The sequence below is a fragment of the Choristoneura fumiferana genome, chromosome 8 (assembly GCF_025370935.1).
Source record: "Choristoneura fumiferana chromosome 8, NRCan_CFum_1, whole genome shotgun sequence".
Classification (NCBI taxonomy): Eukaryota; Metazoa; Arthropoda; class Insecta; order Lepidoptera; family Tortricidae; genus Choristoneura; species Choristoneura fumiferana.
This window is the reverse complement of record NC_133479.1, coordinates 12197491-12331198: the sequence shown is the minus strand read 5'-3', so window position 1 is coordinate 12331198 and position 133708 is coordinate 12197491. Positions and strand designations below refer to the sequence as shown.

At 37.6% G+C, this 133708-nt stretch overlaps 2 protein-coding genes across 10 annotated transcripts; both read right to left on the bottom strand.

Annotated features, from left to right (window-relative positions):
- Positions 1-13210: 13210 nt before the first annotated feature.
- Positions 13211-20989, bottom strand: LOC141430531 (uncharacterized). Of its 2 annotated transcripts, none has more exons than XM_074091277.1 (2): positions 20646-20989; positions 13211-16354 (listed from the first exon to the last, which is right to left on the bottom strand). In XM_074091277.1, the coding sequence occupies exons 1-2, from the start codon at positions 20665-20667 to the stop codon at positions 16044-16046; spliced, it is 333 nt and encodes a 110-aa protein (XP_073947378.1). In that variant the 5' UTR covers positions 20668-20989; the 3' UTR covers positions 13211-16043. The 2 variants fall into 2 exon arrangements, with proteins under 2 accessions (XP_073947378.1, XP_073947377.1); XM_074091276.1 differs by lacking the exon at positions 20646-20989 and adding an exon at positions 18698-18870.
- A 2806-nt stretch (positions 20990-23795) lies between these two features.
- Positions 23796-131952, bottom strand: Ntan1 (N-terminal amidohydrolase 1). Of its 8 annotated transcripts, XM_074091271.1 has the most exons (10): positions 131792-131952; positions 99673-99719; positions 56593-56641; positions 46021-46071; positions 31611-31804; positions 30763-30828; positions 30072-30254; positions 26351-26574; positions 25496-25657; positions 23796-24878 (listed from the first exon to the last, which is right to left on the bottom strand). In XM_074091271.1, the coding sequence occupies exons 5-10, from the start codon at positions 31795-31797 to the stop codon at positions 24753-24755; spliced, it is 948 nt and encodes a 315-aa protein (XP_073947372.1). In that variant the 5' UTR covers positions 31798-31804; positions 46021-46071; positions 56593-56641; positions 99673-99719; positions 131792-131952; the 3' UTR covers positions 23796-24752. The 8 variants fall into 8 exon arrangements, with proteins under 8 accessions (XP_073947372.1, XP_073947375.1, XP_073947373.1 ...); XM_074091274.1 differs by lacking the exon at positions 46021-46071; XM_074091272.1 differs by lacking the exon at positions 99673-99719.
- Between the last annotated feature and the right edge of the window lie 1756 nt (positions 131953-133708).

The following is a 133708-nucleotide window of genomic DNA, read 5'->3' as shown; positions in this document are numbered from 1 at the left end:
TCTGCCGTGTGTTCGTGATATATCTCATAAAGGGGCCACGCGGCCATGAGGCTTGGGACTCAGTGTGTAGCTTTTAAAAATGCGCGAGGCTTTTGTTCACTTTAATACGCGCGTGTAGGGGAGTATCAGCGGAAGACGGAGGATTTTTGAAGCTCTATACTATATTAAATGATATTATAACGGATAACTCACGTCTTAAATCGAGTTTAGCTCGACACGTTTCGGGCTATTTCGTAGCCCTTCTTCACAGGAGCACAGCACGCCACTCGGCGGCTGCCGCAACACGCGCACGGCACGCAGCCACGTCCGTCACCACAGCGGCGCAGTCGCGTGCTCCTGCGAAGAAGGGCTATAGTTTATGACTTTTCCATACTGACCTATGAGTATTTGGATTGATCACGCTGTATATTTAGGGACTTAATCGCGACTACTACTTATTGTTAAAGTTACCTCGACGTTTTAACTTGGTTCATGCGTTGACTCGTGACCACGGCCTCTGCAATGGCATGGCAACTTTTGTAAGAAAACAAACACATGCATACTATTGCATATACGAACATATTTATATTCCATACTTAGGCATACCCTGCTTAAGAACATAAACAATTACTTTGCTCACCCGCGATCTTACGATATCCACGTCTTTGTAGCTAATGTGTGTTCATGCAGCTCCGCCTCCACGCTGTAAGAACACGCATTCATCACACAAATCCGACTATCACCACCACCACACTACACTGACGCTTTTCGGACTCAACCAGACTCAGGGCAACACAACCGTATCAGAAATTTTGAGAAACCGGCATATTGAGAATCTGATATTTTGAGAATCTGGCATTCTGCATATCTGCCATAAAGCATCAAAAGGTTCACCATGCTACCAGATATATATTATATGAACACCGCAAGGTGACGGTTGATTCAATAAATTACCCTGTTTATGTTTTGACCCATGACAGGACTTCCTAACCAGGGGCCCCAACTAGGAAGGCGTAGAGAAATGTCAGGGGGGGGGGGGCGTAATAGCATGTAATAGGCACGTTTGCATTTCCAAAAAAAATACTATTTCACGCGTACGTAAATTAACTGTTCCGAAGTGCCATTCAATCACAAAAAATATGTTTCTTATTTTTTTTAAACTTAAGGGGCATGAGAATATTTTTTTTGGTTCGGGGAGGATCGGCGAAATAAAGGTTGGGAAACCCTGCTCTACAGTTAGGTATATACCACGGAATTTTCAACCATTCACAGGCCACTATGAAGTGCAAAATTCTAACATCGTATCTTGCGGTCCGGCTTATATTATTTTATACGAGAGTGAGAGGGACGGTACGATACGAACTTCGATTTTCTTTTAAGCCCTCAAGATCAAATTAACTCTTATGTTTAAACCAAGGACCACTCACACTAATAAATAAGTTATACTTACTAAACACTTTATTTTCCGCGCCCTGACGCCAGAAACAAATTACTTCTAAAATTCAATTTAGAATTCGAAAAGAACACCCAAAGGACATTTTACTTGTTTGTATGTCCAAGCAAACAACTTTGTGTGCTTAGTTACGTAATTTACGTAATTCTGTAAAAATGGCGGCTGTAGGTAAAGGAACGATCACACTGAAGCTCAAAATAAGCAGACGCAGCAATTACGCAGTGATGCGTTTGTTGATCACGTTAACACTTGGGTGAACATGATAGTGAGGTTTGGATTGACATAAAACTTGGGACACCTATACTTGTGTATGTTGGATGACAATGCATAAGTATCTTTGCAGTTGTCTTTAATTACTTATATCGAGTCAAAGTTACAAAAATATGTGTACACCACCTTAATGTTAAGTTAAGAAAGTTCGTGTATACATATTTTTGTAACTTTGGCCGTATTGGGCTCTTTGTAGTTGACTGTACCCACAAACAAACACCTAAGTATTGCTATTTTTTGCAATATTGACACCGCTCAATTAAGAGCGTGCAAAATGCTCCAATTTGGAGTACGCATTAAAACGTCCCGCAATTATGAGCAGTGATGCGTAGCGTCAGCTCAGCAGGGCTACTACGAAACTCGAAACTCGAAGTTCGTGTCGTGCGATCCCTCTGACACTTATACTATTTAATCCGAGAGCGAGAGGGCCGGTACGATACGAACTTCGAGTTTCGAGTTTCGTAGTAGCCCTGCAGCTTAGCATCGTAGCGGGTGCGTCCCGTTTTTGACCCCATGCGAAAAAAGAGACGTTCGTAGCTCTCAAACTGAAGGACCGATTTCGGTGCGTTTTTTTACGTGAAAGCTTCTCGCTGTGGTTTTTAGCTAAGTTTCATTAAAATTGATCTATCTGTTTTTGAGATATTGAACTTTGATATGACAAGTTTATGGAGTTTGACAACTTTTCTAAGTTAATAACCTAGATTATCAGGTAACGCATTTTCCGAACCAAAGTTCAGAATACACTAACGCTAGGTTTACACTATGACGCATCGCGTCTGAGAGAGCAACAGTTTGGAGCGTGTGTATTAAAAAACGTGACAGTTGATGCGTTACTATACGTAACCGCGTGTAATGTGATGCGTAAACGTAGCATTAACTTAAGCTTCGGTGTGGTCGATTCTTAATTCAGTAAAAATGGCGCAACCGCGGGTTCCGCGGGGACGGTTCGTTAAGCCTCCTTAAATAGAAGTTAATGGTCCAACAGGACATCTCATATTCATACGGCGCGCATTATGCATCAAAGATAAAGAATTACAGATGGTTATGATCTCTGTATAAAGATAGCTCAAGGATGTGAGTATTGTATAATATATATAACTCCTTATTGTACATAAAATGCATGAAAATAACAAGAGAAAGAGATGTACAAAGGCGAACTTAACACTTAAAGGAATCTCCTTCCTTAAGGGATATAATTTTGTGTACCTAGGTGACGAATTATTAGTAGCTTCACTCATAAGGAATTAAAATTCGTTTAACTGATTGTTATAAGATAAATTTCTTTGTTGTGCCATAAGACTTATAAAGATATTCTCAGCAGATAAATGGAACATTTTATTAAATATTCATGAAGCAACATTATTTATATTTATGTTCTTTCATCAATATAAAAACAAATAATGCAACAATTCAATATTTAACAAAATTACCCAAATTTGAGCTTCTAGAATTGCTTTTCAAGAGTCTATTAAACTTTTTTCAAAGTCTTGAACTAAAATGAGCGGCCTTTGCCGAATCATTGGCGTAGATTTGTCAAGTCAACAACATGTTCTTCCTCCCGATTTTCGTTGCTCTTTGATCGTTCTCTAGGTAATAAGCTGTAGTTTTAGGATATATTTTATGACGTGGTATCATAAAGAATCAAGAATTCTTTTCATATTTCTTCAGTATCATTATCTACGTAACTTCTGCTTCGTCGTCTAAGGTTAAACCTCACGTTGGACTATTTTTATTTTAAAAGTTTCTTTGAAAATTTTCAGGTTATACATTCTTCCTTAATGTTTTAATGGACACACTAACGACAAATAAAAATAATACACTGGAAGAGATCCCTTTAAGGGATAAGTTCACCTTTGTCCATCTTATTATCCTGTGTTCTGTTATTTTCATGTGTTTTTATGTACAATTTTTTATTTACAACACAATAGGTACAATACAATACAATATCACGGAACACTTCACCAATTGACCCAGTCCCAAAGTAAGCAAAGCTTATGTTCTGAGCACTTACGTACTGGGCAAACATACTTTTATAGGTAAATAAAAACATACACACCCAAGACTCGAGGAGAAACATTCGTATTTTCTTATAAAGCTGCCTCGATCGGGCATCGAACCCGGGACCTCAAGCGTCATAGTCAAGTTCTCTAACCACTGGGCTATCCATCATCAAAAAGACGGTAGAAGTTAAAAAATAACTCGGAAAAAATCTAATTCGAATAGAAACCGGTAAGTTTTTTTTAACTAAACAACAATATATTTTCTCAACTTAGAATGCTGCTTCATATAGCGGTAGGTACTTAAAGAAATTACCAGTCTATTCCCTTTTTTTTCATACTACGCATATTATTTCATTTGCGTACAGGACGTTACGTACGCAGGACGCGACCGGTTTAGGAATCGGGAGGTTATGGCTGCTTTCCATGCAAAGGATTCACGCACGTTCTATGAGTGGAAATATTAGCACTTTCGGGCATGAATTTGGGCAAAAATTGTATACCCAGTTTGGTCTGCAAAAAAATTGTGCAAGTTACATTATTTTGCGAGGCCGTAAAGCGAATTATTTTAAGCGCCACAATGAAATGCAACTTAAACGATATAACATATAACTTGCACATTTTTCATACATGTTAAGTTTACCAGCTTCGTTTATAAATCGAGAATACCCCGAAACAGTCCAGTACTTAGGTACGAGTAAGTACGTAATTTCAATGTTTCGGCGGTTTCGACGATACTATGTACATATCGCGATTCTTTTTCGGAAAATCCGAATCGTGGGCGTGGCATAAACTTTATGTCAATATAGTCTAAGCAAATAGTGTAGACGACCAGATGGTCTAGTGGTTAGAGAACCTGACTACGAAGCTTGAGGTCCCGGATTCGATTCCCGTGTCGGGGCAGATATTTGCATGAAAAATACCAATGTTTACAATGTTTGTTCTCGGGTCTTGGGTGTTTAAATGTATTTAAGTACCTATTTATCTATCTATATAATTTTTTCCGTTGCTTAGTACCCATAACACAAGCTTTGCTAAGCTTTCTTTGGGACTAGGTCAATCGGTGTGAATTGTCCCGTGATATTTTTTTAAATAGGATTTTTATCCAGCAATAATTTAAAACCGACTATCCAACTTTGTAGTCTGACAAGACGTAATAAATTTGAAGAAAATAAAAGGAATAACCGGCCAAGAGCATGTCGGGCACGCCCAAAATAGGGTTCCGTAGCCATTACGAAAAATTAAGTAATATTTTTCTAATGATTTCGTATTTTATACGGAATTTTCCAAGTTTAGGTAAATTTTATACCTTAGGCTGCTATTTACTTTAAAACTACTAATAGTTTTCAAGCCAACTTAACCATTATAGTTTTCCTACAACAATATTACGGACGGACGGAGGGACGGACGGACGGACGGAAAAAGAAAGAAAACATTTATCTGTGACGAAACAGAAAAAAATAAGATAAAAACTGCGCATGACACGAAATGGTTCCAAATCAGCAATGGACGATAAAGAATTAATTTTGCCTTTCTGTGTAGTGTGTAGTCATTGTCAAAGGGTCCGATTTCTGCTACGAATTATTGAATTATATTGAATACGACCATAATCATTTTGCGGCATGGCCTAGTCATGGTGATGGTGATGATGATGAATAATAATGACTGAAACTTCTATCGTCGTTGTACGTAGAAGAGTGAAAGGGTCCGGTTCAAAAAGTTTTACTGTGTTAACCGATTCAACACAAAGAAAATGACTGACTGAAAAAGTTCGGTTGTAAGTTTAACTCTGTTGAACAATGGAATGTTTCGTATTCCACCTACCTGAGTTACGAGTAATAAAATGTCCAACTTTTTGAACTACATCCGAAGGCGTGCATTATTTAACATCTACATAAAAATTATAGTCAAAATACACACACGAGCAATATTTACCTCAACGTTTCGGCAACATTACAGTGGCCGTGGTCACGAGTAAATATTACTCGTGTGTGTTAGCGTGATAAGTCCTGTGCGTAGTATTATTATGGTGAAACGCCGTGGTGGCCTAGTGGTTTGACCTATCGCCTCTCAAGCAGAGGGTCGTGGGTTCAAACCCCGGCTCGCACCTCTGAATTTTTCGAAATTTATGTGCGGAATTACATTTGAAATTTACCACGAGCTTTGCGGTGAAGGAAAACATCGTGAGGAAACCTGCACAAACCTGCGAAGCGATTCAATGGTGCGTGCGAAGTTCCCAATCCGCACTGGGCCCGTGTGGGAACTATGGCCCAAGCCCTCTTGTTCTGAGAGGAGGCCTGTGCCCAGCAGTGGGACGTATATAGGCTGGGATGATGTAGTATTTTGACTACGAGTGAAAATTACAAAAGTTTAAGACATTATACATAAAAGTTATACAGACGTTAGAATTATCGTAGAGGCTCTAAAAAACAAGCTCACTTTGTTGACTGGACTACAGCAGAGGCACAGTAAAATAGGTGAATAAGGACTTCACGTCAGAGTTATTCAGAAATGCGTCTGGCCCTAACTATACTACGAAGTGCCTAATTCAAACTTCGTTTCTTGCCGTCCCGCTCATGCTAATATTATTTAATATGAGAGTGAGAGGGACCGGACGGTACAAACTTCGATTTTTGAAGTTTGTAGTAGCCCCCCTGAGCATCAACTACAAGTAACTATCCTCTGTAACTCGCTGACAAAAGAGATAAAAATATATTCCTTGACAGAGAAGCGTAGCGTGTCTACGTTATTTACGTAGCATGCTACGACATTTCTACTGTATATCATGCAAAGGTCGAAATCCCCAATTTTTCCGCGCGACTAGGGTTCGCACTCTATAACGATGGGGCCGCGCGAGCCCTATGTAAATAACCCCGAAACACCCGCCTTAGCCAACCCTGGGGGCCTTCAAATCTGTCCCAAGTAATTTCGTTTTACTGCTCACTCCGAAATAGTACGTCTGAGATACGGTAAGGATGCCAGCTGGATTTAATAACACGTGCAGCTTTGTCACTAGCTACATCTCTTTCTACTCCCCCCATTATGAAGAGACGCACGGCTTGAAAAACAAGAAATGTCACGTCAGGAATGTCAGCTGTCGTAGAGGTTTATGGCGGCGGAACCGGTGGAAACTGGCTAATGAACCTCGCTTATCGCAAAATTAGGTTTTATGTTAATGTTGATTAGTGTTAATAATTCGTGGCCTTGAAAGTGAATTAATTATATTTCTGTAAATTAAACGCAAATTTTATGGCGGTTAATACTTTCAATGGCTCTCGAATAGCGGCATCGATGTATCCCACTCACAGTATAAATGCAAAAGTTTGGAAGTCTGTTTGATTGTTTGTTTGTTACGTTTTCATGTCTAAACCGCTGAACCGATTTAGATGAAATTTGGTGTACAGACAACTTGAGTCCCGGGGAAGGACATAAGATAGTTTTTATCTCGGAAAATTGCATACTTATAAGTTCCCGCGGGATAGCGATAAATGAATTCTACGCAACAGCTAGTAAATTAATAAAATGCCAAAATTGAAATGTTGTTTTTCGGCGTTTTACACTTAATCTTAACAATCATCATCATCATCATCATCATCATCATAATCTCAGCCGTAGGACGTCCACTGTTAGACAATTTGGACATGGCCTCCCCCATATTCCTCCAGTTGCTTCAGTTGACAGCGGCTTGTATCCAATCCACCTTGAACCCGCGGCTTTAACCAGGTCATCTGTCCATCTCGTTGGTGGACGTCATATATACGCTTGCCAATCCGCGTTCTCCACCCGAGAACTTTTCGGCTCCAACGCCCATCTGTTCTCCGTCCATCTGTTCATCTTACCAATCGGTGGTACGGAACCCTTCGAGTTCGAGTCAGACTCACGCTTGGCCGGTTTGTAATTTGTCTTCAGTAGTTCTAGGTCCTTCAGCTAGCTTTATATAAGCTGGCAAACTATATTCCATAAAGCCAACCCTAGCACGCTCCTTTCTACGAGCTATAAGTACGAGTACATAGGTCATCGTGGAAAGTGAGTGGAAATGCAGGCACACGCGGTACGCGCTAGTCGTTGCCGAGGTGAGAAATATGTGTGTGTACGACGTATTAAAACTATTTTGAACTCCTTAGAATGGTAATTTGTATTATTTGTGTTTACTTATAATATTAGTACCTACCTAAAGGATAATTAGGGATAATATCGATATAAAAATTATAGATAGGAAGGAAAAGGAACCCATTATTGAGTTTTAAAACAATAAAAACTACCGATATAAACTTTTCCCATTCGGCTTTGTAGTAATTTACAATTCTTCCTAAACCCTGTTCGTTGTGATAACAGAAAAGTATCAAACTTCACTGGCGATAAAGCGTTCAACGCCCACTAAACCTAGGAGCACAGACAACTAAAGCAAAAAGTTCACATAGCCTCCGAAGTCCTCGCGTATTTTATGAAGGACTAATTGACACTAAGAATAACGGCCGAATGTAGGTACTTTATATAGTACAAATTGTTCATTGAATAAAGAATTCTAAGAGTTTTGAAATAATATCCAAAATAACAAAGCAGGTCAACCACGTCTAGGTCTTAAACGCTAAGTTTGTTAAAAAATGTCAGGACTTAGGAGAATAAATAGAAGTAGGTAGGTACTAGCGAGTCTGGTAAGTAGCATGAAATGGCGGCAAATAAAAAAATTAGGACTACCATTTCACAAATAGAAAAAATATCAATCACAAAATTTAATACGTAACACACATTGCACAAACTAAGATGAAAAGAGACAGCATGGTTTTTATTCATAAAACTTAAACCTTCATTCAGAATGATCAGAGTCTGGTTTTTAGTGTTGCCAGAACGAGATTTGCTTTACGTTGGTATTGTCATAGGTACTGGCTGTCGTACTCAACAAAATTAGTAAAAACTAGCTGTTGCCGTTGTCCCGTGATGACTTTGCACACTCCCTATTTTATACCGGGATAAAATTGGTTATATTAACCACATTAGAGCGTGTCATCAGAGATCATCGTCATTCAAAATTCCTATAAAAGGAATCCTATGTAGCCCCTCTTCCCCACTGGGCACACGGGCACGTGCCCAGGGCCCCGCGATGCATTGGGCCCCATAGTCCCACTCCATTACCAAACGATAACCGATAGCTACTCCACTCTCGCCTAAAAGTCAGACTTAGTGAAGAATGAAGCATATTGTGCCCAGCGCTCTAATACTTACTACTGACTTTGAATATAACCAATTATATCGAAAAACGTACGAACGTAGTACGTACCTACGTGCAAAAAGCTACGAGTGGATGTTATAGGAGATGGTTTTAAATAATAATTGACTCACGTTTTGCACCCAGTTTCACTCTTGCTTACCTCAAACTTGGACACATTGAAAGAAAGAAAGAAATACATTTATTCACAACACAGCAATAGACAACACTACACAAGACACAACAATATTGTTAAGTAGGATAGTAAAAGATAGATAATAAAATAGGTAACGGTTGTGAATCGGACACCGGCACAGCATAATGCTGAGTTCATTGCGCTTAACACATTCGCTTCGATTAATGTACAGTCAACTCTATTGTAGGGTACCTAACCTACGTACTTATAGGAAGTTTTCGCTTTCGTAGCGATAATGTGGCCGCGAATGCGATACATTTAATCCGCGGCAGTAGGGGCCAGTCCAGTTCCTCACCAGTGATTCCCAAAGAGAGGGAATATTGCATTTCTCCTTATGGCTTTTGTGAACATCTTTGAATACGTAAACTAAATCTGTGGGTAGTTTTTCTGTGAATGGTAAAATACGAAAGCGTTGAAAATACAATATCTTTTGCTCTTACTTCTGGGTACGAGAGCCTCAAGTGTACGTTTAAAGCGCTCATAAAACTGGCGAAAAGTGCCACACTGGCTCGTAAAGTAGATAAGCGGGCTAAAGCAACGTGTTTTGTAACGTTAGAATTAGGTGCTTGTTAGAAACTAACCTAAACCTTCTTTATTCTTAAAAAATATCAAATCTCTTTTAGCTAAAATATTTGCGCTCCCGTGTCTCGTGCAAGTAATTGCAAATGAACAAAGAATAACCTAATCAACAAAAAGTTGGGTAAAGTGAAGTCCCGTTTGTGGTATTTTGACTACGATTAAGATGAAATTCGGTAAGTATACCTAGTTTGAGTCTCGGGGAAGGACATAGGTTAGTTTTATCTTATCTTATTTTTATTTTATTTTAAGTTCCCAACAAATTTGAAAAGGTCAATCAACCCGAAATAATCTAATTTTCAATAATTAGACGACAAGTGAATTTTTTATGTTTATAAGACTGGAGAATTTGATTGAAAATGCTGCAAAAATTAGACTGCATTAGGTACGAAAAACTAAACAAGAGCGTGTCGTACACGCCCAGGATAGGGTTCCGTAGCCTATATTTTTCTAAAGATTTCGTATTGCGTAGGTACTGAATCTTCCAAGTTTAGGTATATTTTATATACCTTAGGCTGCTATTTACTCTTAAACTATATACTAATAATTCTCAAGCAATCTTAGCCGCTATATTTTTTCTTGTAAATTTGATATATTTACTACCATTCTGAATTACCATTCAAATTTTTCCACCCAACAGTTTAGGTTTTAGAGGGGGGGGGGGGCTCGATTTCAATGAAAATTTGCACTTAAGTAGTTGAATATTTCGCAAACAGATCACTGAATAGAAAAAGTGATATCTAGAACAAAATCTAAGTATTGTTATGTTGATTATCAAATAAACAAGATGAAATTACTATGGCACTTGAGGTATCCCATCTTAGGCCTCTAGGTTGGCAACGCATCTGCAATACCCCTGGGGTTGCAGCTGTTTATGGGCGGTGGTGATCTTTTACCATCAGGAGACCCACTTGCTCGTTTGCCATCCAGTCGGAAAAAAAAAAAGATTTCTATACACAGATACTTTGAGTCCCATAGGATAGTTTTTATTCCGGGAAATTGCATAGTTCCCGCGGGGTACTTACCGATGAACCAATTTAAATACTTTTTAAAAGCAAACATCACATATAATCGTAATTTCCATAAGTTTTAACACAATTACATTACACAAAACAAATGGCAATGATGACGTTGATTATGATGAACATGACTTCATATATTTTTTTAACTGAATACTAAGCCTGAAAGAGCACCGCCAGCGATTTTTACTGTTCATAAAATACACAAGCTTAATAAATAGTTTAAAAATGTGTAATATGGGTATTTTCCTTGTTTTTTTTTGTTTGTTGTTGATAATGATGCAAAAATGTCCAAAATTTGATAATTCTGCGCGGGAAAAGTAGACGTGCGCTCTGCCGCGATTAGCAAGAGATCTTGAGGAAAGAAGGCGCGGCCTCTCGATCGCGGTAGGTAGTAAGAACATTCGAGAAATTTAACTTTGACGGTGGTGCAACGGTGTTGACGAATTCCCGTGACAAATTTATTTTATTCATTGTTATTATGTTGCTTATTATCAAATTACTTCATAATTTATTTCGTTATTCTAGATCATGTGTAGGTACTTTAGAAATATGAAAAAAACACGGAAACTAAGCAGTGAATTATTAGTAAATGAATAAGGAATTGGCGATGACGTTTGGTGCGTGTCTTTTGTAATAATTAATTAAATTTTTGTCGTGTACTATTTATAATACATGCAACTTTTGTAAAAACATGTGAGAAACGTCATGCAAAGTGTAATTAAAACGCAGCCGTGATATTTAATTTATTATTAGCATATATTCGCCATTATTGTATTTTCGTGGATTGGCCCAATCGCCACCCTGGCCTCGTATCATTGATGTGATTGAGTGATTCTCGAATCTACTCGTCCAGGATGGCTTACTTACTGGACTCTGCAGTAATGTACTATTATTGTCCGTTATGTGATTATTCATTATTTAATAATTGTTTAAGTATGTTTGAGCTCATAGAAAAGGTAAGGTACCATGCCACTATCCATAGGTAATCAGCGATTAAGACACTGATGGGTATCTAACTATTATGACCTATAAACTCGCACTCGTGTCTCAATGGCCCTTATTATGATGTACCATCAGCCAAATATGTGGTCTACCACCCTAAAGTTGATAATGTATGTATGTATGTATGTAAACTCTTTATTGTACAAAAAAAGAAACAAAACACAATTGACAAACTTTGAGATACTTGTACAAAGGCGGACTTAATCGTTTGTATGTCATAAAACAATAATGTAAACGTGTATCAACTTGAAAGTTCGACTTTATAGCGGCATATTCATTTGATAGGAACTTGTTTAAAAATTGATAGACCACTTATTTGGCTGATGGTACAGTTGCATAAAATAGGTACTATTTTTACAAAAGCCTTAATTAATACCTACTACACTTTGGAATCACAATCGTTTTCACCACTTTTTTTCAAACGGCATAAGACGAGGATGGATCATTGCGATCGCGAACGTCAGCGCGTCTGTGGTACCATCAATGCTACTATGGCCAAAAAACACCGTAGCACCATCAATGGTACTATCCGATGGTACCACGGTAAAGAAGGGCCGTTTGACACTGAGGTGATGTGGAACAAGCAATTCTATTCTATTGGTAAGTGGGGGTTTTCGGGGATGACAAATCGACCTAGCTTGGTCTTATCTCTGGGAAAACACTTAAATAAAGCATTGAACTGCTGCGGTTATAATTTTCCCGGTCCACTAGTAAGGTGATGGAGCTGTAGATTTTCTACGTCATTTGCAACCGATACTCGCGCTATTCACTACAGCTATCTTCGAACTTCAGACCCAAAGGCAATCGAGTTGAAAATTGTACAAATAGTTCGGATAGCTGTAGTTAATTACATTGTACTACGGTTATTGTGTTGGGTTTCTATTAAGATACCGCGTTCCAACAATGTGAAAATACCTTACTTATTGTTGGTTTCTATTTTGTGACCTTCTATATTTTGTACTACTACTATATTTACATTTTATCAAGTTCTAATACTTGTGTACGTTTATGTGGTCACTATATTATGCACTATGCCTGGATATATTATATATTAATAAGGCGTAAATAGTAAACAGATAAGCTACTGTACCAAAGCTATAGCTAGCTCATTAGTACCTTATATCGTTCAAAGGTTAGCTGGAAGAGATCCCTTTAAGGGATAAGTTCGCCTTTGTACATCTTATTATCTTGTTAATTTCATGTATTTTATGTACAATAAAGACTTTACTACACAATATAAAGAAACCAGAAGCTTCCAAAGATTTCTCAACATGGAATGTGGCCTCTAAAGATATAAATGTAATAACATTTCCCACAATATATATACGTACAAACTTTTATGTCTGTTTTCTTTAAGTTTGGCTTCTTATTGGTGAAAAATAAAGTGACAAAAATTTTACCTATAAACAGGTAAATAGCAAGGCGTTTAGGAATAAGAAATTAGCATAATGCAAAATAAAAGAGAAATTTTTGAAGAAGGATATGATGCACTGCACGACAAAACAATGGTTAAAATATTTCAAACTTTTATTTTATAAATCTTTACAAATTCAATCATCTTATTTATTTATATTATTGTATAGATACCACTACATACCCTACTTAATATTAAGTGCCCACGTTTAACACAGTGCCTTAGGTACGTCTTTAAATTCACGTATTATGTACGAAAATAATTGAATAAAAATATTAACTACATATTATCTTTTTTCTATAAAATTTATAATGTAATAATTTCTGTATTTTTTTTCCAGTTTAATAATCCTAAATTAAAATAATAATGGCATATAAAATAGGTGGATAATGTCGAAAGAAAGAGTTGTCTTGATGTTTTATGAAATCAATACCTGTCCAAAATTGCAGACTCATAGAAAGATATGATAGGCGCCAAAGGTGGTGTTATATTATAAGCAATATTTTTGATATTACTGGAGTAATTCATAAAATCCATCAACAAACAACCCTAAATAAAGGCACGCAACAATGGCAATAAAATGTGCTTTATAATCGAAAAAAATCAAACAAATCTAGCAAATACACTTACAACTATGCCCTATTGTAACGCATAACGCAAATTTAAGTATACTGCTGAATAACATATGACATATACCTTTAACTTTACTAAAAGGTAACTTATGATGTAAGGGAGCCATAATATCCGTTCTTCTGGTGATTCACTATTCGTATTGAAATAACAATAAAAACCAACCAACCACCACAACACAAGGCATCCTTTAATTACCAAATATTCTGAGTCGCTCCCCGACTTTTATATTATCATTGCTGTTGCAATGTTTCACTTAAACTCTCGAAAAAATTTAAAGTTACATTACGTCACTACTTTAAAAAAAACTCGTACCTCAAAACTCAAAATAGAGAATTTTTTCGAGTGAACTTTATGAACATTACGTTTAGGTTCAATTTTGTTGACATATTGATTTTAGATGCGAGATTTTTTTTAAAGTAACGATTAGTATCGTAGATGCCAACAGTTTGAAGTTACCTTATTCTTTCGACGGCTAACTTCATATGATCCGAAACCGATAGCGATCTAATATTTGTACGTAAATTCTCATACGCGTTTGGTTCCTAGACCAGGAGTTCCCAAACTGTTAGTAGCGCATAGGCATCTAGAATTACATATGTCTATTTTCTTTTACAAGGGCATTGCAAAAAAATATATAACCTGTAAAGAGACGCCGTATTGAAAAGACTGTGAGCCCTTGCCCTAGACACCTGTGAGCGGTGAATATGGGCCCCATACACAGTTTCGTAACATTTATTATGTTGTATCAAATTTTTATTCTTGTTTACATATTATACGTTCCATTAGCTTTCAAAGGTTGAATCTCCTTTTTAAATTAACGTAACAGGATATACATTCAATATAAAGAACGTATTGGACTAAAAACGGTGTACGGCTTAATAACCATTACAGATTAACGCTGGTTAGAATTACAGTAATTTTGTATTGCAGCATTTGCAGCTTGGAAGATATATATTCACCGATACGCTAATATTAAATTTATTCACAGTTGACGACTACGCATTCAGTCAACGATTGTGTGTTTATCTTGATAATCAATTGTGTGACGAGATGTATTCAAAACAAGAGTGGAACAGTCAAAGAAGTTGACTAACTATTGATCACTTCATTCAATACAGCAATACATTAAATCACTTTTAACACGTTGGCTGCCCATCATACTTCACCTAAAGTGTTGCTCCCACGCCCCATACAAATTTGGTGATTCCCCGGTGATGCTCACAGCATTTCCCTATTACTGAGGTTATAAAATTAAGCCCCCAAAACAATACCCTGAAAAATAAGTTTTTGATTCCACCAGTGATGCTCATAGCCTCACAGAGAAGATTACGTGATCCACCAATGATGATCATGGCAACCAACGTGTTAATTTTCGTTTATACTCTAAGTCGCGTCGCGACTAACTTCACGCTGGTTTTCTTAAATAATTATTTATCAAAACAGTTAATTATAATCAGCAGCCTATACTAATCATGAATTGCTCATGTTTAATTTTGGCATCCTTTGTGTTGTGTACATATTATGTTCTTTTTCTTTGACTGAAATATATACTGAGCGGCAAAAAATCTGGCCCTCAAATTCATACAGAATCGGTATTTTTTTATGAAGTGTGGGCCAAATTTGTGCCGCTGAGTATATTATTCTTTACATTTATTTGTTGATCTTATGTTGCCATGCTGAAAAAGTTACTCTCAACGAAATCATCTGTATCTATTTTGACTAATTATTGAAACATTTAAAGCAAACTGGTTTTTACTGGTTTTTTTGGTTTTTATCGGGTTAATGTACCTAATTTAGCTTTGGTGTTATTTTTAAATACCATTTGTGTAAATACGTAAGCCAAACATGGTGTTATAAAAATGTGATTCAGGACAAAAATAGAAATTTATTGCTGTTCATATTTGCTAGCTTCTATGTACAGGAAATAAAATAAATTCTGACAATTATCATTCAATAAGAAACCAGCAATGCCATTTTGGCCTGACTCATATATTACATTTTGACTAAATCAGACACATCCGTCAAGTATCTGAAATAGGTATTTACTAAAATTACAATAACGTGAGTTTCTACAAATTTATCAGTCCGTTCAACAGAAATTGTAATGCATGCAGGTACTTATAATCTTGTTAGACTTAATTAATTAAAGAAATGTATATACCTTAGCTTCAAGAATCAATGGACGGATCTTCAAGCTTTATAAACTCACATAATTGAATATTTTAGGCACTTATTTAACCTACCGTGTTAAGAATCCAATCGAAAGTATCGAAGTCATATTCAGTCAGGGGTCGTTTATCCGAACATAGCGCCGCAGTTCGTGCACCGTCGGTTTCTGAGAGCGAGACAGCAAAGTATTCCGATGGGAAAGAAGAAGATGGCGCACAGGATGCCGAGGCACGTGAAGTCTTCTTCGAGAATGCCGACTCGGCAGGCGGGACAAGCGTTGACGGCGATGATTTGGGGCGGTATGATGATGTTGGTGGTGGCTCCATAGTTGGGTAGATAGCCCGTGTTAGGGGGAGCGGCTGCGCCGGCGTACGGCGTGTACCCGGGAGGGGGGGGCGGGTACGGAGCTCCGGCTGGCTGCGCTTGCGGCGGTGGCCCTGGAAATTACCAACAATCCTAATTACAATTTGCTACATAGTTCCATTTTGATTAACAAAGGGGAAATCCGAGACGTTTTCCCAGACCCGTCTGTTGGTCGGCAAAGCCTTTTATAAACGTCATCATGATGTAAAAGTCCAATTAAACTATAATATTACACTCGTGGTTTACGTGGACGCCATTTTAAAATATTAAAGGTATGCTTGACATTACTTTGACAGTTTTAATAAATTTCATGATAGCTCATAAGTTGAAACTGTCCAGCTCTTTAGGATACAGGAGGACCAAAGACGTAGACGCACAAAAATAAATATGTATGTATGTATGCTTGAAAACCATAAACCTCCTTGTAAAAATATTTCTTTATAGTTAGAACATGGTAAAGTAACACCTGATTCAACAAATCCTTTTAATTAGGTGGTTAATAAAAACCTATTATTGATTATGACATGTACCTAATCATTTGTTAGAATTTTTTGTGTAACTGCAAAATATTTGTACGCCTAACGGCAAAACATAGAGTTCTATGAAATATTTAAATAAGATGTTTTTGTACCTATGTTTGACAAATAAATTTATCATTATCATTATCATTATCATTATCATTATCATTATCATTATCATTATCATTATCATTATCATTATCATCATTATCATTATCATTATCATTATCATTATCATTATCATTATCATTATCATTATCATTATCATTATCATTATCATTATCATATCAATCATTATCATTATGAGGCAGCATACTTATAGATAGCAAGTAGTAGTAAGTGGCTGTTGCAGTAGGTTACTTGTGCTGCTTTCATTTGAATATTTATGTTCCTCACGCTGATTACAATTTAATTAAAAATACCTGATCATTTAAAGATCAGCTAGCTGAACGTAAGAAAATGGTAAAACGAAGAATCACATTTCAATGATAGCTAAATTTAATTAACTATTAAATATTAACAATTTTAAAAATGACTAACAAATTGATTAAAAAAAATGTGATTATCATACATAGATAAAAAATGTAAGTGTTATGTTATGTAGGAATGTGATTCTCAAGGTGACTAAACAAAACAATTGCATTATAAAGTTCTGTTCCGTTGTTTCTGTCTGTAAATTGCGTGACAATACAATAATCTGATAGTGACATCCTGGTAGTCCGGCCAGGATCATCTCCATAGGACCAAACTCTGCAACGGTCAATGGCATTGATTTGAAATTTGGTATGCAAATGTAGTTTGGGTGACAATACAAGAACAGTCGGCAAAAAAAAGGTTGTATTAAAAATGACTGTTTTACCAAAAACTTATGTGCACTAGAACAGTGTAAAGGTCCTAAATTTGACCTTTTTTTACAAGCTTTTATTTAGTTTCACCTGTCCTGTTGTCTGTCTGTCCTGTAATCAAATCTTGCAAGTTAAATTCGACCAACTTCCAGTAGTTAGATTGACTTGAAATTTGGTATACTTATGTAAATTGCGTGACATCTAACCCAACACAACACCACACGGGTTGGACAATATGTATTAAACTTACAACATAAATTAAAAAAAAAACTAATATTGATTTGTTGATAACATTGATAAAAAGCGGTGCTCTCTTCCCTGATGATGATGATTAGTTGCATGCTAAATTTCGGGCCCTAATCATAATCATTGAATTGATTGATTGAGGTATTACTTAGTTCCATGTAAAATAACTACAAAATGTACAATGGGAATGCAAGGTAAAAATACTGTAGTTCATAATAAAATTATTTCTTCAATCTAGCAGATTCCTATTTGACAAAGTTTAGGGTTCCTGGCCAGTACTATTGTGAATTAATATCTATTTTGCACATATTTTATATTTAAACAAGGTTGTGCATTCAAAATTGAACTTTGCACTTAACAAAATGCAATGCAAATGTAAAGGAAAAAAACTTTTTGGTGCTTATTCCTATTAGAAACAAGTAAAATATTAACTTGAAGGTGACTATATACATAGAGCTAAGTTTTTATGAAAAGGATACTAAATAGGATGGAAAACACTTGTTATTTTATGTTAATTAGCACCGGGCTTGATAAGTGCAATCGATACGCTGACGAATGCAATGATAACAATTTAATATACGCAAACAAACAAGTTTTTTCTTAACAATCTCTAATTGGCTGGCACTAAGTAACTAAATAATTACTAAGGGGCATACCGCTGTCCCAACGGCAGCAAATAGAGTTTTATGGTGTATTTTATGCATTGACATGATTTCGATTGCGCAGTATGAGAACATAATAATGCCTATTGCTTATCTTAGGTGAATCATACATTCAACCAGAATGGTTTCATAAAAATGCTGTTTACCTGGTGCTGCAGAGTAATATGGAGGAGGTTGCTCAGTTACGGTCGGCTTATCCATTATAGCTAGTTTTAAAACTTATAACACTGCTATCAAACTTTGCCTTTATTTCTTAGTGAAACTACGACAGAAACAACTGTACGTACACTTCTAGTCTAAAGTCAGTTGTCAATGTCAAATCGACAAAAAAAATTGAAAATGTTGTAGTTCGAGTGTTGCCAACTTTTTTGTACACTGTAGCTGTTGTCACACTGGAGCTCGTGTGTAGTTCACAGCTCGGCTAACTACGAAACTCGAAGTTCGTGTCGTGCGGTCCCTCTGAAACTTATACTATTTAATACGAGAGCGAGAGGGACGGTACGCTACGAACTTCGAGTTTCGTAGTAGCCCTGCTGCTGCTGCTGGTCCCATCCATGGTCCCAACCAACCGTTCCGAGATATCGTGTCCGTGAGCACTGTATGTGTGCGTTGCTCGAGCGCACTTGTATGGAGATTGATTTTCTGGTGATGCCATCTGTTTGTTTTGTTCAATGACGGCTTTTCTTTTATCTCACACTTAAAGTACGTCGACAAGTGGTGAAACAGGCCCTAAATCTCCAACTCCTCGTTTAAATTAAATAATCATGCATTTCGCCAATAACGAAATCGTCGCAAGATATTTTCTGTGACAAATTTGTTTGTAATATAACAATGACATTAAAATTAAAATATTTTAGTTATTCATTTCTATTTCCATTCATCCCGTTTCATTCTCATCAATAAATCAAACAACTAAATATGAGTGCCACTACCGCGAAGGTTTTTTTTTGTGCACATTTGTGCATAAGCCATAGTTGACAACTTGTTGACATCACGTTGACAACCTTATTAGAGCGACCGCCGAGCGTAGGTATTAGGTATGAAAAGTGTGTGAAAAGTGAAGTACATAAGGTGCCATTGGTAGTAATGGTTGCTAACCTAAAGCTACCGGTTGCCATTAAGCAAAAAAGTTGATAGATGATACTAGCAATGATACTAGCAATTTGTTAAATTCGTAGTATCGTTCATCAAAGGATTAATTAATATAGATTGGTTTTTTTTTGGTCATTGTTCATCCACCATTACGTCTCATATTTCGTTTTCTAGTTTTTTTTTACCGTACAACGGCAAAACCTACTAGACCTAAGTCCCAAACAGTGGATTTTCGTGGGATTTTCTTGCCAGATTCTTGTTTTTTTTTTTTTTTAATAAGGAGTAGATTTTTGTGTTGAGAAGAAATTAAATTATTACAGCTGAAATAAATTAAATAAAAATATTTTTATTTTGACTTAAAAAAAGGTTCTTACTTGCATTCAATGAAATTTCCACATTAATTTTAGGGTTAAAGCGCAATTAAAGTAACGCATAAAAATTGGGGAAACTATACTTAAGTGATTTTGTTTTTGTTAAAATTTTGTGTTTTGGAAATTTTATTTCAATATTAGAGGTAAATGTAAAATTTGAATCTCATCTACCTTCAGTGAAATTGAGTAGAAAAGCTGAAAAGTGAATACAACTGGACACGAAGTTAATCATTTGTGTACAAAAAACTAAATATATTGAAGAAGTTTTGTTAACGTTTTTGCGACAATAGTTCACTACCTATGTACTCCATATATTTTAACATTTGAAACTTAACGGTAAAATTTGCACACTTTTTTAAATGAAACAACGGAACTATTTAAAATTGTGTGAACTTCTATAATAAAAATATAATAAATAACGCTAATAAATGTACATGTAGAATTCTGTACGAAATATCAAGAAACGTGTGTTACAATTTGACCGTAATTCAAACCTTAAATTAAACGGAGTATAGAGTACTAGAATGTCTCCAGTATAGTGATTATATTCTTTTTGGCTTGTTCATAACAGCTGGCAAAATTACTCGCACTCTCACATCAATTCGTCAAAATACTTAAGGCAAGTACTTACTCAGTAAAACGCGTGGTCCCATTTTGAACTATGTTACAATCAGAAACTGAATTGCCACTTTAAAGTATAACATTTCTTTCACACATTCTGCGACGACACTTTTTGTAAACATCTTTAGCTTTACTGATTTTATCAGTTTTGGCGATTTTAAAAAGGTAAACAAATTCGTGAGGTGTTGCTAGCTTTATAGAACAAAGTTATAAAAAAATACACTGCAACAATGAGTAAAATGAGGGGACGGTAGGCTTAGCCAAAGAGAATATAACCACTACGTTGTAGGCACAAGGAATGTAAAAAAATTGTTCCGTCTGATGCACACAATATAGGTACAGGTACAGCCATTTGCCACTACTAAGGTTTTCTGCAATTATATAAGTACCTATAGGGTCGGGTCGGGAACAGTGACTAGGACGTAAATGTTGTGCATACTTTAGTTATTTAATTTATACCCTGCATTCTCAGTTTTTCGATCAATATAATAATAAAGTAGTCAGACAATGTTTTTTTTTTAAAAGGAAGGGTATTGAGCCACTGTGTACCGGTACTGGGGTACGGTGACTTGACCCGTGGTACACAGAGAGACTCTAACAGTACACAGTGGCTCGACTATGTAATATTTAATTAAAACTATAATTTATATTCAGCGCGAGTCGGTGTACCCGACCGAGTCACCGTTCCCGACCCGACCCTAAGAACTAGGTTTTTCTGTGTTTTATTTCATTTTACTTTACGCCTCTAGCCTCTAGGTGTTCTCAGTCGGAGATAAAGGGTGGGGGGACGATGCCTTTTTAAAACACGTTGAAAAAAAACTTTTTTGTTATTTAGGAAAACATTGTGAGGAAACACAAGGTTGTGAAGTGATACTTTCGCAACCGAAAGCCTTTTCATATCTTTTATCTATTTATTTTACCCTCAGTTGGCACCATATTCGAAATTCTTTTATTTACGTTATCTATGTGGTACAGAACCCTATTGTAAGAAGCTAACCGGAAGTTTTACTTACAAATAAAAAAAAAACGCGTACAACTTTTGAACTTTCAATATATTCATTATAATTCGCAAAACAATAACTATTAACGTCAATAACTAGATAAATTACAACTACTTGTTCATTAAAATTATTTACAAGAAACATATCTCGTGTACTTAAATAAATGAAATTACTGGCAATTTCCATGTGCTAGGTTGGCATAACTTACAGTACTATTATGCGGAAAATCAATGTAACTATATTTATAGTTTGTCACATTATATTTGTGACAGTTGTGATGTACTAAATTAACATAATATATTATTATTATGTAGTTGGAAGGTACATACAAAGTCATGGTGAGCCAAAATATACAAGATAATAATTAACAATGCATTCGTGTCAAATTATTTACACACAACAAAATATTTTTACTGGAACTACCGCTCCTGGGTTCGACGATACCCACGTGTACACTTTAAATGTCAACCATACCATTCTAACCTACTCTCCACATTTTCGTTCTTATTTTTGACCGGCCCTAAACGATCGTTTATTGCACAATATTACGAGTAACGTAATGTTGACTATTTAAGGTTATTATTGATAAAGTTGCACAAATTTGTGCAATGAATTTGTTTTATTGCACTTTTTTTCATTGCACTGTAAGAATATTGTGCAAAGTTACTGTAAGGGCCTGTTTCACCACTTGCCGACTAACTTTAAGTGACGGATATCAATGATGCCGTCTCTGTTTGTTTTGTCCTAATAAACAAAGACCGCATTATTTTTATCTGACACTTAAAGTTAGTCGACAAGTGGTGAAACAGGCCCCAAGTCTAGAGCCAGCCTCGTACTTAATGGCAAAGGTAAAGGGATTACAGGTCATACAGATCATAGTCCTGACTTTTCCTCGGTTTTTTTTGAGCTTTTTAAATAGAAAAAAAAATGTAATGATATTTCATAGCTGCTGTGACTATATCAATTTTTCTTGTTTCGTTTAATTATTAAAAGAAACAGGAATATATGTATTTAAATGCATACCCTAAATTTCAGAATTCTATATCACACATGTTACAAAAAAGTGCTACAATTTGACATTAGTGAAGTTTCACATATACTACTAAAATACATCAGTTTTATGTCAAGTTGTTGCAATTTTTTTTTTAACATTCTTTTCTGCAAAAACAACATCCACTGGACAGTTTATTCGACGATTAAAGTATGTCATAGGTACAATATTTTTTATTATGTACTAATAGTTCATTTATCACAATAACATTTATGTAAGTAGGTGCATATTAAGGTTGGAACTTTCTTTTAGTACGAATTGTCAAAAATAAATATCCACAAAGTCATAGCAAATTTCTAATATGGTACAGAACTCAGTTTTTAAGTAATGCATGATCAAAACCGGATGACCGTAAAAGTAATAAAAATTTGGAATTTAAATAAAAAATACAAAAAGATTAAAAAAAAATCTTCATAATCATAACACAATAAATGAACGTTATCATGTCCGATCACCCAAAATATGGATAGACCTCACCAAATCATCTTTGAAGATTTCTTTAACGAAATGCAACAATGCGGAATTCAGAGAGAAATTCTCGCAAAGGCCGGTTACCCACCTATCAGACATTTCACGACCACATAACCACTCTGCCAAGAGTGTTCGACTAAGAACATAAATTGTAACATACTCGTATAATGCGAAAGTTTTTTTGTTAATTTTGACACTGGCTTGAAACAACTGTAGCAAATTTTTTTATTACTTATTTTTTCACTTCTCATGCTCATAAAATGTTACTTTAGTCTCTGCATATCGGGACAAACTCCTTTTTATTATCTAGGGATTAAAGTTTTTTTTTTTATTAACGTTGGAAACCCCTAAACAGCCAACACGGTGTTTGTAAATGGAGGACTTTTAGGGCGTGGAATAACCTCAAAATGACAACTGTGCAAAAATATAAAAAAAAACACGATTTAATTTCGTGAAACACAATTAATGATTACGAATATGAATCTATTAAATTATATTAAGGATTATTTAATTTTATTATGCATAGTCCAATTAGTTTTAAAATAGTTTTCAATTTTGAAACTGTTGGCTAAATATGCAAGCATTTAAAGCGTCACTTCATAAACAATAAAAGAAAAGAAAAAACCGCGCGATTTTAAACAGATAGCCTGTACATTAGTCGAGCGTACGTTTTTAAAAAGTATATTGTAATTTTGAACAGAACATTGTATTTTTTCCTCGCATTCAAAGTGAAAAGTAGAGTGTTTAACGCGAGACTAAACAACCATAACAATAGTCTCGAATGATAAAAGAAGTACCTCGCCCGGGTTTTAAAACGAGACGTTATAGATATGAAAGCTTTTCCATCAGACATAAAACCCAACTGGGAAGATTTCTCTTATGGTATACAAGGGAGTTGTAAAACACATTCGATCAGGCCTAAAAGGGCTAACGCCATCTTATATCAACTAGATCTTTCCTTCAAACTTTATAAAGTGGTGTATGCGATTGCGATATTCCGCACGTCTGACGATGGGCTTTCAGGGCCAGCATATCAGCAATCTCCAGTGTAGAGATGGGAAAATTTTGTCAAATGACAGATTTCGCTTACAAAACTGTTATTTGATTGCGATCGCGAGCATCAGAAACGTTAGGCAATACGGCCTCTGAGGGCTTATTGTGTAACGCACTTAGAATCAATCGTTTTCAGCCACAGACCTTATATCGAGATAGACCGTAAGAGTTTACCTACCTTGCGTGTAAAAAGTTTGATCCATGGTCAAAGTTTTGTCCGACCTAAATGCGCGATACGCTTTGAAAACGCGGCACGCCTTTGAATCGGTTCCGCGCACCTTTGAATCGGTACCGTGCGGTCTTGATTTCCCATCACTAAATCTCACTCGTGAGATCATCGTGGGTACGAAAAATTTGACACGCTAGGTTCTCATACAGTTTGAAGCGTTCTATTCGTCTATCTCGATATAAGGTCTGTGTTTTCTGTACTTCTTTCTGTCACACGGTGTACGATGAGGGCAGAATGAGATGGTGATTGCGATCGTGAGCACCCGCGTGTCAGACAGAAGTATTTCTGGCACTGTAATAACGTTGTGAAGGCTTAGAATCGTACAGGAGTCCAACATCCGCTTTGTTCGTCGCGCCGGTAGTAGTGCGGTCGGTTCTCGGGGAACACCGTTACCGCTGGGAACGGGTGTTGCTGGATAAACTTTAGCGTAGAACGGATCTGGAAAAAGACGAATTTAGTTTCAAAATTCAAATGATTTATTCTGTAAATAGGCCGCAATGGGCACTTTGACAGGTATTTTTTTTAAACTACCAGCGCTTTTGGAAATACCATCATTGCCAAAAAGAATGCGCCGCAAGAAACTTGTCAGAAAGTACTTTTTTCATACTAAATAATTACAAATAAAAACTACAGTATAATATTAAAGAAAAAAATGTCATGAAAAAAAAACATAATACAGGGATTATCGTTCGGCAAACTTATTTGTTTAATAACTAGCTAGTTGCTTCAATTGCTTACGACTACCTACGTCTGAGAAGATTTTTTTTAGCGCTATCTCGTGCGAACTGTTAGTAGTCGATACAACTCGCTTTAAAGCTGGTGCAGTTAATTAATTAAGTCTACCCGCTATTTGCTAAAGCTGTACTGAGTGCGAGGAGGGGGGAGGACTGTAAATCAGCGCTGCGCAATGCAGGCTTACGCTTGCACTCGCAGCAAATGCTGCGTCCGCTCCTTTTGCCACAAAAAAAATTGTTTACTGATTTTCATTTTTTTATTTTGTGGCAATAAATGATTAATTTCTTTCTTTCTTTCTTTCAATTTCAGACTATACTTACATGATGCACAAAGTGCGGCGGTTCGACCGCCGGCGTGGTGCTGAGATGCTGCAGTATGAAGTCATCAGACTGCTCCAGCCAGAGATCTACGCCTCGCAATGGGTCGTAGTTAAAAGGACCGATACGCAGCATTCCTACTGTGTTATCGTAGATATCTAGGACCTGGAAATACAGAGTTGTCTTTAGGCTCGAAGGACCGTTGGGGACGAAAGGTTCTCGAGAGGCGATCAAGAACGGGAAGGTATTCAGCGTTGAAAGGCCGCCACTAAAGTGGACCGACAACATCGCGATAGTTGCGGATAACAGGGAGGCTTTTTTTCGACAGTGGATGATTTCTGGCTTTTACATTTATTATCAACAATACTTTATCGTATTCGCTACCATCTTTCAGCCCTAAGATTTATTCAATACCTTCAAATGACAAATAAAATGACAGTAACACGGCTGAAATAACCAAACCACATAGTAAAGGTCTGATTGCTCTCATCGATGTTTTACTGACACACCAGGGGCAGTTATGATATGAACTGACACTTCGGGTTATTAAACGGGCCCTAGTCAAATACGCGGTCTCTAGTGGTAGTCCAGGCATCCCTAAGAGGCAGCTTAGGACCTTGCCCTGAACGTAGTAGTCTGATGTTTCCAACTAGACAAAAAAATATACTGACCTGAGAACGACAACCTACAAGTAAGTAGTTCTTCTAAGTTTTATACAGAAACAAAAACTGAGTTCGGGGCCCCAGTAAAAATCTGTCAGTTATCCTAAACCTATTCGATCTCATGTCTTCAATCAGACAAAAAAAACTCTGAGGGACTATTACCTATATAGTAGTATTATTTTACATAGAAACTAACGCTTGCCTGTGAAGAGTTCGGGCCTCCAGTGATAGTCCGGGCGCCCCTCAGAGGCAGCTCGGGCCCCTTGTCAGGGAAGGTCGCCGGGAACAGGTCCCCGGCGCGGATGTCGACGCCGACGCCGGTGACGAGCGGAGCCGCCGAGCCGCCGTTGAGCGCCGTGTTGAGCTCGCAGCAGCATGCCAGGGTCAGGTCGATTTCCACTGATAGCCGGTGAAATGATACTGGAAGAAGATAATGCTGGGTACTGTAAGGTAAGTGAAGGGATAATCATCAACTGTACTGTACGTAATGCCGGATGGGCAGCGTCGTCTGGGCAACCGTGCATCCAAAACTGCACTCGCCAACCTGCTTACCAAGCGTGGCGAGCATTGGAATGGAAACCTCCTGCCCTCATGAAAAACTAGGAGTACATGGGGGAGGCCTATGTTCAACAGTGGACGTCCTACGGCTGATATGATGCAGACGAACTGTACGTTGTAAAGTAACTGATATAGTTCAAAGAATTTGCAACTTGAAATGGCAATGTGTGGGCCACGTTGCTCGAAGAACAGATAACCATTGGTGGAGAAAGGTTCTCGAGTGGCGCCACGCACCGAACTGGACGGCGAGGCGTTGGTAGGCCTCCTGTTAGGTGGACTGATGATATCAAGAGAGTAGCGAGTAACCGGTGGATGTAAGTGTTGAGATATCATTTATTGTGGCGTTTTCTAAGGGATAATCCTTTGTTTAACTGTGAACATCTTCCGGTTGATGATGATGATATATGAGTACGAACAATTGATTATTAGTTCTTTCACCAGAGAATATGGAGCAAGAACTAAAGGTGCTACTGCGAAAAGAACAAAGGCGAAAAAATAAACGCAGTCTTTCCTTCAAGTCTTCTGAAGGAACCAGTTCGAAAAAAAACACCGCAATAGTTCCGTCGAAGGAACAGCCAAAGGAACTACCACGAATAATCCAAATGACCCAATCTTAGTACTTGATTTCATTATAAAATCGCATTTAGAACTTTGTCTATCTATTCAAACAGAGATAAAATACCTATATACTTGTATACTTATGTGTTTCATTTTAGTTGCCAAGAATGTTAAATCTATCAGCACCTAATGGACCGAAACTACACTACATCAATAAATACTTTGTCTTGCAAATTAGTGACGGCGATGGCAAAAAAATATGTTGTAATTTGTTCATAGACTTATTCTTAAGTTCAGGGATTTCTATTCCATAGTTTCTTTACAATTAAGTAGGTAGTCATATTTTTCATCCTTGACAATTTAAAAATGTTTAAAAAACAAGGTTTCTCAAAGGTTCTTCGTTTCGTTTTCATTCGTTTCTTAGTTCATCAGAGTCTACTACCTAATTAAAATCTTGCTGCCACATGCTACTTTTTAAAACATACAGCGTGGCAGCGTGCCTGCAATTATGAAAGAAAGAAAGAAAGAAAGGTTTATTTTGGCTCCATAAGTACCACCTAAAACTAAGACTAGAACTAGCACTAAAACTATGTTACTTGGTGACACGGCAGGATACCAAAAAGGGTCTCCACTCAGCATGTGTTGCCGCACATTATGTGCAGTAACGCTGGTTTTCTGTGGAGCCCAAATGATTATGGAGAAAATAAACATTTACATTTTTCTTTTCATCATTTTTACATAACTTAACTACTTAATATATTTATATTAATGGTTTCCTTTGGTACCTAATCGGCGCATGAGGGCTTCCGCTTACCAAGCTTCTTTAGATGGCAAGTCAATATTGAATAATTAATTAAATATAATTCAGGATAAGGAAACTAATGGCACAGGCGCCAGCACCAATATCTGACACAACAAGCGTGCAAAAAGTACGAGTCAGCAAAAGAGCTTGTAGGTATACAAAATGTTTTTTCCTTTTCAAAATCAATGGGCGCAAAAAAATAGGACTAAGGTTTAATCATTCCTAGAAATACTACATCGCATCACCCATACCCCGGCATGCCATATCTCAACGACGTAAATAATGAAACACCTATCTCAATCTTCTTAGTGCAAGAACAATTAGCCTATTCGACCGTACATAAATACAGCTATAAAATGTAGGTAGTTTTTCTGCAGCTCAACAATTAGAATCACTCTCCGCCTACGTACATATTTCGCGGCGCTGGCACTCTGACAAACAAACAAATGTGACCTTTGCGATAAATAAATGCTTCATTTTTAAATCAATACACAAGCGGAAACTACTAACTAACAAAACCTATAAGTATTGTAATTTCGTGCAATAAACGATGCAATAAATGTAAACAATGAAACGTCACTTTGACAGTGGCAGTTGTAAATTGCAAACACGAAATGTATAGGTAAGTATGTCCCAATAGATACAGGATACAGACTTTGTTACTCTTCGAAGCAAACGGCTAACGAATGACTCTTATGTGACACTTTTATGAGTTAACTCATAAAAATAATCGACAAGTTTTAAGTCAACTAATTAAAAATAATATTAGGTACTGAAACTAACCGAAGTATGGCCGTAAATAATATAGTAGTCAATATTGCGGTGAGTTAACTGCCCAATTATTAATTTTACTGCGCAAATTATTTCCACAGAGTCCACTCAAGGTAAATGCTATAAAACGAATAGATAGATGATCACATTTATGTGCGAAGTTGAGCGCAAAAGCGTGCGTAAGAAGCTTACACAGGATATTACCTAAAGTATGCGATGAATTTATATTAGGGAATCATTTAGGTAGATATATAATTCAAAAAGCCGGCCAAAGTTCCGTTCCGTACAAAATTCTAGATATCTATGAACGTGTGTTCCTGAAAAATTCCGTTTTTCCTTTTGAGGTACGAAAACCTAAATATACATAGGTACTCGTATATGCACCCCCACCGCAGCAGACGACGTTTCGCACCTCTCCCTCGGTCGTATTAAGGAGACAACCGCGAAATATCTAGCTGACACGGTGCATTAACTCTATCTTTGAATTGTAGGCAAATATATTATCCCTGTGGCCAGGCAAGCTCGCTTGAAAGCTTGAAAGCATCAAGATGGGTTTTTGCAGCGAGCGGAGAGCACCCCTTCCACTCGCATTTAGCTATTACCACAGCTACCAACGAAAAGTGTTTGTATATAATTACGGTATCGAATGAAACGGAGTCATTTCGAAACCCACTCCGGCCGCAGTGAAAACCCCGCTTAAGCTTGACTGGCACAATCACAGATGACAGCGAACAGCTGGTCAGAGCAATGACAAGGGTCAGTGAACCTGCTGACGAACTGAATCTCCAACCAACCTCTAGGATAACAAGTTGCGAGCCAGTATTGCTGTCCCATCTTTACCGTGCCTGATTCATCACAGTACCCGTCATCGTCATCATCATATCAGCCGTAGAATTTCCACTGTTGGACATAGGCCTCCCCCATAGACCTCCAGTTGCAGTTGGAAGCGGCTTGCATCCACCGTGAACCAGCGGCTTTATAATCAGGTCATCCGTCCGTTGGTGGACTTCCTATGCAAAGTGCGCGTACTCCAAGCGTAAACTGACCAAACGCGCTTCTACCCTTAAGCCTGGTAAGCTAAGCTGGCTAAGCGAGCCCCCTCGCGTGGCAGCCATTTTCGGTAAGATTTTGAGCCATGTGTCGAACAAAATCATGCATCATACTCTTGCCGCGCGAGGCGGCTCGCTTAGTGGAGACCCGGCTTTAGGGTTTAACTGCAGCTACTCACGCATGATATTAGCGAACAGCTCATCAGAGTAGCGGTGCGGGTCAGTGAAGCCGCCGACCAGCTGGAGCTCCAGTCTCCCCTCAGGGTAGCCGGTGGCTAGCTGCTGCACTCGCGCCACCATCGCTGAAGCAGCCTCCGCCGTGCCTGACCCGTCTAAATGCGCGAGCGCCACTGCGCCTGACCCTGGAAAGACGAAAATCAATTTCAAAGTATCTTTGTTAGGCTATAGGCAAAAAGCACTTACGAAAGTCGAAAAATCTGACACTGGTTCGGAAAAAAACCTAATTTTTTTTTAAAAACGAATCTTTGATGTTTCTTAATCCAAGAAGTATTTAAGACAGAAGATAGAAAAGCGACCTATATATCAGTTTTATTCGATGAATAATTGAGATTTAACGATCAAAAAATAAATACCCGTAAAAAACAATTGATACTCAATACCTCAAACTAAAACTCGCAAGCAAACATAAGAATGCAGCTCTGGAAGGAATACTTACCAGCGTTTGTAAGACGTTACACAGGTGTCAGATGTGTGCGACTCATATTTCTGCAGTTTGGCAATCGATTACATTAAATTTGTACGAAAAAATTAAAAAAGAGATAAAAACATTAAAAACATACGGGACGGCAATTATGCACACACTTCTGATACTGTGATATAAAGCTAGATTATATGCAAAATTTAGCTTACCTGAATGCCTCACAACGACTATAATACATGATGTGGCGTCATCTGAACCGATGATGGTAACGTTTTCTGAAAAAAGTGAAAAAATATTACAACTTGCGAGCGAAATAACTTCGATTTTATAAACAAATCTATCTAGCTATCGCCTTATTAGGTGGTCCCTCACTAAATCTCAGTCATTGTCTACGTGCTTCATATTTGGTGAAGCAATCTGTATGGATATAAAATGTCGCAACGCCACACACCGCATGGGTCCAACAACTTTGCAAGTCATCCTATACGAGCAGGTGCTACGAAGCGGGAGAAAGAAATGCCTAATCATTGATATCGTGGATAATAAAGCTAAATGGAAACTTTCTTGTTATAAATTTCGATAATTTTCTACTGAAAAAGTGAATAAAAAGCATAATCGTTGCCCCGTCTTGGCATTAAGTACGTACCTAAGTAAATTTATTGAGTATCTAATGAATGACTGAACATGAACTAGTGTTTTCAAACCTTCTCACATCTCGCCTAACATCGATCGGCTTGACGATTACTCGTAGTATATTAAGGGGTATAGGTATAAGAAATACGGCATAAGCGGCCGTTCTAGAAACACCGATTAAATTGGACTTCGAATTAGTTATTAACACGTTCTTCTTCTTCCGATGCCCTTTCCTATCGGAGTTCGGCGATCATTAGGGCTATCCTAACCTTAGAGACACACCTTAACACGTTCACAACAGCCCAATGCCCCATACATTGGACACGACGAACTATCTCAACGAGTCCGTGCCCCGCACATGGGTCATTATAGCCGACCAAGTACGCACTCCTATCAACTTTGCCTATCACTGGGCTACACTCACTGTCGTGCGGCACGGCGGCGGCCAGCTCTCGCTGCGCCACGTACAGCAGGCCGGCGGGGCCGACGACGCGCGCGGCCGCGCCCAGCAGCTGCGCCGCCGCGTCCCTGTAGCCGGGATGCGCGAGCAGCAGCGCTCGCACCGACGTCGGACACTCGTCCGCTAGGACCCCGTTCAGCACCACCACCATGCTGACACTGAGGACAACAAACAATTATTCATAAGCATTTCATCTATGGAACGAGGGTCAGGATTATTATTCGAGCAAGTCAACAGTCTCATTTTTGTGGACACTTTTCTGATACAGTTTTTTAGTTATCTGGTACAAAAACAGGAACTAGGTAAAACATAATGAATGACCCATCACCAACATAACAGAATTAGCTCGTTGAAGTGGCAATGGGCAGGCTATATAGCAGGATGGATGGTCGTTGGAGCCGAATAGTTCTCGAATGGAGACAGCGGATCGGCAAACGCAGCGTAGGACGTCCACCAACGAAATGGACAGATGACCTGGTTAAAGCCGCAGGTTCATGGTGAATGTAGGCCGCTTCCAACCGAAGCGACTGGAGGTCTATGGGAGAGGCCTGTCACAACAGTGGACGCAACTTGACCTACAGATTCATATTACGACGTAATGAGACCGTGGTTACATATTTTTGAGTGGTTCGAATAGATCCGTCTGTCCCACTAGTACCATTGAGTAGTCCTACGTACCTATGTATTTTTAACAGACTCCAAAAAAGGAGGAGGTTCTATGTTCCAATGTTTTTTTTTTATGTATGTTCACCGATTACTCAGTCAATTGTAGACCGATTTTCAAAATTCTTTTTTTATTCAAAAGGGTAGGTACTCTTCTGAGGTGGTCCGATTTTCACCAAGTCAAGATTTGACTATGGGATCCTAGGGAAATCGAGGGCAAACCTCAAATTTTATAGGTACACCTATGGTGATTTTGGCAGAAAGTATCATTTGGTAAACTGGACCTGATGAAGAAGACCGTAGACTCCAAAAAAATAAAATATATCGGAAAATGGAACCTACTACAAAACCCTTGAAAATATTTTTCAGGGACCTGCTAGCTCGAAGTCAGTGCACTGACTGAGTCGGTTTTACTTTTTTGTTGTTTGTAACAGCAATAGGTAGTCACGAGTAGGTAAACATCGCGTAAGCTTAAAACAATTATTTTCACAAAGAACCACAGATTAGTTCGAAACAGTCGGGCCAACTTCGACAAATAACACGTGAGTGACCCATATTATTTTATTTCAATAACAATTCTCACGTTTGTTTAAATGACAACAAAATCTAAAAGGTAGCTCGGAATAGCCGGAGATCCACGCATCAGACTTATGATTATGAGATATATGTGAAGTCGAATCTAATTGACAGTAAGGTAGATGACACCATTACACCAATAACTTTTCCTGAGCTGTCCAAACACGATACTGCCATCGATTTTGTATGACGCCGCTTATTTGGTAAATCGACTAACTGTTATTAATTTGATCCGAAGCAACTAAAAAACAAATTTGCAGCTAATTGCAAATTAATCTGATTTTTAGGCCTTATTTTATTATTACAGTCGCATCTAGGAATTATAGTTTTATGGTGACAACTATAGCGTATTTCTAACTGAACGCGACACCTAGCCCGCCGTTTAAAAGATGGGATTGTATACTCATTATTTATACCTTTTTTTTTACTAGCCTACAACAGTGTCCCACTGCTGGGCAAAGGCCTCTCCTCTTGATCTCCACACCTCCCGGTTCGGCGCAATGTCAGGCCAATCCCTTGCATACGCGTCTAAATCGTCCCGCCATCTCCTTTTCGGTCTGCCTCGCCGTCGACGGCCGTCCTCCGGTGCCCACCAAGTGACTGTGTGAGACCACCTCTGTGGGTGCATGCGACAGACGTGTCCAGCCCAGTCCCACTTCAGCTAAGCAGTCTCTTTCCCTACGTCGGCTATACGTGTTTTTGAGCGCAGCGTAGTGTTTCGGATTCTATCTGTCCTTTTTACACCTAGTATGCTGCGCTCCATCGCTCTCTGGCAAACCTTAAGCTTGGACTTCTGATTTTCGGTCAGAGACCAAGTTTGTGCACCACAGGTTAGGACGGGCAGGATACACATGTCGACGAGTTTTCGCTTAAGCGATATCGAAAGGTTTCCCTTCATAAGTTCTTTCATGGACGAGTACCTCTTCCATGCGTTTTCGACGCGCCTTTCAACTTCTTTGTCTTCTTGGTTGCTGAAAGAGACTACCTGGCCCAAATAAATATACTCGTCTACATATTGTACTTCCTGCCCATCTACCGAAACCCTATTTTTCGTGCTATTGGTCATGAGTTGGGTTTTTGATCTATCCATCGCTAGTCCAACCTTAAGGCTTGCCGTGCTGAGTTCTTGCAGCATCAATTCTAATTCCTGGGCTGTTTTGGAAAAAAGAACAATGTCGTCAGCGAACCGGAGATTGGTTAGTCTCCTGTTCCCAACCTTAATGCCCCTGTCTTGCCAAGAGACTGCCAAGCTTTTGAAAATTTCTTCTAGGGCACCGGTGAACAGCTTGGGAGACAACGGGTCGCCCTCTTTAACGCCTTTTTCTATCGGAAAGGATTGACCTGAGGATTAAAGCTTGATGTCCGCTGTGCTGCTGTTGTAAATGGCTTGTATGAGGTTTATATATATGGGCTCTATATCTTGGTTACGTAGAGATGTGACAATTGCAGAGTGTGTTAAGCTGTCAAATACTTTTGAGTAATCTACGAACGCAAGATACAGAGGGCCATTGAACTCATTCACCTTTTCCATTACTTGGTTTAGGGTACGAAGGTGGTCGGTGGTGGAAAACCCGGGACGGAAGCCAGCCTGTTCCACTGGCTGGTTCTTGTCTTGTGTATTTATACCTATGTAATGTATTTTTAAATATCAGTGCTACAATATGAATAAAGTGCTCATTTAAATATTGTTCAAAACCATGTACCCTACAATGTAAGTTATCTATATCTTATATGTATTCAGGAGCCTATAACATTAGTCATTTCGCACTACAAACTTCCTAAAGCAATTGAGCTAGCAGTCCTGATACACGTCGGTGATAGGTACGTGCTGTTTGCTCCACGGACTGTCCGGTTTGCACATAAACAGCGCGATAACCGTAATTCTATCGTTATTGCTACTTATTACTAAACAAGCTGATTTCGATATTGCCCCGCATTCTCCATAGATACGCGACTTTCTTGTACATAGGTACTGTCTTGTTTCTGCTTACTGTGTTGGTGTGCAATAAAGAGTTAGGTATTGTATTGTATTGTATGCGATAACCTCATTTCTATCGTTATTACAAAACAGAGCATATTTTTGATATTGGGTCGTATACTCCATAGATACGCTTATTGCAGTGCACGTATTAAACTTTAACGAAAATAATCTGGTTACATTAACCGTGCGGTAGCTTTGCTGTCTCATTCGTCCATAATCGTACTTTGAATAATCATGATTGCTAGAGTTCTGCGACATCACAAAAACACGATAATAATTAGTGCGAACTATTCCATTATTTTTGAACAACCAATTTCATGATACCATATACACTGAGAATGAAAGTTAGGTAGGTACTAGGTATGTTTACATTTGTAGGCAGGTTCATCAATATAATTGCGCATAATATCAATGCCTACTAGTAAATATTTAGGTAGGTATCTATATATTTTTCTATATGTTACTGTTATTTGATTGAAGTTTACCAGCGATGTGAAGTAATCGCATATAAAAAAAACATTATTCTCTAAATTTTTTAAAAACATGACACATCACAAGCACAAGTTATCGAAAAACTCGAAAGAATCGGAGTATCTTCAACCTTATAGTACTTTGATATTTACAGTCCAATGACTTTCTTAGGCGATAAACATTGAAGGCGAAGAAACATTGATTTGCTTGTTCGATTTCATATTGATTGACAGCTGCCGCTTCTACCTAAACAGCAAGTTTCACAAATCATCTATGTTTAACACACAAAAAACTGTGTACAATCTATCACGACTTGTAGACAATAAGGTAAGAACGTCAAAAGCGACGACAATTGACGCAGTGCTTGCTCAACAGCGAGTAATGTATTCGGAATGGCGGCGGGTCACACGAGTGACACCGCTACCGCTACCCGCCCGTTCATTTGCATTGCGCCGGCGCTGCTCAGTGGATTCCCGGCCACCGACATCAAGCCCGCGAACAAAAAAAAAACGTTTAAAATGTTTCCAACATACCTCGGCACACAATGCAACACGCAGAACCAGATAAAACCGACTAGAGACAAACTTTTAACCACGTTCATGGTAATCGTTATCAAGACACTTTTACGAAGTCCGGTATCTAACTCGTGGGTTATTATTAACTCAACAAATGGACCGTAAATAAAACAAGACGTCGATAATGCAAGAGTTAGTTCATGTTCTTAAATAAACGTCGATAAGAGGAAATTAGCAAAGCGCTACAACATAGATAGTAATGGTCTTATTATTGAAGTCATACGCTTTTATAGTATTCAAGTCCAATGCAATAAATTTAATGTAAACAATTGTGTTGAAGGTTTTTACGCAAACACGTCTTGTCGTCTTTGTTAGCGGTCACCGCGATTAGATTTCTACTGACGCTCTACCGCTCGGTCGAGACTATTTAAATAATTCTTTGGTCAGACAGTGATGGTGTCATACTGTCATCCCATCAATCCATTTGTGTATTCAGTTTGAGCTTATTACCTGTCACATACATTTAAACATACGTAAAACGTTGATTGCTTAATAGAATAGAAGCATAATTTATAATTATTACCGATAAAATGTATAGATTTGACGTCAGTTTAAAACAAATTTCTTTAAGAGTTCGCATTTACATAAATATTACAGCTGGTACAAAATATATAATTTTATTCAGGATGTTTGTAAGCTACAAATAAGTTTGGTTACAACATATAAAAATAGTTTGTGTCGTATTCGGTTATCGCTATTTCGTATGAACTATGCCAAAAGAAAGTAATCTAATATCCTAAAACCCAGCAAAATCTGTCTTTATATACTTAGTAATTATTTAATAGTAGGTTGTACGAAGAACTGCTAAACAAACAAGCGTCAAATCTAAACGAGGTAATGTTGACACACGATCAAAGTGAGGGTACCGATTGCTCGCGGATGTTTTCGACAAGTTTAGGTACTTACACACTGCGCTTTAGAGAAAACAAAAAACAGAATTATTAAAAGTGTATTAAATTTTTAAAACAAATGAAGTACAAACTTTCCCATTCATATTTTTAATTTGCATAACTTTTTTCTAAGCTGGATGTAGCACTAGCACACATTTATCTATATTGGAAACATAGTAAGACAAAAATTGACGATTAATTATTGCTTGAGTCAAGTTAATGTCTGTTTACAAGACTTACAAAGCATATTGACAAAACATAATTTAAAATCGTCTCGTGATCATGGCGCATGCAACTGTGCCGAAATATCGAGCTTCTCTAAAATCAAGGTACGTGTAACAAAACCCGAATTTAAATCATAGAAAATAAAATATTGGATTTCAAAGAATAAGTTAAGAATAAGTTTTTGATAAAAAAATATTTTTTCATAAAAGCTTTTTTATACTGAATGTACTTGTATTATTGTCACCCAAACTACATTTGCATGCCAAATTTGAAGTCTATGCCTTAACCGTTGAAGAGTTCCGTCCTTTGGAGACGATCCTGGCCGGACTACCAGGACGTCGTCACTAGCAGATTATTGTATTGTCACGCAATTTACATAAGTACGAGTATACCAAACAAGTCAATACAACTACTGGAAGTTGGTCGAATTCAACTTGCAACTTTACTTGCTTGCTTGATTACAGACATACAGACAGACAGACAACGGGACAGGTGAAACTAAATAAACCTTGTAAAAAGCAGTCATCACTTTCAGATTATGAGCGATGATAACTTATTATTTCATATGTTAAATATCGTGCTACTAGCTTACTAGCAAAGCTAATTTGCGAATATATTACCTACTAATGACGAACATGGTTGGTCTCAGTTTAACATTTGTTTTAATAAGCAAACTATCATAAAGTTTAATTACTACTCAGCAAAAAAGAAACAAACAAGACCTCACAGATAGCTACAAATCTATCCCGTTACCCGATATTTTATAAATTAGACTCAAAGCTATAGCATCGAAAGCATATTAAAAACTGATATTCAAAAGAAATGCCGTCACATTTGGGCAACTAACGCACATAAATATCGTAATGGTTTCTGGTATCGATAATAAAGGCACTTGTATTCATTATTTAAGTTTATGATTTAAAACTACATAAAAAAACATTAACGCTATAACTTTATGCGTCAGTAATAAAGTGAACGATGTGGCTGATAAACGGTACGTAATAAATTGAAATAAAACCGAAAGTCGGAGCCGGTAGAGTAATAAAGTCGTTTGGGTAATACCAGTATATCATTAGCGCGATAAAGACTGAAGCAATCCTAGGAAGAAATGGATTTGTCGACAAAACGACAAAGTTAAAGCAAGAGCCAATGCCACCTGCGGGATTCAAAAGAATTTTACAATAACTTAACGCCAGAGCACGTCCTTGGACAAATGAGATATGATTAATGAATGTAGCTTGTAAGAAATTGAGACGCACACGACCCGTAAAAAATCCCATTCAACCGCGATGCGCTGTAAAATAACTTGGGTAAACCATTGAACGGCCGGTGGTAACAATAGGTTAATTATATGGCTCACAAATAAATTACCATTGCCATCTTACCATCAATCACGGGTAAGTACAATGTTATAAAAAATAAGGAGTACGAAATTTTGACTGCGGCAAATGCTATCGTATCTTAGGGGAGTTGACGATGAGTCAATACAATCCGGAACTAAGGTTAACGTAGTGACAGAATCATAAAAATAATGTAACCAAAAATATACCTTAAGGATTCACTTGCACCTTTATACGCATACACGTAAGATCAAAACAAACACTCAATTAAATAAGAGATAATTTAAAATATTATTATTTCATGGATAGGGTTAAAAGTGAAATAAATTGTTGTAAACTAGTACCGTCTCCGCACAGAATCCGACTGAGGAATACTGTCTTTATCACCGACAGCCCCGAGTTGCTATAATAGCTTGTTATTGTTATGATAATGCTTATGTTGGAAATAGCCCCGATATCTGTATCGTGCAAGCAATTAAACATACCATCAGCGCATATCGTGTAACAAGCAAACAAGGCGCCCGCTATTACAATATTGGCGCATAATTAAACACCAACGATTATGCTTGTAATCTCGTTTCCTAGAAAGAAACATTAACTGCTATGTTTATAGTATGAATGGCTACGTAAACGGTGTTTAAGGCGGTGCGACTGCACTGATAAAGCTGGCATGCGTTTTAAAACAAACTTCATCTCCGGTATTGAGTGACATCGGTCCCGCTGCATACGTATATCGCTCCCGTCAATTGACAAGTTTCGGATAAGATTTCTTCAGATTAGAATAAGGGCGCTCCCAGTTTGTTTATAGAAGCAATGCCGGTTTGTAGACAGGGTCTCGATTTTTAGGTATAACATCGTATCTATCTTTTTTTTGTTGTTTGAGATTAGCGGCAAGTTTGTGGTTGTAAAATAGAACAGAAATTGGTAATGCTGTAAAATTTTTATAACATCACATTTTTATATTTATCTGATTACATATTAACTATCATCATCTGTGGACTGTAGTTCTCATGCGGACCGGGACCTTCATACTTTCATACACACACAAAGTTTTCATTCATCAAAACGCTTATAGTCAAATTACAATATAATCTTACATACGTAAAAGATAATATGAGACAATTTACAACTTTCAAAAGCACTCGCCAACAGGATAGAATTAAAACAGTTAATTTTAAAACAGCCTTGCTTCGGAAGTGTTTATGGAATGACATCTAGAGTGTACAACCATTTGCCAAAAATAATAGGACAGTCTGAACAACCGAAATTTAAAAAATGTTATTCTACTTTTTACTCGAAAAGGCATTATTATTCAATTCAAGAATATTTAAATGAAAAATGGTAAATTTATACTACTTACCTATAAAATATTTAATAACAAAACATGCATGACGTATTATTGAATGCCTATATGTATTTTACTCATGAGATCTCTGTACTGTACTACCCTTGTTTTGACAAATAAAATGATTGATTGATTGACGTATAAATTTCGAAAAATAGAGTTGTGAGCCCTGTTCGAACCCAAGATCCTCTGTTTGAAAGGTCTTGATAGAAGCTAGCTTTATGTCAGTTCATAAAAAAAAAGAACAATAAAATAATCATTTTTTACAAATTATAAGTAGGTTCTTAATCTGATGCTAAATAATTGACAATATTAAATATTAACAAACATATATCCATCAACAACAAATCCTCGTAACTCAGGAGTCAGCTGGCGGCCGGCGGATCAAAGCCGCTCGCCGTCTAATTGGACTTAATTGATGACCGGCGCGTGCGCTGGTCCCTTTAGCTAAATGGATTTACAGCTGTCCCACGATATTGACGCAGCGATTAGCAATTGGCAGGGTGTAAAAGAAGTTGTTGGGGAGATTAACCAATTGGTGTAGTTAGTACATAGTTCACACAGTTGTCTAGTATGTTGTAGAGCAAAAAAGAATCACGTTAGGGCCCACGGCGCAGACGACGCCCAGTTAACGCGAGATAACAACATTCAAACGGAATTAGTCAGTTTTGTAATAGCTATTTGCGAAACACGCGTTAGCTCTAATCCATACTAATATTATAAATGCGAAAGTGTGTTTGTGTGTTTGTCCGTCTTTCACGCCGTAACGGAGCGACGGTTCGACGTGACATAGGTTAGGCCCGAGAGTGACATAGGCTACTTTTTATCCCGGAAAATGCACAGTTCCCGAGGGAACCGCACGCGATAACCGAATACCACGCGGGCGGAGCCGCGGGCAAAAGCTAGTATATTATAAATTATAAAACGTATCTAGAACGAAACTGAAATAAAAGAAATGGAAATGTCACGCGAAGTAAAAACGCGACCGCGTATATGGCTAAAAAAACATGTTTTCCTAGCTCAGTCTACAACGAAATTAACTGCTAAAAATTTGGTTATTGCATAGACGGTAGTTAAAAAAAATGATTACTTACCTGAAAATAGTAATTTACTAAAATCTAAAAAACACGAAAAAACGTGAGGGCTTTGACAGCGGAAGAGATGAAACAGTGGTGATATCCATTGCGGAACAAAATACATACGAAATGCATTTATTTTTAGCTTTGTGATGAATACAGCGAGTTTTAGATCATGTATAGGATACTAAGGGGCTGTTTCACCATCCACTGATTAGTGTTAAGTGACGGTTAAATGTCATGCCGTCTCCGTCTATTCGAACAAAACAAATAGAGACGGCATCACATTTAACCGTCACTTAACACTAATCAATGGATGGTGAAACAGCCCCTAAATAGAAACGGAGCACGAATCGCAAAATATTAAATGCATTCGTCCATTGTCTAAAATGCGTAACTACTCCGATATCCGGGCTAGACGGAGCGTGTCCATAATTCCCCCCTCGGCCATTGGGGGTACAAATTCGTGATACCGACCGCGGCCTGTTATGGACTGCTGGGCAATAGAACTGTCCGCCGGCTTATAAATGAGCGCGGGACAAAGCTAACGCTATTAAGACGCAGAAATCAGAAGTAACTAATTGGTGGCAGCCGGGTTGGGATCATGTGGCCTTAATAAGTCGAGGTTTGCCTGGAGATTGTGCTCTATGGTTTTTTTTTAATAGAAGCAATTACTTTTAGTTACTCTTGCAGGCGTTTATTTAATTTGCAATGTTTGTATGTCTGTCGGCGGCGGCCGATCGTTAAATCCGCCAGATCACGAAATTCCTAGGCATATCGTGAAATGCCGCCATTTCATGAATTGGCTAAGGGACATCCGCCATATCGTTCAAAACTCACCGTTTAACGATTTGCCTAGTGACGTTTAGGCAGATCATGAAATTCCTAGGCATATCATGAAGCGCCGCCATTTCATGATTTGGCCAGTTTAGGCAGATCATGAAACGCCGGCATATCGGTTCTGGCACTTCGCCGGCCGCTGCCGCGGCACGCTCGTTTCGCTCGCTCGGCTCGTGCGTCGTGATCACAATTAATACTAACCACTCCTCGCTTCGCTCGTCGTACCTAAATTTTTCTATATAAATAAGTAAGATAAATAAAGTATTCACTAGTTAGTGAATACTTTATTTATCAACAAAATACTAACCTCTAAAATACGGGCAGACGTCCATGGTTTTTTCACATTGTGCACATAATACGTTTGATTCACATAAAAAGAACGGAGCTGATGTTCAAAAGCTTCTTTTGCACTTTTATTTTGAATTCAATCACTAGTTTCGGTATAAAGATCATTTTGTTGCGACGCCGACATTTTTCACGCGCTAAACGAACACGACCGGTCAGCTGGTCACGGCCGCCATTGCATACGCAGCGCCACCAGTGGCCAAAAAAGAAACTATTTTACGATGTGCCCGGTATAGAGCCAGGAATATCGACGAATGCGTTGCTCTAATCATCTGCCGTATTATTTCTCAGGCACATCGTGATATGCCTGGCCAACGTTTAGGCATATCATGAAATGGCGGCGTTTCACGATATGCCTAGGAATTTCGTGGTCTGGCGGATTTTACGATCGGCCGCCGACATGTCTAGGTCAAATCATTGAAGACGAATTTCACTCACTTCTGTTGATCGGATTGACTTGAAATTTGGTACGGATGTGTTGTCTGTATGAGAATGCAGATATACTCATCAATAAGTTCGTATTTTTTTTTACACAAAATTGTTTTTTTCGTTAAAGATTAACACGTCTAAATAAGCGCGCAGTATGCGATGTACATATGCAGCTGTAGAAAACAAGTACTTTTTGAAATATTTTGAAGCGTGCACTTTAGAAGTACCTGGTATGTAAACTTTTGCGTGATCTAGTGCATCCTCTATGAAACGCAAATCCAAGTCCTACCCAACCCTTCCAAAAACCTCAAATCAGCCTATCGCAGTACAAATCGACGTCTCAAAACAAATGAACGTTATCATTAACATCTCTCTCAAATTTTCTATTAACCACGGCTCGGAGAACAAAGCGGCTCCCACGGCACATTAAATGACACGGCAAATCTTTAGCAGAAACGTTCCTTTTATGCGCTATGGCCCATTACCCGGCTCATTTGCGGCAAAAGACAAACGTATCGGCGGCGAGCACAAATTTCGCCGATATAATCGGCCTGTAAGACAATGGTTATCGTTGGCGCGATACCCGGCCGATAGAGCTGATGGATGCCGCACGCTCCGGAGATAGCATCTCACTCGTGACGCGGCTCCGGCCAACCTCTGCACCAATTATTATTCAATATCTCCGATACTTGTTTGATTGGTGTGTTCTACTATTGCATTTAAAAGGATTAAATATGTACTCCCGATATCGCAAACAAACGGCGATAATAGGGCATATTAGGAAAAGCTCTGCGCAGGGGGCGACACTAGCACAAACCGAAAAGAAACCGCCATGACAACGTCAGTTCTCTTTATATTTTGTCGCCATGACGGATCATGACCAATGAGTATTAATATCTATAGAAATCATGACATATTTATGAGTAACAAATTAAATGATATTTACATCGATAGTAACGAGCTATATTTCCAAAAATGTAATTGAAATAATATGATATTACGGCATCTTACGGACATTTAAGATACTCAAAAAACATAAACCATAAACATATGGTAGGTGCTAATGCTGCACTCTGACGGGATAAAATTGCAGTAACATTCCCTATTGTTACTACTCCCTAAACATTGGCTAAACATTGGTCAATTTTAACCATCTTTAACCCCTCCGACGTAAGAAGAGGAAGAGTTTGACGCTAATATCAGTCAGTCTGTCTGTGTGCGGTATCGTAACTCTTAAAACGGATGGACCGATTTGAATGCGGTTTTTACGCAAAAAATGACGCGACGCGAGTTTAAAATTGGAAACCACTGCAAATGTGTTAACTTTCCAAGATTTCACTCACAAATACTTACTAACACATTAAGTTACATACGTACAAACTGCTTCCCCGTGTCTATGAAACGACAGACAGCGTTGAGTATAGACATAAGTAAGTTTTAACTCTAGGTTATAAGTAATTTTAGATAGTTTTCTGATTCTTGTTAACTAAATAATAATGAAGTTTATATACTTTTAAACTGCCGTTTTAAAGTTTAAATTTTTGTTTATATTTTAGTGATGACATCCACGTGAAATTAGAATTATTTTACACGGTAAACTATTGACGTAATGAAGAGTAAAATTACCATTCACATGTATTTTAAAATCAGTTAATTTCCACCACTAGAAACTTGTTTTAACTTTATTATTTTGTAAGTATGTTTGCTTGCCGCAATTTTCGTCTCCAGTATAATTTTATTTTCATCGATGGCAGTATTTTTAGAGGCCAGTCAATTTTATATTTTTATTTTCTGAATCAGTGAATACATTGATAGTTGTCTCTGGCAAGCTGCACGAAACTAGTGCGGTACAAAATTCTAATTTCAAATCAAACGTCCCTAAAATTACGGAAAAAAACTATTAAAATTACTTACAATTAACTAACTAACTACTACCTTTTTCTCGCTTTTCCGCTAACTATGCTACTAGATAGCTACAATTTTATCAGTCAGCCAAGTATGGAAGCTTCTATCCAATTCCCCCGGAGCCACAGATTGCTGATACTATTTACAAAGGCACAGTTGATTCGATCTGATTGCCCCCGCGCCCGGTCAAGTGACAATCATATCACGCCGTGGTACCAGTAATTGAATAATGGTTGTATTTGTCAGAAGCGTCGATTAATATATCGGGGTATCGATTATGACAGATGCATTGACTTTCGTCTAAGTAATCAAAGATAGAGATACAGTTGATAAGCAAAAGTAAGTTTTTTTTTAAAAGTCCATTTTGAATATCATCATCGCAGCCTATATATGTCCCACTGCTGGGCACAGGCTTCTCCTAGGAATGAAAGGGCTTGAGCCGTAGTTCCCACGCGGGCCCAGTGCGGATTGGCAATTTACATGCATTTTACATATCTACATACATTACATGTACATTTTTAATAAACTAGAGCTTTTTTACTGATTATACTTCACTTTTGTTGACTGTGCTTGCATCCATATACCAAGTCAATTCGATCAAAAGTGTATGAAAATTAATTTAGACTCAAGATTTGAAGAAGTTGCATTTATGAAAATTGCAAGTTCAAGAATTCAAGATGGAGCTGTCAAATGAAATCTATTTTGTACGAAAATCCGTGTAACAAGTAGCACTGCTACTACAAAGTAAACTATTTTTAATTTCGACTCTACCAGCGCTTGACAAAATACAGTTTACTGTGCACTCAAACATACATACAATTGACATTAATTCAAAAAGATGGGGAGGCTTGATCGTTGCTTTGAGGACACAAGACCAAGTCTTGGTTGATGCTACAAGAATATTAATATTACCAAATACCAATTAGGTAATGAACCAAATATGGACGAATATCTAGTTCACTATATAGCCAATATTCAGGCCAAAACGGTTTATTTCATAAACTTACTAGATAAGTTATCGTAACAAACCGCTATAAAATTAACTGCTTCATTAGCTATTATAATAACAAGTTAACAAAACAAATCGGCTCGTGTATGCTAGTCCGTCATCATAAGTATCAATGACCCCGTGTTTTAGGATTGATTGTTATCTGTTCAGAAGAATTTACTATATTAACAAACACTTGTCGTTTGTCTTTACTTTAGTAGTAGGTACTTCATTTGTTTAAAATATTCGCGTAAAGTTAGTTTTTATGTCACCTGAGTGTACTGTGCACAATTACACAAGTCGCCGTATTTGGCGTTACCAAACTACTATTGTTATCTATTTTGTAGCTGAATTAGTCGAGGGCATCAAATACGTAAGTTTCTTCAATAGGAACCTCTTTTAATTTTCAGTTATGCTTTGTTTTTATTTAGTTTTATTTTTATATCACGGCGATAATATCTAATGCAAACTACCTACGCTTTGCCATTGTTAAGATCAAGCCAAAAACGCCAAAAAATTATAACTGTCTCATTTACTTATTTGTTGATAAAGCAGCTAAAATAATGCATGTTGTGAAGATTTCAAGTGTCATATGTTACAGTTCAACGGACAGACAGGCATGATGGTGGAGCTTAGTAATAGGGTTCCATCAGGGACCTTTTACGTGCGGTATCCTTAAAAATCATACTTTATATTATTAATTAGGTATAAAAAATGTATCTAACGTTTAAACGGTGGACGTCTCGATGTGAAGATCATTCAGCTCGTCGAGCCACCTGCAACAAGCGTGAATGCATTAGATAAGATAGAAATAATGAATGAATGGACACACTCCTACGTAAATATAGATATTTATCGACAGGACAGAGGACGATTATGTCAAACTGGAAAACGACAAGACATGTTAGGGGGGCGTCCATAAACGTCCAAGACGAATTGATTCTAAAAATACACTTTTACAATTTTATAATTTTAAAACCTCACGTAAGAATTACGGGGGAGGAAGTCGAAACAAATCATAACATTCCACTATATATGTGGAGAAGAGGTTTAAAAGTCGCCAAAATTACCTCACGTTGTCACGTTATGCATAAACGCCTAAAAACATTGATGATAGTTTAATAGAATCCGTTTAAATTTTGAGACAAAACTTAACACGTAAAAATTAAAGTTAACAATTCAAATTGTCATTTATTGTTAAAACTTTTAATAAACAGCAAAGTCAACAAAATTACCTACTCAAACTCTACAATTGCGAAAACAATGCAACACTACCACTCATGCCACATTAGAACGATCAATATGTATATCAATAAATACACACAACTAGCAATGATTTCGTGGACCGTCGTTAGTTATCAATGACAGGTTAATCGAACTCGAAACTGGAATAAAAGTAGTCAATGATACAGCAAAATGCGTAGTTTTGATGATACTTGAGAAAATAGGAAAATTTAGCTAATTTCGAAGCGAATTTCGGTGATCATTTTATCTTCGAAATTACTGGGCCTAAAATTTTGAAAAAAAAAACAATTCAAGATGTAGATACCTATATTAATACAGCCTATAAGAAAGGTGTGATTTAAATATGACAGCCGCAAAAAAAAACCTAATTATTAAAAGATTTCATCGTATCGAACCCTGTTCACGCCAGTTCGATCCTCACTGGTCGGACTTTTTAAAATAGTTAAGTCTTATTTAAATAAGTTAGATTTATTCATACTTTAACTTAGTAACATATCGTAAATAACAAAAATGCACTAAGGGTACATTTTTCAAAACTCCTAAAGAATGCAAGATGCTTGCGCGCGCGCACAGAAGTCCGCACACGCCGCGGACACCACGCGGCCCGGAGATTGCAGACCTAATCGCCTTATCTCAGATCTCGCACGACCCCACACTCCTGTTGGCGACGAATTTTTACAAGCTCTGAGTTATGGGGCGCAGGAATTTCAGATCGTATGGCAGGTAGCAGATAGCTTAGGAAATAAGTAGCAAGTATGTAACGACATATACTAGTAAAGCCTATACTTGTTTTGGATACAGGTATTTAACCAAATGTAAACAAACTTCAGTTGTCAGATTTGGTACATTCAAGGATTTTAAACATTTTACTTATCTATCATTGTGATACAAATTATACTAGTGTATTTCAATTCAGAAATGTAAATGTTTAGATGGTTTAATGGGGGAATTTCAATATTTAAGGCACCAAATTAACGTTGTTTTGTTTACATTTAGTTAAATACCTATCCAAACCAAGTGTAAGGAACGTGCAAGGCAATAAAGATGCGAGTCTTAAAATAACCCCTACTGGAAACAGACGAGTCTGTACTGTAATTAAGAAAATGAAATAAGATGTAATTATACACGGAACTTATATATTGTGTGTGTCTTTTGGATCTGCATGTAATGGCATTTCAGAAACATAGAGAAGCTAAAAACAAATTATTGGTAGTATAAAAAATAATGTTGAAGTGGCAATGGGCGGGCCACATCGCTCGAAGAACAGATAACCGTTGAGGTAGAGAAGTCCTCAAGAGGCGACCACGAACCGGAAGACGAGGCGTTGACAGGCGAGGCCAGGTGGACTGTGCCAGGTGGGTAGGCCAGGTGGGAGCACCAGGTGGACTGACGACATCGTGAGAGTTGCGGGAAACCGGTGGATGCAAGTGGCGAGTTGTCGTTCATTGTGGCGTTCTAAGGGGGAGGCCTTTGTTCAGCAGTGGACGTCTTCCGGGTCCGGGTGATGATGATGATGATAAAAAATAATATAATTTGGGAAGTGATGGTAAATATTTTGTAACTGTTAATGAAATACTATAATAATGGTTGCCGGCGACGGCGACTTCGTCTGTAATGATAATGAATGTAATGTAAGTGATGATATCTAATGTAAATAAATAAATAAATTTACGTGGTATCCAAGTCGGGTATGCGCAGCTGTTCAAACCATAAACAAACAGCAAAAGATCAAAGCAACGAACTTACAAGCGTTCACATTTATAATACTAGTAGAATGCCACTCGGTCTCCAAAATAATCGTGAACTTCGATCACGTGAGCGATCGGCCACCGACCGTTCAGCCACCGGCTTTTTTCAATAAACAATATCGAGAGCAGAGGTAATGCTAATTCAATAGCGTAATATCTACGTATCCGACGATAGGGCGATAGTCTACGCCGTGCCGATATGGTTCTGTTCGTGATTTATTTTGGTCGCTCCCATATAAGCACCGTGTACTCCAACAATGGGCCCGGTACGATTTACGACAGACGATTTGGTAGCGATAAAAGATAGTTGCGATCGGCAAGTTGGGAAATAAGAGACAGTCACGGGGACTCGCGGGTGCTAGTTGGAATTAGCTCAGAGCTAGAAATTAGCGCTAGAATAAACACAACGATTTTTTCAACAAAGTTTCTACACCAGTAATCTTTTAGGAATATTATACTCCACTATATAATATGGTACTCTATACGTCTTGTAAGAAAGAGTTACTTTGTCGAGGTAAGGATTAATCCCAAAATTCATAGACCATTTTTTTTTAATAATCATGATTGTAATGTTAACCATATAAACCTATAGCGAATATTTGACGTTTGACGCAATGGTTTAATAAATCGTTTACTCCGGAATGTTACTAACACTGAAAAATGAAGATATTGCTAACTGTAACAAAAAATGCCTACTAGTAGCTAAAAGTTAGGTGATGACTTACAAAACCAGTTTTGCAATATTAGCATATTTTAAATTATTAGTACATTTTGGCTAAACGTCAAGTAGCCAAACAAGTTCAGCTATCTTTTTTTTTTTTCAGTGAACGTAAGTACCTACGTAAATTATTATAAAAGTCTTTACCCTGACGACAGAAATAAATCTAATCTTATATTTTTTCATTACGAGTCTTGCCACGATCTAAATAATATATCCAGATTGCAGCTTCCGTCGAAGTCGATTCTAAAATATCGGCACACATATAAACAAGTCAACTCGCAGATAACTGAATAACGTATGTACGCATAAATTTTAATTAGATACGCTATTTGCAACATATCGGGGATGTGCTAATAAAATTCCTAGAGTGCGACTGGCATTTCAGTGTTTAGTAACATTCGATTCGATTTACTCACGAGATTAGTAATCTAAGACATTTAAGAAAGTTCACATTGCACTGCAAATATAGTGGTAGATAATAATATACTTAGATCTTCTTTAAAGAGCGCCAGGCTACAGCGAACGGTCACGGCCTTTTGCACGTCATCCTTTGTGAAATTTTACAATTATAATATTTATCCACACCGATTTCACACTCTTCTAGTAGGTAGGTATACACCTATTTAGATGATCACTGAGCGCCTCCGTAAATTTTACAGAAACAACCCAAGCACCGTTAACGACGATTCCCTCAGCAAAGTGGATGTAACAGATCAAGTTTCTATTTCCAATGGAATAAATAACCAACGGCTAATCGTGCGCAAGTAAGAGCGGTAAAAACGAGTAATTGGCGAGTTTACTCCCACGTCGCGCCGAGTGTCATCCTAGTCCTCAATCTAGATAATAAATAGAAAGTGAGCACCACTGGAAGCTAGCACGGTATACGAACACAGATCATATCGAATTCCTTATATGTAGGTAGTTGACGGGTTTCAAACACTGATGATACATTAGGCGTGGGAAACGTCTAATAAGACTTAAATCTAACTTCAATGCTGTGGTTTTCATTTAAACAAGCCATGGTTAATTCAAGCAATCTCTGAATACATGAATCTCAGGAATTTCTTGCTTTTAATATTATATTTCAACGTTTGAAAAGCTGTGTACAGATTCCCGTAGACGCTGCAGTATTTACAAGCAATTTATTTTCAATTTCAAATGCATAGCTCATAAGCATGAGGTGGTGAAACAGGTACTGAAATTAGCCACCAGGTCTTTATCAATTGTACGGATCAGGTTTTAGATCTATGGGTAAGCATGAACATAATTTAAAGGGTCGTTAGATGTACCGGAAATTTAAAGTAAGATACAATATAAAATACAGTAAATGTCGTAACTTTTATAACATTCAGTACTTTGCATTTGTTGTTCTCTTTATGGTTATCAGCTTTATAATTAACAATTGAACATTTGTCATTAGGTTTTAAATCGCCATAATCTACACAATTTAAGTGCTACCTGCAAGTTCGTGACGCAGATTTGAATGAAAGACAATTATGGAAACAGATATCACATTTTTAGTCAGGGCAAAAAAGAGAGAACTCGTCAACCCGTCTTATTTCTGGATGTTATCACACATTATACACTTATACAGCGCGTGATTCTATCTCGCACCGCATTAACACAAACTGTGCTAATTGTGGAAACGCGAAGAAAGTGCCGTGTAGCGACCTTACGGGCTTTGTACCTATCTGTCGTCTTGTTTACTTTGATGGGGTGATAAGAGAAACCTAGTTTAGGCTGGCTGCATGACCTGGGTTAGAAAGTTGGAGACGGGAATATATGGGCACTATGTAGGTTTCTGCTTCATGATATAAGCTTAGTAAGTAAAGGACGACTATGACTAACGTCTTTGACAGTATAGTCGTGTTTACCGCAGCATCATTGGTAGGTGGTATTTACAGTTTCATTAGAAAGAAGGTGACTAGTCTAATGGGAGCTTAGCAAAAGGTAACTTCACTTGAAATACTTAAGGATATAGACCTAGTGACAACTTAATCTGTTATTACTCTGTCATTCTGCTTCTCCTCCCAGCAAATAGATACCAATAATAACTTTAGACCACACTTCATCGGTAATCCTACAAATAATCGTACACACAACAATCGCCGCCACAATCTCTAGCAGCCATTAGTTCCTGTATCCCATATCGGCTATCATCAGATCAATTGCACCGAGATTCGCGTGCGGGCCGCTAGTGACTCACAGGGACAGGAAGCATCCTATCCGTTATCACTCGACATCTCTGTACACGCGATAGTGCTGGCTGGGAATGTGTGATCATATTTGAGCGATTATGTATGTACAAAAGAAATCATTACATAATCGTATTTAACTGGGACCAGACCCTGTGCGATGCGTTCTACAATACCCCTTATATCTATGTACGTACATACAGTTATCATAGAGTTGCAATTTGGGTTATGTTGAACAGTATTAAACAGTATGCATCTCTTGCTAAAGCTGTATTTTTCGTACTTCCGATTTTACTGGACGTTACGTGACATAACACTAGCACTGCTAGAATCCGCAAGGATTGGCGGCGATCAAGCTTGGATCTTCCATGATTGATCATTTCGTCCCACTTGTATGTAACCTGGTCTTATACTCACCTGATGGTAAGCGCAGATGAGGACGAAGAAATCGTTGCCAATTAGTTATCTCTATAATTTTTACGCGCCCGTACTCTATTAATTAATTGTTATGCTCAAAGTTGTGTGCAGTTTTTCCTCGCCAAGTTCTGTCAATTCGATTTTGAAGCAACTTTGTTTTGCAATGAGTGGCTTTGGGTTTAATACTGAATATGATGACGGTAAAGTGCAAATGCGGTATGTTTGTATTTGATATCATACTTATCGTATTCCCTTTTATTGGTTTGCAAATATTATTAAAAAGATAAGGTTATATTTGGAGTTCCAGGTAGGTAAAGTTATCAAATGCACTTGATTTTTATCAATTCCTATTAGAGATTACGGTTAAAAGGAATGGTGAATATTCGGCAAAATAATACCTTCACAATTTTACACTATTTTTATACAAAGTTAATATTGAACCCTGATACGACTAGAACCACGACGACATTGGCAATTCAAACTCATCAAAATATCTTCGTTTTACCCATTAAGCGAAAGCTAATTAAAAAAAAACCTAATTAACGAACAAATAGCTACGAGTATAAAGGCACTTTGTAATGAAATTAATCTCCATAAACGGCCCAAATGGCCATCAATAATCCCAAATTCAAAATAACAAACAAATGAATATACATTAACATAAACGCTCTAGCGCCGGTGCCGATGTTCACAGTCAGACTCGTTCCGATTGGTGACAGCTTCCGAATTCTACCGATAAATTACGATTCGGCACGAGAACATAATTCTTTGATCCGTTAAGAGATTTTATAGAGCTATCGTATTTAACTGATATTTTAATAGTTTTTTTTTATATAATTAATTAAGTATAAGCGTGTATATTCATTCCCCATAGCATCGTAGTAAATTTTTAGCTACTTTCTTCGCAATCGCTGTCGAATAAAAAAAAACCTGTTTTGACGTAAAGAGCTTGGATTGCCATTGCTGTGCCCTTACAGGGTTCACGTTTGACTCTATTTTGACCTAATTTTAAGAACTATGTACCTACAACGTGAAATGCAATAAATATGAATTTGGATATGGCATCAATTCTGGAAATAACACTTTCTGATTTTCATACGATTTGAACTTTTTTGATGTATATGCCAATTATTTTCAAGTAGGCAAATTGTGTGAGCATATTTTTTTTTCCACATAATATCTTAACATAGATCATAACAAACACATTGTAAGTTAAAGTGTAACAGTTAGAAATCCATTGTCAGCGAGATGCATGCACGAGGCGCTTGCAACTGCAGTATGCAGCCCGATTAATATCCGGCACATAATGTTATGCATTTTACCTGCATAATGCAATGCAGCGGACACGACACATCGAGAAAAGTATAGCTGCATTATTATTACTCAGGGAGTATCAGACTATTCAGACTCTACAAATGTAGACCACAACTAAGGTTACCATGCGTCCGGATTTGTCCGGACTCTTGATTTGATATTTCGTTCGAAATTTGACCGGCTTTTTATATCCGGATTTTAAGCTCAATGAAAAAATATCGGATATATGTTTTGCTTTCCAGTAAAAATTTACTAAGTTGGCAATACAGCAGCGTAGTTACACCCCCAGATTATTGGCCTTATATTAGCCTCCTATATTGGGCAAGCTGGTGCCGAAGCTTGCTGATTACGAATATTTCGACACTAGAGTGATTTAGGATCCGAACGCCGATTGTAAGCATGCGTATCCGTAAATGTAACAAAATCGTAGCTATAAATGACTATCTCTTGGTAATATGAGCTATTTCGCTTAATTTGATATGTGATTTTTTTAGTGGATGTTTTTCAGCCTGGCTTTTAAGATGAAAGCAAGACTACCAATTTAAATAACAAATTAAAAGTTAGTGCATACGTCATGGACAAAAACTCTCTTATAAACATCGTAATAAACATTCCGTGCTAGACAGTCTTTTTCATTCTATTTGCCATATAATACGTGTTGACGGCAAAAGCTTAAATGTGATAGCACAAATTGAATTACGATTTAGAACTTGTACGAAGAGCTGGTAATGTTATGATGGTTAAATATTCAGTAAAGGTTTCAGTTATTGTTTACACGTAGCATAGGTAAGTACGGAAATACTTAAAGCTCCTCGGCATCACAATTTTCAAAAGTCGATTTGACAAAATGACTGCGCTACATCGGCATATTTAGATGAAAAGAATAGAAAAAATGGAACATCATAATAAAAGCATAATCTGACTGACTGACAATCAACCACAGCCTACACCATTGTAGCTCTATCTATTCTGTGACCATTGGCACTAAAGACTACAAATTTGACAGACATATTCCTCGAGGACCATAGAGGTGCATTAGGAATAGATTTTTCAATATCCTAACGGGATATAGAGCTAGCTAATTTTTATCCAAACGAAAGTCCGAACAAGAGCTATAACTATATAGCCAAGCACCACGTAATTTAATAAGGATCTTCCATCCTCCTTTAACTATCGTTCCACATCAATGTTTCATACAAATTACATAGTCACAGCTAATGTTTACGTACAGACAAACAAGTATCGTACGCGTCGAAACGCGTGTATAATCGCACACCCATGATATCGCGCGATGCCACGGAGGCGGCGCCGGCGCGGGCGAGACGAATCGGCGCAGATTGATAAATAATTCTTCTTATATTTTAGAGAAAGGCTGAAATATGAAGTCACATTTTTTTTAGTGAACTATTGAAACACTAAGACATTGTTAATGCAAAATTATTTTATGTTTTATTGTGCGTCCATCCGATATGTTTCAGATCTATCCGAGAGCCGCGCTGTTTCTTACAAACTGGCAGCGACGTAATGCATAATCGGATCTCGGGTATTCCGAAATATGTCCGACTATTGTCCGATATATACGTGAGTGAATTGGAATTTTGCATAAATTAGACCTTAGACAGATTTAAATTATTGAACAAGGTTTGTATAAAAATGTAAATATAATGTGGAACACTCTTTACTGTTGGGTCTATTAGCAAGATAACAAGTTCCTCCAGTTGATCAAAGAAGGCCCGGAATGTGATAGGTACAATAAAGAAACAAAAGGCTCAGGATGACTTCGTCCACAGTCCCATTTCGTCATCTTCTTAAATCGTCCACGATGCCATGTCGTCAGCCTACAATTCCTAAATCGCCACCTTCCTAACTCGTCCACTTTCTGATATCGTCCGTACCCCATTTTGTCTAAATTTCGACCAAAGTGCCAACTGGTCCACTTTCTTTTATAGGTGACAGTACTGCTTGGTCAGTAGTGCCAACTCGTCCACATTTACCAGACTATGTCTCACAGAGATGGTCAATTTAAGCGTTGTAAATAGCAAAATATCCCGATAGTAATTTGCAGAAAAAGCCCCTTTTCAATGATCATTTTATAGAGCATTTATTTTATATTAGTCTGGATAATGAACTATGCAATAATGTTGACGAGTTGACACCGTGGTCTAAATTGTAATGTTGACTTGTTATTGTTAGCACTGTAGTCGAAATGAGACTGTTGACGATCCGGTACTGTGGCCCACGTAAGAAAGCGGACAAGATAGGAAAGTGACGATGTAGGAATGTTGGCAAATCAAAACAGTAGACTATATGCGAATGAGGACGATTTAAGAAGGTGACGAAATGGGACTGTGAACGAAGTCATCCTGAGCCAAACAAAATAATACCAAACTGAAATCAATACCTACCTACTGGTTTACTTCAAATCAAGGGGGGTCATTATCCAGCAGTTGGACTTTACTCCAAGCCAGTACTATAACACGAATAGGGCAGAAGTACCGTTTGTGGCCACTGTATCGTTTATGGCCATTTATTGTTTAAATATACGTTTCAAATAAATTTACAGTAATAAATCACTGCAAACTTTATTACTGCTTAAATATAACTTAGAAAGAATATGGATTAAAAGATACTATAGCTCTTTTAAAAGCAATGACGATATATCTATACAAATAAATATTACCTACTAAAATTAATCCCAAGTTGAAACTACCAGGACAACCGCTATCCATATGCTATACCACAACTCACAAGCAACTTAAATAAGATGAGATGTTGAAATAATTCGGAATACAAATCGCCATCCTTTCGAAATGGCAAGTACTAGTTGACATGCTCGCACACAAGACGGCGTTGATCAAAATACCAATTTCGCAACCTCTTGTATCTTCGCAAATTGCCCTTCCGAGAAGCCTACGCCGCTCATTAGCCTGCAATAATTACATTTCAAAATAAAGCAGCAAAACCTACACCTGTCCCACTCCAACGCGCCATTTTACCCATAAGGAGAACGTGACAAAGAGATCTAGATAAACTCGCGATCAGATGAGATCGAGATCATAAATGCGGTTAAGATATTAGTATTACAAACGTCTCATTATTTATTGCGATATTTTCTGTACTAAATAACAAGCAGCATTTATTACTACTAAAATACAGTCGCATTACGCAAAGATGCTAGTGTAAGGCTTTAAGTCGTAAAATAACATAGTTGCAGGTGTTTAAGCTAAATTAATATTAGCACTTTAAAAACGTTGACACGTCCCAAACAAGGAAAACGACGATTTCATATTCAAATAGAAATCAGTGATGAAAACAAAGCCCTTAATGAAAAGGACTATCATAAAACAGGTAATACACATATACATAAATTAGAAAATCATTGTTTACAACCAATAAACCGATGTGTCCATTAAAAGCAATGACGTGTTATACGACTTTATTGCACTTTTGCGGTATTTTAATCTTGTAGTGTTCGGCGGACTACGAAACCATCGGATTATTAGACCAGTCCGAAATTACCGGTTGCCGATAAATTAGGTTAGTTGTAAATCGATAGCAAAATTTGTCTAGACACTGTCTTGTTGTCGTTAGTAAAATGAATGAGTTTATATTTTACATAGTGTTCCATAACTTAATTTGCAGACAGTAGATACTCACATTTATATTACGAAGGCTTTCACGTTCATGGGTTCTGAAGCTCCGGTACCTGTGGCAACAGAAAAAGTTTAAGTTTTTGCTAAGTAATCGGAACGTTAAGAAATTCCGAGTAAACTCGGAACATTCCATAAAGAAGGGATCAACAATCGCTTAAATAGTGTGTCGCTTGATAAAAACTGATTACGGTCGATTATTTATGCACGTCCGTCTCGCGGTGAACGGCCTACGCCGCGACCGACAATGTGCTGCACTGATGCCGGCCCTATGAATAATCGACCAAGTTATACTATACCCGGACTAACGAATACATCCATTACATTAATGCTGTTGTTAGTCAGGCAAAAAATACTGAGTGAGACAAATTCTACACATACTATTTTTGCAAGAAATTTCCAAAGAAAGAGATTTCCGAATACAGCTTAAACAATAACCGAACTCGACTAAATTTGAACATAGCATGACAGTTACATGCAGATCCAACAGACTTGTCGCCAGACCACTGCATAATTCATTTCGTATACGATGACAAATTTCTATCCTACAAAATCAAACATAACTTGTAAAGATCGTGCAAAATCTAAACAAGCCCGACTTTAGTATCACAACAAGCATAATACCCGGGGGGACTGCGGTGCCTTATATGGCCGATATTATTGATAATGGTAAGACTGGACTCAGCACAGTGTAAGGTGTTTTAGCACTGAACTAAAGATTACTAGGAATATAGACGTACGTAAGACATTATTAAGAATTAACCAACTGCATCGCCGTCAGATAAAGCGTTATCAACAGAATGATTTATTTTACAAATTCATTAATCACTCACTTCACAACCCATATGCGCCATGCTTATCTCGATCCTGTTTGTCGTAAATTTTGGACAGAAAACATTTGGGTGAGCGACGGGTTTTTCACAAAGTTTGACGCTTTAGACGTGTTATCGAAATTCTACGAACGAACGTAGAGAAAAAACTTAGTGACGAAAACAACGCGACTGAACTGAGCATTATGAGAATTGTTTGTTAGTATGTCTCGACCATTGTAATCCTGCACGATGGCAACAACTAAATCATTCTCTGTAAACTCTTTTCAAAAGGTTTAATTTTCTTCGAACTTCTATTAAACATACGCAGTTGATGTGTGTTTTGTATCGCTTGGTATTTTTAGGAACGAAACGAATGTATTGTCTCTTATAACCTTGAAGCGCCACTGTGTTTGAGGAAAACTTATGCTAAGAGTCCGCCGTTTGAAAGAAACACATTGTTAGTGACTGCGAGTGAAAGTCATCTTGGTGCAACATGAGAGCCAATTGTTAAATTATCTCTAATGCCGTTGAAGATTGGTGCAGGAACAATAACATTTGTAGAATCAACACGGTCGGCGGTATTGAGTAATTGCAAAAGATCGCACGGAGCGGTACCTATCGATAGCTCGAAAACAAATCACAGCAATTTTGTGGAGCATTATAACAACGTTTTTGTAAAATTACACGTTGCGCATGATCCACGAGGTATGTTTATGGAAAGTATGAGGTCGTCAATTTTAGAATGTGCTCGGATATTTCGTATGAAAAAACGGAACGTTAGTAGGTATACTTTGCCATACTTTCATGGTCATCAACTTTAATGTGCGTTCGCGATATGCACATTAAGCTTAGATGAATTTAAATGACTTCATGTTTATGTCTGCTAGCATGATGTGCATGAGACTATAGGAATATTTATTGCAAATAATAAAAGACACGGTAAATTATTCAAATCTTTATATAAATTCATCGAAGTTTTACTATTAGCCGTTAATTTGCTTATACGGTTTATAGGTAGACCACAGACCGTACATAATAATTTTAGAGTAGTAAATGTACATTTAAAGCAGCATTTCCCTATTAACTGGTGATCAACAGTCAATTCTGCAAAGACGTAAATATGATTGTTTATTCAAAGTTACTACTTACATTTATTAGAAAGTAGAAACATATACTAAGTCAGAGGAGACAGAAAAACATACGTGCAATAGATCATTAGCAATAAATGAGACAATATAGTGGGTGCATCGCGCTGGCGCACTATCGCTAGTGATGTGCTCATTAATCATTCGTCAGTGGCATCTCCACGGACATAAAACACTGAGATTACACCGGCCGTGCGTTACATCACTACGGTGATAGAAAATATGGCGGAATTGAAGATGACTAAATGCTGTGTTTACTTTAGCAATGAAATCGATCAAACAAAAAAAAAGGGATAATCCAGTCAGCTTTAAGATTTAAGAGTTAAACAAAGAAATATCAAGGTCAATGCACGGCAACCTGCTTAGAACATGTTACGTCATTGACAAGATACTGAATACCGAAATATGTTGCGTTAATAAGTTAGATATCAAATCCCATAAAAAACTTACTTTTGAAGGACCATTCGGTTCAAGTTGTACTTACTATTTGTCTAGGTATTAATAACGCATTGAATTCTTATACGCATTTGATCCCTGCATTTTGGAGCAGTAGCATTAGTCGTATGTTGCACAAAACCGAACTTAATGTTACATTCTATTTCGGTTTCATTCAATAAATTCTAAATATTTAATCTTCTGTGTTCAATAACCCCAATCATTTAATTTATATCGCACTTGCGCGACTGGAACTATTAGGAGGATTTGCCGTTTAAGTCCACGGTTAGTATGCAAATAGCATCACTTTCGCGCTCGCTACTACTGTGAACTGTGGCAGTTGGACCTCTTCTATATCGTCAGTACGTATGTAAAGTGGTGTTTCATTTCAAATTGAATCGGTTTATGCGTGAGCATATGATTAGACTTCGAGATATTTTATGAAGAGGAAATAACGTATCTAACGCAGTATCGTATTCGTATCCTTGTTCGGGGTATTCGTTTCTCGTCTTGTCCCCTTTTTTCACCCATTGCCAGAGAGAATCATCGTTTGCTACTTGTAGATCGCGAAAATTTAAAGCATTATCTTCAATGGGCAAATAATGTTTTAAAACAGGAACTTTCACGTTTTTCAGTTAGTGAAAACGTGGAGATGTTATCTCATTCAGTGCGTTATAAGTCTTAAGAAAATTTCAATACATATTTTCATCGCGTTAAATATTTTATGGTTCTTACTAAATAAATATATAAATTAAAACCGAAATACTCGTAGGAAAAAGGAAATAAAACCTACCAGTTCTAATTTATCTAATTGAACTGCAACTTTTATCTTATCATGTATCGTGAAGCTACACCGGGTACACGAAAATATCATCGACGTAGAGTAATCTATGCCAAAACATAAGTCCAAATATTTGAAACATTCATTATACAATCAAAACAAACAGTCAATTTAGCTCGAAGGCGTCGAGAATGCGAGAAAAATCATAATCGGAAACAACAATAACCCACTTTCGACTGTCGGCGTCGACATTCTACGACCGTCATCGATAAAAAAATCTAAATTGTTAATCGGCATTCAATTGTTAAATTGAGTACTTGTCGTTTAGAGTCTAATTTGAAAAGGTATCGACGTCGAATAAGGAATCGATGAGGGTCTGACCAGACATGTTTTTTTAAGTTGTGTAATGATTCCTTTAGTATATTTTTATAGTCTTCTTTATTTCATCGGATACAAGGAAGTCGAGTCACTAGAAAAAGATAACATGGTATTATAATTACATCGATCCGCTGTCAGCAAAAATATCTTTAGGTACTTAGTTGGGAATATTTTTAACCCCCGACGGATAATCACGAGAGATGGTATGTTTTAATCGAATCCTACCAATTTTTATTTGCCTGTTTATTGTATTTATAATTCCATGTGATATATTCTCCAACCACATTGTTACTGATTTTATTGTATATGAATATATGATACCAATATTACACCTGATTTTTTGAGGATAAAAGAAAAAAAATCTAAACGTTTAGAATTCTCGTGGTTTCTAATCTCGAATCTCTGAAACGCCACTTACAAAGCTTGTAGCCAGGCGAGGATCCGACGCATTCCTAGGACATTGGTACCAAACGCTAAATTTAGCCGTAGGACGTCCACTGTTGGACATAGGCCTCCCCCAAATTTTCAGTAAGTGACAGTAATGGGTGAAATACACCAATAAAAAATGTACTACTATTACATAATTAAAGTAATTATTCTGTCACTCGCATAAAGCACGCCACGAAATTCATTTAGAATCGTTAGAAATTTATTACATAAGACGTGTCATGCACCGACAAAATATGGTAATGTATAATTATTTCAATCTTTCAATGATGTAAGTAACATGTGTTAATATCATAAGTTAGAGAACCATCCCTAATTATGTATTCTTACACAACATTATACTAGACTTTACCCGGGGCTTCGCACGCGTTATCCATTACATCCGGCAGTTGAATTGAAATTCCGGGATTTCTAATGGGAATTCCAAAAAATTAAATCACGGTCTTTATTGATGTTGCATTAAAATCAAAGGTGCCAATTTTCATAACTCTAAACCCAGTGGTTGAGATTTCGAGATGCTCTAGCTATCTGTATACCGAATTTCATCCAAATCCGTCCAGCTGTTTAAGCACAAGGGAGTAACCAACATACACGCACCACACAAAAAAGTTCATATCAAGAATAAAAATAACGATACATTCAAAGACATGCGATACAAGCTCGCAACACAACAATGTTGACATTTCAGTCTGAGCAGCACGCGCTCCGTTCAAAATTAATACAAAATCGACGACTATTCTACACACGACGGATACAAACAAATTGTCTTAATGTTCCAAAGAATATTGACTTCGTGGTACAATATAGTAATACAAAAATATAACACGGGATATAAAATAAACGTCAGCAGGATGTGGGAGCGTATTTCAATTATGATAAGGTATGCTTAAGAGATGTTTATACCTACCAATACAAAAAAGGCAACGTTTAATGACATAGTTCCTATTTGTATCCATTTAACGATTAGCTCCTTGGTTATAATTAGCCCGCGTTATGCAGGAGGCATAACCAAATCAGATGCTGAGCTACGCTTGCGCTTCATCGATTGACAAGCCGATACTTTTCCTCCGTGCTTCCTACTTGTATTGAAACGTCACTGGCACGATAACATCAGGATCGTTAGGAACACCAACGTCACTCCTCACTCACGTGGGGAGTCTGAGGGACATTAGCTATTCAATTATGCAAACCACGCCGATCAGATTGCACCTTGAAAGGATTCCAACCGAAAGCCCAACATACATAATATGAAACTAGCTCAGGTCAAATTCAAATAGACAAGACATAGATCATGTGATTTAAATACGATAACGTAATACAAATTCGTGATCCATCAATAAAAACGAGAAAGTACACTTGACGTCGCGGGAGGGTGTAAAAACCGTCGCGAGCGCAGGTACGGTCCACGAATAGAGGCTCGTTACGCGCTCGCTCTTACGAATGATGGATGGCCGTGTCCGATCGGGGCTCGCGCTGTTATTTTACAGCTCACCAATTCCAGAGCCTTCCTTATCCCGATTGTTGAAGGTTTGAAATGTTATGAAGAAGAGTGTACGGGACGTAATTGAGATTTGTCTGGTGTGTCCGCAGAGTGATTGACAAGTCCGTGCCGATACAATCGGCCGTCATAAAATATAGCCACTAGTTAGTACACATTCATTGCTCTATCGCGCCCGTCACTATGAATGATATAATTTCATTTACAATAACAACATTATTCATGAAAAATAAATCCGGGACATTGATCGCGTGATTGCATAAAAACAAATAACAAGTAATTTTTCGATAAACATACATTTTGTCGACTTTAATATTTCCAGAAGTTGAATTTTACAAAAATAATGTAAACATTACCTATTCAGGCAACAATACTGTAAACAGGTATTTCATGGACGTTGGCAGAATGAGGAAACTAAATAAATTCAACGCGTACGCCACTAAATAATACTTGCGATACCCTGTAAGTGCATTTGGGTAATAAATAATGACGTTTAAGAAAGTCAACAGGTTTACGCGGATAGCATTTCCTCGTACAATATATTACGTGGTACGAGGCTGGCGACAGCGACCACCAGGGTCCGGTCAGAGGAAGGCAAGGCAACCGTTACTTCGTGTTCAATAAATTCAACAAGGAACGCAAACGACAGGCATGAGGCACAGCGCGGACCACGCATCCATCTGCTGTCAGCCGCTGCGCAGACGTATAAAGAGCCGCCGCTATACGCCACACGCGCATCCAACACCGATAAATCAAAATAACCTTAACAGCACCGACCATTTCGTAAATATCATTTAAATTCAAAGCGAATATGAGATATGACCGAGTAAGGGAGACGAATGAATGGCGTTCACATATAAATCTTACAGGCTTCCGAGTTGAGATCGACTGTAATGATGAATAAAGCACCGCATCGTCTATTGAATTCATAATTTCCTAGACTATAAAATAGTTTCGATCAATCATAAATTAAAATGAGTAAACGGCTTGCGAGAGGTCAAAGCGAATCATGGCAATCGTTTAATATTCTAATCATTCAACAAATTTGAACAGTACATTACCGTTATTAAAATTGAAATTGTATTTCGGAGAAAAAGTTGAAGATAAGGAATACAGATAGAATATAGTGACGATGACATCAGTTGAGCGATAAACGGTGAAGAAGCAACAGATGTCCCTTGCCGGATGTTAGTCATACACACGACATAGGACTACAAACCTCACATTCATAAGAGTGCTAATAGGAGGAGACAATTATAATTGAAGACATCCCGTCAGTGCAACGCGCTCATTCGGATCTCGATCGATCCGATCATTACAGCAATCTGCATTTTATGTTGTTTATCAGAATAATATTCCTTGTTATTATAAAGTCATAGGTTCAATAACCATGGTTTTATAAAACACTTTGACTGTCGATGGATCGCTTTAGGAATTCGAATGTAATAAGTGGACATTTACAAGAAAAGAAGAAAAAAATACTATTCAAAAGACAGTTCGTAACACAATAAATCTTAACGTAGGTATTTCGATAGGTAAACTGTTACTATAAAAATGTTCCTAATGTAACGCTATATGTAACGTTATGACTTTATATTATTCAAGAAACCTGATGACCGAAAAAGTGACAAGAAACCAAGAAAATGATAATTTAAAAAAATCAACACAAGTAAACGATCATTATTGGCAAATTGGTTAATGGGATTAAATTGTCATGAAAGGATTATTGACAGACTACCTTACCATTGAAAACATGCATAAACGTTATGAAGTGCAGACTTTACCTCCAATGGTTCTTCCTAATACAATGCTACATTCAAAGAAATAACTCTATCAAACGGTACCATTACACCACTCCCTAGAGCTAGCAGCGGTTGCAAGCACAAATAGTATGGAATCAGCCACACATTACCCAAGCTAAAAGTCTAAGGATCGGAGATTAACTGCCGAGATCCGAATATGCAGTCACGTCGCAGCTATTAGGAAAAGGGCTAAAGACAGGTACACATGCGAGCCACACACGATTGGACGGCTTTCTTTAAATGCCGTCATTGTTTGGTGAACTTTAGTTTAATTATGAACTGAACGTGTATGCGCGGGTACAGTCAAGTGCAAAGATATCGACACGGCCAAAGTTGCAAAAATATGTAAACACGGCCTTAATGTTAAGTGCATAAAGTCGTGTGTACATATTTTTGCAACTTTGGCCGTGTCGATATCTTTGCCCTTGACTGTACATGAATAACCATGAAAAATTAACGTTGCCCTTTGGTTATAGTTTTGGGTTTGGTTTGGTTGCTATCATAAGGGTGCGGGTGAGCAAAGCAATTCTTTTAGTTCATTGATATAGACCTCCGCAAAGTAACGCCTGATTGAATAAATTACACTTTGTTTATGTTAGCTGTGTTTATGTTAACTAGTCTTCATCCACTATGTTTGCTAAGTTTGCTTCTGTGTTTGATTTGATAAATTGGCGATATTGTCAGTTTTCTTTATTTGAATATTTAGTTCATTCAAAACACCAACGAAATTAGCTTAAGGAGTAGTTACAAATCTTATATTCAAACAACTAACATCTTAATAGCTTCATTGAAGTCATTGAAGTATGAGCTAAGGTGCATATAACAAGCTATTAACAGTCATAAAACTCGACAGTGTACGCACCTCCACTCGCCCACGTTCATATTACTCGGGTATGGAATTGGTCATATCGCTATAAATTGACATTAATAGAGGACTACTGGGTTATGTATTGCCAAAAGACAAACGACGAGAACTAACCCATCGGAGAACCAAGATTGAGAAGAACTGAGAACTGAAAGCGAGTTTGTAAAAAAAACGAAGGAGTGTAAATAGTGTTTGATGAAAACGTAGAACTGGGATCTTGTACCCCAAAAATGTTATCTAAAAAAGGTAATCAAATATTAAAAGGTGAGAACCCAAATAATGATGACGAGATCTGTTTACGTTTAGCGGACTAGTATTTAAAAACATTCCATCTTTTACTAGGTCAGTGTTGTTCTTAATGTCCAATAAGTATTCTAACAGCGTTGTAAGTAAATTGCCATAGTCTCAACCAGGCATTCTGGTATGGTATCACATAAACACATCAAAGGAAAATTCTGGAATTACAGCAACGGAATTTTACTAACAAAGACGAGTAATTTTGTGCAGAATATGAAAAAAAGTAGAGGCAAGGCAAATAGAAATAACATAGAAATGTCGATGTTTGTAATAGAGTACCTACAGAATATGTATGTTTACACAAATATATAAAACACTCGAAGCTGACATTATAAATTTTATACAAGTGTAGTTAAAATTTAAAAAGCCACCATAAAGCTATCACTGGCAAGCAGAATCGTATTTTTTTTTAACTTCAAAACAGAAGTATTATTTTCTTGTGACAGAATTTGGTAGCGGAAATTAGAAATTCAAATATGATCCCCTCTATTCTTAAGCCGAGTTTAGACTTGCAAGACAAATCGTGCAAGTTACATTACATTGCGAGGCCGTAAAGCCAACGAGTTTGTAGTGGTCAATCGAGCGCCGCAATGTAATGCAACTTGCACGATTTTTCTTGCAAAACTCGGCTTAATATGAGTGTTCGCACGATGCGTGCATTTATTGTTTTCCAATGGCGCCTGAAATTTATAATAAGAACCATATTGATATCAACAACCTCAACTATTCGTCACTTCACCATTTGTCAACATGTCAGACATAAATATAGAGACGGTCGACGGCGCTTCTAATTCTATGTAGTGCGTTGAAAAATTATCTCTACCCACTTTATTAATATTCGAAATTGAATAGAAATGGCGTGGGCTGATTTGGATATTAAAAATACACACACACACACACACACACACGCACACGCACGCGCGCACGCACGCACGCACGCACATCACGCCTGTATTCCCAAATGGAGTAGGCAGAGCACACGAACTGTTACCGCTTCGGAGCCACTTTTAGTAATTTTAAGTTCTAAGTTTCACAAAAACGGTACAATAGTGACAGGTTGCTAGCCTGTCGCCTACGGTATACCTTAACCTTATATCCTTAGTCACCACTTACGACATCTACAGAAGAAATAGAGGTGTAATGTTATTCTAACCCGACCCTACACGGTTAAAAATCATTCCGAAAATCCGGGATTTTACAAGATTCCCGTGGAAATTTCCGAAAGTTACGCCGTGGTTTTCATTGACGTTGCATTAAAACACCCATCCCAAATTTCACATAATCTAAACTAGACTAAAAAGGAGTAACAAACATACACAACCACATACAAACTTTCGCATTTATAATATAAGTAGGATAAGAAATGCACACGAAATGTTGTACGCATGCGTCAAAGAATAAAATAATTTCGGCTCCGCCTACGGGAGCAACAAGTATTCGGGAACTTGCCTTCTTGTGAATAATCGCACAAGTTAGGCAAAATTGGACATTTGTTTGGTGCGCCTGAATCTTATGGACCGGACATAAGGTGTACAAGCAGGATGTTAATAAAACCCTAGTATTTTCTGATAGGATAGGAAAGGGATTGGGCAAATTATTGTATAATAATATATCAAACAGCTGTGTCATAAATAACTGTATGCCTAATGCCTCATTCAAACAAATAATTGAAAAAATTATGCTCACTCAGGTGACTAACCAGTCAACTATTGTATTAATGTTAAGTGACGGGTCCGACGTTAGGTGTTCGGACATAAAAACTGGGTTCGATTTACTATCAAAACTAGGTGTTAAAAACATTATTATAGGTGCGTTTCCCTATTCTGCTTCTCTAAATAAATCCAATAATCATTTATATCGTTTAAACAAATTATTGTTTAAGATGACGAGCCGTCATAGTGACGTTTTATTTTTTGACACTAATAATGTTATTAGTGACTACCGACTGACCCCCGACAAGCTTGCTAAATCCTTAGCATGTTATATTAATTCCGTATTCGGAAATCACCCCCCCTCCCCCGGCCCTGTTAGGACGACACCTTCAAGCGCGAATGTGTCTTTAAACTACCTACACCGACAATAGAGAAGCAAAGTAGTCTATCATTTCTACATCAAAATATAAATCGCTTCACTGGCAAAATATTAGATTTAGAATTACTCTCTGAAAAGTTAAACTTAGATATTATCTGCTTAACAGAAACCTGGCTAAAAAAAGATTCAATGCAATTTAATGTACATAATTATGCAATAGCCAGCGCCTTCTGCAGAGAATCTGCAGCAGGTGGCGGGTCTCTCATATTAGTGAAAAATAGTTTAAAGTTCAAAGAACGCAAAGACCTGTCCAGCCTTTCTGTTGAACGGGTATGCGAGATCGCTTCTGCGGAAACGGAACAGTATTTAATTTTATGTATATATAGACCACCAAACTCGAGTATTCCTTTGTTTATAAATACTATGGAAGATGTTCTAAGGAAATCAGTAAAACGTAATAAAGCGCTGGTGGTCTGCGGGGACTTTAATATCGATATTTTATCGCAATCCGTTGAAAAAGACCAGTTTATTTCTGTTTTAAAATCTTTTAATTTAAATTTCTTATTTAAAGAACCCACCAGAGTCACAACCACTTCGACCACATGTATTGACAACATTTGCTTAACTTGTAAGTATTTAGAAAAAGCTGTTATCAGTGGAGTACGATCGGATCACAAAGCTCAAACAGTGAAGTTACCTCGGGCTAGGGGCGGTGTTAATCAAACCATAGAAATTAGGCCGTTGAACAAACAAAGACTTGACCGTCTCAAAACAAACATCGCGCAAAAAGTAAACAATTTACAAGTAAATACTAAAAATCCAAACGAAAATTTCAAAATATTGTTAAATACTGTATGCGAGGAATACGATAAAACGTGTAGTAAAAAACGTATTAAAATAGGAAACAAACTATCATTCAATGAATGGGCTACACCCGGAATACGTAGGAGTAGGGACGTCTTATATGATCTTTATGATAAGAAATCGTGTACCACTGATGAACGTTTCCACCAGTATGTCAGGGATTATTCAAAATTATTCAAAATTATATGTAATAAAGCAAAAGCAGCCCATGTAACTAATAAAATTAAGTCCTCTGATGATAAAATTAAAACAGTTTGGAAAATTATAAATACTGAAACCGGTCGACGTAAGAACGCGGAGTCCTCTATATCATTAAAGATTAATAACGTATTAGAAACGGACGCGGTTAAAGTAGCTAACGAGTTTAATACCTACTTCTCTAAAATCCCCATCGAAACGACAAAATGTCTCGCGTCTTCCTCAAAGTTAGCTGAATAGCTCTTAAAACAAAATGTATCCATTCCAAACTTAAGTAATTTTAAATTCACGCATGTCTCTCCCTGTGACATCATTAAGACTTTTAGATTATTGAAAGTAAAAAAAACGGAAGACTTGTGGGGCGTCTCAGTTAAGGTTCTACATTCCATTTTAGATGTCGTTGCTCCAACTTTAGCATTTATTTTTAATAGCTGTATAGATGAAGGCGTATTTCCAGATTTGATGAAATATAGTAAAGTAGTTCCTATTTTTAAATCAGGTGATAAAGATAATCCCTCTGATTATCGTCCTGTGTCCATCCTATCAGCGTTTAGCAAAATATTCGAAAAAATAATGCTGACGCAAATGATCTCGCATTTTAATACCCATAAAATCATGCATCCACAGCAGTTCGGATTCACAAAAGGCAGGTCTACTACAGACGCGGGTCATAGTTTAGTTAAATTCATATTGCAAGCTTGGGAGGAATCACATGACGCTATAGGTGTATTCTGCGACCTTTCGAAAGCTTTTGATTGTGTGGATCATGATACTTTAATTTGTAAGTTAAATTTTTATGGCATTCGTGGCCTCGCTTTAGAACTCATTAAATCTTACCTCACACAAAGAAAGCAAAAGGTAGCGATTAACGGAACGGTATCGGAGGGATCTGTGGTCGAAATGGGAGTGCCTCAAGGATCCATTCTTGCCCCATTCCTGTATCTTATTTATGTAAATGACCTTACTTATATGGTAAGCCAAAAGTCGGGTATAGTTATGTTTGCTGACGACACGTCTTTACTGTTCAAGGTTAGTAGAAAAGATACCGACTTCATTGAGCCCAATGAAACCCTGTCCGTGATATCCGCATGGTTTGCTGCCAATAATTTGTTACTAAATCCTAAGAAAACTAAATGTATTAAATTCTCGTTGATAAATTCATCTAGCTCGAATTCAGTTTCTAATATAAAGTTAAATGGTCAAACTATTGAATTTGTAAAATCAACAGTATTTTTAGGAATAACGCTCGATTCTAAACTACAGTGGGGACCTCACGTCACAGCAATCGCGGGTAGATTGAGCTCTGCTGCTTTTGCAGTTTGGAAAATACGGCAGCTAACCGATGTGGCGACGGCACGGTTGGTGTATTTTGCTTACTTTAACAGCATTATTTCGTACGGCCTTATTTTATGGGGATCTGCTGCAGACATTGAGTCAATTTTTATCTTACAAAAGAGAGCAATTAGAGCAATTTATAATTTGAAGACGCGTGAATCTTTAAGATCGTTTTTTAAGGAAACAGATATCCTAACCCTGCCGTCGCTTTATGTTTTTGAAATAATCATGTATGTTAGGAAGAACATATGTGATTTTCCCACTAACGTCGATAAGCCAAAGGCTACTAGAAACACAGGGAAGCTTAAAGTTCCATCTTACAGACTGGCTAAAACCAAAAAGTCTTTTCTGGGAAATTGCATACGTTTTTATAATAAAATTCCAAAAAATATTATAAATGAAACGGATACAAAATTCAGATCTATTGTCAAGAAGACATTAATATCAAAGGCGTATTATAAAGTTAATGATTATATCATGGACAGGGATATTTGGAAATAATTCCGATCCGCATTAGCGATCCCTTCAAATAGCGAACCTACTGTGTTAAAAAATAAAGTTGTGTTAAATACTTGTGATGTATACATGTCATTTAATAATATTGTAAATCTGTTTTAAAAAAAAATATATATACCTCGTTGAGTTTCTTGCCGGATTCTTCTCAGCAGAGGTTTTTCCGAACCGGTGGTAGATTTTTTTTGACATTCATAAGTGCTCGTTGTAGCCTAAATTGAATAAAGATATTTTGACTTTGACTTTGACTTTGACTTTGATGGAAGAGCTGTTTTAAGTGGAAATTAACATGCTATCCTTAGATAGTATATAATCCATACTTAATATTATAAATGTGAAAGTGTGTGTTTGTATGTTTGTCCGTCTTTTACGTCGAAACGAAGCGACGGATCGACGTGATTTTTGGCATAGAGATAGTTTATGGGCCAGAGAGTGACATAGGCTACTTTTAATCCGGGAAAAATGCATAGTTCCCGAGTGAATCAATCGGTTAGCGCGCGATAACCGAATTCCACGCGGGCGAAGCTGCGGGCAAAAGCTAGTAATATAAATAAATGCGAAAGTTTTTCTTTTGTGCGTGTATTGTTTGATACTCTGCGCTCTACAACGGCCGGACGGATTTGGTTGTTTAGTAGTAGTATGTGGATCTGGAGAAAAAGTCAACTATTTTTTTATCATTTAAGTATTATTTTGATATTCCTCCGGGATTTATTTTGCAGGAATGTTCTTGATACGTTAGTGAAGGACTATAATGTAATATTTGAGAGTATATATTTTTGTACGCGAGAAAGGTAGCGTCGTTTTATCAATCATCGAATCGCAGGTATAAAACCGTTCTGTAATTTTTTACACGACAGGCGGTGTCCTAAAAAAATCTAATAAAACTATCATAAAATACTGGATAAGTATTTTTTTTTTCAATAAAACAAAAAACGACGCCGAATAAACGACGGAGCCTGTGACATCACTCCGTCCCGTGCTACAGTGTCGCACGGCGTGACGTGTCCTAGCCACCCGGTTATGCAAATATGATAGTGCCAGCAAACTATTGACGTACTTGTAAACGTTTCAAAACAATAAACATTTTGCTGTGGGGTAGGTAAACTAAGTCTTACAGTGTCTAGCAAATGCCAATTTTTAAAACGTACCTATGTATTATAAATTATAATCACGTCATCGTCAATTTTATTAAATTTAACTCACTAGCTTATGCCCGCGACTTTGTCCGCTTAGAATTAATTTAGCATAAATACCTACCCTATGGCCTTCCCAAGATTTCAAGTTATTTCCATACTAAATTTCATCCAAATCGGTTCAGTAGTATAAGCGTGAAGAGGTAACAGACAGATAAAGAGACTGGGTTAGTACTTTCCAATTTAGTAAAGTTAGTATTTTCGCATAACAGAATAAGTTTTTGAGAACATCTTTCTTGCCGTATAAAGTAATTTATTGGTGCTAAAATCTTCACCTTTTTGCGGCTATTGTTAAGACCGTTATCCATCTCGTAAATAATAAATAACACCAATGTTTCCTCAAACACACTTCGTTAATAATTCAATGAATGAATTTTATTAATGAACGCTTACTAATGAACACATAATAACAATTCGTACTTAACTCTTATCGCTCACAAAATATACGGTTCACTTCCTTAACTTAATGGTTACAGAAAAAAGGAGTCAATTAAAACTCACCTGAAATCCAAAAGCAAAAAACTACCCGAAACAAAACTGAATCGCAAAACACGATAATACAAAAGTCAATCGCACAGCACTCAGTTCAAAAACACGGAAAGTGGAAATGGGCAGCGGCAGCGACCGCACTACAGGCCGCTTCAACGTGGAATGGTCATGAGGATTGCCGGCCGAAAGACAAAGGGGGTGCGACGCGCGCGAGGAGAGGCAGAGGAGGCGTGGCTTCGACAGCATCTCCGAACGGTGATGTATGGGCATGTTAACACTCCAATTCGAACACGCCTCGCTGTCACGCAAAACGTAACCAGGGAATTCTTAGTTAATTGTTTGTATGGTGAAAGTCGATATTTGAACGCTCATTAATAATGTGAAGTAAACCGTTTTTAACTGACACTGCGATGACGCGAGATAAAGTTTTCGTTAAACATGGCGGCTAAATGACAGACTAATTATGTTTGAGAACTTATTATCTTGCGCTTATCTTTAATTCGAATGTGCATGAGAACAAAGATAGCCTCGGAAGTATATTGGTGTTCGCTTTATCAATAGAGCACACGTAATGTAGTATTACATGTAAGCTCTTATCAAATCGAGCTAGAACTATCGACGTTTAAAGTAAAAAAATGCTGAAGAATATATACTGAGCGGCAAAAAATCTGGCCCTCAAATGTATGCTGCAAATGGTATTTTTTTATGTAGAGTGGGCAAAATTTTGTGCCGCTGAGTATAGTTTAAATCGATATCGGAAATTGCTAAATCAACTAACAATGTCAAAAACGAACCAACACAAAATGTTTATGGCAGCTTCAATTACAAGCTTTTTATTTAACTTGTTACGTTGCTATAGATATTTGTTTTTGTTTCACTAGCTTTGTGTGAACCATTAAATCTGGAAGGAATGGAAATTGCGAGATTTTATTTTCCAAGGGAATTCTGAAATACTTCGGTCTTCGTTAACACGTTGCCGGTTGCATTTTGGCAGTTAAGATTTTGGAATTATACTCGTGCGTGCGTAAATCCCGATCACGGGGACCATCGTGATAAAAAGTACCACTGCATACAAAATGTCACCCAATTTCGTCCGGCCGTTTTAGTGTAAGACACACGCACGCACACACATACTCACATACCATGCATTCATAATACCAATACGCGCGCGGTCCGCGGACTGGGAGACGAGCTGTCCGTAGGCCTCGCAACAAGATGGAGCGACGACCTGGTTAAGATCGCGGGATCGCGGTGGATACGGAAAGCACAAGACGCCTGAGTGGAGAGCCTTATGGGAGGCCTATGTCCAGCAGTCGACGTTTTCGGCTGACATGATGATGATAATGATAATATCAATAGATACGTCAAGACGCCAATTATTCTCAAACGCAAAAAAAAACTTCCATAAATTTATAAACTGATAACACTCTGTGAATTAAAACTGACACAGACACATAGACATCTTATTTCAGTGATGATGATGGCGCTCTATTCTATAAAGAATCTTCATAATGCATTTGCGCGGCACAACAAGCCTTATGTTCTCTCCACATAAATTAAAGATCATAACGAGCGCACCATATGACTTTCTCCAGCTAAATCAAAACCATTACCGTACCATCAAGCGTAACATACGAGTACACAACCATTAACAACCTCACAATCAATAAAGCGTCTAAAAACAATCAATATAAACCAGTTAGCAAAGACAAATCCTTTATAATAGAGCCCACTTCCGCCACAGCATCTATTGCAATTAACGCAATTATCTTCTAAACTGCAATCGGTACAAGTGTACTATAACTCTTGCGGACGTCTTAATAACGAACATCACTCGAAGGATTTATGGCTACTGAACAGTACCTATGCTTCCATCGCTTAAGTGTTAATGATTTAATTAGATAGGGCTTTTAGGTGGAATTAATGGAAAGCGTTAGAGGTTTACGGTGTGGAATACAGTGAGATTTGATGTTTGAAAAAATGAGGTGCCAATATTAAGTAAGTAATTGTTTTATGTAATGCAAATGATTGTCAACTTTAGGGTAGTAGACCACTCATATTTGCCTTATGGTACATACTCGGAGCTTTACGCCCTTTGCAAAGAAAAAACATGACAATCGATCCAATCGATGAAACAAATCATCAATATATATATATCAAACAAAACAAACTAACGTTAAATGAAGAGATTAGCAAGTCTATTTGTGAATGAAGCGGTCTGTATTCCAGGCACTCTTGCCTTTTACACAAAGTTAATTAACTGTAGTCGAGTTCTTGAAGGTTTTACTTATAATTAACTCATAATTCACACTCGCACTTCATCAGCGATGTATCGCTCGACCAATGGCCTGAGGACAAAATCCAGTCAAATGAGCCATGTAGCCATTATTCAAGTTATATTTCAATAAAATTATTTAGAAGCAATAGTTCATTACGTGCTTATATTACACACTTTTATTTCATTTGCAACGTTCATATATTTTTTGTTTATAAGTTGTTGTGTTTTTTAGATTTGCTAACCATTTTTCGATTTCCGACCACTTTTTGATACTGAGATTGAGCTTAAATTCGACATACCTATTTATGTAAATCCGGTGACAATACAAGAATCTGGTAGTGGAATTCTAGTGGACCGGCCACAATCGTCTTGTAACTTTTGACGTTGACTATACACTGAAAAGGTTAAATATTCTTCTCGGTCCTTGATCTTTTTACCGCAGTATATGCTATTGTTTCTGAGGTCCTGTCAATCGTTAAGATCAGTTTGAGGTGTTACTTCGCCTTGGTATATCTATTTCCCTTGTTTTATGTCCAATAAAAAGTTATACATCCATACATACCCATTGATTGGTGCTCACAACTGGTAATTAATTATAAACAGCATATAACAAACACCTAAAGATGTGAACGCACATACAGATTTTATCGCAAATTTTATCTATAAATATTGTTTGATAAAGTTCGTGTTATGCGCTCGGGCGTTTTATTACGCAATGTTTACAACGTTAATACATTAAATCCGTTTCTAACTTACAAATTTTTGTACCTCTTCATTATATCATCTCTTTCTTTACCCTATTACACCCCGCTGCTGGGCACAGGCTTTATTTTAGCTGCGAACAAGCGTTGGCTGTAAGTTACAAGTGGTATTTTATTGTAAAATTGGAAACAAAAAAGGGCGTCAAATTTTTAAAACATTTCTAGAAAGAAATGATGAAATGACATTATAATCTCCTATGGTGTTTTATAAACTGAAAATGTCTAACATCTTGACGTATGTAACTAAAATTTTGTCTTCCATCCATCCATTCCAGCCCATAAACGTCCCACTGCTGGGCACAGGCCTCCTCTCAGAACAAGGTGGCAAATTTTTTCTTACAATTAATCATTATTATTTTTACCGCAGGTTCACGGTGGATGCAGGCCGCTTCCAACCGACGCAACTGGAGGTCTATGGGATACTTGGGATAGGCGTATGTCCAACAGTGGACGTCCTACGGCTGACAAGATGATGATGATTATTTTTATGCAAAATTCCAGCTAAACTAAGCCAAGTTTACTGTTGGTACTTCGTTCCCCTTTGTACGGCACATGCTGAGCTGAGTCCTTTTGGCATCACACTACAGCACAACGTCTCTAATTTTTTCTCTCTTCTTTTATTTATGTTTTTACTGTGTCTTTGTTGTGATGTAGTGTGTGTTTTTTATGTCAATAAATGTTCTGAGTTTGTTTGTATCAATTTATTTCGATACTAATAATGATGGAATCGAAGAAAGGCTGAGAAACGTTATCATAATTAGCAAGTTATCTAGGACCGGAAATGTTTGACGTCGCACCCACTGCTCCCGCAGCTGGAAATAAATAGTCGCATTGGCTGTGCACCTTCACTAACATTAACATCCTGACTGAACATACTCCCACCGATGCTACGGATATCTTATACCTTTAAACGAGCAATTCTTGTGTTGGGGATCTCGGAAACGGCTCCAACGATTTCGATGAAATTTGGTATGTAGGGGTTTTCGGGGATAAAAAATCGATCTAGCTTGGTCTTATCTCTGGGAAAACACTTATTAACGAGTTACAGTCAGAGCAAAGCTCGGTCGCCCAGTTACTTATAAAGTTAAAATTACTAGCGAATCACCTGACAGTAAGCGTTTTCATACTTTTTTTTTATTCGACTGGATGGCAAACGAGCAAGTGGGTCTCCTGATGGTAAGAGATCACCACCGCCCATAAACATCTGCAACACCAGGGGTATTGCAGACGCGTTGCCAACCTAGAGGTCTAAGATGGGATACCTCACGTGCCAGTAATTTCACCGGCTGTCTTACTCTTCACGCCGAAACACAACAGTGCAAGCACTGCTGCTTCACGGCAGGATTAGCGATTTACTTTATTCTTATTTATTTACACCAAATGAAACATTAGTCCGCCACGTCCTCGGGAAAAGCAAGACGACACTATTTCTAATTATTGCCGTGCATCTCCTCGACAATTGCGAGTCTTGGCCGTGAGACTTTCTAAATATTTTCCTCAGTGAACGAACTCTTCAAAACTACTAAGATATAAGAAAATCTGTCTGTCTTGCACGACGTTTAATAATACGTTAATTTTATCTTCATACATCGACCGGCCAACGTCAGCAGTATTTAGGTTGTAAGACATCGTGAAAGGTTGTTCTAATCGGCAGATCCCATGATTTAAATACCACACAATAGAGCGTATAAATAAATAATACCTTGCACAACCGGGACACTGAGACTATTCAAATAATGCTTACCAAATTGACATTTACGCTGTAAGGAAATTTATTGGTTCTCGAGTGTGATGTTATTTAAACAAAGGGCAACAATTCATCTTTTTACATTGGCGTCTCTTGTTTCCTTCTTTACTTATTACTTGAATGAATAGGTTAGGTACTTTTTCCCGCTGATTTTGCCCATGGAAGAATATAATTGGCTAGTTAGGGTAGGCCAAGTATTTTATCACGCCTTCTTTTAGATGTATGGGAGCCCCCTTGAAAACGTTTAAAAATATTTTTTGACAATTTGTATGGTTAGTTAAATCATCATGATTTGGCTGTAAAAGCTGTGTGAGCTGTGAGTAGAGAAAGAGTAGAGAGGGTTAAGGAAAGCCTTAACATCTACTAAACAAAGACGAATAAAAATCGGCCTTTTGATAAGATAAAAGCCTGTATGAAAATAAAGCCAAGTTTCATAAGCATACCAACGATCTTTAATACTCTGCCAACTAAATTCACTTAAGAGCTATTACCTTTACCTCGCGCATCTAATCTTTAGCCTTAACTGCTTTATCTAATCAAATAAATCACAGACTACGGGAAATCATTCCGCTATTATGTACTAGCTTTTACCCGCGGCTTCGCACGCGTAAACTATTCGGTGTGGTAGCTGCAATTGAAATTTTCGGGATTTTACAAAATTCCCCTGGAAATTTCCAAAATTTATATCGTGGTCTTCATTGAGGTTGTGATGTGAATAACTGTACAAAATTCAAGACTCTAAACCCAGTGCTGAAGTTTCAAAAATTTTCCCTATCCAAATTCAAATGCAAAATTCAAATTCAAATCATTTATTCAGTAAATACGCCGCAATGGGCACTTTTACACGTAATTTTTTATACTACCAGCGCTTTCGGAAAGACCATCATTGCCAAGAAGAATGCGCCGCAAGAAACTTGGCAGAAAGTCATTTTTTCAAAATAAAATAATTACAAATAAAATACTTAAAAACTACAGTATACAATTAAAGAAAAAAATACAAAATAATAAAATTTCATGCCTCTAAGCCTAGCGGTTGTTATTTCGACATTTTATTCCTAGGTATCCCGTGGTAATATCGGGTCAAAAAGTCGTCTATGTGTTTTTCTAGACATCCAGCTTCCTACATACCAAATTTCATGACTCTAAGCTCAGCGGTTAATATTTCAAGATTTTATCCCTATCCCGTGGGAATATCGGGGTAAAAAATAGATTATGTGTTATTCCAAAGGTCCAGCTACCTACATACCAAATTTCATGGCTCTAAGCCCAGTGGTTGTTATTTCGAGATTTTATCCCTAGGTATCCCGTGGGAATATCGGGTCAAAAAGTCGCTTATGTGTTATTCCAGACGTCTAGCTACCTACATACCAAATTTCATGACTCTAAGCCCAGCGGTTATTATTTCAAGATTTTATCCCTATCCCGTGGAATATCGGATAATAAATTAGCCTGTGTTATTCCAGAGGTTCAGCTACCTACATACCAAATTTTATGGCTCTAAACCCAGTGGTTGTTATTTCGAGATTTTATCCCTAGTTATCCCGTGGGAATATCGAGTCAAAAAGTCCCTTACGTGTTATTCCAGACGTCCAGTTACCTACATACCAAATTTCAGGGCTCTAAGCCCAGCGGTTATTAGTTCAAGATTTTATCCCTATCCCGTGGGATAAAAAGTAGCCTATGTGTTATTTCAAACGTCCAGCTACCTACTTCTCAAATTTCATGACTATAAGCCCAGCGGTTGATATTTCGAGATTTTATCCCTATCCCGTGGGAATATCGAGATAAAAAGTAGCCTATGTTTTATTCCAGATGTTCAGCTATCTACATACCAAATTTCATCCAAATCCGTCCAGCCGTTTCAGCGTGAAAGAGTAACAAACATACTCACTCACTCACTCACTCACTCACTCACAAACTTTCGCATTTATAATATTAGTAGGATAATAAAGATTACTTTTCACTACGATTTGATTTATTAATACAGGTTTACATTTAATAGTTACTTATCTATGTCAACATCTCGTAGAATCTGACAGAAATTATTTTCCTGTTTTGAGTAGGCATCTTTCTTTCTTCATTTCGCAAGGATTAGACAGAGTTCAAATCAGCCTTACCTAGTAGTACTTAATGCTCAGGCTTTTACTAGTAAAGCCTAATGATATATGGGATACGGGAAGTCGGGTAGGTTAGTTTTATTCTTGTTGCTAGGTACTGACAAATAAAAAAAAATTGAGCTTAACAAATTAAATTATATTAATAGCATTGCAAACTTTCAATAAATTACATTATATTTTACAATCGGTTCTAATGACATTTCAAACACTCTGGAAAATCAGAAAGCAGTAAGTTTTATAAACTAATGTCGAATGAATGAGCTATAATACGTTGCACTCAAGATAATTTCCAAAATTGATCCTTGTAGATACTTGGCAAATTTGTAAATTATTTTACTTGCAAATCAGAGCGTCCTCTAAACCTGATCACCGAAAGCTCAATTTTCGTGTATCCCTCCCTCTAGTTTTTAGTAATAATCGAACAAGATGAACTTTTGAACCACCTAACACCCAGAGTGCACCAGCCGAAGTAATACTCTTACCCCCAAACCGATCCACAAGGGAACTGCAGCTTTTGGGTACAAGTGAAGATTACCCGACATGCACCTCCGTATAGAAGTAGGAGAGAAGGTATTGACGAGTATTTGGCTTAACAGGCTTAAAATAACATACCACATTTTATCAGTCAAATACGAAAGCATACTTATTTCAGATTTCCAAAGCAATTTGGATTGGAATTTAGAACCCTTATAACTCCGATTAGAGTTGTAAGTTAGAGTAACAGTGAATATGTCTGTGAGAATAACGTTTTAGTGCGCAAGAGCAGGTGCGTTTGACGAGTTGGCAGGAGGCGTGGTGTGAGTCGAGCTGTTTGCGATAGCGACGGTAAGACCCTTTAGTGTCATTCCTTTCAGTTTGTTTGCGTTTACGATGGTAAAGGAAAATATATGACGGGAATAAAATTGCACGATCAGTGGAGCGTATTGCTCTAATCGTAAAAAACTCATCTTAATGCTCAAATTGTCAATTTTCTATGTGATGAGTGTTACAACGGTGGCTCAGTTTGTGACAACATGGTTTATGTAAAATATAAATGTTTATGGATTTATGTAATTCTACTTTAAATGCTGGGAACCATCAGTATTTTCTCTAGATTTCATGATACCGGAATACTCGAACAGGAGACTGCCTTGAAAGGAACTTTCGCCTTTAACGCTTTAAAAAAAACTGTCCCTGTGATAAAACCCCTCCACAAACCAACTCCTTTTTTGTTCATAGTTAAATACGTACTCTTTTTGTTCTAAAGCAATGTATCTACTGAGCTCTAGAATATCATAGACTGACAAATTCAAACTTATCTTTTTTCCACCACGGCTTATATACTCGAAAGCGTGAGAACACTATGCCAACACACCCGCTGAAAACACGTTACCAACTTTCAATCAGCTTCACACATGCCACTCCCATGCGGCGAGCTAGGAGTAAGCCAAACGCACTTTGTAATTCAACAACAATAACAGATAGTTAATTGCGACGCTGTCACGGGCACAGTATATGGTAATGAGGCGAGGGGATGGCGGCCGCGTGGACAATATCTCTCTACGGTGAAAGGTAAGATGGATACGGTGTGAGCTGTTAGGAGGCAGCGGGAAGTGACAGAATAATAATGCGTATCAGTACAAAGGTTGCTGTTTGATTGGACCTGCGCATTTTTATAATGTTATGATCCAAGGTACAACCATGATCATAAACTTCGAAGCTGTTCTTGCAGTTCTTAAAAATTTGAACACAACTTTATTGTTAACCGAGTAAGAATGTGTGTGTATATTTTTGAGCACATAGACAGCTCCGATGGCGATGGCGACTTTTTACTATGATTTTCTAAGCGCGTCTTTCTGACTAACTCTGCGTTTAATAGTCGTCTTGGAAAAGAGCAAGAAAACAAACGACAACTAAACTCAAAGGAATCAAATTAAGGAATCAGTATACCATATAAGTCAACAGATGGTTCCAGTTGCATGCAACCATATGATATGACTCGCTCATCAAGTGAACCTCATTGCGAGACATATGAAAGTCCTCAGCAAATGTCTCCAGCAGGAAAAAATACAGCAGATTATATTTCCATTAGATTAGATAAGAGTGGTAGCGTAGGAGCAAAATAAAAAGATACGCCACAAAGAAGCAATTAAGAACATATCTTAAACATGAAACTACCGTGATACTCACTGATATTAAATGATATCGTGTCGCGCGAGCAGAGCGGTGGCTCGTAGTGTGCGTGTTGCGGCAGCTGCCGAGTCGCGTGCTCCTGAGAAGAAGGGCTACGAAATAGCCCGAAACATGTCGAGCTAAACTCGGTTTAAGACGTGAGTTATCCGTTACAATATCATTTAATATAAGAACATATCGTATTTCCATAATAGGTATTTATATTAATGAAGATCGACGGAAGTAACACTGAAATATATCGGTGAGGTCGACAGCGGTGAACCTTCACAGCATCATCACCGCTAATTCTAATCACTTGAGCCTCCTCATCCCAGTGTTTGCCTAGCCCATGGCCCGTGTCGGCGAGATAGGTGCTACATGCGCTTTCAGGGTACGCCTAGTACAATCTCAGCGGCTGGCACCAATAGGTTTTTATCATTACCAATCTCGGTTGTGGGAAAGTTAACAACAGCCCGCGGATGCTAGTGGTAAGTCTATGCAGCACCGATTTTACGATGTCTAATCGTAGTTAATTTGTCCACGATATTGCTTGGCTAAACTGGTTGAGAAATGAATTTTAATTAGAAAATTAGCGTTATATGTGAAGTGAGGCTGTACAAGTAATTCTATATTATAGTAGGACTATATTTTAAGATTGCAGCAGCGTGTAGTCTTAAGACATAAAACAGATATTTAAAATAGTTTGGGTAATTTTTGTTCCATAAAATACACAGTGGTATTTTTTAATTGCCATTTTGTATCAATTTGAATTCAGAACGCAGAATTGCACTTATACATCATCAAAGTAGCATCAATAAAGCTATACAAAACTGGCTTCTTTTCTTTATTATCGTCGCACCTTTCCGTCCTTAATAGGCGACTCTGTTGAAAGTCAGCAGTTCCCCAATACTAATAAACCACGCGTGTATCGGGCGGAAATCGACTGTAAACTCATTTACACACTAACGACGAGGTCAGTTCAGTTCTCACGAGGTTCTAGGTTATACTTTCCGCGATTAGGTCGTAGCGAGGCTAATTATGCAGGCCGGTGTGGACCAGCCCTAATGAGGTGAGATGATTTAGAGTATTATTAATATCGAATGGTGTAAACTGGGCTATAAAGTACACGTGTGACAGAATCGATGATTGCTAAGGGAAATTCCTGATAGAGTATTTTATTAGGCGCGTCAAATAAATTAATCCTGAGGCAATAAAATAATAATAATAATATCTTTAGGAGTTTAAATTAATGTAATTTTAATTTGTTAGCATATTTAAGTCGGAGTAAACGAGTTCTTGAGTGGAGACCGCGTCTTGGCAAACGTAGTGTACGGCGCCCTCCGGCCAGGTGGAGTGACGATTTGCGAAAGGCTGCTGGTAGAAGCCTGATGCGTCTAGAGGACAAGGCGCAATGGCGCTCTTTGGGGGAGGCCTATGTCCAGCAGTGGACTGCTATAGGCTGATGATGATGATGATGATGATGATTTAAGTCGGGATATGCTTTGTGCTGCATTCTTAGTTACACGCCGTGTTTTTCTTGATTTCCCTTAACTTCGACAGACGGATCAATTCATTGACATAAATTAATTTTTGTCCATATCGATAAGTTTTCTGCGCACATAAATAAGAAATTCACAATCAATACAGTCATTGTTAAATGTCAAATTGTAAAATTCACAAACTTGACGAGTGACATTGACTTAAAATATACTAGAGACACGCAAAAAAAATACTTTTTAACCTCTTTTTGCCAAATACGTGTGAATTAGAAACACTTTAGTTGCGGACTTCAAAAATCGTCTTAAATTAAGAACCTTTACACTGTTTTACTCTGCATAATTTATCATCTTAATCCTTGATTATCTGTTAAATGGTTATAAATTAAATAAATGAACTTCCATTGCCCTGTTGAATGTTCCCTTAAAATTCACGGATAAAAATAACACATTGTATAAGTTTTCAAGTTTAGCGTTATCAGTTATTTCTATAAATTTCCCTTGACTGTAACACTGGTCAGCAAAATTAAATCTGGTACCATCAGCCAAATATGTGGTCTACCACCCTAAAGTTGATAATCGTTGCATGTCACAAAACATCTGTTTGTCTGTTTTCTGTGTTTCTGCTTATTTATATCTTTAACGTATTCCATATTTAATTTTTTTAATAAACTTTTTTACTTCTCGTTGTAAAAGTTTGTTTTCCTTCAAACGATCCCACATTTTTGGGACGATAGACGTGTCTGTCAACTTGAAAGTTCGACATTAGCGACATATTCATTTGATAGGATCTTGATTAAATATTGATAGACCACTTATTTGGCTGATGGTACATACCACATCATAACAATATGCCACCCTCCCCTCGACCCTCGGGCGGTAAAACAATATTTGAAGAAACATACAATTTTATTTGGAATATCTTTATTGGCATCTTGATTGCTGCCTGCGAAACATCCCACCCATAGCTGCGTAAACGATAAAGCATAGTGGGAATGGTGCCTGTAAATAAGGTAGACACATTTATTTACTTTCGCGCCGGGATCTGGGGGCATAAAACTACACTTTTCTAACATAATTAAAATACCACAAACGGGACTTATCACCCCACACTTCAGTTTACTCGTGACCACGGCCACTGTAATGTGGTCGAAACGTCAGGGTAAATATTACTTGTGTGTTCATCGTTATAAGTCCCGTTTGAGGTATTTTAACTGCACTTTACTTTTCAGTTTCAAAATGACAATTCACATTCGAAGTGTTAGGTTATGAGAATGATAATGAACGCGTATGTATTTAGAGTAGGGTTGGGCAACCAGTCGATCGCGATCTACTAGTTCAGTCGATCGTGGCAAGGCAAAAAATATAAATACTGAACTATGCTGTTTTTATTTAAGATTTCAAGAAGCATGTAATTGGTAGATCGCACAGTGTTTCGTCAGTAAATAGTAGAAATTGGGTCTAATCAAGTTCGCCACCCCTGGTTAAGAGTTACTATCAGACTTGTCCAGAAAATAGTATACAGAAAACGGATGAAAAAATTACCATTTCCATACAAAATTATTCCCAAAAAGGCCGTGCCAGGATAAGCTAAGTGAATCCCCCCCTCTCGAATTTGGGCTTGTAATTTATGTACGAATAGGTGGAGAAAGTAAGCGCCTCATTTAAATTTTTCCATTTTATGTATAGGAGCCTACGTAAACTTTTTGGTTTGATCAAGGGTGCAGTTTATCATAAACTATCGATCTGTCACTGTGCCATCAGTTTTTGATTCAAAATATTTTTTTACTCTTACTCAATAAAATAAGCAACAGAAATATAGGTACATAATATACATCCTGGGACGCTTAACAACATTTGATCTAGTCTCTAGCTAAGCAAAGCTTACTAAAGGTACCAGTCAACGATTAAACATGTTTATATTATATACTCAGCGGCACAAAAAATTTCCCACTCTACATAAAAAATTACCTGTTACTGCATACGATTGAGGGCCAGATTTCATGCCGCTCAGTATAGATAAATACATAATATAAACACCCAAGATTCTTGAGCAATTGTTCGCATTCTCTATAAGTGATGATAAGTATATTTTTTATATTTTTATTTTATTTGGCTTTATTGGCTTATCTTTAATTTATTTTGTTGTACATTTAGTGTCGAATTTTGCCCAGATTCCTCTTCTTCTTCAGATACCCCAATCCGAGATCGAACCCGGAATCCAACGCATCGTAGTAAGTTTCTCTGACCTGGTGGTCAGCCAGGTGGCTATCCATCAGTGAAATATTTAATGAACACCAGATCAAAGCGTCATTTTAGGTCCTCCGGCTACCCACTCATGAACGAGTTACAGGGAGCTGTGTAAAGGTCAACGCATACACGACTGCTGTGTGTAAAATAATTCGTATTTGAAATCGGAACTAGCTGCGCATACGGTGACATAGTGCACAGAATAAAAGTGCGTGGGAATAAAATAACTTGTTATATTTATTAAAAACTGTATTCGAATTGGAGAATTTCAGTATTTTATTACTTTTCTACATGTTACAATAACAATTATTTTTCAAATCGTGCCATTAAAGAACATGATAAGTTCAAAATATATAGAAAAGCGTGGTGTTAATGATAAAAAAGAATGTGTAATCTATGATCACGCAACAAAACAACACACACAAATTAATTATTTCTAGTATGATGTATTAATCTATCTAGTATAAAACATTTTGGGTCTTATTTAGGTAATCAAATAAGACCCAAAATGTTTTGAGTTTAGATAATAAGTTAATGTCAAATCTTTTCTCATTTTCTATCTCTACATTTTCTTTTCCATTTCCATATTTCGTAGCTTCAATGGGATTGGGCTGGATACATCTGCCGGATGCATCGTGAATAACCCTCCTTCGGGCAGTCGGGTAAAAACGGGCGCACTCTGTCACATGGTGGGTGCCGCTTGACGGCCACCGACGGCAAGGCATTGCAGTTCGACGCGTAGATGGCGAGACGCAGAACTGAGAGAGTGGCCGGATGTAGCTCTGAATAGGGAGATGTGGAGGTCAAGAGGGGAGGCTTTTGCTAAGCAGTGGGACACAAATATAGGCTAAGGAAAAAAATATTTAGGGCCTGTTTCACCACTTGTCGACTAACTATAGGTGACTGATATCAGTGATGCCATCTCTGTTTGTTTTGTCTGAATAAACAAAGACGGCATTAAGTTTATCTGACACTTAAAGTTAATCGACAAGTGGTGAAACAGGCCCTTAATTTTTTAATAATTTTATTTAAACAATTAATGGTTAGAGGCGTTACAGAAGTCAGAATTTGGAACTGGATGTATTTTGGAGTCGATTTGTATATAAAAAACTAGGCCACCATAAAGTATAATCAGTCATATATTTAAGCATGAAGTTTAAGGTAAAAGTGTAGATGATGTTTAAATGTTATCTTGATATCTTCTGAATTCCTAATAAGCTCACAGTAACGATTAACGATTGAGCGTCACCGATTTAAGGGTTGATTTCGTTCATAATACGCGTAAAGAAGTTGGTAAAAATGACTTTACACAGTGTAGCTGAGCTAGATAAAAGGTAAACCCTAGCTCAAGACTCCATTGATCCACTTTTTCGAGGAACAAAACGTAAGTTACCTGTTATCAGTAAAGAAATACGTAGTCGGTTACAATAACCGTGAAATGCTTCGCAATATTCGCAGTAGATAGTTTTGTGTTAGGGACCTTTTAGAGTCAAGTCAAGGTGACACTGTACCTGATTTCGTATGATGGTACGAGTATTAATGCGATGTTTTTCTTATACGTAGCAGATAACGTCAGAGCTGTATATCCTAAAGCAGGCACATCGTATCCGCATCAAGCGTAATTGGTTGTTGGGTTTTCAATTGGTTCATCATCTCGGCCTATATAACTCCCACTATCTGTGCGTGCAGGCTCTCAGGATGGGAGGCCTTGGGCTGTAGTTCCTACGAAGACCTAGTACTATTATGTGGGTATACAAATTTTAATATTTTGTTCGTACTTTATTTATTTTGCGATAACTGCGATACTACGTTAAGTTTTTATATGAGTCCCCAGTACTCCGAAATCGAAGGGTCAAAGCAAGTTTCGTCGATGCAGAAATTGGTGTCTCATAAGGTGCCCCTCGTTTCATAATTAATAAGTAAGCCAAATATTCAAAATAAATTCAAAAACTGCTTTGCTAAAAACGATCGCACGCAGATGTATTTTGTTTGATTATCTAAGGCGTCACAACTGACCGAAATTGACTAGAATTGAATAATTTGAATCGCTTCTGTAACCTTTAGATAACAAAGAATGTTGTATTGTAACATTGTAAGAACGTAAGATACTTTTTTATTAAATTTTAATTGTACTTATGTGCCGAACTACAATCTTTTTTTTTTATTTCTTTCAATGAGGGTTTCAGTGAAATGCTATTTAGCGCTAGGTATCGTGAGCTCCGTTTGACATCTTTGATATTTCTGACACTATGTGATGGTTAAAAAACTAAATGAATAAATTGCAAGCAAGACCGTAACGTCAAACGGATCGATACTTCGCCTGTCAAAAAACACTCATTTTAAGAAGTGCATCTGTGTACTGCGGCAATACGCAAGAGCATTGCAACTTTGCAGCAAACAACGGGATCCCATCGAAGCCGATAATACGATTTATGTCGGCACAGTGTTGGTCGTGTTGAATTATCAATAACATAAATAGCGTAAACTGATCTAAGGGGCTAACATGGAAGGCATCCAGAGCAGGTGCGGATAATTATACGGATAAAGTTGGAATAACATGGAAATGATATCGCTTTTTTAGGTCTACGTCTGCCGCAGAATAGTAGATTGTTGATAAGACGACACGTCTACAACCAAATAAAACAAAAACTATGTATATCATTTCTTATTACCAGAGATTCGCGATTTATATTTACCGTAACTCTGATGTTCCCTTGAAAAATAATATTTCATGGTCAAAGTTTACCTCGAGAATAAGTGATATCAAAAACCAAGGAATATACAGTCGCGAGCTGTAACATAGGAAAAAAAATCAAACGATTAAACATAATTGCAATACGAATACGACCGGGACAAGGTCACAACTTCATAAGTTTCGAATGGAAAAAGAACTGAAAGACGCATAACATTTAATGTTTAATTTTGCCGGATAAGATAGAAGTTGTCATTGATATACTGTTAACACTAAAGACCTATATTCAATAAGGAAAACAGAGACAGTAGATTTACGTGTATGTCCGTAACGATGTAGGTAGCTAGTCTTGCGAATTTCTCCCATGCCCTTTAACGTTTTGTTTACTTATTAATATGGATAGCTAGGTGTGGCTTTAGGACAGATAATGTGTGCCAAGAAAGTTGAGTAGGCAATTGCAATCGTAAGCAGTATTGCGAATTTGAGCACGATCAAGTTTCTTCACCAATCCTTCTTATTAACTACACACCTAAATTGACTATATCAATAGAAAGATAACATCATCAGGCTGACAAACAACTTGGCACATAACCGATGTAAGTGAGCTTTTTACTCACAGTATCTAATTTCACGGGCGGTAAATAAAATTACCATCAAACTGACAGGGTAACAAAGCTGTCTCAATAATTCGCGCAAAACGAGATAAGCGAAGGAACGTATGCGGCACATTAATCACAAAACATACGCATAACAATAATTTAATGAAAATATAAATCGCAGGCGCGCGGCGAAACCAATTGTGTTAATATGTAATAATTGCCATAAGCACCATCGTATTGGACAGGGAACGCCGACACGATGTGCAATCAAGAAAGAATGGGCCATTTAGCATTTCGCTTAGAGCGCAATTACAATTCAATTTTCTGCACAGCACTAAACGTGTGCAATAAGAAGGGGTATCGCCGTGGTTGCGAGGATGAGCGCTCGTTCCGTAGAAGGAGCGTGATTAAAGCGAGATTTGTTGTGGTCGCTGAGCCGTCAGCCGGACGTTGAGATAGGTTATATTGTGACGCAAGATATCCAACGATTAAGTGAACGTGTTATGTGTGGTGTCATTCACCTCGTCGGCAATAGCGACCTAATCAGCTGCAGCAGTGAGGGAAAACAAACAAGCCTCAAATTGTTAGACGACCGTAACGGGATGCCGGAGTGTTCGCGTCGCGTTCGAGAGCATCTTCGATAAGATTTGCCGAGTGCTGCTCGCGCCTATTGAGGGTCGTTACGACGCGCCAGCGCAAGATGATCGATAATAATGGTAATTTCGCCCGGAACACGTGTAGTATCGCCCGCTCGTCGGCGCGATCGCCGCAGCATGCCTGCCCTATTAGGACGTGCGAAAGGTTGCCTCGATGACAGAAATGGCTTACGAGACCAAAGATATTTTCAAAAGAATTTTGTGCAACGGAAATTTCTCTAGAATAAGGTCAAAATATTTTCCATTAAATAATAAATCTTATGTTACCGTGGGAGAATTTGCAAGGCAGCTGGCTAAGCATTAACATAACGTGATCTGTGTCCTTTTTAATCATGTAAAGTTACTGTAAACGGAGAACTGGACAACTCTAACGTACTGTCAGCGTCAATGCGAGTCGCGGATGGAGATACAGTAACGGCAAGCGTCAAGGATTCCTTGTGAGAAGTCTGTAAGGGCTTACATACAGCCTGTATTTATGAGACGTCCAGCCTCCCTGGAGTCCCATAATGGCAACACAATATCACAATACGGGCACAGATTTATGCTTGGGCGCATCGCGTTCTCGCACGCGGAAATCCCATAGTTATTTACCGGTTGCGAGTTAAGTGCGGCAGATTTATCGGCGCTGCGCCCGCGCCGCTGACTCGGACGATCTCGTTTCCGCGCGTCCCGTCCGCGTCCGGGCTAGTGCACTATGATAAACACTGGCATGTGCTCGCCTGATACCACTACATCACGGCTTAAGGGAAATTTAACTGCACTTGGTATAATTGCAGTGCGCTTTTGACTCGATAAATTTGGACCCGTTTTATGCGAATGTTTTTGAGGTTTATAAATCTGTGCCAGTTCAGGTTCATTCATAAAGGATGTTCGTAGCTAGCATCGACGGTATATTATTACGGGCTCGTGTGAAATTACACTCGGTCATTTGTCAGGAACGAAAGAGGCGCTAGAGTTTGCGTTCCACGGTTATTAATTTCATTAGCTCGCTCTTAATCAAACGCAGACGGCGGTGGGTGTAGAAGGCACGAAACCTGTCCTGTACTGGTAATAATATTGAGAGGTATCGATGGCAAAACTCATTTGTTATCCTATTACTCGATTTGTCAATGCGAATGAGTTATGAAATCTTATGCAGCATACGGTAATTCACTATTTCCTGCTTGCGAATCATAGTGGACAAATTTACTTTGTCGTTGATTCAATGTAGACAAAGTAATGCATGAGACATTTCATCAAAATTTATATGTACCTAGTACTGGTGACAAAAATGGAACAGTGACGCAGTTGAATGGTTTTGAACTTTGGTGTGCGGACAAAGCGACTAGAAAGCACAATTACTTCGGAGTAGCAAATTGACCGAAATCCAAAGTCTATGCTAGCCCGCAGGCTAATTCGAGTAGGAGCCATCCTCATAATAACACGTCGTAGATCATTCGCCGTGGGGGCAAGCGCCGACTCAATTGTCGGGATTGGCATAATGACACCGGCCCGGGGCCAGGCTAACATACGACCGCATTACCCTGACACGGCTGACACACGTCCAATTATTACGCACAATATGTTTGCTCACGTAAAATATGGAATAAGGCGCTAACCATTAATACATATCGTATGCTAGTCACTTTGAAGGGACGAGATAATGTTGCTTGTAAATAAATCCTAGCTAGACACCACGCCGGGATACAAATGTAGCGGCTAAAGGAGAAATATTGCAAAAACGGGTTAAAATATTGCGCACATTGTTACGGGTAGCGAGAGATTATTACATTGCCCGTTATATACACAGGCAGTAATTTTAGCAATGTCTAGTTTTTTGCTGCACAGAAAACTCCAAGATTTTGGGCTTAAACGTCTCCAAAGTTTTTTCAAGACAGGTACCTACTCCCTTTCCAGTTTCCCTTATTATTTTCTGTTGTTGCTAAATACATACCCGCAGTATAGGTACCTACGTATATAAAACCAACTTTAAACGCGGCTGCCTCCGAAAAAATATTATAGGCATCAAACACCGCTGATTGGATTGGCTATCGGCAGAGTCCGTCCACATATCTCATGCGTGCACAACTTGGAAGGGTTCGGAAACAATCAAGAAGCTACATCCCCCAAACGGCCCAATCAGTTGAAACAAATGACGGCCATTTATCTCGACAACCTATTGGCGTGAAAACACAAGCGAGTCTGCAAAAATGAAGGTCTTCATTTGCATTCGAGCTCGCGGTTCAAGTTAATATTTTCTTGGTGCTCCTTCATCGACATTAATCCTTTGTTCGGTGACTTATGAATCAACTCGTATATCTTTCCAAATACATTTTTAATCCTTCAAAGAAGAAGAAAACCCCCTTGTTGCCTATATGCGGATTTACAACTTTTAAAAATGTAAATGTGTGTGACATTCGTCACTACTTTGAAAAAATCGCGTATCTAAAATCATGTCAACAAAATTGAACCTTGAATAAAATCACTCAGAAAAATTATATATTTTGAGCTACGAGTTTTTTTTAAAGTAGTGACGATATGTACAAATTGTTTGATGTTTCTACATCTTCAGATGAAGAGGACCGGTTCTGCATGTCAACATAATATGTGTCACACAGACGCAGCGTAGTGCAGTGTACGGTTGGTAGCGTAATAGCAAGGTAAAAATATTAATAGTAGTCATTGATATAGACTTCCGCAAAGCTAAACTTAAGTTAAACTAAATTTATTGTAAGTCATAAAAACTTAAATAACAACGTACCTACATTAACGGACTAAACACGATCACGCAAACGTTCGAGAAAGCCGCTTAAGACGGTGCTCCTTACTTACCCGTTCAGCGTGAAATACGAGTTCATTTATTAGTATTAAACACTGGACAGGGCTTCGTAATGACGATTAATGCCGTGTTGTGCGATGGCCGATAACTCCCGATAAGTCACGGGTGTATGCGGGTTGACAAAATATTGTCCAGCAACGAGCGGGTAATCCGTTGGACTTTAATTAATTAATGTAATACTTGAAGCGATTAGCTCGACCGCCCGACAAACTTGGCTCAAGTGGGAAGATTAGGACTGAGTCCTATCAATAAATAATTCGAATGTTGCTAAATAAACTTGGAATAAGGATGGAATCAAAGTGACAAGCTTAGCGTTCGATCCGGTAGATGTTTACAAAGTAATAGAGATCATCAAGTATGCAGACGAATAATTTATTGAATCAGACGTTACTTTGCGGAGGTCCATATCAATAAACTAAAAGAATTTCTTTGCTCACACGCGACCTTATGATAGCAACGCTTATGCAAGATATGCGTGTTCATGCAGTTCCTCCACCACTGCAAGAACATACACAAATTACCACCAGCAGACTACACTAACGCGTTTCGAACTCAACCAGAGCTCATCTTCAGAGCAGCACAACCATGCTACCAGATGTTAGACTACGTAGATTTTAAAATCTAGTCTGGTGGTGGTGATAGATGGGTTTGTGTGATTTGTGCGTGTTCTTGCAGTGTGGAGGTGGAGGAACTGCATGGACACGCTTATCTTGCATAAAAGCTATCATAAGGTCGCGGGAGAGCAAAGAAATTATTTTAGTTAATTTTATACAGACAAAATATTGCCGTTGATTAATACGACTTCAATGTTAGAAGCTTAATAGTGTCGTTCATTGTTATTAAAGACCCCCGGTATTGTTATTTATTTATTTATTGAAGGAGAACCAACAGCCAAATTATTTCGAGGTTCAATATTATTTTAATGATCCTTAGCTAAGAACCACCGCAAGCAAATTTGCTTTCACGTAAAAAAAACGCATCGAAATCGGTCCAAGAGAGCTACGATGCCACAGACAGACTGACAGACATTGGCGTCAAATTTATAACTGGTGAATGGTGATAAAATGGTCCTTTTCTCTGTTTAGGCAAAAAAGCAATCGCTTGTTCTTATGTTTTATTCTGATTATAAGCAAAGACATGGATGACCATATAGGGCGGCAAATGTCGCAAGCTTTAACTGTGTCACGATCAAGCCGGTCCGCATGTTATTCAGAATTTACAGCTATTAGGTATCGAGCTAAATGCAACATTGAACGGAGAAAAAAATAATACATTTCTATCCCTTCCTTTCCTTGTAGATTTGTTAAATATGGAAGAATCACAGGGAAAATATTCTCTTTATATAATAGACACAAATTCATACAAAAAGACATTGTCATATTAATTAGTATTTGTAACGGACTAGATTTCTTCTGAACTTATTTAAATTTACTGCTAGTACCACCTGATTGATCTCTCTCTCTATTAATAGGGCTCCTATTGCACCATTTTCCTCATTTGTTACAGTTATTACGTCCAGTTCATCCCATAAGATACGGACGCTGCCCAGTTTCGTAAGAAGATTAGCCAGCTAAGTGCGGACTCGTAAACTCATTTATAATTTGTCGCTTGGGCTTAGTCTGAGATTCTAAGATTGTTTATGAGGTGTTAACAGGTAATTTAGTACAGAATTTTAAATTCGATAAGCCAACCAGCCAGCCCTTTCGGACAAAAGTTTCTCTGAAGTTTATTGAATAAATATTAGATAATGGAAGTTCATAAGAATATCTTATTATGTAAATCAGATCGGCCCGATAAGAGATCCCTGTGGCACGCTTCTAGGTAAATAAATATTAGAGAAATTATATTGATTAGGCAAATGTCACATTAAAAACTAAAATCTTTTATTCTTTATCAAATATTCAAGTTGTATTGAGGCCGGTCAAACGTCACCAATTTAAACAAAGGTTGTATAGACTAGACACTATGTCCACGCATTTTCAAAGTTGCATATCCAAATAAAACGTGATATTAGTACAAAATAACATACTTCACAGGCAGTTTGACAACCCAATTAAAAATCTCTACTCAAGTCAATTAGTCAGTAACATTCGACATTTTGTTTGAAATACAATTACCTACATAATGTTACAGCTACGAGTTCAACGCAATCTTAAGTACTAAAACTTTAAGACAAACACTGCTCAATCATTTAAAAGCAAAGTTTCCTTCAAAGTAGCAATGTTCAAAGCCGCCGCCGGCCCTCTGGCTATTCTGACCAGTACAAATGACGGGCATTCGTCTAATGCTCTTATTTCAATATGGCCACCAGCACCTAAGGTATATCGGAGTGTTTTGGGTGGTCGACAGTACGATGTTAGATTTAGGTTAAAATTTGTTGTTCCTTTTGTTACTGATGTTATTTTACCTATTAAAGAATAAAGTTACTTGAATGACTAACAAACTGACAACGCACAGCATAAATCATTGGAAGTTTGGAGATTTGAAATTTGGCAGACATATTCCTGAGGATCAAAGAGACGCATTAAGATGGAATTTTTTGAAATTCGGGACCGAAGCCGCAGGGATTAAGCTAGTCATTTCATAAAATAGGAATATCATAATCATAATCCAGTTGACAGAATAATTAAGTTTTTAAATGGCTTTTTCATCATCATCCTCATTATCATCAATGGCTTTTTAAGGAAGGGAAAAATATTTTTTTTTATAAGCCCGACAAGACAAAAAATACATTATAGCCACTGTTTTCAACAGTAGTAGATTTTTGCCTGAAAATTGGGTAAATATGTTTCTGTGTACCAACTACGTAAGCAACAGTTCATGTAATAGTTCATGTCCGCACCACACTTGACGGTACTTTGCTACGTTACTTTGTCGTCTGCAAATTTATCAAGCCGTCGAACAATGGGTGCTTATGTGTAACGACATGCGATTGATATAACGGCACAACTAATATAGGACTAATCAGTCAGTACATACATATCATTTTCAAATATCAAGGCCGTCAGCATCATCGTTTGTAAAAATTTGGATTTTAATATCCTCGTCATCTTCAAAGTCAAAGTCAAAGTCAAAATATCTTTATTAAATTTAGGCTATAACAAGCACTTAAGAATGTCAAAAAAAACTACCACCGATTCGGAAAAACCTCTGTTGAGAAGAATCCGGCAAGAAACTCAACGAGGCATTTTTTTAAAACAGATTTACAATATTATTAAATTATATCTATAAGTACATCACAAGTATTTAACACAACTTTATTTTTTTTAACACAGTAGGTTCGGAATTATTTCCAAATATCCCTGTCCATTATATAATCATTAACATTATAATACGCATATTAAATATAATGACCCGGATAACTCACGTCTTAAATCGAGTTTAGCTCGACATGTTTAATATGAGTGAGTGTTATATTTAATATGAGTGAATCTCACGGTAGTTTCATGTTCAAAATTATAATACGCCTTAGATATTAATGTCTTATTCTGAAATCTGAATGTTGGTCAAAAAATGTCATTCTGCTATAGTGGCAAAAAGAGATCGCTCTGAAGCGATAAGTATCCACCTCTGTTTTCTGTACCGCTTCCTATATTGTGGTAAGAGCCATTATTGTACTAGATAGAATGTGTTTCAAGAAGGCCTTATTTTGTGTAGTGTAGGCATTCAAATTTTTTTCCACAATTCCATAGATATACTCTACAAAATCTAGAAGTCACCAATACTGTTTTCATAGAGCACTCGTGTTCCTTATTTATCGTAGTAATAAGGTACACGTGGTCACGAGTATACCACGGCCACTGTTATGTGGTAGAAACGTCGAAGTAAATATTACTCGCGTATATTTAGCATGATAAGTCCCGTTTGTGGTATTTTATTTAATAATAATAATAATAAGGTACATGATTGAGAGTAAAGAGTTTTAATAACTGTACGGTATCTGAGTGTTAAAGGTAGAACGCTTTGAATTTTATCTTCTTGAAATCTACATTACTGAGACTTGAATGCTTTTTAATTAATGCCTAGGTCGTCTTAAAGACCTTAAATTAACTAGCTATACTTAGTTCTAATGAACATAATAAAAAGCAATAAAATAAAGGAAAGTATACAATTAAGGAAGCAAATGAAAGCTGAGCACAACGAGGTATATGAATAAATATTGCTTTTACTCTCACATAATTATAATAACGATGCATTACTAAGTTAACTAATTATAGCTCTCAAAGTAATACTTGATTGGTCAAGTAAAAGCGCATCATTTGCGTAATTACTTGTGCTGTATTAAAAAGTTTAACTCCACATCTTGCGGCCCGAAGATAAATAGACGATGATGTTGATTTGCATAGAATAATATTAAAATTAAAGACGTAACTATACCTCAATTAAAAATGCGCGTTTGATCTTTTATAACTTGTGTTGTGTGTTTGTTTTCTTGACAAAATACTGTTACAAATAAATATGCTAAATTATACTCCTTCAGCACCAACGACATATTAGGGTGAGAAAATTAACAAAATCATGGGAAAAAATACATGTAATTTTGAAAATTGGTACAGTTATACCTTGCGGTATCCAGATGAACATACTAAAAGTCCTCAAGGGTGGAGGCTGTGCTGAGAGTGTAGGGGGGGGGGGGTTAAGTACTTTTTTCCAGGTTTTAGCTCATATCTCGAATATTTGTTCGAATAGAATTATAAGTCCTTCAAACAAAAGTTTCTACATAAAATTTCCGGCTAATTTGGTCATCTTTATTTTTGCTCTACGATCAATACTTAAGGAGCTAGGGTTTTTGACAATATATCGTGCGCCCACTGCGCCATCGATACACGCTTTTTGTAAAATCCAGCACCAAGTCCAAAGCTGATCTCTCCTCTCTCCTTCCTACTAAAGGGTCAGCAAAACCTCGCATTACGAGTATTCCACCAACTACAAGAGTGGCTGGGTAACGAAATGCCTCTCGAAATGTGGGGTTGGAAGCGACGAGCCAATTACCACCACTGATCCTAGTCTAGTATGCTTCCGCTGCTTAGGCACACGTACAAACGATGTAGGTACATGTAGATATCATAGAAGTAGAAGAAGAAGTTGTTGATGTAGAAGACGACGAAAAGATAATAAAGACAACTGATTTGCTTTTTCTATTCTTAAATAAAAATTTGATATAGAAACTTTTGTCCGAAGTAATCATAATGCTATTTGTATAAGTATTTGAGATATGAGCAAAAACCTAAAAAAAGGTACTTACCTTCAATCAACCCCCCCCCCCCTTACACCGTCAGCACACACCCCACCCTTGAGGACTTTTAGTATGTTCATCTGGATACCGCAAGGTATAACTGTACCAATTTTCAAAACTACACGAGTTTTTTCCCCTGATTGCCCATATTCGGCTTTGATCCTATTATATCTCATATTTCTTTAATAGTTTTCGAAGTATCGTACCTGTATAACTAATCCTCGATCGGATACCAAAAAATATACCTCATTCGTAATCTTAATAACAAATCTTCGGTTCAAATGTTCTCACCGGCCTATTACAAATAGTATTGGGTTTCAATTAGCTTCGATTTCTCTAGCCATAATAATTGGAGTGCTCGCGCGAACTATGAGAAATGTATTCAAAGTAATACTTATAACTGGAAGAGCTGTTATATCCTAATACGAGTAGATATGTTTTTTTAAAGACAGCTCTAGAGAAAGAACTTATTTGCCGTGTTTGTGCAGTACTGACTGATTTAACATCAAATCATTCATGGCAAAGAGACAAAAGAATATCAGTTATTACGGAAAAATTACAATAAGGCTTGTAAATTTTAGAAAGGTGATGTGGCAAACCACAGCTTCAGCCTTCTAATTACCTGTAACCTTCAAGACAAGTGGTGCATACCACATAGCCAAGTGATCTTAATGTTTATCATCTCGCAAATCAAACACACCGCCTGCACAACAAAGAAAAACAATAGAACATAAAAACAAAAAACAACCAACGCCCTATCAATTCCAGCGAATTTAATTCCCCACACAAAAGATTAATAATGTTCATAATATCGCACGGTGAGATAGCTGGCTAGATACCGGGGGTGTGGCGGCGGGCGGGGCCGTGGTAACGTATAGCTTAAAATCTACAGGAACGAATAAACAATGACCGTTTGCTATCGTGACGGTGATATTGAAATGGTTACTAGGACTGCACGTTCGTGGCTTCAAAAATATTTGCGTTCCTATGCTGGAAAGTTGAGGATTTCAGAAGAAATCTTGTCTTTGTACAGACTTTGGTAAGAAAATAAGTGTCTGAATGTAAACAGATAACACGACCGTATAAAGTGAGATATCCTGTATTAAACGCGTTAAAATCATTTTATCGCTATAATCTAGACCCATATCACAACTACCTAAGTGTGCAGGGTAGAACGTGCTGGAGTCATTAACTGCACTTCAGTTGACGGTTACTAGCTGCCTAACCAGAAACAAACTTAGAACCTAAAACCCTGTTTATATTAATCCAGTAAAATCGTTCCAGAGGCGATACATTGTGGGGTCACAATCCTAACGAGTTACGCGAGATCGATCGAGCGCCGCAGTGTCATGCCACTGAACCGATTTTACTGGAATAATGTGAACAAGGCCTAACATTTTCTTCACTAAAACAAAACGCTATTTCCAGACACTAATACAAAACCAATAAGCCATATACACCTAGTTAAAAAGCGAAAACCAACTACACCTATCTTCTCAGAATCAGAAAAGCGTTATGCCAGCAAACATGCCTAAACACTTAAGCGAAATCCACTGAAACCGCAAAATCAATTTACCTTTACCTATACAAGAGGTCCCACACAAAGCAAGTAGAAATAGGCGCACTAACATCACGATCGCACAACCTCTCAATTTCAAAAACAAAGCGGCACCCATCGATTATTCCGCCTGTGGCTACCGTTACATGCAAGATTGTGCCCTTACCACAGTTGCAACCTGTGTGTTTTCACCAAGAAATCTGAATGAGAAATCGAGATGATCAGTACCTTAAAATCGCCAAATTACTTACGTCCCACTGTTAGGCACATGCATTTTCTCTCTGAAGGTTTCAGATTTAATGCCCAGATGGACCCAATCCGGCCAAATTGAGCGCTTGATACTCCACCCCTTATTGCATAATATTTTGTGCGGATATAATAATAATATAATATAACCAAGTCACTGAAGGACTGAAAGGAGAACTCATGAGGAGGTTTTAGAGTTGGTGGAAGAGGAAAGGCGGCTGTTGACGATTGAAAATAGGAGAGGGAATAGGCATCTGATACGACATGACAGTTACATAAAACCTGTTTTGGAAGGGCGAATAGAAGGCAGGCGAGGCAGGGGAAGGCCGAGACGGTCATTTATAAATCAAGCCAAGGAAAAAGTCAATGTCATGTCGTATCAGGAGCTGAAAACGTTGGCAGAGAACCGAAAAGAGTGGCGATTACTCCACCGACAAGAGCTAAGCTCTTAAATCAATGATGATGATGAACCAAGTCACGTCCCACTGTAGATTTAGCAAATTATTAAATACGACCGCTCTCACTAGCATTGGTGAACCAATGTTATTGGACAATATTTTCTCATGATTCCAGTCAGATGTCTGCCGTAAGCTTACGAGAGCTAGCCTTCAAATAAACCGATAAAAAGATACATAATTCCAAAGTAGTAAAGTAAAACAATCATTCTCCGCACGGTCCGTTTTAACATCCATAGTATTAGCCAGGCGCCGGCGCAAGAAATAGAAACTCGCTTCTTATAGAGACATGTTCGATTTAAAATTCACTCCCGCTACATCAAAAAATAGGGCTTGGATGCGCGCTCACATTATGCAGGCGTGCCTCACGATCTATGCAACAGAATAGCGCGGAGTCAAGAATGTTGGAGACATTGACTGCTTTCCACCTACGTGCGTTGTTAACACTGTGGTCGATCTGAAGAACTGTAGACTGATATGGCGCTAGTTTCGTGACACAGCATTCGAGTATCCGTGAGGCATTAAATTCGTATGCACATATTGAACATGAAAATAATGTAAACGCTCCAGGTGACTGAATATATTTCAGTCTTAGTGGTAGCAAACTTTAGCAGGTTAGCAATGAATGGGCGAGATCAAAAACACTAAGCATCTTGAAAGTGGGTCAAACTATAGCTCTAAAAAAAAACAAATGATATACTATAAGGATCAACCTAGCTCTCAAAAAAACAAATGATGAAAAGGATCAACATAGCTCTCAAAAAAACAAATGATGAACTATAAGGATCAACCTAGCTCTTAAAAAACAAATGGTGAACTATAAGGATCAACCTAGCTCTAAAAAAACAAATGGTGAACTATAAGAATCAACCTAGCTCTCAAAAAAACAAACGTGATCTATAAGTTTTTACATTGTATAAATTGAATAAAATTCAGTTACTCACCCATATCATATAACATCAGAACACAATTAAAGTACTACACGCATAATCTGAAACAAAAAAAATAGTTCAGACAAACAGATAATTATGAAACCATTCAACATCTTAATAAATAATCATCATATCAGCCGGAAGATGTTCCTGCTGAACATTATGCATGTCTAAAACTATAAATTCAAATATTAACAAATATTTTCAACAACATTTCAGTCAGTTTCTCAAAATTTTGTGTCTATTATTATACTAATAACAGAGGCTTATTCTGTGCAAATACTGTCCAACAAAGTTACCGACTTCTTTATATCTACCATGAAAGATAAGATAAGCTTGAAAGAAGTTACGGAATGTAAAATGTTCTATTGTTAATACTCTAAGTTATAGACGATTAATCAACTTTTATTTGCCATTAAGCACTTATAAATCTGTATCATTAAAAGGAGCCATTAAAATATAGAATGGTATGGCAACCCTGACATAAACTGACAATATTTGTTGCCATCATAAAGCGTTTATAATTCACCCGCGCGCAAGAAACTTTGCCGTTTGCGTTAAATATTTCAAGCGATCATCATTTAATTTATTATGTGCACCTAACCGCTATAGAAATTCTTATGGCAGCAGGACCACCTAATTTTATTTATAGTAATAGCAATAACTTTACGAAGATCAGATTTACTTAAAACATATTTTTTTAGTTACCATCTTAATTTCGTGTCAATCAGTATCTTATTTTTCGTTTTCTTTTTCATGATTTGATGTGTGTGTTATTCAATTCAATGAAAGTCGTCAAACTATCTGGTCGAATTAGGTAATTATGTTATGTACTAAGGGCATCCCAACATTCATAATGTTTAATAACGAATAAAAAACTTACACGTGTGTTGGCATTTTATCGAGTTACCATATATAAAAATTTGGATGGCGACTAAAAATCACCTCTTGTGTTACGATGTTTTGCGATTTTACATTACCAGAAAGAGACCTCATATTTAATTAACCAAGCAACGCGAAGCGTCCCCGTTTCAACATGAGTAAAAATGTTTTCGTATCTCTTATGTTTTTTATCGATACACTTTGAAAATTTTTCAAAAAGGCAGAGCAATGGAATTTGAAAACGTAAAAAATATAAAATTTTAAATTACTCGTATATTAGTACAATTATGCATAATACTTACACAATTCCCGAGATTTTCGCCCCTTTTTAGTATTTACTTAGCCCTCGTATTGTCGTCATTAAAAACGAACTCATCGGTTGAAGTTTAATCTCCCTTCAAAACATCATTATATTTTGCTGTCATCAAGTATCCCAATCAGAAATAATAAGTGTCATCTCAACGATTTATTCGCACAAAAAACGCATATAGCCTCGTGGCATTGCAAGCTATAAATAAGGATTGTGTAATAGAGCAATAAACCATTGGGCATTATGCAGGTTATTATGTACGGTCAGGTTGGTTGCAAATGCAATTTAATCAATCGTTAGTGCGGAGGGATGTATGGTGGGCGATGTATCAAATATGGGCTTCAAAACGTAATTAAGAAATGCTTGAATTATGCTCGTTCAAAATAGCAACACAACACGTTTATTTATCTCGAACAAGCTTGATACAAAAACTATCGCATTGATATCTGATACTCATCAGGATGTCCCTACAGAACAAATCGCACAATTTTATTACCTTCCATAGCTTATATTTAAGTATGAAGCTGGAAGATAAGAGTATATTCACAGTATACTTTTCAGCAGTTACAAATTATCAATGCAAAGCAAATTACATTTATTGCAGAATTTGCATGTGCAGGAAACAAACGTTGACGCTTTAGCAATAACAACTTTATAACACACTTCCAACGGCCCTGTGGCTAAGAAGTAATGAACTTTAATAGCCTTCGATAGAATCTCCGAAACTTTGAAACTCATCAGAAATTCGATGAAGTTTCCAATCACCTGATACATGTCATAAATAAAGCACGAGAGAAATAAAGCTCACAGAAAAACATGCATGTTTCCTTATTAGAAATGACGAATAAAGACTGACCGAACACCGTTATCGTATTGAATCGACCGCAAGCAGTATCCTTCTATATTTATTCTGTACTTGCTACCGCGCACCGGCTCTCACGACTCAATCTAATAAATAGTGCTTGTATTACGGGAAAGATATTCAGTAATAAGATATCTGGTAGCAAAATATACGTCGATGGCGTTGAATGTTAATAGGAAATTATTGGACCAAGCGGCGTGAGTAAAGAAGGAATAATAGGATTCTGTTGAATCCGCCTCATGCAATATCAATGGTATTAATAAATACGTGCGTTTGTCCCATCTTAGGTACCGGAGCTAAATGTTTATTACCATCTGCGATTTGCGTTACATGGGAATACTTGGAATTGCAATAATTCATACATGTTTGAATTCAGTTTCGTGATTTATTTTATTACAACTTATGTTTTGGATATAAGTACACATTATGTACATGTCTGTAAGTGCATTAAATTTTGCATATGATAGCTTAAACCCGCCGCTTTGCTGTCGTGATAGAATAAAAAAATTACTTGTTTCCTATCCCGTTGAATTTTCAGAATCTCCTTATTCGTGCACTTTTATCACTCCAAAAGAATGTTTATGTCTGACAAATTTTAAGTTTCTAGCTCCAGGCTTAGGCTATGCGTTTCCAGTCAGTGTACTCTTTTGTAAGCATAAAGATAACCAGCCTTGCTTGTATTTCAGACAGAAAAATAGATTACCACGTTGAAAACAATAATGTAGCCAGTTGTTCCATTTATTTGGCACATATCTGCACGCGTGCCTACTTTATCTCTGGCTCTTCGTTAATATATCTATTGTATTTATGTTGATACGATACGTGGACCAATTTATATGAAATTCCACCTAATTCACGGCAGTGCCACGACTAGAAAGTGTACCGATGTAACGACAGCATGTCACGCCAGAGCGGTGCAGCACATTTTGTACTAGGGTCGATAGAGCCAACAACATAACAATACCTGATATTTCGGTTTTCATACTTCAACAACTATGCGCATTATTGTGAATACTGTTACTGCTATTAATTATAGGCGTCTTTCGAATGAAAAATAAAACGTGCAAATGCAAAGAGAACGAGCGCCTAGGAGGCTTCTTTTACAACCAGCATACACCATCCTGGTGTAAATTGAAAGAGGAAGGTTTGAGTGAACCGCCTGCCTTCGCAGTAGTTATTGTTTCGTGTTTTTCCGCTCTTAAGTACAAACTCGCAAAGCTCTGCCTCCCTAATCTCACAGCCCTGGCCTTCACAATGGCGTTTTAATTTAGAAGTCGCCCAGGGCGCGGTCACGCAGACGTATACCGTTCACACCTGCGGCTATATCCGGACGATTCCGATAACTAGAGGTACACGGCAGACGGTAGTCTGTCAGTGGGCCACTGGGTACTTTGGCATTGTTATGGGGGTCACGAGATGGTAAATATCGGCACGGTTTTGTTGCATGATTAAGTAGTGTTTGTTCTGGAAAGGCGATTTTAAAGTGACGGGTAGAATAAAGTACATACTAACAAAACTTCTATTTCAAGCTTTCATTTAGTTTCTTTGTCCCTTTGTCTGTCTGTCTGTAGTCAAATCTTGCAAGTTAAATTCAAAGAACTTCCAGTACTCGAATAGATTTAAAATTTGGCATACTTATGCTTATGTAGATTACGTGACAATTAAATAATAATGTTGTGACATCCTGGTAGTCCGGCCAGTATTCGTCTGTAGGACGGAGCGCGTCAACGGTTAATTGCATCGACTTGAAATTTGGTATTCAAATGTAGTTTGGGTGACAATGCAGGTAAAGTCAGCAAAAGTACAATCAGCAAAAAAATCTTGCATTAAAAATGATTTTTTTACCAAAAACTTATTTTACCAATAACCATCAGGTGTTTTTATTCTATGCATTTTTATTTTATTTTTAACTAAAAACTGTAAAGCAATTGATCTCCGTCCCACCTAAGGAAAAGTAAAGATTACTAAGATTATCCCTACATCACCAAATAAATACTAATAATAATAACAATATTCTACTATTTAATTATCTAAGTCTACTTATAGTCTAAGAAATCAATGGTGTTCGATATAATTTCGTTGCATATGCAGATTCAGGAACTGTAATATTAAGTGTGTTTTAATGTACGTACGATATTACAATTAATAACTTAGAGTAATCAAAAGTCAACTATAAACCTAAATTTACGAGAGAAAATTCTGCAGCAGAAATCAGCAAGTTGAACATGAAATTCCAATTATAATACCATCAGTATGCAATGTACTGGGAATGTTAATAAAAAGTGAATAGGTTTCTTGTAGGTACATTTGAAACTTCTGATCACGAATGCTAATAAATTGGACTTAAAATCGAATGTGGGGAAAATGTCCAGCTCATAGCAATTTCGCAGTCTTCAAATGAATATAAAATCTATTATTTGTAAATAAATGATCGTGATTTAAAAATTAACATAATTAACAGATACTGTAAAGGTAAAATATACAATTTGACTTCAAATTATTCTAGAATACTTCAGATGGTTGGATAAATGCGACTGAACACCCCTGTAAAGTTTTTAGATTTTTTTAAATTGCAGTTTATAAATGATTTCACGATTTTAACGAGTTTTAGCCCGAGCAAAGCTCGGCCGCCCAGGTACTCATTATTAGACAAGGAATGTTATTAATAATTATATTTATTAAAATTTTCGTTTTACCAATGAAGCTCACGTGGCCGTTATTTTTGGTAGTATATAAGACCCGAAAGTAATTTGTTGCCGACCCTACATAAGCTTAATTATGATGTTCTTCTTCAATAACCGTTCCTGTTAAACTCGTAGTGTATTACCGATTAGACCCAATCACATAGCATTGTCTTAGCACGTTATTACTGGATCATAAACGCGTCGAGCCTGCTTTATGTCCAGAGCGGGATCACGATGCCAATTTCATAGGACATTTGCTGGTGAAAGCCGACGATTTGTTGGGTTACGGCTACGGCGATAACTAAGTGGCCACCCGCTAGTAAAAACGGTGTCTTTACAACAATTTGTTGTAGGGTGAACAGAACACTGACTAAAAAAAAATATTAGTTGAGCTACAAGAGCTACCTTTATACAAAATTTGAAGTTTCTATAGGAAGTACCCTATGTTTTTATTCCTCGGCAATTTGTATTGTATATTTGTAAGACCAATTGTACACAGTTTAAGGAATAAAGGATTATCTTATCTTATGGAAACACCTTTTTGAAAGTTTAGGTTAGCTTGAAAAGATCCCTTTTAGGGGTAAGTTCGCCTTTTTGTTTTAATGTATTATTTTTTGTTTTATGTAAAATAAAGTATTTGGGCATTTCTCCAGTAATTGGAAAATCGTTGTCCTTGGCTTTTTTTAGAAAAAACGTGTTGAGATAAATGTCAAAGAACAATGTTTCTGTGCTTAAACACAATCATATTTTTAGACTTGTCTAATATTATACCAAAATTAAAACTACCTATTTAATTATTTAATTTTGCAGGTGGTAGGACCTTGTGCAAGGTCCGCCCTGATTGCTACCACCATCTTGCTCGCTAATCCTGCCGTGAAACAGCAGTGCTTGCACTGTTGTGTTTCGGCGTGGAGAGTAAGACAGCCGGTGAAATTACTGGCACTTGAGGTATCCCATCTTAGGCCTCTAGGTTGGCAACGCATCTGCAATCCCCCTGGTGTTGCAGGTGTCTATGGGCGGTGGTGATCTCTTATCATCAGGAGAACGACTTGCTCGTTTGCCATCCAGTTGAATAAAAAAAATCATCATCATCATCATGTCAGCCGAAAGACGTCCACTGCTGGACATAGGCCTCCCTCCCCCAAAGCTCCCACTCAGACCGGTATCGTGCTTTCCGCATCCACCGCGATCCCGCGATCTTAACCAGGTCGTCGCTCCATCTTGTTGGAGACCTGCCGACAGCTCTTCTCCCGGTCCGCGGACGCCATTCGGCCATCGGCCATCAGTCCTGCGTGCAATGTGCCCCGCCCACTGCCACTTCAGTTTCGCAATTCTTCTAGCTATGTCGATCCAGATCAGATCCATATGTCATCACTGGCAGCTTTGGCAGCACACACTGGTCAAAGACTTTTGACTTCAAACATTGCGGTAATTTGGACGAAAAGACACTGCCCAGCCGAGTCGGATTCAACGAGTGATCTCTTTCTCGAAGTTGGACCTACCTAACTAGACCCCTGTCCCTATATAGGTATACACAGTCGTCACCAACACAAGTGGCAGAACTGAACATGACTTTCGTATGTTAACTTTCAGGCCAACTTGGTCGGAAACTCTGCGGAGGTCAGTGAGGATAGCACCGAGGTCCTCCATGGTCTCAGCCATGACTACAATATCGTCGGCGAGCGAATCGATGGTGAGTGAAGTAATCGCCTTAATGTTAATGCCTCGTCCTTTCCAGTCACAGTCCAGAACCTTAAAAGCATCCTCCAATGCAGCGGCCCTATTTAATTAAAAAATTTCAAACAGCACTTGTCCCAAGAGTACAAAAACAGTACCCTGTTGCCTGATTATGATTAATATAAAAATAATTGATAAGATTGACATTTGTGCATATACATTTATATGTCTACACAACACTGTAGTTATGGTGCTAAACCATTTTTTTAACTGTTCAATTCATCATCATCATATAATTTGAAGATAAAGTTGTCAGGGTTTGTTCAAATTTTCCAATTAGTGGAGAAATACCCATTTACATACATACATTTTTAGTGACTGTAGCTTTTGATTACGTTGACTTGAATTTGATTTTTCACTATATTATTATCTATGTATTATTATTATTATTATACGATTGGATGGCAAACGAGCAAGAGGGTCTCCTGATGGTAAGAGATCACCACCGCCCATAGACACCTGCAACACCAGGGGGATTAAAATAAATAATAAATAAATAATAAATAAAATAAATATCACGGGACAATTCACACCAATTGACCTAGTCCCAAAGTAAGCTTAGCAAAGCTTGTGTTATGGGTACTAAGCAACGGATAAATATAATTATATAGATAGATACATACTTTAATACATATTAAACACCCAAGACCCGAGAACAAACATTCGTATTTTTCATACAAATATCTGCCCCGACACGGGAATCGAACCCGGGACCTCAAGCTTTGTAGTCAGGTTCTCTAACCACTAGGCCATCTGGTCGTCAAATGATTGCAGATGCGTTGCCAACCTAGAGGCCTAAGATGGGATACCTCAAGTGCCAGTAATTTCACCGGCTGTCTTACTCTCTACGCCGAAACACAACAGTGCAGGCACAGATGCTTCACGGCAGGATTAGCGAGCAAGATGGTGGTAGCAATCCGGGCGGACCTTGCACAAGGTCCTACTACCTGCACCTGCTTTGATATTAATTTCAGTTTGATATCTCTCCGCGTTCGTAAGGAAAGAGTCTTGGCCGACAGACAACGAAGTGATCCTACGAGTATAAGGGTTCCGTTTGTGCCACAGATCCCTAGAAACCATAACGCGAGTAACATAATAGACTCAAGAAAAAATCAAAAATCCTTCGAATGACAGTAATTAGTAGGTGCAAAAATAATAATTAAACTAGTGGTTAAAAATAATGAATACTGTGACACCGAGCGCCAGCTTACAAAGTGTTAACCATTTGACTGACAGCATAGTAAACAGTTAGCCACTTGTTTTGCATGCAGTTGCGGCCAATTATTTAGTACTTACATGGGAACGATCAATCACAATCAAGCCGTACTTATTAGCCCGCTAAGTAAATTGTTTTGCCGACAGCAAGCTTGTTTGTTAGGCCAGAGGTCGGCGACTTTTTGAGACAAAAGCACAGAATAAGTAATAGTACAAGTACAAAAGAACCAATAATATTAATTTACAAAACTTAGTTTTTAAAGCGCCACTAAAATGTTCGTTTAAATATTATTGTATTGTGTTCTATCCTAATCCTAACTGTTATTGGAATTAAATGGGATTAACCTAACCAACTTAGAAAAGTTGAAAAAATCCCCGTCATAGTAATTTCAAAGTTCAATATCTCAAAAACGGCTAACCCGATTTTAAATTAACATAACTAAGAACCATAGGGAAACTTGCTTTCATATAAAAAATCTATTTGAAAGCTACGATGCCACAGACAGACATGATGTTATACTTATATTATAACACTCTTTTTTTTATATCGGGGTTTAAATGAGTGTTTGTAGTTTTTTTTATACTATTTCACAGTAAAAGTACTCACACGTCGTGATGAAATTTGGTAAGGAAATGAAATGAAATGGTTTGTTTGGAGACAGTATGAGACCCTGAAAATGACACTGAATAGTTTAAAAAAAATGTATGATTAAAATCGTTCCCGCGGGCGTGCAATAAAATAATTCTTCGCAGACAAAATCGTGGGCACAGCTAGTAAAATTATATTTTTTTATTTAAAATAAGAAGCTGAAAGATAGGCATGGATCGGTTGCATGATTTTAAATGTATTGATAACATAATAATATAGTTATTAATTTTACTCTGGAACTATGAGAGCCACAAATTTACATTCAAAAAAAGCCGCAGATTGCCGACCCCTGCGTTAGTGATTACCACGTTGATACGCGATTCATGATTAAAACTTTAAACCAATAATTTGTTTAGAAGGTTTTTACAGATCTTTGTTTTGTTCAAATTAAACGACGCGCACGCATTATAGCTATATTTTATTTGATTAGGTAGTTTTTTTTACATGGAATTGATAACCAGATATCCTAGTAATTAAAAAACCTGAGGCCGTATGGTTTAACTTGCTGAAGTTCGCGGTCGCATACACCATATTTTTTTACCCTCGTCTTATACCGTATGGTACGAGTATGGCAAAAATAACTGGAAACGATTATGGTGTAAAAAAACCAGAATGAAACCTTATGATGTTAAACCATATGGTCATTATTATTTGATTACTGAAACACCGTTTAAAGATGTACCGTATCATCAAAGGGCCCGGAATTTTGCGTGCGGCTATTAACAGAGACAGCGGGAGAGAGCACCGCTTTTTATCGATGTTATCGACAAATCGTCAATTTTTTTATTTATTTTTCTGTTAAATAAAACCTCAAACTTTCCGATGATACGTACAGTCGAACAAATTGAAGACCCAGGCAGGGTGGAACCTTTGTGCTAATAATGTCATGTTGACATCTCATACTTTAGTCTAGGAAATCATAGTGAAATTGATTATTAAAAGGATCCACCCTGGGTCATGATTCAACTTTATGACTATACTTTTTTCAGGGGTCAATGATGAAAAAAGTTCGAAATACCTATCGGAAAGTTTAATCCGTTTAAATTGCCTTATTGAAATCAGTATAACTAGACATCTTAGATATATATTAAGAGTTGATAACCTAAGTAGGTGTTTGCTTGCAAGTGTTATTTTATTTAGATAAATTAACCGCATTGATAAAAGTTGGATACTATCGATAATATCGATGAAAAGCGGTGCTCTCTCCCTACAATCTGTCAATAGCCGCACGCAAAATTCCGGGCCCTAAAGCTAATCATAACACTATTCAGACCTTTCTTTACTTATTCAACCTGAAATTAGCGCTATCGAGATATCGATTTTCAAAATTCGTCCAAATACTGAGTTCCTATTGTCTAATGCAGTTCAATTCAATTCAAATTTAGGAAAAGTGGCTCCATCAATTTTTTGATGATTCTGCCAGTTTCGAGGTTGACAGAGACACGGTGGGTAGGTGGACGACTTGTTTGATAATCAGCCAGTTTTCGGTGGGATAACTACCAGTTACTATCTGAAATGAGGATACGATACACTAGGTTAAACTAAACAATAAATACATGAAATAATTAGATGATGAGATACAGTAAGCTAAGATATGACAGTTCACTACAGATAATAAAACATTGAAACAAGAATGAACATAAAAAAAAAAGACTACATTTATAATTTTATTTTATTTTTAGTCAAAAATTTGTCTAAAATTTCACAAAATGGAGAGAACACTAAAGTAAGGAGAAAATTAATATTAATAGGACGAATAACATCATGAGGGAGGATACTATATAAAGGAACAGATATTTTTGTACATTCCAAAAACATATGTTCCAGAGTTCCATCAGCCAAACCACATTCACAGATGGCATTGTCCCTTATTCGAAGCTTTGCTAAAAATACAGGAGAACAAAAATGACCCAGTCTTAACCTAATAATGATGGAGGTATTTAACGTCTAATGCAATTGAAATTATAATCATAATCGTTTGCCCTGCGTCTTCTGACAAACGACATAGGATGAGAATAGAAAGAGATGGTAACATTGGTAACGCGATGCGAGCGCCCGGGCGTTAGACAATAAGGCTGCGTTTCCACCAGAGATGTGCGAGGACGTGTTGCAAGGAATGTGTTTTTCATGAACCAATAGAAACGCGTCATTAAGGGGCTACCCGAGGTTTTCATCGATTTTTGACAAGTTTTGAATCGTATCTCCTACTTTTGCACTACAGATAGAAATATAAGTCAAACGGCTATCGGTTCTCCAATCTTTTATCTCCATTTTTGTCCATTGGATTTTGAAAAAAATTAATACTTCATTTTTTATAAACATTGTCTGAAGAAAACATTTATTTTGTATCTCTATTGACGTGAAAGATCTCACATAATACGAAATCTACATATTTGGGTTCGTCTTTCACGTCTCTAAAAACAGGTCGAGGGTTTTCATTTGAAACTAATTAACACAAAAGTTATGGCCAGAAAACCAGTTTTTTGGCCTAAAATTGTTCAATTGATGCCAAAAATCTCGAAAACAATGAACTTTGAAGTAAATATGGGATACTATATTGCTTAAAGCCGTTGTTGTTAGTATAATAAGCTTCAAAAATCATTAGAAAACTAAGGAATTCAGATCGAAGGTCATTGGGGCATGGGGTCCCCTTAACTTATCCTCGTACAGCACATGTCTAGTGGATACAGCTGCGCAGAGCGAGGCTAGGTAAATGAAGAGTCTATTGGTTCATGAAAAACACATTCCCCGCACACATCCTTGCACATCACAGGTGTAAATGCAGCCTAAGGTCTCGGTTTATATTTACTTACTACCACCATTTAAAATGAACTTGAAACTTTAGCCACAGTAACTTACATTCTCAACGACCAAGTTCCTTCCGATGTCAAAAATTTAAAGGCAAAAGGATATCGAATCAATTTACATAACTCACATTACCATACATTTGGATGCTCCGAAGAAACTTTGTATGTAAATGTGGTGAATGCAGGTGTTTTATGTTATTGTTGAACGCCGCACTGACGCAGGTTAGCTACATAATTAAGCAACTAATTAAAATTTAAACTATTATTTTATCACAGGAAACCGGTGTGTTTTGGATGTGTTAAATGCATTTTTTTACCATAATTAGAATTGGATTTAAAGGAAATCAACGAAACCGCATTATAATGATCAAAATTAATCACGGACATTGCTGGGGTAGGTACTTTGTTACTAATAAAACATGTCAAGTCGGATCCAAAATAATTCCAGCTTTCTTGTAATAAAACTACGTTACAACCTTTTGTATATCCAGTACATTACGATCTCATTGAGATATATAATAAAATAAAAACTCTATTTTAATATCGAAGTTTAACACAAACGACTTTGACAGAAAATGCTGCGTCAACACTATTTCGTCTTGCGATGCAAGAGATACACGGCATAATGTGAAACTGACTGACGACATTCTCTCTAGATAGGTAATAATAGGAACAGGAACGCCTGAAGCATTAGGAGCAACGAAAATCAAAACGCCCTACATCAGGAATCTAGGATTCAGACAATCCCACAATGCAAACTGCACAAATCCGCTGGCGGTGCGCACACGCATATAATTATCCTCTATCGACGACAGGGTTGCCGCTTTAACGCTATGCCGCAGATGCGAATTTGCGTCCTCGCTTTCATTGCGACAGCACCGTGGGAAATGTTGGTATTAGAAGCGTGGCAATCAATGACCTAAAATACTCGTCCTATATTTTGGTCGAAATAAAAATATTATTATTATTATTAGAATATTAAAAAGGTGAAATTGAGTCATATAAAAAAATGACCCAAAAGTTTAAAACGAGTTCCATTGTCATCATCTCAGCCATAGGACGTCCACTATTGGACATAGGCCGCCCCCATAGACCTCTAATTGCTTCGGTCGGCATCGGCTTGCATCCATCGTGAACCCACGGCTTTAACCAGGTCATCCATCGATCTTGTCATTACGATTTAATTTCTATTAATGAACTGAGCTGGGCCGATTGTCGAAGTTAACGGAAATCTAGATAAACAAGGTTTATTATGACGACCGGATGGCCAAGTGGTTAGAGAACCTGATTGCGAAGCTTGAGGTCCCGGGTTCGATTTCCGGCCGGGGCAGATATTTGTATGAATAATACGAATGTTTGTTCTCGGGTCTCGGATGTTTAATATGTATTTAAGTATGTATTTATCTATATAAGTATCTTTATCCGTTGCCTAGTATCCATAGTTTGCTTAGTTTGGGACTAGGTTAATTGGTGTCAAATGTCCCAAGCTATTTATTTATTAACTGCTGTCAAAAGTTAACGGAAGCAAGCTAATGTAAAGCAAAAGTAAGTTATGTTCGAGATCTGTTATGCTATAAGTAGCTTTTCTTCGGCGCATTCTTCTTGGCAATAATGATGGGCTTTTCAAAAGCGCTGGTAGTATAAAAAAGTGACATATAAAAGAGCCCTTTACGGCCTACTTACAGAAGAAACGTTTCGATTTTAGTTTAAAGAAAAGTTGGCAACCCTAATCATCGCGGTACAGGCTTATTGAAAGTCTCACAGGGGCGGGGTATATTAAGGCTATAGCGGCTTGTAATTTGATGGATTGTGGTACACCCGAGGCCTTAAGCATGCGTAATGACCGCCGTCTAAAAACGTCTTGATCTCAGTATGAATTTGCAAGCAATTGATAATGCGCTTGCGCTTGACTGTTAGTAAGTTTGAATTTGCTTTAGGTACCATCGTAGAGTTAATCATGCGGTGAAAGTTTCAACCTTGTAAGTCCTGTATTTTTATAACGGACGTAGTGCTTCAGACCGAGCCGAGAATTACTAGTTAACTTGATTTTTTATTGCTTTGAAAATTTTCATCATCATCATCATAATAGCAGTCCGGTGCTTGCCTATAGGCGACGTATCCAGCTTTTAAAACCATCAACATTAAAAATTTGTATGCCGTCTCCGTCACAATACAACAAAATTTGTGCCGGACAAATAAATTTAATCAATGGATGGCGAAACAGGGAGTGGGCCAATCAACTATTTTAGCCACACTTTGGGCGTCTCCTGCGTTACCAAAATGGTCTCTGGCGTTACCAAAAAATCGTACTTCCAACAAGATATTTCACGGTTTAATAGGTTGAACTTACGTAGGATGGCATGTATTCATTCATATACACCGTCTATTAAATTACAGAAAAAACATGTTTACTTACAAAAATCTGCAATTGTTTGAAAAATATCGCGGACAGATTAGTGTGGGTAAAAAAGTTGATTGGCTCGGGTAAGAGGTACAAATAGTAAGGTAATCGTCACGAAACTCTTTGGAACAATTATATTCGAGATTACAGATCAATCAGTTTAGCCAGATTTGACTAAACTAAACACTAGCTAAAATATCCCGGCAGCATATGCATGTACTTCATTAGGAAAAGCAAGCAAATTCAACACTTAAATTATATTAAGTAATTTCATTTACAACATTATAATTCATAAAATCATTGCAAGCAAAACGGGTCGTAGGGCAGTTCCAATCCGACTATCCGTATTTTATATTTTCACGATAGTTATAAAATCAAATAAGGTAGGGTAATATATTCCTTTCCTAATGAACGGGCTTTATTGTTGCTCGATGTCGGCTGCAACGATTAATTGTAGTATTAAATTTTTTACTACCACTATCCACTATCTACGTTTGCATGGGAATTGTGATTCGTTTAATTATCTGCATACAGCTTGGGACCACCTGTTGGCACAGCACTCTAATGTTTGTCGCAGGCATAAAACCACGTCCTAGTCACTAGGACCTAGTCTATCCAGCATGTAATTAGTATGTGGCATTGGTGCTTTTATGTCCGCGTTATTCGTTAATATGCTCAGGCCCCTGTTTCTGATTCTTGTCGTTTCTTATCCAGTCTTTTGCACGTGAATTTGTATTGCACTGAAGAATATGATATGAGCCTGGTTTCAGTCATTATTAATTCCATCATTCTTGTACAGTCGCTATGATGTTCATTTCATCTAGAGTCTAGAGGTTAAAAATATTTTAACATGACCATGAATAGATAGTCACGTAAGTGCGGGTTCAGATATTTATGAGCACCTAGACAGTCTATGTACAATGGCGAATATATGAAAATGATGTGACGAATTATAATTGCAATCATCATACGTCCACTGTTGGACATAGGCATTCTGCGAGTTCCGCGCTAACACCATCCCTCCTCCATCTCCCATTAACTTTATGCTCACAGGAAACTCATTTGTTTCTTATTCTACGTTTGACACATACATTCAAACATGATCCTTTGCTCTCTTCACCTGACAATTCCTCTTTTCCACATCGCCAGCGGCGTGAAGCTACAATAGATGGGTTATTCATTTGAACCGCGACAGCCGGACATGATACGTCGAGGCGTGTCGGGCGAACCCACTGTCCCGCAGAACACTTTCGAAATATGGGTACACTTGTTAACTGCGAATGTTCCTTGACTGTGCTGGTCGTAAATTTGAGGTCGTGGGTATCTATCTGCCTGGACGCAATTGGTTTTGCTACAAAAGGATAATTGAATTGTTGTTAGTGTTGGCACAACGTAATAATAAACAGTGGCGAAACTCCGGTTCCCAAGACGGGGGGGGCGATTAAGCAGTGCGGAGCAGAGCCGACCGAGAGTGTTGAGGACACTAATTCTCAGCCCGTCCAACCTTGAGACAGACGTTCAGTAAGGGCAGAAAAAAAAAGCGCGCCCCCTGTATCATGATATGGTACTTGGCTAATTTTGCGTAGTACATTTTTAGTTCAGTTAGAATCAACAAAATGTCTTAAAAATATCATTGAAATTATAATTAATGATTTGAATTTGAATTGAATTGAATTAGCAATGCGAAATTAGCAAGTCGATACACACGTCGATATAATAATTGTATGACTAAATAACTGACGTTAGATAACTCGTACTCTCCACATTGGCTATTTATTTTTTATTCCCGATAACCACTTATAAATAGTTTTAAGGACCGGTTAGAACTACTAGTTCGTATTGGAAATAACGTGGTTTAAAAATGAAAGAACAGTATTTGTCTCAATACCTCTACTTCTGGCTTTGAGTATTTATCTATAGATATATATACTCAAAGACTTCTGGCATAGTCGGGTTGAGAATATTGAGATCTAGTTTATCGGGCGCAACATTATTATTCGGGAAGCCCTCTTTCCCGTGCGAATATATTCACGGCAGTATCCCATAAAATGAAATAAATAAGTATTCTTTAGAACGCCAAAACACGTTTGGTAAAATAAAAATAAAAACATTAAATGGTTTCGGATGTTGTTTTCTCGAATCTCTCGGATGTAATTTAAAAAAGAAGACGTTCAATGTGTCGTGTTTTGAATTGCTAAAATCAAAAATCCTGGAATTACTTCAGATTGGTTGATTTCAGATAACTGGCCTAAGGCTGCGTTTCCACCAAAGATGTGCGAGGATATGTTACGAGAAATGTGTTTTTCATTAACCAATAGAAACGCTTCATTTACCTATCCTCGCGCCGCACATCTCTGGTGGAAACAGCTGAGCGGAGCGAGGCGAGGTAAATGAAGCGTTACTTTTGGTTCATGAAAAACACATTCCTCGCACACATTCTCGCATATCTCTGGTGGAAATGGAGCCTTAAAAGGGACCCACACACACAAACGACGAACGTCAAGGAAATAGACTTCGCGACCGATGCAAAAATCCAACGAAGCTCTCAACAAGATTCCCCTCATACCTTTTCAATTTATCACATCATTAAGAACCAAAGCTATTTATTAACGCGGAACGAAACATCCTAACGAAGACATCTTCGTGTTTCCCAGACTCCTGCGCATTCCGATGCGCGCTGCAATTGATTTCCTGCCGATGCTTGCATGCTTTGAAGTGGTTGGTTGCAGGATCGGATTTAGGAAAGGGCATCCGGGGCTACAGCCCCGAGGCAACCATAGGAGAGGGACCCACAATATTATAGAGAATTTAAAAAATCTAAATTTCGAGATGACAACTTTTTCACTTAGGTTTTGAGTCTATTTTTCGCCTTAGGGCAGTGGTGGCCAAACTTTTTTGCGATATTTCTTCCCATTAGGTGACAAGATAGTTTTCCCCGTCTTTTATAAAAAAAAACGGCGAAGAGCGTGTCGGACACGCCCGAAATAGGGTTCCGTAGCCATTACGAAAAAATTAAGTAATATTTTTCTAAGGATTTCGTATTTTATACGGAATCTTCGAAGTTTTGGTATATTTTATACCTTAGGCTGCTATTTACTCTTAAACTACTAATAATTCTCAAGCAAACTTAGCCGTTATAGTTTTCCTTGAAAGCTTGATATACTTACTACCATCCTGATTTTTTTCCAATTTTTCCACCGGTTTAGATTTTAGAGGGGGGGCGCTCGAGTTTAATGAAAATTTGCACTTTAAAGTTGAATATTTCGCAAACATATCACTGAATCGAAAAATCGTCTTAGCAAACCCCTTTTAAAAGACCTATCCAGCTATACCCCACACTATAGGGTTTGATGAGATCACCCCACTTTACGTCTATGGGAGATACCCTAAAAAAAAATATTTTTGAATTTTTAATTGTACCATTTTGTCGGCCTAGTTTACATATATATCCGTGCAAAAATACAGCTTTCTAGCATTGATAGTCCGTGAGCAAAGCCGCGGACGGACAGACATACAGACATGGCGAAACTATAAGGGTTAACATTTTGGCTCCTGAACCCTAAAAATCGGAGTTAACAACCACTGGCTAAGGGGCTTCCGCTTCGTTGCCCCAGGGAATTCTGACCAAATCCGGCCCTGGTTGGTTTGACAAAGGCATGTTGCTACCGCAATGCAATGTTCGAAATCTTGACACAGACAGTGTAAAACAGATAAATGTCGTGATAGAGCTATGAAAGATCAGTAGGTTATACTGTTGTAATCTGAAATTTCCAAACACCTTTCCTACTATTATCGCAATAATAGTGATAAGCAGAAAATAAGCCATTTTAACTATATTTATAAGAAAATCAGGGTACAATTTAACCGTGAGTCAGAATATGGATCGACGATAAAACCATTCCATATAAAACCGCCATTACTTACGCGAACCCCTTACCTATTAGGAACCATAAAACGACTCACTAACCTTTTCATCTACCGAAAACCATTTAAGTAAGGTTTCCCGGTTGTCTCATTATTCTCGTGCATTGTGCCGTTTAGGTCTAGCCTAGAGTGAGGTTGAATGGATAGAAGATGGGCTAAGGCGATACCTTAATTGACGAGAGCCGGTCCCCGAAACCTTACACCGCTGAATAATAATGGCGTATAATGCCTTATCGAGAGATGAGCGTTAAGGCTTAGCAGCGAATGAGTCGAGTTTTGACGGTCGCTTACAATGGTTTTATAAGCAGTAAAGATACGTCACATGCTCACTCACAGAACAACCGAAAAACATGCTCCGAACGCGACAAAACAACACACACGCTTTGTTCTTTTTGCTTCCGTTGAATCGCATAGGGTTATAATTTTCATCGACATAAAAGCCTAATAATCTTAATCTTCCTATGTCTGTCTGTCTATGTCAGTAGCCAATGTAAAATTACACCACACAGCGTAAATTTGCTTTTGTATCGAGCTTTCGGTGTGCGAGACTGACTTTTCGTGCGTACGTCCGCTTGGCCGGTTTTTAACTCCCGATGCAAGAACACGAACCCAATGAAAGAAAAGGTGTTATAATTTTGATGCCAATAATATATCTGTCTGTCTGTGGCATCGTAGCTCAAATGTATATGAACCGATTTGGATGCAGTTTTTCACGTGAAAGCAATTTTGCTTGCGGTGATTCATAGCTATGAACGATACAAATTGGTTAAGCCATTTTTGAGATACCTATCGAACTTTGAAATGACAATGTGGGGTCTTTCAACTTTTCTAAGTTAATTACGTTAGTTTGTAGTAATCACTTCGCGTTGCCTATGGACCCTATTCAGGTATCCTAGTAGCTCTGCCATGTTATCTCAAAACTTGGCCTTAAGCCGTATTTGAAGCCACGTTAATGGCGGCCGGCTCACAATACGTTAATTAAATCGTCGCCGGTATCGGCGCCTGCGGCGTGCATCTAGCTAACGGGCTCACATGAGCTTGCGGGGAAGCATTGTTTGCCAGCCTTCAATTTTGTAGCGAAATTGTTTGAAATCTTCAACGGTATGCGCTTTGTTACGAGCTGGGGTACATAATAGAATAGTAGTTACAGCACTTCATTAACTTACTTTGTATAGGAACAGGCCCTTTACTACGAAGAGCAAAATTCTAACTTCGTTCGTATCTTGCCGTCCCGCTGACGCTTATATAATTTCTATTACAAATTTTAGCTTACAGCATCATAATGATCTAAAGAAAGAAAGAAAGATATAGTTATATGTGTCACAAGGGAGCAAAATGGTGTATTTACGGCGAGGGCGTACATTGAATCCAGAATGTAGGAAAGGATTCTACAATAGAATCCTGAGCGTAGCGAGGGATTCTAAAGTAGAATCCTGAGCGTAATGAGAGATTCAAATGTTAACGCCCAAGATGAAAATAATTTTGCTCCCGAGTGGCTCATACAAGTTTTCACACCGAGCATTAAGAAACTTGAAAAAAAAAACTAAATATCATTATAGAACAACCAGCATAGAAAATCGCGTGGCTATACAATTATCAACTTCAAAAAATGGCATTTGCATAAAACACCCCTGAAAAGCCTTGAACAGAAAAGTTGCACTTTGCTCACTCTCGTCAGGGAGGAAAAGTTACTTTTCTGAAGGAGAGGTGTGAAAATAATTTATTTATAACAGCAGTGACACATTACACAGGTTAGGAAAAATAACAATAAGAAGTGTTGCCGCTATAAAAAGTTCCCGGCTCGCAGCATATCGCTGGTTGAAAACCAGCACTAGTCTTCCGCCGGGCCACAGAAGAGTGAAAAAACAAAAATCTAGTACTTCAAAGCCGACTACATTTGACTACAATCAAATAACATTAGTAACATAGAAAGTTGTTCCCGGCCCGGACCCAGCAGCTAAGTAATTGAACCCTTCTGAAAGATAGGACGAGGACTATGGATTAAAAAGGACGTTCAACAGCAACAAGTTTGAACAATCCGGTGAAGACGAATCGGCAGCCAATTTAGCTGAGCGCACCAGGACACGTGGTCGTATATCCGGAGACTGAATATGAAGAAAATGCACACATTCTGAAGCCCCTTAACCTTGTCAAGTACCTAGCTGCTCAAAGAGATCCAGATAGGCGATGTCACCGTAGTCAACGAGAGATTGCGCCAGAGTAATCTTGGTGTATTCGAAAACTCGAAAAGTTCTCGAATGTAGACCGCGGATCGGCAAGCGGCGTAGGACGTCCACCAACGAGATGGATGGTTGATCTGGTTAAAGCCGCGGGTTCAAGGTGGATGCAGGCCGCTTCCAATCGATGCAACTGTAGGTCCATGGGGGAGCCTATATCCAACAGTGGACGTCCAACGAACGACTGATATGATGATGATGATGATGAATCTTCGTGTAGAGAGAAGGTTTGAGTTATTTAGTGCTGAGTGTTGATCCCAATCACGTCATCAGCACCAGAATCACTTTGTATATTCAGTAATAGACAGATCAGACGTCAGCTCCATTATACTGTCACCCCGCAAACAAAGACAGTTCAAGACTGCCCGTAATTGCATAGGCAATGTGCATTATTAGCGACATAATAGCAGCGAACTAATTGTTTTAGTTGTTTGTTAATATAATAGATGTAAAGATACGTACTGATCGTTAGCTAGATTTTCTGGAAAGCCATCAGGGTCGTCTTTAACCTGGGGTCTAACCACTTAAAGGTAATGGGGCCGCTATGACGGATAAATGGAGTTGATAAGCCGAAGTATAGATTTACTCAAGTGTTGTTTTTGACAGCCAATAGGAAGCATATTTAATTTAGTTAAAGAAATTGGAATTGTATTTCACTTCAAGGGATAAAGTACTTTTAAGATCTCGTGAAGTCCTTAAAATAATACTTCCTTAGGTACTCATACATAATTATAAAATACTTGTTGCCGTGGCTTAGCTTCGCCCTGTTCTAGTTTTTTATTTTATTGTTAAAAACAAACCTTGTCCTGACAATAAAAATTATTATCCAATTTGGTACCGTCGTTCGGAAGTTATGCGTTAATTTTATTTATATAGATGTGAAAGTAAATCTTTCTGTTTATCTGTCTGTTCTTGTCTATTTAGGAAAGAGTCAATCAATGTAGTAACTTATTTATTACCACGTCCGACTCTGGGTGTGTACCTACCTATTGAAATACACAACGATACACATTAATAATAATGGGACTCAACATAATGAATGCAACTTTCAGGGCATTCAACATGATGAGAATCCAACTTTCGGGAAATCCAACATTCGGCGAACCCAACTTAATTGGAATCCAATAAGATGGTCCAGAATGTTTCCAGTAAGTAACTGGTTTTATTAAGCAATAACTGGAATGTGCTAACAAGAACTATACGAGTAATTTCAGGCGACCAGATGGCCTAGTGGTTAGAGAACCTGACTACGAAGCCTGAGGTCCCGGGTTCGATTCCCGTGGCGGGGCAGATATTTGTATGAAAAATACGAATGTTTGCTCTGGGGTCTTGGGTGTTTAATATGTATTTAAGTATGTATCTATAGGTATCTTAATTATATTTATCCGTTGCTTTGTACTAGACGTGTGCGCCGATGCTAAAATCTACGGCGGCGGGCGCCGGTCAAAAATCGGCGGCGGCGGCGTGTTTTCGGCGTGATTTCGGCGCGGAGAATTTAAATATTTTTTTTATAACAAAATTAGATAAAATGTAAAAAAAGCACGAAACATATCAACTGTAGCGACCTCCGTGCTAAGACATAGACAATGAAGCTTTAATTGACGCCTTGCAGCGGCTGTAATTGTCACGGACAAATATAATTTTCTTAAACGGGACATTTTTCTTCTTCTCTATTCACCGATACCGTACCAGTAGAACTTGGAAACTCTCCGGAGTATATCCTATGTATGTATGAGTAACCTTATGGCTGAACGACGCTCGCTTCGACTGCAGTCTCCCGATGATGCTGAATAGACAAATTTCGAAATCCTTGCGACACGATATTCGTACCTTTAATTCCGCTCGTGTTAAAGATACGATTGAGCGGAATAAAGGCTCTAAAGTGTTCGCAAGAGATATGTCTATTGGATTGGGCAAAGCCAAATGACAAAACTGAAGAGAGATTATGGCAGTGTAGCGTGGACTAAAGCGGAAGTGTTAGGGAAATCGAGGAGTTCTATGGACGGCTCTACGAGTCGGTTACTAAGCCGTTTTCAGCGCGGCGACTCAAGACCCAAGAGCAAAACTGACCAGACACTATACCTACAGAAGATATCCCGGATATCAGCCTGTACGAGATAAGGATGGCCCTGAAACAGCTTAAGAACAACAAGGCGCCGGGTGAGGACGGAATTACGTCAGAGCTTATGAAGGCGGGTGGATCAACGGCTCTTAAAGTCCTTCAGAGGCTCTTTAATTCCGTTTTGCTCGAAGGCACAACGCCAGAAGCGTGGAACAAGAGCGTTGTGTTGTTGTTCTTCATGAAGGGCGATTACACCCTTTTGAAGAACTACAGGCCCATCTCGCTGTTGAGCCATGTTTATAAGCTGTTTTCCAGGGTAATTGTAAATCGTCTCGAACGCAGGGTCGATTACTTCCAGCCACCCGAACAAGCCGGGTTCCGAAAAGGCTACCGTAGACCACATTCTGCGGCAGGTCATACAGAAGAACGAAGAGTATAACTTGCCGCTATGTCTAGCGTTTGTGGACTACCAGAAAGCCTTTGATTCGGTCGAAACGTGGGCAGTGCTAGAGTCTCCAACGATGCCGTATCGACTATCGATATATCGAAGTGTTGAAGTGTTTGTATAAAAATGCCACTATGTCGGTTCGAGTACAGGAACAGAGTTCGAAGGCGATGCCCTTGAAAAGAGGCGTAAGACAGGGATATGTCATATCTTCGACACTGTTTGCTGCCGCTTTGGAAGACGCCTTCAAGCTTCTGGAATGGAAAGGACTACGCATCAATATCAACGGCGAATACATTACATCACTCACCTTCGGTTTTCCACGATATCGTGGTGGTCATGGCAAAGTCGATGGAAGAACTCAGCACAATGCACAATGCTCGAAGGCCTCAATCGAGTCTCCCAACCCAACGGGTACCTAGGCCTCAAAATGCATAGGGGCAAGACAAAGGTCATGTCGAATGTCCATGTGGTGTCTACCCCTATTTTGGTGAAGAATTCGGTTCTTGAAGTTGTTGACGCGTATGATACCTAGGACAAACCGTCCAATTAGATAAGTCCAACTTCGTGAAGGTGGTTAATCGTAGAATCCAACTCGGATTGGCAGCGTTCGGGAAACTCCGCAATATCTTTTCGTACAAAATTCCTCAGTGTCTGAAGACGAATGTCTTTAACCAATGTGTGTTGCCAGTGATGACATATGGATCTGAAACGTTGTGCTTCACTATATGCCTTATAAATACGTAGGCTCAGAGTTGCTCAACGAGCTATGGAGAGCTATGCTTGGGGTTTCTCTATGGGATCGAATCAGAAATGAGGAGATACGTAGAAGAACAAGGGTCACCTACATAGCCAAGCGAATTAGTAGTTGAAGTGGCAATAGGCAGGTCATATAGCACGAAGAACAGATGGCTGTTGGGGCCGAAAAGTTCTCGAGTGGAGACCGCGGATCGGCAAGCGCAGCAGGACGTCCACCAACGAGATAGACGGATGACTTGGTTAAAGCCGCGGGTTCACAACTAAAGCAACTGGATGTCTACGGGGGAGGCCTATGTCCAACAGTGGACGTCCTATGGCTGAGATGATGATGATGTAATCAATGACTAATAATAATTAATTGTAGTAAAATATAGAATGCTTCGAAAGTCAGAAATTCAGTATAGAAAACATTTTGAACTCGCGCCGATTTTACGCCGATACGCTGATCGGCGGCGGCGGCGTCGAAAAAATGGCGGCGGCGGCGGCGGGTCGGCGCGGCGCACACGTCTACTTTGTACCCATAACACAAGCTTTACTTTGGGACTAGGTCAATTGGTGTGAATTGTCCCGTGATATTTATTATTATTATTTATTATTAAATGACTACAGCTTTTTTAATATTCTCGTATCACAGCATTAAGATTACTATAACAATTCCTTATCAATAACTGCGCCATGATGAAATGCAGTAACTGTACCTAACCACATAATGAGCATATCAATGTTCTTAATAATGCAAATTAGGCCAGTACAATGGAGGTGCGAGTCATTATGCGCAAGAGTTATCTAATAACACATTATAACATGGCCATGCTAATAGCTGAGGCAACGGCTAGGAATTAACATTGTAATGAAATATGTTTAGCTGTGACACGAAAATAAGCTATAAGTTCTTGTCAGTTTCATCATCATCATCATCCCATCCAGACTGCATAGGCTGGGATTCATCATCATTCATCATATCAGGACGTCCACTGTTGGACACAGGCCTCTCCCATACCCCTACAAATTTGTACGAAATCTTCTGTGCACGAGTCTGACTCCTACTTGGCCAGTCTTTATGGTCGATTCAGATTTTCGTATTTCGGATTCTATCGCGTAAAAAAACTCTGAGCATACTTAGCTCTTTCTATAGCTCGTTGCGCGACTCAGAACGATTTTATTAAGCGAATTTATACACAGGGTTTTTTTTAGTCATATGTATACGATACGCTTAAGATGTTTAGCGGCTGTAAGCGCCTTAAAGCAGGGTTTCCACCCTTCGGGTAAACAGTTGGGACCATGACCGGAGATTCGATTCGGTAAAACTATTTGATTTTTAGTTTGTTTTTCTAGGAACCTTTATTGTTTATTATGTTGCATTTATCAATTCTGTACCATATCGTATTGCAATTGAGAATTAATTAAAGCTAAAGAACAGCCATTTTTAACATCTGATTAGACAGTGATTAATCACAATACACGACACGATGTTTAATAGTTTTAGACTTATTTCTAAAGAAACTGTTCTTTTTAATTAACCTTTTTAAGTCGTATGTCTCAACACATGACATTTGTCATATCGCACATAGAGCTCAAAAATGGCGAGTGACAAACGTTAACGTTAACCCAAGCAAATATTACAAATTCGATCAAACTAAGCTTTTGAAGTAGGTATGTTCAAAACTTTGTAGTAATATTATTAATAGGGACAAACCTGGATAAATCATCAGGTTAGGAGGTGGATATGGTCGAAATCGAGACTGTCCTGCCAGAATCGGAACAGATAGCTACTCTAGTTTGAAGATTCACCCGCAGTGGCAGGCATTCTACCTATTAAGTTGTTTTATACGCAAAAACAGCAACAGATCATAAAATCGGTAGTGAAGGCGATGCCCTAGAATTTTATAGCCGTTTAAAGTCTAGTCTTTAGTGCTAATAGTAAATTGGATGTGGTACTTTGACTACCTAGTGCACCGTTTCTCAACATAGCACGAATCCCCTGTATTTCGACGAAATTGTTCTAAGGAGACCGTAGACTAAATAACCTAACCATAAAATTTCATTTTTAATACAAGCTTTTTTTGCTGACTGTACTTTTTGTTGACTGTACTTGCATTGTCACCCAAACTACATTTGCATACCAAATTTCAAGTCGATGCTATTAACCGTTGAAGAGTTCCGTCCTCCGGAAACAATCCTGGCTGGACTACCAGGATGTCACTACTAGATTATTGTATTGTCACGCGATTTACGTAAGTATTCCAAATTTCAAGTCAATCTCACTACTGGAAGTTGGTCAAATTTAACTTACAAGATTTGACTACAGACATACAGACAGACAACGGGACAGGTGAAACTAAATAAAAGCTTGTAAAAAACAGTGTCCATCATGAAGGAAGTATACGTAGCGTTGTAGTTTAGATGAGGGCTTGATATAAGGGGTCAGTTGGCCATATCACAGGGTCCAGCGATGAAAAAGTTTGGGAAATTCTGATCTAAAGTATCCAGATCGGTGTTAGAATATGGTGGCACTTAGATTTAACTATTTACAGTTGAAATAAATTGTATTGTATATCCTTATAGTCCGCGTTGTAAAGGTGAGCTTTGGCTTTTAAAGTGCATTCTCAATACTTTCTTTATACCATGATTTTATTTTGCGACCAAACACACAAATATATATATACTAGCTTTTGCCCGCGACTTCGTCTGCGTAGATTTTTATATTTACACAATACTCGATAGGAATGAAGTTAATGTCCCGCATTGGCCGTTTCTTGGAATTTTCGAAAAATCCCTTCAAACTACAGCTAAACAATCAACTGAAAAATCTGATCATGATCACCAAGTTTCACATCTAAATTGCTTAAGAAATAAGATTTTTATTCTTTGCTTACTTTTTTCCTACATCGAGTGATCTCAAAGATTGAGCCTCGCGCTGGCTTGCCGTTTCAGCCGAAAGCGAAGCGGCCTGCCCGGCTAGAGCGGCACTGAGTCTCCCATCGCGGTCTTCCTCAGACTCCTGAGACCGTGCCGTGCCCCTGGTAGTCGATTCGTTTTTTTCGGGAAGGCATGGTAACGCCTGTAAAATGCGAGTCCCAAATCCGAAATCGTTGTAAATTTACTCCGCAAAAGAAAGAGAAAAATGTTTTTTTTTTAAGTACTCACCTTCGTGACCATTATTAAGTGCTTAAAAGAGGCAATACGTATGAATATTGATGCGATATAATTCGTCATCATCAGCCGGAAGAGGTCCACTGATCGAAAAAGGCCTACCCCTTACAACGCCACAATAATAATACTCGTAATAAATCCATTTATTTCGGGCAACTTGGCCCATACAATAAATACCTTACAGACTAACGTACCTACATATAATCAATAATATTACAATACAAATAAATTATAAATTACAATGAACGACAACTCGCCACTTGCATCCACCGGTTTCCCGCAAGTCTCACAATGTCGTCATTCTACCTGGAGGGAGGCCTGCCAACGCTTCGTCTTCCGGTCGCCGCTCCTCGAGGACTTCTCCCCCAATGAATAATAATGAATATCTGTTCTTCGAGCGATGTGGCCTGCCAATTGCCACTTCAACTTGCATATAATTTTTCGAGCTATGTCAGTGACCCTAGTTCTTCGCCGAATTTTCGTATTCCGGATATAAATTAATTAGGAATAATTTATGTCATTTTTCTATTAATTAATTATACGCGTGTTGAATATGAGTGTTGATGTAACCACTACGTAACTATGTTAACTCGTTTGTTTCATAGTTCTCCATAAGATGGCACTGTGAAATGTGTTGCAATTCATTTATTTTTGTTGTATCAATTACCTATTCAGTTAAATTTCTTGATATCCGTACACCCTCTTTTAAACTTAGTCAATTTGGCTAAATCGGCGCCATCTGTTAGTGTAACAGGGTACTCGATAGCGATACTTATACTCGTACGCGTGTTGATATGTGTGTTGATTTTACCATTACTTATACTTCTTTTTTTAGCATTAGAAAGAAGGCAAGCTATCTTGATGTGTCTTTATATTGAAAAAAACTTTTGCAAATAAGTCACAACAAATAGTAACAATTAGCAAGGATATAATGATCATTTACATGCTTTTGGTATCATAAAAGTAATAGCAACTATTTTTCAAAACGTTTTTCAATAAAAAGACTCGTCAAGATTGTTTACCCTTTTTCTAATGCTAAAAAACTAAGTACTATGTAAGTAAACTCTTTTTTATTAGTTTACTCCATTATTTACTGTTTACCCAGTTCTCCAAAAGATGGCATTGCAATGTGTGGGCAATTACTTTATTGTCGTTTAATTTTAGTCGTATTAGTAAATCAATTAAATTATTCAATTAAATTTGTTGATATCCGTACTCCCTCTTTTAAACTTAGAGTTAATTTGGCAAAATCCTTCCTCAGTGGCTTACTCGAGTCACAACGTTATTAATTTCAGCGCCATCTGTTAGTTTATCAGGGTACTTGATAGTCATAGCACGTATTTGAAAACTTGAAGGTGGAAACTTAACTCAATCGAATCGAATGTAGTAGCTACCTCCACTTTTAAGGGTTGAATTTTTATACCCTAAGGGTCGAATTTTTGTAGCCTATAACCTGGCCGGGGATTTTCTCGTCAGATTAGTAAAGTTTGCATAAAAATCCGTTCAGCCGTTCTCACGTGATGCGCGGTCAAATAAACGACAAACAGATAAACAGACAAACAGACAAAAATTCTAAAAACTGTTGGAACGTGTTCTGTTATCGATTCTAAGTATCCCCAGACAACTTTTTTTCGAATATCTTCCATGTACAGACTTTCGACCCTCTTCAGCTTTATTATATGTATAGAAGATAAATATATATATTACGTACTAAAATACTTCGTAATATTCTAAAAATGCCAAGTAGCTCTGTCTATCTCTCTGTTACTTCTTCACGCTTAAACCGTTGAACCGATTTATTGAATAGTTTGAGACCAACAAAATGACATAGCGTCGATGGATTTACTGTCATTTGGTGCAATTGGTAAATGGACAACTCGAAATTATACGTCAAAACAGAAAAAATACAATTTAAATGCATCAACAAGAAAAAATTTCCATCCTGAATATCGTCGAAAATGGAACCTTGTCCTATGGTAAAATTGACAAATTTGATGTATGCCGAAAAAAAAACGACCACTTGTATTACGTAAAGTTAGAAATACAATTCGTCATATTTCTAAGTGTAAAATAAATTTGGTTGTAAATATGTTCAGCACAATTACATTTTGACAAAATTCACTTTGGTTGCCATTCATTTTGGTCCAAATTCAAAATGGTAAATTCAAGTGTACGATTTTCCATTTGCACCGAATGACAGTAAATCCGTCGATGATAGGAACTATGGTACTGGCCCTATACCACGAAGCGCAAAACTCGAACTTCGTATGTTGCCATCCCGCTGACGCTTATCTCATTTAATAGGCGAGTGAAAGGGACGGTGCGATACGAACTTCGATTTGCGAGTTTCGTAGTAGCCCAGCTGCAATGCCTCGTAACCAACAATGGCTAAATGCCGCGTAGACTAGAGACAAAATTTTTCATCACACTTGCTCGTAAACTGCGTTGTAACATGCAGGCTACCTTGGTTGCAAGCCCCCAAATAAAACCCTCGACCTTAATGTGCTTGTCATGAAACCCGTGGTCGGTAAATGAGTCATTGCGCGTACACATTGTCTTGTCATGAAGCCCAAGGTCGGTAAATGAGTCAGTGCCCGTACTGATGGCGCCGCGCATGGTGCAGCAGCAGGACCACATGCACACGCGGCTCAGGCACATGCTGAGGGAGGGGGAGGGGGGAGGGCGGCGCTGCCAAGAGCGCAGCCTATGATATCGCCAGTATTTGAAAGAATAATATTTTTTCTTTTAGAAATATAAAATTTTACTCGCATTTGCGAGTGAAAAACATTTGTGATGAAAAACATTGTATGTCGCACGGGCGGTACTAGAATTACGAACATCGACTCATCAAAGCCCTCAGTCTTCGACTTCGGGCTTCTAATAGGCTCTCGTTCGTAATTCCTTATTTACCGCCCTTAAGACACAATGTACTATTACAGCCGAGAAATATCGAACTTGCTACTTTTGTCGGTTACGTGGCATTAGTCATTGTTTACGCGGCATTGCAGCATCATCAACGATAGGATAGTTTTATAAAATTACATATTTTATCCCGGAAAAGACATGAAAAATTAAAATACCACAAACGACTTATCATGCTAAACACGAGTAATATTTACCTCGACGTTTCGACCACATCACAGTGGCCGTGGTCACGAGAAGACTACTCTACTCTCTGGGTCTACTCGTGGCCACTGTAATAACTTTAGCGTGATAAGTCCCATTTGTGGTATTTTAATTATGAGTGAGAATCACGAAAGTTTTAAACATTTGCATTTTTTTAATTCAAGCACAAGACCTGATAAAGTTTTTTTATTTTATATTTTTCAATAAATTTAAGTATTCCAATAAAATTTTCCACTTACAGTTACCAGAACCTCGAGTATGTAAATACACGAGCTACATTTTATACTACATCTAGATAAGTAAGAAAGATAGCGTATTCAGCAAGCTGTTAATCTATGCCCTGTAACAGTAAAAGCCAAAGCTAAAGTTAATTTAAACAGAAGCTTTAATTAACTATTAAATGCCTAGGTTCTAATGGGCAATATGTTAGAGATGTTATTTGTAACTGAAGCCAGTTATTAACGCCGGCGGCGTATGATAATTTGTTTGCGCATTCTAGTCACTATTTATCATAAACATTCATTACACAAAGGTGTACTCGTATTATAATAATAAGTAGTTGCAATTTTTGAATTCAAGCACAATCACAGAATAAGTAATAGTAAAAATAAGTGTGAAATGCCCTTGATGAGATGAGATTTTTTTTAATTGTACCCGTGCGAAGACGGGGCGGGACGCTAGTCTTAATATATAAAACAAAGTCGGGTTTGTTCAAATCGAACACTTATAATTCGAGAATGGCTGGACTGATTTTCATGGTTTTTAATTTTTTTGTATTTTTCTTAACTTTTAAACTTCTTAACTATTAAAAACGTTGGAAAATTGACGAAAAAATAAAATAAAAGAAAAACATTTTCCCACACAAAATGTTCATGGGTTTCGTAACTGACAGTTATAGACCACATCCCCACACACTTACAATAAGTTACTTATTTTATATTTGCCTAGAAAAATATTCACTTAATTAAAATAATTGATATGGCAATATTGGCAATACAACATTGGTTGATGGTTTGAAAATACAATTGGATCTGCTAGATGGCGCTGTTATTGGTATGTTATCATAATTTTGAGAAAGTTTGGTTTTTAAGTCTGTTTGTTTGTAACATTTTCATGTCTATACCACAGAATTTCATCATCATCATCATCCCAGCCTATATACGTCCCACTGCTGGGCACAGGCCTCCTCTCAGAATAAGAGGGCTTGGGCCATGGTTCCCACGCGGGCCCAGTGCGGATTGGGAACTTCACACACACCATTGAATTGCTTCGCAGGTTTGTGCAGGTTTCCTCACGATGTTTTCCTTCACCGAAAAGCTCGTGGTAAATTTCAAATGTAATTCCGCACATGAATTTCGAAAAACTCAGAGGTGCGAGCCGGGGTTTGAACCCACGACCCTCAGCTTGAGAAGCCATAGGTCAAACCACTATGCCACCACGGCTTTTTAGATAAAATTCGGTATACAGATAGTTTGAGTCCCAGGAAAGGACATAGGATAGTTTTAATCCTAGGAAATTGCATAACTATAAAGAATAGCAATAATCAAATTTCATGCAGATGGAGTCACATATAACAGCTAGTATCTCATGAAGATATTTTAGTACTACATTGTGTCTTAAGGGCGGTAAATAAGGAATTACGAACGAGAGTCTATTAGAAGCCTGAAGTCGAAGACTGAGGGCTTTAATGAGTCGATGTTCTTAATTCTACCTAGTACCGCCCATGCGACATATTTAATGTTTTTCATCATATTTGCAAGTAAAATTGTATATTTGTAAAACAAGTAATATTTTTTTCAAAAATTGCCGAGACTGCTGACTGTGCTCTTGGCAGCGCCAGCTCCGCGCCGCCCTCCCGCCCTCCCCTCCGCAGCATTTGCCCGACGTGCGCGCGCCGCGCGCTGCAGCACACCCATGCAGTAACTAACTCATTTACCCACCTTGGGCTCATGACAAGAAAATTAGTACAGGCAATGACTCATTTACCAACCACGGGTTTCATGAAAAGCACATTAAGGTCGAGGGTTTTATTGGGGGGTTGCAACCAAGGTAGCCTGCATGTTTTGACACTGTTTACGAGCAAGTGTGATGAAAAAGTAATTATAACAGCATGTGACACTGAATACTTGTTACAATGGAACTGATCCCCTTCTCTTTCCTACTTTTTAAACATTGCCTGTAGTGCTGAAAAAAATATGCATGATTTGCAGCTGTAATGTTTATTAATCAGAAACATAGTAGGTATTATGGATAAGTATTATAGATTTGAATTAAAGGGTTTTGAATGCCTCTATAATACAGAAGGGTCAGCAATATTTGGTTACAAGCCTAGTTTAGACTAGCAAGAAAAATCGTACAAGTTGGATTACATTGAGATTCCATCAAGCAAACAACTTTAAAGTTGTCAATCGAGCACCGCAATGTACCTAATGCAACTTGCATGATTTTTCTTGCAAGTTTAAACTGGGTTAAGACAGTTGGTCATTATAGCCAGTGTTATTTATATGAACAAGGTTGTTATTGGTCTGTTTCTTTTATTGTTACAACCAATACGTTGTTACAAATTATGTGGAGTAAGATAATAATAACTCAAGTATGAATTTTACTATTACTTATTCTGTGGTATGAAAAGACTCAAAATTTTGGACTATAAATTAGTCAATTAGTTTTTTACAGTGCGCACATTAGAGCTTATAAGTTATCTTAGGTGGGTCAACACAAAAATGTAGATAGGAAGTAAAAATAAGAAAAACGAAATGCATGTGTCTAGTACTCAGTTTCAGTTCCATAATGCTTGCGACTAGTTGCGACACGAACATCTGTTTAAAATAACCTCAAAAAAGGTGCTTTACTCTAATAACAATAAAAAATTACTCACCAAAAAGGAATTTTATCAACCGGAGCCCATAAAAATCGCAAGTTTTATGTAATTTAGTGTTTGAAAGTAAGCCAAATTCACATTTACTCTAAATCGTATTTCGTCAATATTGACAGCAAAATCATAACAAACCCAGTTGTTACTGTCACATTTTGTTTTTTGTTAGTAAACGTGTGGAGTGGATTTTCATTATTTTAAAAGTGACCTAGAATATTTCCATGCGACATCAATAATTTATTAAAATAATAAACTGAAATATTACGGTACACCTTTGTCCTAAAAAGTAATTTTTATTTCGTATAGTTATTGGAGTAAATTAAAAAGCATGAGCGTTTAAAATGAATACTGATTTATTTGGCAACATTAGAAATTGAAATTGTCACCTATGTCATAGTGGTGTACACGTTATAACCGATTCTTACGTTATAACGTTCTTAACGAAGATATATAATAAAATAAAACGTTGCAATCCTTTGTAAAACATCTTTTTTTACGAATATCAAGGATTTTATTTGATATTTTCTGTAGTTATACAGTATGAGAACTCGCTGAAACTAAATAATAATCCAATGGCAATCAAAATGTTTAATGCTCTTCCACAAGATTTTAAAGGTCTGCCCACAAAGGAGTTTAAACGGAATCTCTCGCACTGGCTCCAAAAAGAATGTTTTTACTCGATGAACGAATTTTTAAAGCGTAACCAAATTGGGCGTGATAACTAAAATTGTATAATTTTGAAATTATTGTCTGTTAAATTTATTCTTTATTATTCTACTATTTCGACATACACAATATAATTTATACGTAGTTAGCTATTTATCTAGAACATAATAATAAAATTGTATCTACTTACAGTTTTAACTTAAATAATTAGATTAATTAAATGTTATTAAGATTAAAATATAGGTACTTAACCTTAATTTTAAACTAGAATTTGTACGTCACAGTGACAAAAACATGTGAAACTCTCTTTCTTTCTTACCACAAAATATGTACCATGTTTTTATACAAATAAATGATTTATTTATTTATTTATAATAAATTGACTAAAAACTTACGGCTTTGTTTCTAAATATTTGCGATTGTATGTAATTTACTTACAAAAGTATAATCAGAAATATTTCAGTACTAGGTACCATCAGCCAAATAAGTGGTCTATTAATTTTCAAACAAGTTCCTATCAAATGAGTATGTCGCTCAAGTCGAACTTCCAAGTTGACAGACACGTCTATTGGCATTATTGTTTTATGACTTGCAAACGATTATCAACTTTAGGGTGGTAGACCACATATTTGGCTGATGGTATATAGGTGTGTGTTTATAATAAATATAATATTTATTGATCAAAAAGAGGTTGTGGGTATATAATTTTATAAAGTTTCTGACCGCTGAACTAGGCATAAGCCTGTATCCTCAGTTGTCAGCATATAGTCCCAAATTTATTATAAGTAACCCGTTTAACGATTAAAAAAATATATTTTCCTTACTAGATAAAATTAAGACGGGCTGACGATGAATAATCAAGGGAAGAACCAAAAACCAGTCAAGAGTGTGTCGGACACGCCCATGATAGGGTTCCGTAGACATTACAAAAAAAAATCAAGTAATATTTTTTTAGGTATATTTTATATCTTAGGCTGCTATTTAGTCTTAAACTATTAATAATCCTCTCAAGCAACTGTAGCTCTTACAATTTTCCTTGTAAATTTGATATACTTACCATCCTGAATTTTTAAAAATTTTCCACCCGACAGTTTAGATTTTAGACGAGCGGGGGGGGGGGGGCTCGATTTTAATAAAAATTTGCACTTGTGTTAGTTAAAATTAGATTCAAGTGAATGTAACTCTTAAACCATTTGTTGTACCCTAATGATATTAGTATTATTTAAAGCACAACTAATAACACGACACAGTATT

What these genes read in the sequence shown, in the direction of transcription:
- Ntan1 (XM_074091268.1), bottom strand. Translation starts at nt 35,938, where the DNA reads ATGAACGTGGTTAAAAGTTTGTCTCTAGTCGGTTTTATCTGGTTCTGC. An exon ending in CGCCGCCGTGCCGCACGACA is followed by an intron (nt 30,829 to 31,610) that starts GTGAGTGTAGCC and finishes CACTTTTTTCAG; the next exon opens with AAAACGTTACCATCATCGGT. An exon ending in CGAACTCTTCACAGGCAAGC is followed by an intron (nt 25,658 to 26,350) that starts GTTAGTTTCTAT and finishes CTGTATTTCCAG; the next exon opens with GTCCTAGATATCTACGATAA.
- LOC141430531 (XM_074091276.1), bottom strand. Translation starts at nt 18,752, where the DNA reads ATGGATAAGCCGACCGTAACTGAGCAACCTCCTCCATATTACTCTGCA. An exon ending in ATATTACTCTGCAGCACCAG is followed by an intron (nt 16,355 to 18,697) that starts GTAAACAGCATT and finishes GGTAATTTCCAG; the next exon opens with GGCCACCGCCGCAAGCGCAG.